The 108723-nt window shown below is 46.9% G+C and overlaps 5 protein-coding genes and 2 pseudogenes across 7 annotated transcripts; 4 read left to right on the top strand and 3 right to left on the bottom strand.

Annotated features, from left to right (window-relative positions):
• Positions 1-11365: 11365 nt before the first annotated feature.
• Positions 11366-12355, top strand: LOC136653797 (olfactory receptor 5F1-like). Its single transcript, XM_066630677.1, has one exon. It carries the CDS (start codon positions 11366-11368, stop codon positions 12353-12355), a length of 990 nt encoding a protein of 329 aa, XP_066486774.1.
• Positions 12356-15940: 3585 nt separating this feature from the next.
• LOC136653796 (olfactory receptor 2D3-like) lies at positions 15941-16885 on the top strand. The gene has a single exon (XM_066630676.1). The coding sequence runs from the start codon at positions 15941-15943 to the stop codon at positions 16883-16885; it is 945 nt and encodes a 314-aa protein (XP_066486773.1).
• A 1419-nt stretch (positions 16886-18304) lies between these two features.
• LOC136651434 (ubiquitin carboxyl-terminal hydrolase CYLD-like) lies at positions 18305-35056 on the bottom strand. Its single transcript, XM_066627809.1, has 15 exons — positions 35027-35056; positions 31645-32109; positions 30538-30867; positions 29543-29648; positions 28369-28772; positions 26791-26959; positions 25830-25974; positions 25172-25294; positions 24473-24564; positions 23419-23482; positions 21166-21298; positions 20917-21025; positions 20592-20710; positions 19271-19487; positions 18305-19107 (listed from the first exon to the last, which is right to left on the bottom strand). The coding sequence occupies exons 2-15, from the start codon at positions 32074-32076 to the stop codon at positions 18923-18925; spliced, it is 2628 nt and encodes an 875-aa protein (XP_066483906.1). The 5' UTR covers positions 32077-32109; positions 35027-35056; the 3' UTR covers positions 18305-18922.
• A 10154-nt stretch (positions 35057-45210) lies between these two features.
• NFATC4 (nuclear factor of activated T cells 4) lies at positions 45211-65781 on the top strand. The gene is made up of 10 exons (XM_066627327.1): positions 45211-45307; positions 51165-52146; positions 54601-54763; positions 58533-58732; positions 59902-60074; positions 61244-61384; positions 62246-62301; positions 63718-63844; positions 63952-64473; positions 65650-65781. Exons 1-10 carry the CDS (start codon positions 45211-45213, stop codon positions 65715-65717), a joined length of 2529 nt encoding a protein of 842 aa, XP_066483424.1. The 3' UTR covers positions 65718-65781.
• On the bottom strand, positions 54870-54989 carry LOC136654784 (5S ribosomal RNA; annotated as a pseudogene).
• A 2567-nt stretch (positions 65782-68348) lies between the features above and the next one.
• LOC136651655 (receptor-interacting serine/threonine-protein kinase 3-like) lies at positions 68349-97654 on the top strand. 3 transcript variants are annotated; one of them, XM_066628254.1, is made up of 13 exons: positions 68349-70065; positions 77495-77710; positions 79976-80330; positions 81105-81262; positions 82386-82435; positions 83606-83779; positions 84846-84928; positions 86319-86511; positions 87332-87423; positions 87896-87968; positions 90020-90102; positions 93336-93426; positions 96241-97654. In XM_066628254.1, exons 2-13 carry the CDS (start codon positions 77565-77567, stop codon positions 96348-96350), a joined length of 1608 nt encoding a protein of 535 aa, XP_066484351.1. In that variant the 5' UTR covers positions 68349-70065; positions 77495-77564; the 3' UTR covers positions 96351-97654. The 3 variants fall into 3 exon arrangements, with proteins under 3 accessions (XP_066484351.1, XP_066484350.1, XP_066484352.1); XM_066628253.1 differs by lacking the exon at positions 68349-70065 and adding an exon at positions 74648-74745; XM_066628255.1 differs by lacking the exons at positions 68349-70065; positions 87896-87968; positions 90020-90102 and adding an exon at positions 74648-74745.
• LOC136655100 (5S ribosomal RNA) lies at positions 81638-81757 on the bottom strand (annotated as a pseudogene).
• Positions 97655-108723: the final 11069 nt, after the last annotated feature.

Raw genomic sequence — 108723 nt, 5'->3', positions numbered from 1 at the left:
TGTCAAAAACCTGATGGTGTGCCTTGACATTTTTAGTGCTTTGTCAGTGTGATATGAGATGAAAAATTTTGAAAATGACTTATTTAACTTTTGTGTTCTATCCATTGACCCCAATGATCTCTGCTACTTCATTCCTCATGGAAAAAAGAGACCACATATCAACTGCCTCTTCCTTCATTTTTCATTGTTGTCAAGATCTTGTACAATACCGAAGACCTGTATCTTGGGAGCAAGTGAATGATGCAATACTCAGAAATGCTTGCACATATTCTCACATTTGCTTAAGTTGCCATGACAGAGAATTATTTGTGCTATAGTGGAGAAATCTGTTGTCCAAAGTTGTCCCCATTAGAACAAAAATGTGTGTTTCCCACAGTTCAAGGTCATTTTTCTTCTTCTCCTTCAGTACTGAATATAGGAGACCCCCAAGAGGCTGAAGTAATAAACAACAACTCATTCACGAACTCTAGGGACAGAACCAAAGGGAATGGAGAGTTTCCTGTGAGTAGATCCATACCCTTTACTGAGTTACTGAATTCTCAAGTCTTTGACAAGGCACATGGGAGGAGGAACGCTTGCACTCTGCTCTGATCATCCATCCCCAAACACTGAGATTAGCAAAGCAGTTGAACAACCTTAATTGTTGCAACATTCACCTTATGAAAATTTGCTTGGAAGAACACCTATCGAGGGAGTTAAGGAACCAGTCCTTAGGGATAAAGCACATGCATTGCAAATATAAGATCTCTGACATCTCCAGTGAATGGCCTCAGGTTACAGGATGTAGAAGGGCATCTACTTGGGGCCCTGGAGTGCTACTGTCAATCAAGCTAGACCATTTTAGGCTACACGAACCCTTTCTCTACATGTATCTCATACATGGAGTTGTGGCTAGCTCAAATACCATCCATTTCCACGGTACTAGGGATGCTTGTTCTTTGGATACAACCTTATGTTCTTATTGATTTGCTTTCTTGAGTTTCTCCAGCACTGACCAGTTGGCAGGTTTTCAAACATGACTAACAGCACAATCCTATGCACGTCTAATCAGAAGTAAGCTGCATTAGATTGAATGGCACCTACTCCTAGGAAGTGTGCATAGTATGTATTTTATTTATTTTCCACATTTTAATATTGCCCTTCCTCCAAGGAGCTCAGGGTGGTGCACATGCTTCCTTCCCTCCTTTAGTCCTCACAACAGCCCTGTGAGGTAGGTTAGTGACTGGCCAAGGTTGCAATCCTAACCCATTTTCCAGCTCTGACATAAGGACAATACAGCTGTGAGGTAAGGGAACAAACATTGCCTTACCTTGAGGAGACCTCCATGACTGCCCCCCAGCTGCAAGATGCAGCATATGCCCCACAGGCACAGCTATGCCAGTGCTGGAAAGTGGGTTAGGATTGCGCCCCAAAGGTCATCCAGAACAATTGTAGCCCTGTTCTGTTGGCATTAAGCAAGTTGAGGTGCTAAATCCCACTAGAATTGAGTCTTATAAAGGTTTGTCTTTGTCAGGTGACATTAGTATCATTCCAAATCCACTCTTCGTGCTGTATCCTCAAACCAAGACCCTTTCCCCATTTATTTATTTATTTATTTATTTATTTATTTATTTATTATTCCCCCAAAATACAAGGTTCCACTTGCAGGTTTAATAACAGGGTATGTATATTACTTATCAAGCTCCAAGGGCGTCTTATGTTAAGCAACAGCCCTAAGGGTGACTCTACCCCAATGTCCTTAGCAATGTATAAGTAGTATGTTAAATCTGAAAGTGATTTCATGTTTTTGTAAACATAAACATGGAGAGCCTACAACCGACGGAGTGACGCTTTTGCACCTGCAGCCGAAGGAATGATGCTTTTGCACAGTCCCCTCACTCTGCTGATTCTTTCCTCTTGTCTGCTGGCATAAGAATAAGGTCAGTCTGATCCCACACCTGTAATGCTACCCTTAAGTCTCAGGTGTCTCCCTATTGCTGTGAAGGTCAGAGTTTGCTCCCATTCCTCACCGATTAGTGGCGCTGGCAAATGCTGTATCCTATCTACCTTCCCAGGCCTGATCCATCTGCACGGATCATTGCAGGCTTGTGGCAGCTATATCACCGGCTCAGGTCTGTGTTGACCCATTGCAGCTGCTGGTGCTTACCCATTGGCAAGGGGACAAATGTCACTTTACTCTGAGGAAATCTCCAGCAGCCAAAAATCCCCTGCAGGATACAGTGCACTCTACACCAGCACCATTGCACCGCCACGCAGGGATTAGAATTGGGCTGTTGGACCACAACCCTGTACATGTGCACCTGAAATCAAGTTCCACTGAATTCAGTGAGACTTACTTCTGAGTGAATATACATAAGATTGTACCTAAAATGTATATTGTATTTGAAATGTACCAATTTTAAGACAGATGGACATAAGGGAAGGGCACTCTTTCCGCACCCCCTCCCCACCTATTGTAGCAAAGTAAGATCTACCCTGTCGAAAAACTGCAAAATACAGTAGTCACAAGGAACCTGTAGATAAATTTTCTGGCAGGTTTAAAAGGGAAAAACACAGGGGGTCCAATAAGTGGCAACCCTTATTCATGGTTTGTTTTTGTTACCACTGTTAAACATTATACCAGCGTGCCTAAACAGGATAATGGATTGAATGCAAGGCAGTCTAGAAAACCATGGTTTGAAGCGAATTAGCAAACCACAGGTTCTATAAACCAGGATTAAGCATTGTGTGTTACCTGAAAAAAACATAATTAAATCCATACTCTTATATCCTCTTTCGACACAGTCTACAAAAGGAGAGCTTAAATCACCTTGATTCAGCTTAAATCAATTTGACCATGGTGCAGATCTGGAAATTTAACCAGGGTCAGAGCTAACCATGGTTCAGTGTTATTTATTTTAATTATCTATATACTGCTGATAAAAAACATCAATTACAAAATGGTGTATGAAACACATGAAATTCCTGACTACATTATAATAATAGAAAAGGCATATGATTAAAAATTGGTTCCACCCCCATAGTGAAAAAGAGGATCTTTACTTTTTCAGTGAGATGCCATTGATACTTAAACGTGTGTGTGGTGACACCCATGTCACAGAGGCCATATTTTTTTGGACCTGTTTCCTAGTCATCCTCATTCCCCTTTGTATTGTCTTGACCTCCTATGGGCTCATCCTGTTCTCTGTGTTAAAAATGCGGTCCACTGCTGGATGGCAGAAGGCCTTCTCCACTTGCGCCTCCCACCTGGTGGTGGTCACTTTGTTTTACGGCACCCTCATCTTTATGTACATGACACCCAAGTCAGGTGAAGCTGCTGATCTTGGCAAGCAAGTCGCTGTCTTCTATGTTGTGGTCACCCCCTTGCTCAACCCTCTGATTTATACTCTGCAGAACAAGGAAATCCATGGGGCAGTATACAAGCTGCTGCGAAAGTGGGGTTTTGAATCAAGAAAATAGATGTTAATGTCTTGCTTTGCAAGTGATCAAAATGTTGCCCAAGCACTTCCAGTTGCCTCATGTGAATAGTACCTTAATGCTGCTCAAGAGCTGGTTTTGAAGGACAGAAGATATCATATTGTTAAATAAGTTTGAAAGCAAATCCCCGCTTGTGTACCTGTGCCCCCCTTTATCTGTGGGTGATGCATTCCAGGGGCCTTTACAGATGCAGAATCCATGGATATGGAAGAACCCAATCTCTGCACCTCCCCATGTCCATTAACTTGGTTTTGGTGTCACCGCTAGCACCAAGATTGATCTGTATTGGCAACCTTCAGTCTTGAAAGACTATGGTATCGCACTCTGAAAGGTGGTTCTGGCACAGCGTCTAGTGTGGCTGAAAAGGCCAATTCGGGAGTGACAATCCCTTCCACACTGGGAGCAAGTGCAGTCTGTTCCTGGTCTGTCTCCCTGGCTATGGGCCTTCCTTCTTTGCCTCTTTGCCTCAGACTGTTGGCAAAGTGTCTCTTCAAACTGGGAAAGGCCATACTGCACAGCCTCATATCTTGTTTTTATTAGCTGCTATAAGCATGAAACCTACAGATGGAGAAGCGGGCAGAAAGCCTGCACACTAGAGGGGATGACAAGTCCTACGTCCTACTTTAAGGGAGGGCACCAGGATGAGGTCTCTTGTTATCAGGTGTGCTCCCTGGGCCATTTGGTGGGCCGCTGTGAGATACAGGAAGCTGATGGGCCTATGACCTGATCCAGTGGGGCTGTTCTTATGTTCCTGTTAACATTCTGTGGTAGTCCCCTCTATGGGTAAAAATCAGAACAAAATTAATGGCTGTAGGGGTGCAGGCCCCCCATCACATCCACAGATAAGTGAAATAGTTGACACCAGATTCATGGATATGGGGGGCTGTATAATTTTTCACTTAACCAGTCTATCTGTTCGGAATTTAAGTTATATGGCAGGTAAAGAGACTGCGAATGATACCATACTCAGAAATGCTTGCGCATATTCTCACATTTGCTTAAGTTGTCACGACTGAGAATTATTTATGCTATAGTACAGGCAGGTGTGATTGTTGGCCAGGATTGTGTTGGTCAGAACCCTTTTCAACAAGTATGTGTGTTTGTCACAGTTCATGCTGTTTTTTCTTCCCCATCAATACTAAATATTGGAGGCCCCCAAGAGGCTGAAGTAACAAACAGCAACATGTTAATGAACTTTAGAACAGAAGCAAAAGGAATGGAGAGGTCCCTGTGGAGTGGATCCATACTCTTTACTGAGTTACTGAATCCTTACATCTTTGACAAGTCACCTGGGGAAAAAAGCCAGCACTCTACTCCCTCCACCCCCAAACACTGCGAATAGCAAGGTAATTGAACAAGCTAAATTATGGTAACATTCACCTTGTCCTGTAAGACTTTGCTTGGAAGAACACATATCAAGGTAGTTGAGGAACCAGAGCTTAGGGGCAGAACACATGCATTGCAAATATAAGGTCTCTAACATCTCCAGTGAAAGGATCTCAGGTCACAGGGTATGTAAGGGCACCTAACTATCAATCAAGCTGGACCTATCAATCAAGCTGGACCATGAACTCTTTGTCTGATTCAGGATAAATCAGCATGTATCTCATACATAGAGGCCAGGAACAACAAAGCAGGACATCATTTTCTCCTTCCAACTTCCTTCCTGGGTGTGAGTCAAGACTAGTTTAAATTCCATCCATGTCAATGGTGCTTAGAATTCTTGTTCTTTGGATCCAATCCTGTGTAATTTGCATTTCCTGTGTAATAATGCAGTTTGCATTACTGAGCTTCTCCAGTACTGACCAGCTGGCAGGTTTTCAAACATAACTAACAGTGCGATCCTATGCATGTCTAAGCAGAATCAAGCAGCATTCAATTGAATGGAACCTACTCCTAGGTAAGTGTACACATGATTTACTTTAATATTTATGTTTCACATTTTTATACCACCCTTCTTCCAAGGACTTATTGCCATAAGAATACAAGGTCAGTCTAGATCAGCAGCCTGTGTCCTATAGCGCCAACCAGATGTCCCAGCTGTCTTCCCATGACTAATAGCTATAGATGCTCTCCTTTTAAAACCCTCTCTAAGGTGCAGGCCATCGTCCCATCTTTTGGCAATGAATTCCATGTTCTTCCTCTATCTTCATGAGGGGTGGGTCATCATTACCTTTGATTCCATTTACAGTCTATTCAACAGTGTCCTTTTTATGTTCCAGCAGCATTAAACGGATACCCCTAGAAAACATTGAGCCCTTGATTTGAGGTCGATCTGAGAACTGTGTTGCCATTAACCAAAATTACTTATTGTTTATAAGTTGGGAAAACAATGGCTAAGGGTGCAATCCTAACCAACTTTCCAGCACTGGCATAGCTGTGCCAGTGGGGCATGTGCTGCATCCTGCAGTTGGGGGGCAGTCATGGAGGCCTCCTCAAGGTAGGGTAATGTTTGCTCCCTTACCTCGGAGTTGCATTGCCCTTTTGTCAGTGCTGGAAAATTGGTTAGGATTGTGGCCTAAGGCATTTTCCCTGTCCTTCCAGCCATTCTGCTGGTAATTGCCATACAGGTCTTCCTGGTATCTTTCTATGTACCCCTTCTGGGAACAAAAGTGAGCATGGAACATTAGCATGATTTGACTGTATGTTTGGGAACTTAATCAAGATTAAGACTACACAGTTAGTGCTCACTGTGATTGAATGATACAGCCTTGGGCCATCATGAAAATAGCTGTATGTTGGTCATTTGTTTTAATTAACTTCTTTTAATTGTAAATACAAATAATAAGCAGTCATTTCATATCCAATTGATTTATGCCAGGCAACATGGTGTAAATGAACCCCTGAAGCACCCAGCAAATCCAGTTGTTATACTTTATGTAGCAATCCCAGGAAACAGCAAAATGGAAGAAAAAGAGAATGAAAAGATTATGAAATGCAAAGATTCAGAAACTGAAGTTCGGCATAACTGGGGATTTTCAGTAGCAACCAGGAGCTACAGAGGGGTTATGAGGTAGCAAGGACATGGAGAGATGAGGAGCAGATGGAGGGGAATAATAATAATAATAATAATAATAATAATAATAATAATAAACTTTATTTATATCCTGCCCTTCTCCCCAAAGGGACCCAGGGCGGCTCACAACATATTAAAAACAGATTAAAAACATAATTTAACCACAAATAAAAACATATTAAAAACACATTAACATATACCCATAAAAACTGTAGTCAGATAAAAAGAGCAAAACGCAGCAAATCAGAGGAATCAGGCCTGTAAAAATACTAAAAGATACAGAAAAGGTGTTTAAAAAGGCCATGAACTCAGAAGGCTTCTTTAAACAAAAAGGTCTTCAGGCCTCGCCAAAAAGTCTCAAGAGAGGGAGCCATTCTTAAGTCAAGGGGAAGGGAGTTCCATAATGTTGGAGCCACTACTGAGAAGGCCCTATTTCTTGCCGCCGCCCCACGTACCTCCTTAGGCGGCGACACTTGTAAAAAGGCCTTCTCTGATGACCTAAGAGGACGAGCTGGATTGTACTGGAGTAGGCGATCTCTAAGATACCCTGGTCCAGAGCAGTATAGGGCTTTAAAAGTCAAAACCAGCACCTTGAATTGGGCCCGGAAACGAATGGGCAGCCAATGCAGCCCCCGGAGAAGCGGGCTGACAGAGTCAAACCGCCTGCCTCCAGTGAAGGGAGAAGGGAGAAGGGGAAGATGGGGATAAAAATGTGCATAGCATGTATTGCATGCCATGGGGACCCCAGGCATGCTTGGGATGTACCCCTAGTAGTAAATGAAACCTACATCAAACCTTTCTCCAGTTCTGATCCTCAGTCTACATATTTTACCAAAATAAAAAAAATAAAATGGTGCACCCTATTACACAGAAACAATTCCCACTGTATTGTCCTTTGTACCTAGCCTTTGCCTCCATCTCATTCAGGGTTCGTAGGGGTCCAAAGGACAATGAGGAATTTAGTCAAGGAAAGATATGGGTCCTTTTGGAGACACAGGGACCCACAGAGAATCAAAGGGCATGTAGTAGAAATGACATAGGCTGTGACCTGAATTGTCACATGAGTACATAAGAACATAAGAACAGCCCCACTGGATCAGGCCATAGGCCCATCTAGTCCAGCTTCCTGTATCTCACAGCGGCCCACCAAATGCCCCAGGGAGCACACCAGATAACAAGAGACCTCATCCTGGTGCCCTCCCCTACATCTGGCATTCTGACTTAACCCATTCCTAAAATCAGGAGGTTGCGCATACTCATCATGGCTTGTACCCCATAATGGATTTTTCCTCCAGAAACTCGTCCAATCCCCTTTTAAAGGCGTCTAGGCTAGACGCCAGCACCACATCCTGTGGCAAGGAGTTCCACAAACCGACCACGCGCTGAGTAAAGAAATATTTTCTTTTGTCTGTCCTAACCCGCCCAACACTCAATTTTAGTGGATGTCCCCTGGTTCTGGTATTATGTGAGAGTGTAAAGAGCATCTCCCTATCCACTCTGTCCATCCCCTGCATAATTTTGTATGTCTCAATCATGTCCCCCCTCAAGCGTCTCTTTTCTAGGCTGAAGAGGCTCAAACGCCGTAGCCTTTCCTCATAAGGAAGGTGCCCCAGCCCCGTAATCATCTTAGTCGCTCTCTTTTGCACCTTTTCCATTTCCACTATGTCTTTTTTGAGATGCGGCGACCAGAACTGGACACAATACTCCAGGTGTGGCCTTACCATCGATTTGTACAACGGCATTATAATACTAGCCATTTTGTTCTCAATACCCTTCCTAATGATCCCAAGCATAGAATTGGCCTTCTTCACTGCCGCCACACATTGGGTTGACACTTTCATTGACCTGTCCACCACCACCCCAAGATCTCTCTCCTGATCTGTCACAGACAGCTCAGAACCCATCAGCCTATATCTAAAGTTTTGATTTTTTGCCCCAATGTGCATGACTTTACACTTACTGACATTGAAGCGCATCTGCCATTTTGCTGCCCATTCTGCCAGTCTGGAGAGATCCTTCTAGAGCTCCTCACAATCACTTCTGGTCTTTACCACTCGGAAAAGTTTGGTGTCGTCTGCAAACTTAGCCATTTCACTGCTCAACCCTGTCTCCAGGTCATTTATGAAGAGGTTGAAAAGCACCGGTCCCAGGACAGATCCTTGGGGCACACCGCTTTTCACCTCTCTCCATTGTGAAAATTGCCCATTGACACCCACTCTCTGCTTCCTGGCCTCCAACCAGTTCTCAATCCACGAGAGGACCTGTCCTCTAATTCCCTGACTGTGGAGTTTTTTCAGTAGCCTTTGGTGAGGGACTGTGTCAAACGCCTTCTGAAAGTCCAGATATATAATGTCCACGGGTTCTCCCGCATTCACATGCCTGTTGACCTTTTCAAAGAATTCTATAAGGTTCGTGAGGCAAGACTTACCCTTACAGAAGCCATGCTGACTCTCCCTCAGCAAGGCCTGTTCGTCTATGTGTTTTGAGATCCTATCTTTGATGAGGCATTCCACCATCTTACCCGGTATGGATGTTAGGCTGACCGGCCTATAGTTTCCCGGGTCCCCCCTCTTTCCCTTTTTAAAAATAGGCGTGACATTTGCTATCCTCCAATCTTCTGGCACCATGGCCGTTTTGAGGGACAAGTTGCATACCTTAGTCAAGAGATCTGCAACTTCATTCTTCAATTCCTTAATAACCCTTGGGTGGATGCCATCAGGGCCCGGTGACTTATTGATCTTTAATTTATCAATGAGGTCTGAAACATCTTCTCTTTTAACCTCTATCTGACTTAACTCCTCGGTCAGGAGGGGCCGTTCGGGCAGCGGTATCTGCCCGAGGTCTTCTGCCGTGAAGACAGATGCAAAGAACTCATTTAATTTCTCTGCCATCTCTAAGTCTCCTCTTATCTCCCCTTTCCTTCCCTCACCATCCAGAGGGCCAACCGCTTCTCTGGCAGGTTTCCTGCTTCTAACATATTTGAAGAAGCTTTTATTGTTCCCCTTAATGTTGCTGGCCATGCGTTCCTCATAGTCTCGCTTGGCCTCCCATATCACCTTCTTACATTTCTTTTGCCACAGTTTATGTTCCTTTTTATTCTCCTCATTAGGGCAAGACTTCCATTTACGGAAGGAAGCTTCCTTGCCCTTCACAGCCTCTCTAACTTGGCTGGTTAGCCATGCGGGCACCCTCCTGGATTTAGTGGAACCCTTCTTTCTTTGCGGTATACACCTCTGCTGGGCCTCTATTACTGTTGTTTTAAGCAGCTTCCATGCACTCTGGAGAGATTGGACTCTTTTTACCCTCCCTTTCAACCTCCTTCTAACCAGCCTCCTCATTTGAGGGAAGTCCGCCCGTCGGAAGTCAAGGGTTTTTGTTAGAGATTTGCCTGGTATTCTTCCCCCAACGTGCATGTCAAAACGGATCGCAGCATGATCACTGTTCCCCAATGGCTCAGTAACGTTTAAATCTCTAACCAGGTCCTGCGTACCGCACAAAATTAAATCCAGAGTCACCTGTCCTCTGGTGGGCTCCGTGACTAGCTGATCTAAGCCACAGTCATTTAGCACGTCAAGAAATCCGGTTTCCTTATTGTGACCAGAACACAAATTGACCCAGTCAATATGAGGATAATTGAAGTCCCCCATGATTACAACCCTGTCCCTCCTTGTCACCTCCCTGATCTGTTTCCTCATTTCAAGGTCCCCATCAGATTTCTGGTCTGGAGGACGATAGCACACCCCCAGTATTACATTGCTGCACAAGCCTGGTAATTTAACCCACAGAGATTCTACGGTGGAGTCGGACCCACCTTCAATCTCTACTTTGCTGGATTCTATCCCTTCCTTAACATAAAGGGCCACCCCACCTCCAACACGCCCCTGCCTGTCCCTCCTGTAGAGTTTATAGCCCGGGATTGCGGTATCCCACTGATTCTCCGCATTCCACCAGGTTTCCGTTATGCCCACTATGTCAATATTTTCCCTTGTCACCAGACATTCCAGTTCTCCCACCTTTGCTCGTAGACTTCGGGCATTCGCATAAAAGCATTTATACATGGAATGCCCCAGGATGGGCTGCTTATTTGCTCCTTTGTCCCCGCATCCTCTCATGCGTAACTTGAGTAACTTGTTGACACAGTCAACAAGTTAACATGAGTAACTTGTTGACACAGTCTATAAGACTCTGAATTTTGGAAGTGGCTTTCAGAATACATGCCTATGGCAGGCAGGGTTAAACTTGGTATCCAAAACTTGGCTTGTAATTGGATTACAATTGTAGCATAAACTTTAAGAAACTCTTTAAAGAGTCTTGACAGTTTGAGCAGTGCGACAGTTAACAAACCCTAATTTCTGACCAACAATACTATGCTGAAGCTAGCCATGGTTTCAGTGAAGATCTGGAACTTTAACCAGAGCCAGAGCTAACCATGGTTCAGTGTTACTTATTTAAATTATCTATATACTGTTCATAGAAAACACCAATCACAAAATGGCATACGAAAACCATAAAATTCCTGAATACATGATAATAATAGAAAAACCACATGATTAAAAATTGGCTCCATTTCATCATAGTAAAAAAGAGGGTCGTCACAGGGGTATTGAGAAATGTGTTAACACATGATGGTCAAAAGAACTCCTTACAATGAGACATTTGAGAGAGATATTGGGAGAAACCAAGACTAGAGAGTCACATAAGAATTCTCCTGACTCCTTGGGCCAAGATCCTGATGCTGAGTTCATGGCTCGACTTGGGGTTTGCTCCAGTGTGTCGGGGTGCAAAACTTGACGTGTTTTAGGGATGGGCCATTCCCCAATAATATCCCTGCCTCTTTCTCTGTTGCCTTCGCTCTGCGTTCAGGAGGTCAGGATGAGGGCTGAGAACAAAACCTCTCTCACAGAGTTCATCCTGACGGGACTCTCTGAAGATCGGAAGATGCAGGTGCTCCTCTTTGTGGTATTTCTCCTCATGTACTCCCTGACCATTGTGGGGAACCTGCTGGTCATCATTCTGGTGCAGGTGAGCTCCTCCCTTCACACACCCATGTATTTCTTCCTCACTCACCTCTCAAGTGTGGACATCTGTTTCATCACCAGCACCATGCCCCAGACGCTGGCGCACCTGCTCTCTGGAAACGGAGTCATCTCCTTCACCCGTTGTGCAGTCCAGATGTACATAACTACGTGCCTCGGCTGTACCGAATGCATCCTGCTGGGCGCCATGGCCTACGACCGCTACTTGGCCATCTGCAGTCCACTAGCATATGCTTCTGTCATGGACAGGTGGCGCCAGCTGCTGCTGGTCTCATTTTCGTGGGCAGGGGGAATTCTCTTGGGTGTGATAAATGTGACCTGCACCATTTGCCTCCCATTCTGTGGGACCAACCGCATCAACCACTTCTTCTGTGAGCAGCCAGTGGTGTTCAAGTACACGTGCGCTGATGCTCGTTTTACGCAGCCCATCATTTTTGTAGTGTCTGCGCTGATCCTTATGGGTCCTCTTTCTGTTATCATCATTTCCTATGTTCTCACCCTTTACTCTGTGTTTCAAATGAAGTCAGCTGCTGGACGACACCGGGCCTTCTCCACATGCGCCTCCCACCTGATGGTGGTCGTCTTGTTCTACGGTGCCCTCATCTTCATGTACATGAGGCCCTGGGCAGACACCGCTACTGAAGGTGACAAGCAAATTGCTGTGTTTTATATCATAGTCACTCCCCTGCTCAACCCTGTCATTTACACCCTGCGGAACAAGAATGTCCATGGGGCAGTCAGAAATGTACTACAAAAGTGGGGCATGGAACAAAAGAGGTGTGTGTCAGGAAGCTTGGAACCCCCAAAAGGTGTGCTGTTTCTCTGAGTAAGAAGAAGAAGCAAAAGTTGTGCTTTAGATGAGAAAGCCTTGGAGAGTGTTCATGTCTTTGCAATATGTACTTAATTTATAAGCAACAAAGCAGAGCCTAGTGAGGCAAATGCACTCCTATAAGCCAGCCACATAGCCATATCAGAGCTCCACATCAGATTTCCCACTCCACAGCTGGTTTAAGTTTTTAATCCCTCCTGATTTTAGAAATGGGTTATGTCAGAATGCCAGATGCAAGGGAGGGCACCAGGATGAGGTCTCTTGTTACCTGGTGTGCTCCCTGGGGCATTTGGTGGGCCGCTGTGAGATACAGGAAGCTGGACTAGATGGGCCTATGGCCTGATCCAGTGGGGCTGTTCTTATGTTCTTATGTAAGTTTCAACCTCCCCAACACCATCTTGAAGCTCTTGTGTCTGATTCAGCTCAGTTCAAGACTCCAGCCTTCAGCCTTGTTGATGAATTGCACATTTAGGGGACCATCTGTCAACCGCAATCCTATACATGCCCTGCAATCCTATCCCACAGAATGAGATGGGACTGAATAACTTCTGAATAAACGTGATTGCACGGTAAATAACATTATTTTGCAAGGTTCGGGATTGCCGGTGATTAGGCAAGGCAAAGTAAGAATAATATATAACCTCATCCTGGTCTCTTTGGGTTTGATGGAGGAAAGATAGTGCCAATGTATCTGCTTGCCAAGTTCAGTTGTCTGTCTCTCTGCCCAACTGGGATGCTGCATTTTAAGGACTCAAGAAGGCCTTGCCTAGGGCTGCAGGAGAACTCTACTGGCACAGAAAGATGTGCAGATGGTCCTGATGTGCTAGAATGTGCTGCAAGACTTCAAGCTGTGGGGGGGGGGGGGTTTGCATTGTTGAATGCTACTATTGGGAAAGAAAACCAGAACAAAGAAAACACAGCCCTGAATGCAATGAACTTTGTTACTAGGGGGTGCAGGCCGCACCAGGTGACTCACACAGGGGGGGTGACACAACTACTGGCTAAAAAATTTTAAATCTTGGTATTTCGAATAATACCATCGTGTAATAAGTCATTTGTTGTGTGATTTCATGCAGAATGCAATGAAACAAACTGCGATGAAATATCTCGATTCTATCAAAAGTTTAGTTTTTTAAAAAAACCAGTGGGGGCAGGGCAATGGTACATCATCCTGCCCACCACCCAAGGCATTGCCCTGCCCACTGTACGGGAAGAGGTCCAACATAGGGATGACCTGCTGGCCTCCCACCCCGGGTGACACAAACCCTGGCGACGCCATTGGCAGGATCACAATCCCTCTCCATGACTAATGGTGTATCCAATGGTGTTATTAGGGTTTGTGTCACCCGGGGTGGGAGGCCAGTACGTCAACCCCATGATGGACCTCTTCCCATGCAGGGCAATGGCTTGGGTGGTGGGCATGGTGATTCCTACTAGTGAGGAAGGTTTGCAGGGGGAACCAGTCAAAACCCACCCACTCCATGTATGGTGTGATGTGGTATAGTCCACTCTACCACTTCCTCCTTCTGCATCTGTGGGTTCAGTCTGAGATTGGAGTGTTGGGGTGCAGGGCAGACTGGATATAGAGGGTGCTTTTCCAAATCCTTCATCAGCCATCAGATTTGCTCTTCAGGTTTGGACAAGCAGCTTTCCTACTCTGCTTCACCTACCTGATAGGGGGGATTGTTAGACCACATGAGTGTAACAGTGCAAGTCTGTGTATACCTACTCAGAAGTAAGTCCTACTGAGTTCAATAAACCTTACTCCCAGCTCATGTTTTCAAGACACTCCCCTAAGCATCCCTGCCTTTTTTGCTATAAGCATAAGTTTTCTGCTACAAGCATGCAGTCCTGTTGCAGACGAGTGCCTGTAATATCTGCTCACATGGTGCAGAAAATATTTATTTTAAAGAAATTACAGTTTAGACAAAATAGCAGGTATTTCCTTTTTGTTAAAGGAAAAAAAAAGACATGGCAAATGAGTTCTACTTGGTCACCTGCCATTCTATGTTATATGCTGTTTCTATGGAAAGATCACTACAATAAATCTGGGCTACACCCTTCTCTACCCTTTCTGAAAATCACATTAATTATATTCTGATCAAATAAGGAGCTGAAAGCGGCAGCTAGAAAAACTTGTTCGCCTCTTTTTTTCACCTTTCCTGGGCACAAGAATCAAGCTGCAATTCTTTATACTGTTTGACAAATCCCCAGGAACACAGAGCCTTCACCATTTAATATTTTTCCATCTAATCTTCTGTGGGGTAGATTTTCAGGGACGGAGAGAAGTGGAAGATTGTGTCCTTGAGATAATTGCACTGTTGAGATTCTTGCGCATATGATGTTAACTTCCTGCCTATATAATCTGCGACAACAATTTTTGGATCAGACAGTTACCCCACCAGGGTGGGAGGGGCAAGACATGGTGTGTTTCCTGTTAGAAGGAAGAGAACAAGAACACATTTGAATGACTGCTAAATATCTTTGATTCTGTAGGTGCAGACATTTGCATGATCTTGTAATATATAAGAGCTACGATAGATGAGAAACTGTATACTGAGAATTTATGTGTGTTTTGGGTAGCTCCGTATGAATCGAAAGATGTGTGATTGCTGGTTATTTTATAGGTTATTTTATTGGCTGTTTTTTTTTAGTGTTTGTATGTTTTATTTGTTGTTTGTGATGCCAATAAAGGTTTCTGATATCATTATCATGATATTCTGATCAATTGTGTAGAAATTCACATGTGCTGACACCCACATCACATTTTGGGAACATATGCATTGCTCCTTGTGGGTCCCCCTGCGCCAGGCAACAGCCAGCCCCGTGGGCAGCTCAATTCTTGCAGATTTTCTGAAAGCTTGCACCAGGGAAGGAAAACAAAATGGCAGCACTAGGGATACATTTTGCCCTCTAAAATGCTATGTCAGCCTCATGAGACACGCCGAAGATTGAAGTAACAAACAGCAAGCTGTTAATGAAGCAGAGGACCGCACCCCGGGGGGACCCATAGTCTTTATTATCTCCCAAAATAATAGAATCTCCTCAGAGCCGTGGGAAGTCAAGAAGGATACAGCCAGCAGCAGTTCGTACCCTCAAACTGAGAATAGGGAGCCCGGTGAGCAAGCCAGACAGTTTTGAACCTCCCCTTTAAAGGCTTTAAAAATTCGGTACAGGAACCCTGGTCAAGGTGATTTACAAACTTGAGCTTAGTGGTAGAATGTGGTCTTTGAATATATTACCTCTAGCTAAAGTATCTCAAAGTATGGAGAGACCTGAGCCCCTTGAGAACTGCTGCTGGTCAAGACAGACTGTGCTAGCCTATGAGGACTATTTCTCTGATGAAGCAGCTTCTACTTCAGTCCAAGAAACCAGGAAGGAACCTCCTTGGAGAAGTTGGGCACCAGGATTTCGTCCTGGCCCACTCCTCACAGAAACTGACTGACAGCTTATTCCAAACCAGTATCATATAGGATCAATCTCTTATTTCACGTGTCTGTGTGCAGACACATTGAACATTCCACATCCGGAGAATGTCTCTGTCTTTCTTTGTTATCTTTTGTCTGCAGGGAGAAGGCCAGCATGGGGGCTGAGAACCAAACCTTCGTCACAGAGTTCATCTTGATGGGACTTTCTGATGATCAGAAGATACAAATGCTCCTCCTAGTGGTATTTCTCATCATGTATGTACTTACCCTTGGAGGCAACCTGCTGATCATCATTCTGGTGTGGGTCGACTCCTCCCTCCACACCCCCATGTACTTCCTCCTTGCACAGCTTTCAAGTGTGGAACTCTGTTCAGTCAGTGGTACTGTGCCCCAGATGCTGGCTCACCTTCTCTCTGGAAATGGAGCCATCCCCTTCACCTGTTGTGCAGCCCAAATGTACATCGTCACATGCCTTGGCTGTACTGAATGCATTCTGCTGGGCGCCATGGCCTATGACCGCTACTTGGCCATCTGCAGGCCCCTGCTGTATGCTGTGGTCATGAACAGGTGGTGTCAGTTGAAACTGGCCTCCATTTGCTGGACAGGTGGAATCTTTCTTGGTGCAATAAATGTGACCTGCACCATTTGCCTCCCATTCTGTGGGACCAACCTCATCAACCACTTCTTTTGTGAGCAGCCAGTGGTGTTCAAGTACACATGCGCTGATACCCGTTTCACAGAGCCCATAATTTTTGTAGTGGCCATGTTGATTCTTCTGGGTCCTCTTTCTGTTATCGTTGCTTCCTACGGGCTCATCCTTCACTCTGTGTTGCAAATGAAGTCAGCTGCTAGATGGCAGAAGGCCTTATCCACATGCAGTTCCCACCTGATGGTGGTCATTTTGTCTTATGGTGCCGTCATCTTCATGTACATGAGGCCCTCATCGAACAGAGTTCATGATAGTGACAAGAAACTTGCTGTCTTTTACATTGTGGTCACTCCCCTGCTCAATCCTATCATTTACACCCTGCGGAACAAGGATGTCCACGCAGCAGTGGCCAAGATGCTACAAAGATGGGGCTTGGACCCAAAGAACTAAGAGCCAGGAAGTTTGGACAAGAAAACCAAGTGTAAGTTGGTTCAGATGTTACCCATGGTCTTCCTATTGCTGACTACAAATGCTATGGCATAGGACCTAGAGCAGGGATTCTTAACTAGGGTGGGGGGAGGGGAAGTAGGACTCTGAACTATTTTTAAAAATCATTAGGTTTGATTATCCATCACCATTAACAATATGGACTGAGGTATCCTGTTCCTAGCTATTTATATATAGGGTGAAATCAAGCTATTGATATCTTCTGAAGTCATACTTCTGTAGCCATGACATTGGTTTTGAGTAGGTTACTCTTGCTGAGTTTAACCTACCTTACAGGGTTGTTGTGAGACAAAGTTGAATAAGGAAGGGCAAACATGTACTGAGTATGCAGCTCGGGGGGGGGGGGTGGCTGCCTGTACAATCTGTTCACAAAATTATATAACATTTCATGGCTAGCCTTACTAGTGGCAAAGGGGGCCACCATTTTCCCCAGAATCCTTCTCCTCCTCGTGATGACACAGCCTCATTACAATGGCTATTCTGGGATATTAGAAATGATGGTTGTTGGTCACCAGAAGGGGGCGCCATTGCAGACCTTTGACCCAGGGTGTCATAGGGCAGATCCGCCACTGCGGAATTGGGATAGATACTTCCCTCAAACAGCTGGTAACCTCTTCTAATGACACAAAATTGCACTTTTTAACCAGCTGCTTCAGGCCCAAATCCTAATCCACTTTCCATCACTAGCACAGCTGTGCCAATAGGACGTGTGCTTCATCCTGCAGTTGGGCAGCACTCACGGAAGCTTCTTCAAAGTAAGAGAATGGTTGTTGCCTTATCTTGGACCTACACTGTACTTATGTCAGTGCTGGAAAGAGGGTTAGGACTGCACCTTCAGATATGCAGTTTTCAGCAGAAAAATGACACAGAGGTAAAGGCTTAAATGCTCTTTACCTCTGCACTTAAAATCTAATCCAAGCCGATGTTCTGTATGGCTGTTACGCATGAGTCAATTTAAGAATTTAACAACACATAATGCAATAATTGTAGAGTACAGCTTGAATCTACCACTTCAGAGCACAGCTGGAAGAATCATATAGGGAGTGATCAAAAATAATGCCACCCCACTGACAAGGCCACCTCATTCTAGTTGATCCACTACCCCTGTAGAGTTGGGGTAGATACTGGAAATCTCATCCTAACCAGGTATAGGCCTGTCCTTAACAAAGGAATACTGTTAATTCCCCAGCACCCTACTACAAATGAAAAGAGGACCCTACAGTATGCACTTATGAACAAGCCAATGCCTGGACACGGGTACAAAATGCCAGGGCACTGCCTCTCGAACCCCCCCCCCCGCCACCCCGGAGAGTAAATACTGCTCATGCATTCATCACAACCACAAACAGATTCACTGTGAAATTAAACATTATATTTTAAAGGAACCGTTGTTGTAGCCAGCTTAATAACACACCCAGCTTCAGAGGCTGATACAGGTACACTCTTGTGGAATCCACACATAAGATGTACAGCAGGTAGAAAAGAGCCTAGCATAAGAACATGGGGCGGATTCAGGAAGTGATCTTTGTTGTGATCAGAGGCATAATTATCAATGCAAGTGCCTTTGCTGTCATCTGTGAAATGGTGCAGAAGTGACATTTTCTGCCAACAGCAATTAGTCACTACCAACTCATACAAATCTGGGGTGAAGAGTGGCTGAGGAGACTTCCAAGCCGTCGTGAGTTCATTTAAAACACCACGAACAGGCCAATCCCAACCAATCAGCCTGTAGAGTGGCCAATCAGGACTGGCATTCCTGCAAGCCAATCATGGCCGACGAGTCGCTGCTTCCATCCGAACTGGGAACTCAGTGTGGCTGCAGCCCATGTTTGCACACGGTCTGTGCAGGTCACTGCCGTATTTCAAGACTGCTGTCATTGCAGACTCTATTACTGGACACGTCCATGGTTAGGTCTTTTGGGACCCTACACTTCTCATTTTTTTCCCCTCCCAGGAAACTCAAATTCCTTAAAAAGGAGCTCATTTGTAGAGGCCAAGAGAAGGGCTGTGATAGAAGCACATGTAGGCATCGCAGAGCAGACGGCGGGCGTAAGTGGGCAGCGATTTGGGGTCCAGGCTCTGGAGCTCCCTGGGAGACATTTCCAAGTAGTCGGCCACCTCTGCGCAAGGGGTGACACGGGGGATGTTGAAGCCATTCATGCCCCCTGAAAAACAAGGGAATAACGATGGAGTTCGGGTGGGAGAGGAAAGAAACTTGGAACTGAAGGTGGAGAAGTTCCACCTCAGCCACTAGATGGGGAGCACTTCCTGTTCATCACAGGAAGAGGCCCTGGCCATCTTTTAAAGAGACAGTGTGCAATGTCTTACCCTCCCGGTCAGCCATGCTGTCGAAGAAGAGCCACTGGTGCACATCGGGGCCATATCGAGTGAAGGCGACGTAGTGGCTAGTCTCGATGCACAAGACGGCAAAGAGCTGCATCGTCTGCCGGGGGATGATGTTGGGCAGGGACCCCAAGCGGGAGAGCTCCTCAGGCAGATGCAGCGGGCAGGGCTGGTGACAGCGGCGGGCACGGTGTCTGTGAACCTGCAGGGACAGCCAAGCCCCACAGCGGAGAGAAAGTGGCAGCTGAACCAATGTGCAGAATGCTGTGGGCAGCCCCCCTGTCTCAGAATAACCCTCCCATCTCCTTTGCTACAAGGGTCCTCAACAGAACAATAAGGGGGACTGAGAAGATACTCCGCTTTCACGTGGAGATCCGAGGCCTGATCTTAAAGTAATGCAGGGCAGGACAGGGCAGAGCAGATTTTGCCTATGTAGTTGTCTCTACTTCTGGGCCTTCCAGTGCTTTGCAAGATGAGCATGCCAATGCAGCACCTGACGAGGTGACAGCCCCCTGGCAAGTCAGTACCACATGCACAGGTTTGGAGGAGACACCAGGCACATTATGGTCTGTGTGGACTGGTTCTCCCTGCATGTTTGCAAGAAGTTGAAACACTTGTTAAGGTAATGCTCCTTTTAGATTGGGGGGGGGGGAGGAGAAGTTGTCCTTTATTCCAAGCATAGTTAACTTTTCAGTGGTGTTTCATGCGCACTTTTTCAGACTGCGAGTCCTTTTGGGATAGGGCATCGTTCATTTATTTCGCTCTGTAAGCCACTTCGTGAACTTTTTTTTTTTGTTGCCGAGTGCTAAGTAAACACTAATTGTAATAAACATCAAATTTCTTTCTGAATTAGAGTTACGCATGCCTCTTCCTTGTCTGTTTATCTAATGCTTTCATGGAACCGGCTGTTGCAGACTCTTGACAAAGAAGAATTCTTATTGATTGTTTTAAGAGTTGATGAGTACTGTCTAAAAATGGAAATCAACAGTTTAAAAAAAATAGATCGGCATTTAGTTCTGCCCAGTGGCACCTTGGATGGGGAAGGCTGGAGGACTTATGATCTCACTGGTCTCCCATAGGAAGCTGCCTGCAAAAGTGTGGTGGTGCCCTGGCCGCATAAATGTTTTTGAAAACAAATGTTTGAATTGGAGCATGTGGGGATTCCACCTCAGAAGTCACGGAAGAAGATATGTTTCACTTCTGCTGTGTTCACATGTGCACTTGGTGGTCAGAAATTCCCACAAAGGAGAAGTCACATGAGGACATCCCAGAATTTCCCCACAGAGAGGAGCTGACCCTCAAATACCTGCTGGCTGCAAATCCTGCAGAACTGCTTGATGTGCTGAGCTCCAAAACTGTGGTCCCCGTAGCAATCTGGACACTCGGTGACAGCCAGCCCTTGACAAATACAACATTCCCGAGGGGCTGTAAAGAATTGGTCAGATATATTTGCGTTGGTCAAAGAAGAAGAAGAGAGATCTTGGGTGGGACACATGCATTTTTGACTAGGTGAAGCCAGTCAATAGATGCCTTCACTGCATATGCACACTTGAACCCCTGACCCCTGACATGAGCACTACCACCAAGCTCTACAAACACCATCCCTCTTTCCTACCCTCCTCCTCCCTTACTGTCTTCCAGGAGGTCAGTGAGGTCGAGTTCCAGGCTGGGCTGGATGGTGCGGAAGGCCTTGAAGTTCTTTCCGTTCCTTGGCATCTGCAGAATGAGGCAGGAAGGGGCCTGCCAGGGAGGACACAAGCACCAGAAGCAGGTGAGAACGGATGGAAGATTATTGGCAGAGCACCTCCATGGTGCTCACTTACAGCCCAGGAGGCTGAGGAAAGACTTTGTCCCACCACCCGTTTGCTTCTGGGTCTCACCTCCGTGAATTTGAGGTCACCAGTGACCAGTGACCCCTCCAGAAGTTCCTGCACTGTAGGCACCACCTGGGTGGGATGACCTTCGGTGAAGATTTGGTAGAAAATGCAGCCATGGGGGTCCTTACCAGCCGAGCTTAGTGGGAAGGGGAGAGAAGAGGGTGAAAAGGGAAGATGCTAACATGAATCTAGGGAGGATGGAGAGGGGTTCTGGGGAGGAAGGGAAAAGACAGTGTGAATAAAGGGGGATACGATTGTGATAGCCAAGGAGCCACATATATGTGAGGTTTCTTCCCCATCCCCTCCTTCCCATGTATATATGGCTCCCCTTCTCTCTCCTCCTTATATTATCTGGAGTGCGGAGAGATACACCCAGTTGGGCTTCCCCAGTGACAATCCGATATACCAGTTTTGTGAATGCTTAGAATCCAGCAGCTCATTCATTCTGAACAAAACAAAATGGAAAGTTTCTAGTCAGGCTAGATTATCCCCTCATTTTCTGTGTATGGGAGAGGTGGAGCAGTGTCTGAGAACTGCCCTCCTACACATGCTGCTAATACAGGCCTCCCCTCGTAACTGAAGGAATGTGTTCTGACCCCCCCCCCCCCCCGCAGATACCAGAAACCATGAATATGTTGGAGTTGGTGCAACTCCATCTGCTGTCCAGAGGGGACAGGATGCTGTCCAGAAGGGGTCAAGCTATGGCCCTGTGACTCTACTCTTTTTTACCTGTTCTTTCTGTGATCCTTGTGGGGGTTTGGCCCTAACCCTTTATCCTTCCCTTCTCCTCTGAGCACTTCCTCTCTTGTTCTCTGACCACTGACCTGTTAAGATGGCTCTGATGCCCAGGCCACCTTGAGCACAAGGCATGCAGGGCGAGGCAGTTCCAGGGCCTTGCTATCTCTAAGTGTTAGCTGAACCTCTGATCCTAATCAGATACTGTAAATATATACTCAATGGAACTGTAAGTAAATAACCTCTCTTTTTTTGCAACTTTAACAAGCCATTGCCTCTTTGTCTTTTTATTGATTAGTGGTCAGCCGGGTGAGGGAGGTTCCCTGGGGTGATACCCAGCAGAGGGGGGGGGGAGTCTGCTGCTTAAGCTACTCTGCTTCCCCCCAAAGAGGAAACTATCTTTAATTTCCTCCAACAGAATAAAGGGGTATCTCCATGGCCCAATGTATCTATTGCCTTCATTGTTCTTGTTTACATTTGTGCGAAGCAGTCACTATCTTGCTTGTACAGGAGGCTATAGGAAGCTTCCTGTTAATGTTCTGTGAGTCATCCTTCTAGTTCAGGAGCCACCAAACCATGACCTGCGGGCTGGATCCAATGCGCTTGCAAAATGTTCTCAGGTGTAGTGCAGGGGTGGCAAAGCCTTACCATTCCATGCTGCAGCACCTGTTCTTTGCACAAAGTCGCGCTGGGCAGCTGTGCCCCCCACCACCCCCAAAATCTGGGTGCGGAGCCTGCTGGGGTGATGTGCTGCAGAAGCAGTTGCCCGGCATGACTTTGTGCAAAGATTGGGTGTGAAGAATGGAGGCTGCAGGACAGAACGGTAAAGATTTGCCATTGCCACGCTGTGCCCAATATCGTTTTGTAGGCCACGATTTGGAGACTGCTGCTCTAGCGTGCAGACTTCCTGCCAGCTTGTCCGTCTATAAGTATTCTGCTTTTAGCCTCCTGTACCAGTAAGGTATCAATTGCTTCACATGACTGTAAACAAGTAGAACAAAGACAATGGGCCCGGGGAGGGGGGGAACCCATAGATAAGTGAAACCATGAATACTGGATCCATGGATACAGGGGGGCATCTATACTACATTTAAAGCAATATGAGCAATGCATATAGATGACCAGTTTGGTTGGAACCTCCTCCTTGCTAATGTGCTATTAAGCTAGAAAATCTAGGTGTGCCAGGAGGTGAGGAGAACATGTATGCTCACAAACCACTCTCAGTGCAAATGCGCAGAGGGACTTTATGGCAAGCGTCATTCAAGCTGGCCCACAGAGCTTTAGCTGCTGTACTCCATTTTGCAATTTTTCCTCCATATCTTTTGAGATTGCCCTATTGTAAATGCTACTTCAAATATTTTGCAAGCTTCCCGGATGACAACGTTTGCTTGAGTGACACGACAGATTAAAAAAAATAGTAATAATGCAATTTAAATAAACAGTGGAAGAGAAACTGGTGGAGACAGCAGAACTGAGAAATGGCTCTTTTTCTCCTTGCCCGTTGAGAGAGGCAAGACTCACCGAATTTGGAACAGGGGCTCCATTTTCAGTACCCGGAATAGGAGGGTGAGAAATTCTTCTGGATCTGTGAAGAAAAGCTGGTGATTATATGATGTGTGTGGAGCAAGCCCCCTGCCCCTCCCTCTCTGATGCCACTCATTCAAACATACCAGCACCCCCTTTTTCACCCACAAGCACCCAGTACAAAGAGTGATGGAAATTTCATCAGAATCAAAGCACATCCATTCCTTACGCCTCCCCGGACATAAGTAGCAAGTAGAATGAAAAGTGCAGATACGTGGAAGTGACAGCTTTGCCTCCCCCCCCCCCAGGGGATCACATCAAAAACAACAATGCAATTAAGTAAGGGAACATTACAAAACGCACAATTTGCCCATCACAGATTTACCCCACAATGTAACAGGCCCGATTTCCTAAAACATTCTATAATTAGCCTGAACTTGCATTATCAGATTGAGATGGACAGCATCCATTTGCTTGAATAACATCCTAGACTCTGAGAACCTTTACTGCAGATGTGTTTAATGTATAAACAGAAGCATCCTATCAAGATAACTGGTTGGACTGGGAGGACAAAACACTATGCGCAGAGCTCTGTTTGTGTGTGTGTGTGTGTGTGTGTGTCTGTGTGTGTGTGTCTGTGTATGTGATAATGAAATAAAAACATATAACACCACTTCCTGCACTTCTCATTTTTTGTTTAAAAAAAACAAACAAAAGAAACCCAACCCAAATCTGTAAAAAAATAAAGCTGTCTTCTAACACCTCTACATGCATGCAGTTGCATGTGCTGACACTATACCACCTATATCACCCATCTAGTACATTTTTTAAATTTTTAAGCAATTATAATTTATAAAAATGCACCCTTGGAATAAAAACACTGCTTTCTACACTTCTAACTTGGGAAAACACAGAAATACACACACACAAACCATTTTCACCCACCTCTAAGTATATGGTTTTACTGAAACTTCCTCTTTTTATCTCTTCTTCCTCTTTAAAGCACCCACACTGCTCAGTCACCCCACCCCACACAGACAGTGTCACCCACCTTTTTCTTCACTGGTAAAGCCCGAGGAATGCCCGGCTGTTTCCAGAACTTTCCGCAAGGCCATGATCTTGGTGGCACAGACATAGCCGTTCCTGTTCCCCACACGTGAGAAAGACAAAAAGACCAGTCACCAGGCTGCCTTCAAAAGACACAGTGGTAGTTTCAAAGGAAATAGCAGCAGAAAGCACAAACTAAGTTCACAAAGAGTTGTTAATAATGTTACATTTTCTAGAAAGTCAGTGCAGATTCTACACAAGTAATAATGTTTTGATGGAATATAGTCCACGAAAATAATCTGGATATTCTAGAGCAGTGTTGATGAAACTGCGGGTCATGACCCTGCTGCGGCCAGGATGCTGTGAGGTAAAATGGCAGACGACCCGAAAGTCACCTCCCAAAGTACGTTTCATGCCATGCCTTGTTTCTCAAAGCATGTGTCACGCTTCTCATCGCAAAGTGTTGCCATGCCGGCATGACTTGACTCGCACTTTGGGAAGAGTGTGTGCGGATGACCCAGCTGTGACTTCTGGGTCATTTGCCATTTCATCCTGCAGTGTCAGCCTTGGCAGGCCCCAAATCCTCTGCGAACAACCCAGTGGGTCACCAAGGTAAGGAATGACTAATCTCAGAAATGACTAATCTCAGAAAGAGGAAGCCACAGTACTTTTCCCAGGGATGGGATGGGGACAGCTCTCTCACTTGCGCAGTGGGTTGACAATCTCCGTCCTCAGCAAGTCTCTTGTCTCGGTGTAAGATTCCCCGTCGTTCTTATCTGCTGGGCGAAGCAGCATTGAATCCAACACAGAGGTGAAAGTGAACATACTAGAAGCAAAAGAAAGCATGGCTGGGTAGTTAGATGGAAATTGGGGAGGGGGGTGTCAGGCTTTCAGACAATTAGGCCATTCCAATTCTTCCTGTGACATCCCCACAACTGCTGCTTGGGAAGCCTCCTCACTAGATGGACTTAAACACGGCACCATCAATCAGCACCCTCTTCTTACTGCGATATGGAGATAACATTCCAGCTTACAGGATAAACAGAAAAATGAGAATGATGCAAGCAAACCATGTTTAACATTCAAAAAGGACTTTTCCTGCTGCGGGCAGGGGGTGGACTAGATGAACCTGTGGGTTCCTTCCACCTTGTGGGTACCTTCCAACTCTATGACTCTTTATGCATCATCATTTTGCAAAATTTTTCCCCTGTCATTCAAGCATCAACTTGGCTGGCCTTCTGTTACCATCCGCATTGCACCCAGAATCTTGTGACCAAGCAGTGAATTGAACCCTGGCCTTTCCAGGGCTCGTCCAACATTCGTACCCATGACACCACAGCGACTCTCAAATGCAACCTTACCAGAACAGGGTGGCGTCCAGGTAGCAGGAGTTGCAGTGTCCCTGGATTCCCTTCTTCCACCCTGAGAGATGCTCCATGCCCTGATTACCCAACGGTAACGGTGGGGTATCTTCTTCCACTCTGGCACTAGCATATATATGGAAATCTGTGGGTGGGCACAGGGAAGAGGATGAGGAGAAGATGACAACAAACGGTGACAGAACATCTTTAGGAGAAGAGATAGGTTCTTCTCGAGAAGACCCAGGTTCTAATGTCATCATTGCCCCCACCTCATGCTACTTGTCTAAATTCAGAATAACTTACAACTACATTTCACTCTGAGTGCTAGTTTCAAGAAGGAGGTAGAGATTTTCAATGTTTTGTTTTTCTCATGGCACACTGACCTCTATGGTCTTCTCTATTGTCTTCACTTCTTGTGATGTCACTTCCGGCTTCCAGGAGACTCTTCCAGGTTCTGTGCCTCTGTTTCTAGGGCAATTGTCTATAGTAACAAATTGTCTGTCCCTCTATCTCCGCCAGCAGACAATTCATTACTACAGACATTTGCCCTAGAAACAGAGCCACACCTGCTAGAATCTTTCACCTATTTCAACCACAATGCTTCAAGCTCTGGCAGCAGCACACATGTGGAACTTTTGTGACACATCAATGTGCCATTGCACACCAGTTGAAAAATCACTTGGAGAAACTAGACAATGAAACTAAAAAGCTATTAAAAATCAGGAAAGGTTCTCAAAAACAAACCCTGAAGTGAAAAGGCAAAAGCCTCTGTTCCCCAAACATTGAAGAAGCCATGTTCACTTCACGTATGTATGGTATGGAGTGTATTTTCTCTATTTGCTGTTTGAAAAAAAATGTGCAGGCATCTTTCATGCAACCAAGGGGTGTTTATGGACATTGCTGAACTAAGCACCGTGGATGTCTTTGAGCCCCATCCCTTCCCACCACCTTTCTGCCATACCCAGGGAATTGCACCGCAAAACAGGATTCTCCAGATTCTGCAGGGAGCCAAAGCGGGAATCGGGCCGACAGTGCTGCAGCCGGACAAAGAGGGCTTTGTTTGGCTGGCAGTGGAAATAGCGGGTTCCTCTGTATTGTCCGTCTGTGCAGCCGGAAGAGAGCGGTTCCTCCTGGAAGCACACAAAGCAGAGGTCACCCCACCCCGTGTTACTTTTACAAAACATCATAGCCCAGTGGCGTTGCTAGGCTTTGCATCACCCCGCGAGGGAGGCCAGCATGTCACCCCTATGATGGACAGTGGGCGGAGCAATGCCCTGGGCAGTGGGCGTGGTCATGCACCATCGCCCCACCCTCACTGGTTTTATGGCTCTAACTTTTGATAGAATAGAGATATTTCAACGTGGTTTGTGTGGCCCACACCCCCTTATCAGCACCACTGCCATGGCCTCCACTCCTCTACCCTGCAGTTTAAGACGACTTGCACCATCTGTAAGTATTTACCGAACCTTCATATTTAACCTACAGTCATGACACTCACAATCCAATCCTATCCCCACCACTTGTCTCCAGAAAGAGTTTTTCAGTTATTTTTGAAGTACGGCAATCAAACACTTTAATTTTCTCCACTCATCCATCCAAGTTTTCAAGGTACATTTTCCATCATAGCGTGGAAGATCCTAGGGCAGGTGAATTCACACTTGCCTCTGCCTTGTTTTACAACTGCATCTTCAAGGAATAATCTGTGTGCATGAATAGGTTATCGCAGACCTAACACCACAGGCAAGAGTGCCACATTGCTTGCAAAACATAGTGCTCTTCACTGGAGCTGGTTCGCACAAACAGCTGCCACTCATCAAGTACAAGAGAAACTGAGCAACATACAAATAGGATCACAAGCTTGGGCTGAAACTGTTCCTGGAGATTTCTCTCCCCCCCTCCCCCAATGACATAATGTCATTAAACCATTTCTGCCCAACATTGCATATATGCAACAGGGATCAAATACGTACACCTGTGAGCTGGGCAGGACGGGTTAAGTCAGGGCAATTGCGGACCTACCATAAGGTCCGATGGGGCAAAAGTCCTATATGCGAGGGGCTAGGGCCCTGTGGAAGCCTCTCTGAGGTTCCCAACAAGGGTGGAAACTGTGCTTCTGGTTTCCTGGAAGCACAGTTTATAATGTCAGGGAACCTCAGAGAAGTTTCCCCAATGCAGGCGGAGGTTGCGCGAGGCTCTGTGAACCTTAGGTGAGTAGAGGATTTTTGCATGGGGGGGTGTCATCAAAGACTTTTGCCCCAGGCGCGGGGCTGGTGAGGTCCGCTGCTGAGTCAGGGAGGCCTTGTTAAAATCACCAGGATTGCTGTCAGTCATCACCAGATGACTGAGGTTGATTCCTGGAGAGGCTAATCTGGGGAGAGGTGGCAACTCTACACACATATGGCGAAGCCTAAACCAACCCACAGTAAAATCAGTCCCCATTTTTTTCTGTGATCAACTAGGCTGCTGTAGGCATGCGTACACGTGGAAAGACAGAGTATAAGACACAGAGCAATGAGCAATTATTGAGAGATGTCCTCACCAGCTCGAGTCCAGCGATTGTCTCATCCACATCCGGAAGTTCCCCAATCCAGCGGATCACTCCATACATTGGTGGGTCATTCACTTCTACCATGGAGTTAATCTCCAGAAGGTAGTGGCCAGGAAGTTCCTTCTCTTCATCTTCATCCTCCTCCTCTTCATCTTCATCCTCCTCCTCCTCTTCTTCCTTGTCATCAGTTTTATTCCCCTCAGAATGTCTCTCTTTTTTCTTCCTATGTTCCTCCAAATCTATGGAGGGAAGTAAGGTTGGGGGCTCCTTGGGGGAACACTCTTCCAGTCTTGGGGGGTACCTGATGGATGAGGGGGGTGGGCAGTCCTCAAAGAAGGCTGAGCTAGGAGGGGAGGATTTGTCAGCCAAGGCCTTGGGACTTGTATCAGTCTGCTCTTTAGTGAAAAACAATAATAGTATGTTAGAAATTCTAACAATACAGATGGTTCAATGCACAGGGGATCCCCACTTTATGATGGTTCACCATGTGATCAAATCATGATGGACTCTCCAGAGTAGAACAAGGTTCACTATATGATAAGTTATTCATTTTACAATGGGGTTAGAGTTGATGGGTTATTGGGTTCGCATTACAGTATTTTCACAATAAGATGGTGTCTGTGGAACAGATTAGCATCATAAAGCAGGGGTACAACGTATTATCAGCAGAGTTGCATCTATGCTGCGATTAACCTTCCCAGTTGGAGAGTTAAGCAGGTCATCTTAGCTTTTGTTTTTAAAAAAAAAAGCAATTTTCTATTCTTAAGGACTGCAAAGGTCTGTGTAAGATATCAGAGGGCAAGGAGGGTGGAATTTCTAGTGATCAGAAGGAAGGATTGCAGTGTCAATCTGTGACTAGCAAAAGCCAAATTCTGCAAAATACAGAAGTGTATGGAAATTAATTGAATTATCAAATTACATTTCTGCTGGTGCACGGTTGTGATTCCTTGATAGCATGTGCATTATGATTGGCATAAAACCACAAAGCAGCCTGTTATATGCACAGAAGGAATAATAATAATTTCAACAATTCATTGTTTTAACTCTGAAAAAAATCACCAGGATATGAAAATATCCTCTTCATTCTCAGAGTCGTATCGCTGTGCCCCAAAAATGACGAAAATGCAACCAAACTCCTAAGGTCATCAGCTATCAAGGGATTTACCTTTGTGTACTTTAGAGATTGGCAAGAGAATCCCATACTCTGGAGATGGGAGGCGGCAGAGAACATGGTCTTTGAAGGAACCATCCCAAGATCCAACTGGTTTGTCCTAGGATGAGATTTTAAAAATGTGTACAGAGAGAGAGGGAATATCATGTTTAACATTCCAAGATTATAAAATGGTGGTGTAAAGGGAAGTGTCACACCAGATTGCTTATGTGCCAGGAGTCCAGTGTGTCATATATACTGCCAATGATGTTGTGAGAATGAGAAATAACATAAGTTTTTTTTTCAATATTTCTTCATACAGAGGACTAGAAACTTGTGTCAAAATTTAAAACAGAACAGCTTAAAGTTCTCCCAGAAACTTATAATTTTTCTTTTCAGTCCTATCCGCATGGCACCAGGACTGCTGGTCAAAGAAAGGGGCTGCAAGTAGTTTGCATTTTAAATGGACACAATGGACGGACAATCCAATTCTAAAGTTGGTGCCTCCGCCGGGTGCAGAAGCACCAAAATGGCTACTGCTGCATTCAGCGGCACCACTGAGGCTAGCGGAGGTCTCCTTGGGGGAAGCCCCAAGCTCCACAATGGGGTTTCTTAAGTCTGTGCCAGCTATTTTGCCAGCTCTGTGTCAGGCCAGAAGGATCCGGTAGAGCTCCCACCCCCATCCCACCCTGAATCAAAAGGTCTTGAGCAATTGAGCTGGTGCAGCTCCAAGTAGACTCATAGAGTCTGCTGGGGCTAAACACAGGGTAAAGGAACAAATGTTCCCTTATTTCAAGGAGACCACCAGTTGCCTCTCTGCCTGTGTGGGATACAGTCTGATTAGGATTAGGCTGTAAGGCACTTTGTAAGTGTTCAGAGACAAGATCTAGGATTACCTTGCCTAAAAAATGCTTTCTTTAACTCAATAATATGAGGTGAATTAAAGCATAATCCGCCCCCTCCACTATCTCTGAGAATAGGATCGAAGAGGAAGATTGTGGCCTTCTTACCAGGCGTATCCCCACAAACACTCCAGCCTCCAGCTTTTTGGGTAGGTAGTCACAGAACACCACAGTGCCTGTCGGGGTGCTATCTTCCATCTTGAAGAAAACCCGGTCCCCAATCTCCAGCCCGGGTGATGACAAGGGATCACCTGACGCCAGCTGGATCCTCGTGCACTCACGGACACTGGGGCTGGAGGGCGCTGGGGGGCTGCGCTCAGCTGAGTCATTCGGCTCAATCCGGTTGACGGGCACAAAGACACCGCAGTTCTCCCGGCAAGAGAAAAACTTTTGGCCTTTGAAGGAGCCGTCCGTGAAACCCCTTCCAGCTGCTGAGCCCTACAATCGAAGGGAACAGAAAAACTTAGGGCAACACTTTATGCAAGGAAAGGTCCTTGATGATGAGACCTGACTGAAAACCCAGCTTCCCAGGTCTGTGGCAACAGGCTTTGCTTCCTCCTTGAGAAAAGGGCTCTTTTCCTAGGGCAACTGTCCGTAGTCAGGAATTGTCTGTCCCTTTTCCTCCACCAGCAGAGCAGTTCAGAGCTGGCAGAGGAAGAGGGACAGACAATTCTTAACTACAGACAGTTGCCCCAGAAAAAGAGCTGCAGAATCCGGAAGAGTTTCATGGAAACCAGAAGAGTCATCACAAGAGGCAAAGACCAGAGAGGTCAGTACGGCGTAAGAAAAATGTTGAAAATCACTGCATTAATAGTTAACATCTCTTTTGCACACCATCTATTAATTTATTTATTAAATTTCTACCCTGCTTTATCTCCCTGAAGGGCATTCGCTTGCATGCGTTTGCTTAGTTTTGCGAACCGAATTTGGCTTTTACACTTAGATGTGGAAAAAACTATGGGGGAGGCAAAGAACAGTCAAGGGGAGTGTTCCCCTTTGCCCTCTTTGATGCCAATCATTTGCCAAGATGAGGATGGCACTGAGCCTTTGACATTATTTAATATCTGGGAGGACTAGAGACGTGAGTTTAAACAATTAAAGAATTAAAGCTTCTCTTGGAGAACTAGAAACTCAAAACACACGCTTTTTGCCAGTTCATAGGCTGCTATTGATATGGAGAAAACCTCCTCCCCACCCACCAGCCCCAACACTCACCACCAACTCTACCCCAAAGATGATGCTTGTGTCATTCTTGTTCTTATCTATGGGTCCTCGGTATCGGATGATGCCCCGAACCCTCTTCCCGGAAGCTGACGTGATCTGGACGCGGACCGGGTCCCCCTTGCGGAGGGCACTGAGTTTGCGCAACAGCTTCTCTTGCTTAAAAAGGGCCAGACGCTCATCTCCATTGGTCACAGCCTCCAGGAGCCCAGACTGGGTCCCACTCAGTTCCTGAGTTGCCCAAAAAGGCACCCGGACCACCTTTTCTGTGTCCAGGGCTTTGGCCCAGAAGCTTCCATCTGGGCAGTTGGCGTGAGTCTCCTCTTGACAAAGCAGGCTGCCTCGGGATACTTTCAATTCACTGCCTGCCTTAGTGTCTCCCTTAAAATCTTTCACGGAGATGAACAGTCGTCGGGCAGGCTTCATTGCTGTTGTCTGTGGGAAAGGGAAGGAATTCACCTGCAAGGGTGGGAGCAAAAGGCAAGGATTACTCCATGAAGTAGAAAGACTGGGCTGCTGCTTCTTGTTCAAAGCGATTAGGAAGCAGATCACTGCGGCATGCAGTGGTGGCTGGTTGGAGGGAGGCAGCAACTGACTTGGGGTGAAATGCACCCTGTATCTACCAGTGCCTTAAAATGCATCAGGTGACTACATGGATGGGCCAGTGATGCAAACCGACTAAAAGCCACAGAGAAAAGGCTCCCCAGATTTGATTGCAGCACTCTCAGTTCAAAACGTGGATGGATTTTGCAGGTTAAAAAAGAGAAAAACATGTAGAAAGTTACTCACTTCTACACACCAAATGTCCCCAAAACAAAGCATGCTTGGTCACTGCCCTGAGGCACTTACAAAAGTCCATTTTGCAAGAATGGAGATGCAAGGAGAAAAGAAGAGAGGAAGAGATGCAAGAATAGCAATGTGGGTGTCATTTAGAAATTATAGCCCTATTCTAGCTAAAGTTAGTTGTGACTAAGGCCCCTTGAAAGCATTGGAATATATTAAGACAAGATATATTAATTGGAAGATATTGAGACAAACACAAGTCCCGGGACTTTCAATGGGACCAACAGCCCACGTCTGGGTACCCTACAAGGAAGGAAGCCCTTCGATACTCAGTGGGGGTTGCTCAAAAACAGCTTGCTGAGGAGACGCAGGGAGATGGCAATGGATTGGGGTGCTCGTGCACACATCCACCAGCTGCCTCATGACATCTCTTCCCTGGTCCCCCAGGAACTACTGCTCTCATTCTTCCTCCTCCTCCTCCCCCTCCCCTGATTTTCCAGTGACTAGGTCCCCTTTTTATGGGAAAAATTGCATTTTTAGAAAAGGAAAGTTTTCCATGGAAAAACATAGCAGTGTTTCCTTTTCTCTTTTAAAGGAAACAAAAAAAATCTGAATTTTTTCACCCCACATCACCGATTTCAAAGTGCTGGTCCACAACCATCCTGAGAGCCAGGATGGGTTAGTAGCCTGGGAACTGGACTTGGACCTGCAAGATCCAAGTTCAAATCCCTGCTCAGCCACGAAGCTTCCTGGGTGACTTTGAGTCAGTTACCATGTCTCAGCCTCACCTACCTCACAGGGCTGTTGTGAAGACAAAAGGAGCGGAAGAACCATCTGCATTGCCCGAAGACAAGTTTTAATTGTTTTTTTCTGCTCTTGTTCGTTTCTGATTTATTTAATCAATTTTGAGTGTTTGGGGGTACTTTTGGTAAAACAAGATTCAATGTACTCCTACATATCAATCTGCTACTCTTTTCACCTCCTGTCCTGATTGATGTGGGGTATAAATATAGTGCAATAATCACATGATGTAGGTTTAACCCATTTTTTGTCCTACCCACAGATGTACACATTTGGTCCCTGTTGCATATATGCAACGTTGGGCAGAAATGGCTTAAAGATATACTAGAATTGGAGCCCAATCCTATGCATGTCTACTCAGAAGTTCCATTAGAGTCACTGGAACTTACTCCCAGGAAAGTGTGGATAGGTTTGGGCTGTTGATGAGGGGAGGGGGGTGGAATAATCTTGAAAGGAAAGGACAGCTCAGACCTCCTGAGGCCATTTTTTGTATTTCTGCTTTACATCTGAGCAGCAAAAGCAAGACCATAATTTTCTTTTACAGAGGGTGGAAAAAAGGTGCTGCTTTCTAAGAAATGAAAAGTGCCTTGGCTTTTTTGCACCACGTGTGTTAAAAGTTTGAAAAACGAAATGACAATGAAACTGGGGGACAAGAAATGTCCCAAGAGGGGAGAAAGTCAAGCCCAACCATTTTCCCTTCTCTCACACTTCCGCCAGTGGGATACCCAACTTTAGAACCAGCCTTGGTAGTTGTGGGTTTTTTTTACTGCCACCAGATCTGCAGACATTAGCAGAGGATGCTAGTGATCGCCATGCCCTCAGACACTTCCTGAGGCCCTTTCTCTGAACCAAGCTGCTACTAAAGGCACAGGACTAAGACAGGCTGCTCTTTCGTCAGTTGGCAACCCTATTTTCCCAGGAAGTTCTGCAACATTTTTGCCCTCTCCAGAATCATATGTACTCACAGAACAATTTCCAAAATGAGAGGTACAGAAGCTGTTCTTGGGGGTGGGGGATTTTTTTCCCTCTCTCACACAACACCAGAATCAGGAGACATCCACTAAAATTTGAGTGTTGGGAGAGTTCAGACAAACAAAATAAATTTCTTTACCCACCGAGTAATTAGTCTGGGGAACTCAGATGCCACAGGATGGAGTGATGGCATCTGGCTTAGATGCCTTTGAAAGGGGATTGGACAAATTTCTGGAGGAAAAGTCCATCACAGGTTACAAATTGTGATGGGTATGTGCAACCTCCTGGTTTTAGAAGTAGGCTACCTCAGAATGCCAGATGCAAGGGAGGGCACCAGGGTGCAGGTCTATTGTTGCCTTGTGTGCTCCCAGAGGCATCTGGTGGGCCACTGTGAGATACAGGAAGCTGAACTAGATGGGCTTTTGGCCCCTGATCCAGCAGGGCTTTTCTTACGTTCTTATGGCTCAGGCCTCCTTTGAAATCACCTTGTCTATCCCAGCCCTAGAGGGGGAAAAAAATTCCTGACTGTGCTCCCTGAGAGGCACTCTGCACATGCTCAGGGGCCTTCTCCAGTATTCCAAGGTGGAGCCCTTGAAAACAGCCTTGGACGGGGGTTCAGATTAAATCACACCATCTCCTTTTGCAAAGAAAGACACTTCCATCCCACCTCAACCCTGCTTTATCCCACTTATAGATCTATCTGTAAAGATCTATAGATCTTATAGGTCTATTTGCTTGCTCCTTGAAGCAAAGAGAGCCGGATCCTGCAATAAAGGGTTCATAAGATGCAAGATCCACTCCCTCCCCCCCCCCCCCTTACCTGGCCAACTTTCCAACCACATGCAAGGCGAGAATCCCCAGTTCTGGGAAACTGACTAAGGAAGTGACTGATGGCTTCAAGGGGAGGAAGGCAACAGCCAATAGAAAGGCACATGAAAGGGAGAAAGAACCAATCAGAACAGAGAGGGGTGTGGTGGAAACAAAGTTGCAGCTGAAAAAGAGGAAGAGGGGAAAGGAGAAGGGGGGTTTCCTCCTCTTCATTTTTTTCCATTCATCACCCCCCACCCTAATGTGTGTGGGGTATGCCTGTGAAAATCAAGCAAGGAGTGACATGGGGGGTGGCCTTCTTCATCCAATACACAGGCTACAAAACTGAGAGTCAGAAAAGTTTTTCCCAAACTTTATGGTGGTTTGATATTAATTTGGGGTGCCGATCCCAAAAATGGCATCTGTTTTGCCTGCACATGCCTGATCACATCTGATCTTGGAAGCTAAGCCAAGTCAGGCCTGGTTAGTACTTGGATGGGAGACCACTTGGGAATCCCAGGTGCTGTAGGCTTATACCATAGTCTTTTGAGACTGAAGGTTGCCAAGCATGCCCTATCATGTCTAGTTTTGGAGATATAGCATAGCCTCATTGGTGAATGGTTCAAGCAGCTTCCTCATGAGGAAGCTGTGGTGTAGGCTTCCTCGTGAGGAAGCTGCTGCCATTTTTGGAATCAGCACCCCAAATATACCCAGGAATTGGTGTAATGTTTAAGGAAGCAAAATGTGTGTTGGCCTGTGTTATTATTTTCCCCCCAGTGTCTTCAATCAAAATGATCTACAAATATACAAAGCCCCAGATCTCTAGAGAACTCATCGAAAGATACAATTTAAACTGTCTATCCATGAAAGTAGCTTAGGCCACAAGCCTAGGTGTGTCTACTCAGAAATAAGTCTCATTGTGTTCAATGGGGTTTGCTCCCAGTGCAGCCTTAGGCTGACTGTCCCACTCAGATTAGCCTGCTTTAGGCTGTAATCCTATACATACTTACCTGGGAGTAAACCCCATTGAACACAATGGGACTTCTGACACATCAAGGATTGTGCTGTTATTTGAATTTAATTGAAGACAAGGCTGACCCCCCCTGGTGGCTTAGCTGTCTACCCCACCCTTTTAGTTGCCCCTTAACAGAGGGTGGGCCCAGAAATATACAGTATGGAAGGAGGCGTCACAAAAGGGGAAACAGGCATAGAAGGGAGAAGGTTGTTGTTTTATAGCTTGGATTTCTAAAAAGCACAGTCGTGTGTAATTGCACATTAAGTCTCCCCCCAAACATGTTTCTGTCTCTGAAGTTAGCCCTGTCCATATGAGTGGAGATTAAAAGTTCTGTCCTTCCGCAGCCACATCCCCTCCTTCTGTCAAGGGAGCCCCTGGGGAACTGCTCTTTCTGTGTGTTGCTTGGTTATCCTAAATCAGTGGTTCCCAAACTGTTCCCAAACCCTAGAGCAGTGGTTCCCCACCTTTATAAGCCCACAGACCACTGAAGCAAAAATTGGGATCATCGTGGACCACAGGTGGCTGTGGCAAGTCTGGTCTCCGCCATCTCTCGTGGTCTGTCTCCCAAGCACTCCCCCACAGACTATCAGAGGACAGAGAATCGCCTGCCCACAATCACACTGCAATGCCTGTGACTGTGGGCCGTCCATTCTCTGCCCTTTTTGGTGGTCCATGAGAGATTACTTGCCAGCAAGACACTGGAAGTGAACAAAGGTGATTTTTTTCCCCCCTAAAACCTCACGGACCACTTCTCAGGGTCTCGTGGACCATCTGTGGTCCACAGGCCACAAGTTAGGAACCAGTGCCCTAGAGACAGCTGCCTGATTTATAAATGTCAAGGGGTGTGGCTGGAATGGTGATGGGGCAGCAGTGCTCCCCCCTCCCCAAATAGCAGCTTGTTTAACCTTGATGCACAAAGCCTCACCTGCCCTGTCAGTTTCATTTCCCATCAAAAATTGGGCCACAATCCACTGATGGGAGCCAGACCCACAGTTTGAGAACCGCTGTCCTAAAGCAAAGCACTCTTCAAAGTGTGTTTCCTTTAAGTCAGTGGTTCTTAAACTTTTTAGCACCAAGACCCACTTTTTAAAATGACACCATCAGGACCCACCTAGGTTTACCAGACTTTAAAAAAAGGAGATCTAGAAAGAAATGATGTATTTATTTATTTATAATTAATAATAACCAGAAAGGCCTACAAACATTTATCTCCCTATATTTACATATATAACATTTACATCCTTGCAGAGCAGTTAGTAGCCACAGTATCTGATTTTTCAATAGCTTCAGGGCTTGAGGCAATTAGGTATCTGATCTTTCCATCACCCTTTGGTGACCCACCAAAAATCAAGTTGAGACCCAACAGTGGGTCCCGATCCACAGTTTGGGAACCTGCTTAAGTAGCCACAACTGTCCTGCAATGCAAGAAGGAGACCATAGGATGCTGTTGCTCCCCCATCTAACCTCTCCCTGCACAACTTGATGTTTACCCCCCCCCCCTTTTAGACTGTGAGCCCATTGGGGACAGGCAACCATTTATTTATTTAGTTTTGTACACTGCTTTGTGAACTACTTTTTTGTTTGTTTGTTGAAAAGTGGTATATACATATTATTATTAATCATAATGATGGCAAGAATCCCATGATTATATCTCTGTGATTCCCAGGATCTTGACTAAATCCCAGAGTATAACCAGCCCAGCACAGGCCGTGATAACAAAAAGAAGCACAACAAAAACGTCTTCTTTTGACAGCTTATCCAGAGCAAATCTTTGTGAAAGGCACAGAGGGCTCCGTGTTTCTCCTTCTGGTAAGTTGGCAATCTTAGCTTGGTCCCAGAATTTCCATTTTTGATGGAGAGGCTCAGCCCTGGGGCATCTGTAGGAGAGTGGAAGGTTCTATCTCAGGGCCAAGGCTAAGCTTGTTGTGTGGATTCAAAACCACACTGGGGAATTCTCCCTTGCCTATTCTTCCTGAATGGCAGCAGTTAAAAGACTGCAATTCTAAATAGGCTATAAGTTACAGCCTATAACCACCACTAGAGGGCAGCAAAAGGTAGGCAGTGACTCACTGCTACAGCATTCTACTGTAGTGTTTAAACTTTACAGGCTGCTGGTAATTAATTGACATGACAATATTAATGTGATATTAATCCAGCACCTTATTTTTTGATTAGTTTCATTCATGCCCCAACTCTCATCTTTGGTTTAAACTTTGGCTTTTGTATTTGGTGTTGCCTTAAAATAAAAAGGGGGAATTAGCCCCCTCCTGCAGGAAAACAAAAATCATTCCTTCCATCAGGGGTTGGAAAGGACATATTTGAATACATAACAAACTGCCTTTCTGTCTCCAGTTCTCCCTTCTTTCTTGTCCTTGGTTAATTACTAAAACTTTTCATAAGAACATAAGAAGAGCCCCAGTGGATCAGGCCAAAGGCCCATCTAGTCCAGCTTCCTGTATCTCACAGTGGCCCACCAAATGCCTCAGGGAGCACACAAGACAACAGACACAACCTGCGTCCCAGGGCCCTCCCCTGCATCTGGTAATCGGAGGCAGCCTGCCTCTAAAACCAAGAGCTTGCACATACCTACTATAACTTGTAATCCGTAATGAACTTTTCCTCCAGAAATTTGTCCAATCCCCTCTTAAAGGCATCCAGGCAAAATAGCAGCACTACTTCCTGTGGCAAGGAGTTCCACAAACTAATTATACACTGGGTAAAGAAATACCCCAAGCTCACTTCTGCTTGGACATCAACAGCTCACTTGGAAAGGTTGTCCCATACTCCTGCCTGCTCTGTGTGTGTGTGTGTGTGTGTGTGTGTGTGTGTGTGTGTGAAATGCATTCTGGGCATGCTTACAGTTTTCCCATCTAATGTGTTCATATTTTCCAGCTCAGGGCAATGTAGAAACCTCTCCCATTCCCCCTTTTTATCCTCACAACAACCCTGTGAGGTAGGGTCAGCTGGAGACATGACTGACCCAAATTCTCCCAGAGAGCTTAGTGGCCAAGTGAGGACCCACGTGGCTGCCTCCGCCCTTGCCCTATGTACAGGGAGACAGGCAGAGCAGTTTCAGGACAGGGCCCAGAGTTGGATATGAGAGCGGGGGACAGCTTGTACTTTCCTTCCTGGCTCAGTTGCAGGACAGTGATGGGAGACGAGACAAGAACGAGGGCGAGGTTCAGCCACAGTTTGCCTCTGAATACCAGTTGCAGGAGAGCAATGGTGGAACAGAAATACTGAATGTGGCCCCTTCTTATCCGTGGTTTTGCAATCCACGAATTTGACTCAACATGGATTCCAAGGCTGCACTGGAGGTTGTGTGTGACCTCCCTGCACCACAGAAGACCTCCCACATGCTTCTGAAAGGCACTTCCCATTTGCCAATGTGGCCTCTCTCACGGAATTCATTATCTGCTGAATTCAGTATCTGTGGAGGGTCCTGGAATGGATTCCCTGTGGATACTGAAGGTGCAGTGTATGCTCCTTTCTTCAGCTTGAGCTGGCTTGGAGGCTACTGTCAGGAACAAGATGCTGGACATCAGGACTTTTCTTATGTTCTTAGGGAGCCACAGCAGTAGGTCATGCTTCCATGGGTGGGGGAGCGGCCTCTTGGAGTTGTTGATACCCTTTGGAGTGAGATCCTCATTAAGAGTTTCTCTGTTTCTTTCTTTCCAGGCAACAGCAAACCATGTGGTGGAAGCCCTGGGATTGCCTGGCTTGTAAATAGAGAGGTGGGGGGGGGGGAGGACTTCACTGTAAAGAGTTTTGCAGGGAAGCCAGACAGATGTTGGGCTTGGAAACTGACACTGAATACGGGGGAGGATTGAGGGAGCAGCCAGAGTTTAGTTGGTCGACCAAAGATGACAGAGAAGGAATTCGGCATCTCGGACCCGGTTGCACGGCAGTCCAAAGACCACCCGCCCTAAGTTCCACTTAGACCAGTCTCTAGTAGAAGGCTCATAAGGAAGGCCGCCATGGCACATGGTCTCACTTTCCGCTCTCCCCCACCCCATACTCAAAGCGGATGGTTTTGATTAAGTTAATGAAAGAGCCAAAGAGGGAGAGCAGAGCGTCTCCTTGCATTCTGGCCTGGGATGTTGCTCTGTTTTGCAAAATGCCACATGCGTCACTCTCCCTCGTGGGTCATGGAAATGGGAAACAAAAGAATGCTAACTCTTTGGCAGCATTTAGGCTGCTGAGACATTGGTAAAGACAGTAAATGGGGGGGGGAGACTGGGGCAGCAAGCCAGCGGGCTGTGGATGGGAGCGACAGCCCCTCCCCTCGAGAAGGACATGAGGCTTGGAAAGTGATGTGGACACATCTCTGATTTGTTGTTCACATGTTTGAAATCATGTAATGTTGTCTGTGGGGGGGGGGGTATGCATTTTCAGATGCATGCATTTCTCTTAAGCATCAATATTGGGTCTGGATCCTGCAAGAGAATGGCAAAAGGATATGGGTGTCTTGGGTGCTCCGTGAAGTATCTGGTGGGTCACTGTGAGATACAGGAAGCCGGACTCGATGGGCCCACGACCTGATCCTGCGTGACTCTTCTGAGGATCTTTAAAACGATGCAACCACAATGATGAAAAATCCATAAACATTTTTACAAATCCAGATCTGAGTGAGAAAAGCAGCAACAAAAGAAACTCTTTCTAAAAGTGACACCATAAACAGCATGTTGGGAGGGGGGAAGGTACACTTTTGCTCAGCAATGGGGTTAGGTGGGTTCCTTCAGTGGGAACATCTGCAGGATCAGGCCAAGTCCCATCTTAATTTGCATGGGTAACCACCAGCTGCCTCTGGAAAGCCCACAAGCAGGAGAGAAAGGCAGGCTTCTCCCCCACCAACAGTGTCATACAGTTACCATTACTGGTATCTCTAGCACAGAAAAGGCCCTGTCCCTCATGCCCTCTCTCCCATCCATACTTTGGGACAGCAGGACATGGGTTGCTGATCTCATGAGTCAGGCAGTCTCATATGGGTGGAGGTGATTCTTACATTTGATGCAACAACCAAGGGCCCAGAACCTGTTTCGAATGCCAATGCTTTTCTTCCCCTCCCATCAGCACTGATTGGTGCCACATTCCAAAGGCAGAGGAGAGAGAGAGAGAGAGAGAGAGAGAGAGAAACCTTTCCATGTCATGGAGGAAAAGTTCATTTGCCTAGTTAAGTTAGTTGTCTGAATATGTGCAATTTCTTTCTTCAAAAGAAATTGAAGCTGCCCCTGGGCACATGCAGAGTGTTTCTTTCTGATCACCAAACACCACTGTTGGACCTCACACCTCTCTGGGAGTAGAAGGCACCACTTCTTGGCCAGCTTTTCACCCCAAACACTTAATTCTAAGGTTTCTACTAAAAATGAATAGAGTCAAGTTTTCAGTGTAGTAGGTTGAAACTGAATGAATCCATAACAAGGGCAGATTTCTCAGTCTACTACGCCAAGGGCGGGCAAACTTTCAACTTTAGGGATCCTGGACTTTTAACAATTGTGTAGGAGAGATAATTTCAATTCTGTGATACAAGCTGCACCTGCTGAAATTCTCATTTTAGAGGGAATGACAACAGAAATGGATGCACGGGGACCAGGGGTTTCGATGGTGTATGTAGTTTTGCTGTTGGGGAATTTGATGCAGGAGAAGCAGTTCTGCAATCTGCTGTATGACTCTTGCTCATGGTATGCGCTGCTTGCCTGGTTATTTGTAAATAAACAAGAGACGCTATCGGCGCTCTCCTATTTAAAGGAAACAGGCAGGGCAATCCTTTGCTCCAGTTCAGCCACCATACCAGCTTAATAGTAGCCTGTGTCCCACACTAGTCCAAGGGAAAGGGGGAGGAGCAAACAAGAGCTCTAGTAGTTCTAGAGAGGTGTCATCCTGCAAGCCACACCCCCCAGCCTCCACTTCCAGCATGCACTAGTCATGCCAACAATGTGCCCGCATGGAAGGAGTCCATCAGTTCACAGCAGCCAAGAGGTGCTCCCATGACATCAGCGCACCCCACACATGGATGCTTCCATGCCTCCTACTGAAGGAACTGGCAGCAAAAGGTCACGAAGAGACTAGCCAGCAGGGCCATCCCTAGAAGGGTGCTGGGCCTGGGGAGACTCAACCAATGCAGGGGCCCCCTATTATGACTGTGTGTGTGCGTGTGCGCGCGCACTTGCGTGAGTGGCTGTCTGTGAAATAAGGCATAAAAATAAGTACCTAAATTAATGGATATACCCCAAAATTCAAATTAAAGTGAGAACATAACACCAAACAGGAAGCAAAGTAGAAAAAAAAAATGGGGGGAGGCTTGTAACATGGGACGTTTCCTGAGGCACCCATATCTGACGATGTATACAAAATGCTATTTTAAAGCAGCAGTTTTCATAAATCTCTGCAACAGCCAGGAAATTAAAATACTTTGCTTCTCCTTCCCTTCCCATGCACAAGTTTGTGCCCAGTCTCCAAGGAGAAATTTCTCCCTCTCATTTGGCAAACATAAGATCGGAGGAGGCTGCGTGCAACAGGACTTCGGTCTGTGGGAGTCCTGGATAAGTTCTGATATGTAAAGGGCATAAGAGATGGCAGATTATGAGAGTGTTATTTTTAACATAGGGCAAGACTCTGCTGCCTTCCTTGCCTAAAGGCTCAGTCCTAGACACAGTTTCCTGAGAGTACATCCCATTGAAATAAATGGGACTTACTTCTGTGTAGAGCAGTGGAACTGGCAGAACCAGTTAAGGTGCAAGGAGACTATAGAGAGACCACAGAAATAGCAATAAATGGTACCACCAAGGGGCTGTAAGCGGGGAACCAGACAGGTTGACCAGATACAGTTACGGACACAATGCCTCTACCTTTTAACTACGGTATAGAAGAGGGAATTTTGACAGGTGCTGCTCAACATGGAAGGGTTTCAAAAGCTGCACCTACCAAAATTCCCTCTTGTGTATCATGGTTAAAGATAGAGGCACTCTGTCTTCCATTGTATCTGGTCATTCTGGGAACCAGAAGATACTGGAGAAAGGCCAATGGCCAATGGATGCATATGCCTGGCTCTGAAGGGGAGGGAAGAGGCCGTTGCACATCACAGTGAGACTCCCTGTAAAACTTAGTGCTTTGCACCCCCTCTAGCAATGCCACTGTTTCAACCTAAACAAAAATGCTCAGTTTACATGCAGTGACCAAAAGGTGTTTTTCCGGCTTGGGGACTCTCCAACCGCCGAGTGTGCTTGCCTCAGGCTGGTCAAGAGTTGGGGCAAAACACAATCATGTGATGGGTCAGGTAATCCGAGGCTCCCCTCTCCTTGGACTGGGACTGGATTAAAAAATTCGACTTGTCCATTGTGTGTGTGTGTGTGTGTGTGTGTGTGTGTGTGTGTGTGTGTGTGTGTGTGTGTGTGTTGCAGGATGAGGATGACAAGACATTTGTCCTGGATGCAAAAGTTCCTCCCAGAGTTACTTGTTTTTGGCTGTGGCCAAGTGGAGCAGCTCCCTGCACAGGAACCCGTTGGGGGCATGAGATTATATGTCCTGGCCCCCTTCTGTGCAGGGTCCATTCTGAGGCCACCTGGGAAGGGCTTCTTAGTCATGAGCTTCTAACAAATTTGAGACCCTGCACCTCTGTGTGGGCAAATTAACCACCGAAAGTGTACGACAGTCCACCATCTGGGTTGTGCATAGATAGAATCCCCACATATCTACAGCGATGGCCTCTCATTCTATTAAAATATCTTCTGCATTTGTGCATGTAGTGGGGGGACAGCTGCATCACCCCTTCTACCATTTCCCTCCCCTTACAGGACCACTGGAAGATCACATGCACTTCATTCATTCATTCAAGTTCAAGCTTTGTGATCTACAGGCAGGGCTGGGGAAAACCAGTATCTGGATATTGATGTAAAATACACTGCTTTCCCCCCCCTTCAGATTTCCTTTAGAAATTTTCATTACCCCTTCTGTGTCCTCCTGCCACCATTAATGTATCCATCATAGGACTCTTGTTTTCTGCTGTTTAAGGCTACAGTCCTATGCACATTGTCCTGGGAATAGCCCCATTGAACACAGTGGGACTTACTTCTGAGTAGACATGCATAGGATTGTGCTGTAACTCTGCTCAGCAGCATTTCTTTATCACTGTGAAAAGCATATACATTGTAGTCTGTTAAAAGTACATATCTCTCCAAATGCAGTCACGTGCCGTGTTGGCATCAAGCCTAAAATACTAAAAATAAACTATTGAAATGAATGGGGACCCACCTGAAATTGGCTCGTGACCCACCTAGTGGGTCCTGACCCACAGTTTGAGAAAAAGTGCTATAACCCTTTCCTGGGAGTAAATCCCATTGAAGATAATGAGAATGACTTCTGAGTACTAGAAACATACATAGGCTCCTGCCCTTAATTTACTACTAGTAGCTGCTGTTCTTATGAATAACTGCTGCTGCTGCAAGGCTAAGGGCTCTTAATCATGTCCTACTATGGGGCATCCAACACGTCTCTGATTGGCCTCTGCGGGGAAACAGGATGCTGGGTTACATTGACCTCTGCACCAGTTGCTCAGGGCTCAGTCTACGTTCTGCTGCCTCCAATGCGTCGCTGTGCCTTTAAGAGCCTGCTGAGGGTGTGCCCAACCCTCCCTAAGAAGCCTCCAAGCGGGGGCGGGTCTCCCTGGGCCACCTTCCAATGGGCTGCAGGTGGACGGGTCCATCAAGGAGAAGGCGGGGGTGGTCATTCTTCCAGGAGGGAAGAGCCATAGAACAGCCCAGCTTCCCCCTCTGCCTCCTTTTTTTTTTTTTTTTAATGAACTGGTAGTGTTGTGGTGGGCGTGGCTTGGGTTCCTTTAGGAGCCAATAAGGAGGGAGAAGGCGAGTGGGAGGGGTAGTTGGAGGAGAGGGAAAAGTTTGTTTGGGGAAAGTTTGTTCTCCCCCTTCCTCCAGTAGTAAAAAGTGGAAGGCAGGCAGAGACAGGGAGAGAGGCTGAGTTGGTGGGGAGATCAAGGGAGCATCTCCTGCCTGCCTGCCTGCCTGCCTGCCAGCCACTTAATCCTGGAATCAAGTGGCTAATTTGATTTATTTTCTTGGGGTTGGGATTAATTTTCTTTTTCTTGGAGGGGGGATCAACTTATTAGACTGCACCCCTCCATCCAGCTCTCCCCCCTACCCACCCACCCACCCACCCCCCCAAAAAAAATGGGGGCAGCAAACTGTGAAGATGAAGACTTGGAATTCAAGCTGATCTTTGGGGAGGAAGAGAAAGAGCCCCCCACTATGGGGGTACCCCTGGAAGGTGAGCTGGGGGTAGTGATGGTGCTTGTTTTTGTCAGGAGGGAGGGTATTTCTGTATTGCTTGAGGCTGTTTTAATAGATGCTTTGGAGAACAGGGTGAAAAAAGTGAGGCTTTTTATTTTTTTTCTGAAGCGTGTGTGCCTGATGGAGCGAGAAAGTTTCTTCCTTTTTAGGATGAGGGGGAGGGAGGTGCCATGGATGCTTCCAACCTCCTGTGGTGCTTTCTCAGTGTCTGCCAGAGAATCAAGGCATTGGAAGAAGACCCAAATCGTATAACCCTCATGACAACACTTGATCATGCTTGCCATCTTTTTTTTTTTTTTTTTAAAGATGGGTGTTGTGTTTCTTCCGAGGCACGTAGGAGTGAAAAAGAGTGACCTGGAAGGAGAGACTCTGCTCACCTTGATGAGAGATGTGCTCAAAGCTTGAAGCGTGTGAGTTTTCAGATCGCACAGAATTCTGCGACAAAAGGCATTGTACTTGCTCTGAGATCCCTGGGACCAAGAGCAGGCCATCTATCAGCTAATTAACAACAACAAAGCTGATGTGTCACAGTGATTAAGAGCTGGAAAGATGAGCCACCAAGTTTCAAATTATAATTTGGTTATGCATCCACTTGAGGATTTACGTTGAGGAAGGGTCTTCCTAAATTAGACCCCAACACTTTTTTAAAAATGAGTAGATCCTACTCTGCAGCGTGGTTGTAAGGCTGCCTGAGATCACTTTTGTATGTGATGTGTTTTGAGTATTTCGGAAGAACACACAACTCCAGCTCATGGGGGGAGGAAGAATGTTACAGTTGCCCCCCCCCCCCCACAACTGGATAGTCTGGAAAGTATGCAGCTTCCTGATGATTATGGTGGGCTACAGGTAGGCAGCATCTGATGGTCTCAGATGATGCAAAACGTTTTCAAATGTGTTTATAAATCCAACGTTTACAAAAGCGTTTGTTGGTTTATAATCTACATTTCAGCCAATTTCAAACTACTGTGCATCTTGGTCTATGCACAAGGGAGTCTATCCAACTTTCCAGCCTTGATGTAGCTGTGCCAATGGGGCATGCACTGCATCCTGCAGGGGGGAGGCAGTCACAGAGGCCTCCTCAAGGTAAGGGAACATTTGTTCCTTTACTTTGGGGTTGCATTGCAGCTGAGCAGATGCTGAAAGGTTGGATAGGATTAGGCCTTAAAAGTCATTTCAGTTTATGGTTAGATACTTGGATAAGGCCTAAGGGATCTGAACACTTAACTGACACAGTGGCTAGATGTTACAACCCTTGGTATGTTCATAGGGACTAGCACCAAAATTTCAAATCCTAACCAGGAATGAAGGGGGGGGGGAGGATTTCCAAATGTTTTCTTCTCCTTCTGAATTTTGTTCCAATTGTCTTTTTTTCTTTCTGACGTTTTCTGTCTCCAAAATATGAACTTCTTCTTTCTCCTTCTCCCACTTCCAAAGAGTGGACTGAAAAGTACTCGGAAGAACTTACAAAGTTAATCTGTGGCAGCAGAAGCGACGGAGAGTCGTGCGGAAGTTTTAATGGCTAGCAAATGTATCTGGATGGGGATGTGAGCAATTTGTGGGCCAGGGTCCAATTTGTCCGATGCAGGCCGTGGTCATGTCAAAAGATCTGGTGAACACTCCAAATATCACGTTTGGAAACCCAGCCTTTGAATTCCCCAAAATGGAAAAATGTGGATTGCGTGACATGGATTCCCACATGCATATTTGAAAAATTAGAATGGGAGCTGGGGGGGGGGATAACATTTCCCCCCAGTTTGTTGATGTGTCATCCCGTCCCAATCTCGGATCAACTGTAGGGACATTCATGGCTCTGTAGTCCCTTCAGGTTTGGGGGTTCAGCTGAAAGCAAGTTTGTGGCCCCGATATATCCGCACCCTGGCTGAGGGCACTGCTGTCAGGAAGTTGGCAGCCCTGCACAAGCAGCCCCAGAGGCGGAGGTAGGAAACTGGGTTTTTTTCCCAACAAGAAAGGTCAAAGCGTCTCTGGGCAGGCGGCGTCTGGTTCAAATGAAATCCAGATGGGGGCTGTGAGGGCCTCGGGATCCCACAGAACGCAGCCCCTCCAGACTGGCTGCTGTCCAGGGCCCTTCCATCCATCCCAGGCAGAGGGAACTGGGGAGGGGGAGAAGAATGACGGCAGGCGGGGAGGGGGCGCGCCTCACGCCTGCCTGGCGCATACGGTTTCAACTAGCTCCCTGCAACAGTGCAATTTTCCCTTTCGTCTTTTGGCCGGTGCCCTGTTTCCTCAGCAACGGGGGTCCCTGCCAGTGGAGCCTGGGGCTTTGGGGAATGGCCCTTTAATTGGGTTCAGATGGCAGCCCCTCCCTGACAGTCTTCCCCCCCCTTTTCCCCCACCAAAGCCTGGGTTTGTCTCTGGCCCGCAAAACAGGGTGGAGGCCCAGAGTGGATTTGGCCAAGTTCAGGGGTGAAGCCCACTTTCCCACCTGCCCAACCTTGCAGAAAGAATTTGTCTCAAAGGTGCGCGGAAGACGCGGCCTTCCACCCTCGCCCAGCAGAGGGCGAAGAAGGAGTCTGATGCTGAGAGTGTAAATTGTGGAGGAAAGGAAGTGGTCCTGCTGCTCCCTGGCTGGGGAGCCAAAGAAAGCCCTGCTGGCTCACCCCAAAGGACTAGTATCCTGTTCCCAGCAGTGGTCAGCCTAATGCCTTTGGGAAGCCCATAGGCGGGGTCTGAAAGAAACAACCTTCCCTTGTTGCTTGTGCTCAGCATTTGGTATTCTGAGATATACTGCCCCTGACTATGGAGGTTCCGTGTGGCTAGGATGAAGTTGCTGGTGGGGATTACTGTGGTTCGTGCTGGGAGGTGTGACTGCCAACATTTCCTCCTCCCAGGCAAGATCAGGCTAGGACCCAATATTCGGTCAAGCTGGGGCTGTAAATCACAGATTTCAGGGCAGCAAGAAAAAGAAAAAAGCTGCCACCTGCAGCTACAACAAGTTTATAAAGATGGTGGGGTTAGAATCTTGACAGAGTTTAAGATGTTTGTTTCTAGCAGTTTAATCCTCCAAGAACCTTGGGAACTTTTCTCTCTTTGTTGAGCCTCACAACAGCCCTGCAAGGTAGATTAGTTTCTTGACTGAGCAGAGATTTGAACCTGGGTCGTCTTGGGTATGCTAACCACTACATGATAATCGCTTTCAGTTTTTCAAGACTGAGCTGGGAAATCAACGTCTGTATGAGTGTGCACGCTGGTTTTGACTTTCCCAGTTTAAGAGACAGGTCCTCTCATCCAATCACTAGCCCCTGTTTTGTCTTTTGTGTGTGTGTGTGTGAAGTGATTAGGGGGCTGAGATGTGAACCTAGAAGGCAATAGTTCAGTTCTCACCTCTGTTGCAAATTTGGTCATTGGCCTTAGGCAAGCTACAATCTCAGGCTTCTTGCCTGTGAAATGGGGATAAGATTACTGGCCTACCTTGCACTATCTCCGTAATGCTGAGAACAAAATCGGTACATGAATGTTCAAGCAAGTCAATATTAAGCGGTGCTGTTTGGGGACTCCATCCGATCCTTTCCTGGCCCTCTACGGTGCATCCACCCACCCTGCTTTTCAGGTTTGCCAATTTTCCCTACCGCAGACATATACATTTTCCTGCCATGATACTGGAGTGAGTGCAAGGAATGTTGCTGTTTACTTCTGTGGGGTGGCAACAGCTGCGGTGGGGTGGGGTGGACGGCAATGGAGCGACAAATGGCCCAGGCTGGGTGGAGATGCAATATGTGAGGGAGGTGGGCGCCATTTGGGCACCAGGGGATCACCCCCTGCTGAGAAAACCATGCTGCTAAGGGGGCATAGAGACTTTAAATTAGAAGCAGGTGTGTCTGTGTATGAGTGGGAGAGCAGAACCAATCTACTTTTATCTCTCGCTCTTTCTAGAAATGTTGTTCCCAAAACTTTTGTTTTTCTAGGGAAAGCAATCCGTTGTTTGTTCCTGTCTTTTTTCCTTTGCCGACTGTGTACGTCATCAGATGGAGCTTAGATTCCTTGCCTTGTCTCTTTGGATGCAGAGAAACGTCACGGGGTGCAAAATGGATCCTTGTGGGATTTTTCACGTGTAATGGGAAGCCTGTTCCTTCTCCTTCCAGCCCTTCTGTTTGCCTTGAGCTTGAATTGGCGTCTTTCTCCGACCAGTCGTTCTCACAACTTTCCCGCCCCACAATCTGCCTTTCAGTGAAGAACTTGGTCACCCGGAAGTTTTGACAGTGATGCGATGACATCACCAAAACAGCTGGGTTGACAGGCTTTTGCATTTTTTAATGCACAAAGCCCCCCGCCGGAGCCTCCGCGTGGTGGTCATTGGCCCATTCTGGGTCTCGTCTCATTCTTGCTGACAAGTGTGTTTCAATCGGCAAGAACACAACGTGATGACTGGGTCAAGGGCCTCCATGTGTGTAGAAAAAGCTCGCCAACCTGAAAGTTTTGGTGGGGTGGTGGACAGTGTTATGTGACCCACCAGAAATCAGGTTGTGACCCACAAGTGGCTGTGACCCACATTTTTAGAAATGTTGACTCAGAGTATTGATTTGGCCACTGTTAGCTGTGGGCAGGAGGAGGAAAGATTGGCACCAAACATGGAAGGCCCATCCATGACCACTAAGAGGTTCTCGACCCGCTCTCTGGCTTGTGGCATCACTTGTCGCGGACCATCCTGTGCTGAAATTCCTGGGTATTTTCCCCCTTTTTCACCTGCACTGGATGTTCCCATCTCCTGTAGGGTCTGCTGATAGCAGATAGCTGGTCCAAGATAGCAGTCATCCCTGTGCTGCTGGGGCCCCCTCCTCTTACTTTCCCAACTGTCTGCTAGGCCAGGGACTTGCTTTGAAGTTCTCTGGGCTGCAAAGCCTAACTGGTTCTCCAAAGCGGAAGATTCCAGCGGAAGATTCCAGCGAAGTCTTGGGATCTCATCCCAAAGTCAACCCTTGGGTAACGCCCAAAGGCTGTAAGAAGTGATGCGCACTCTTTTGCACTTTCGCCCTGGTCTTTCACTCAGCATGTTGGATGCACCAACAGGGGTCACCCACCTGCCTGGTAGGTGAGGACGTGAGCACCAAGATCCTGGACTAGAATGAGCATTTTGGGTAAGGAGCATGCCCAGAAAGTCAGATTAGTGTTTGTGATTCCTCAAGTGCCTCATTTTTTTCTGTCCCTTTTGTTTCGGTGCTCTTATTCCTCGGATAGCCTTCCTATCTTGATTGTAACTATTTTAAGCTGCCTGGTCTTGGGTCGCTAAGGAGAGTGGTTGCCCCATGTCCACTGACTGTCCCCTTTTCCAAACTAAGCTGGTCAACCAAGATTTGCATTGCAATCCTATATGCACTTTCCTGGGAGTAAGTCCCATTGAGCACAATGTGATGTACTTCTGAGTAAACCTGCATAGACTTATTGATCAATTGATGAGTTAAATATCGTGTTTGTGTGTGTGTGTGTGTGTGTGTGTGTGTATCTCAAATATAAATATCTAAATAAGAGTCTTATTATGTTTAAATACTGTAATTAGCTTGATAAAGTCTCTATTTTTGTTGTTGATAGTACGTGCAATCATCATGTATAATCAGCAGAAGAAAGGGCATGTATACTTCTAAGGTATATACTTCGAAGGTATATTTCAGCTGTATTATGACATCTGTGGACCATTACAGAAAAGAATGGAGCCTCCATGTTCAAGAAGAGTATACCTTTGCTTACCAGATGCTAGGGATGGCTTTGTCTTTGATGCTTTTCTAGTGACCAGGCCGGAAGCATCTGTTAGCAAGTGCTGGGCTAAGTGATCTTTGACCCGGCACAGCTGCTCTTGATTCATGTTTCTGTCTCCTTTGTAGATCTGGATACAGAGAGCCTTCCTGTCTATTGTTCACTTACTCTGGGGGACCCACCTCCGTACGCCTCTCCTTTGAGCATCCCATGCCCACTGCATCTCGGCGGGAGTCGGGCTGGCATGCACTCTCCCCCTCCCCGCCCAGCCGACCTGGACGGAGACACGTTTGAGAGTCAGCCAGCGCGGCGTGTGCGTCTCGGAGGCTCCCGGGTCCTCGAGTGCCCGAGCATCCAGATCACCACCATCTCGCCGGGCCGCCGGACAGAGGAAGAAGACTGGGACTCCTCACCTCGTGACTATCTCCTCCTGGAGGCCTTTGGGGGCTACCGTGAGGCAGCCCCTGCTTCCGGCTTCTTCACGCCAAGTCCCGCCAGCAGCGGCAGTGTCTCTCCGTGGAGCTTTTTTTCAGATGATGACGCATCTGCCGGGGATGATGTGGAACATGAACTGAATGAGGCGGCAGCTCGCTTTGCCCTCAGCTCCCCACTGGGCTCTCCCCGGGGCTCCCCTAAGCCCTGGTCACCTGCTGATGAATCGTGGCCAGTTTACGGTGCCAGTTATTCCCCAAGTCGGGCAGAGGATGGGTGGATGCTTCTCGGCCCACGACCGGCCTCTCCCTGTGGCAAGCGCCGCTATTCTAGCTCTGAAACGCACTCCTCCGCCTCCCCATGCTTGTCCCGCAGGGGCAGTCTTGGCGAGGAGGCACCAGGGGAATCCACGGAGACAAGCGGTGACGTCCCCCCCTTCAACTGTTCCGGGTCCCGGCCCACAGAGAGCATTCCTCAGAAGGCCCGGAAGACCTCAACGGAGCAGACTGTGGCTCTGACCCGGAAGGAGGAAGGGAGCTGCAATGGAGACGAGGGGGGCGGTCCAGCGGGGGGCTTTGGGCTGGGCGTGGCCCGAAAAGAGGGAATGGATTACCTGGCTGTTCCTTCCCCACTGGCCTGGTCGAAGGCCCGCATTGGGGGCCACAGCCCCGTGTTCAGGTAAAAGCAGATCACAACCTCCCCTTGAGAGGGGAGAAATTTATCCCCACAAATGCCATAATTAGGGTTAGAACCCAGGTTTGCTTTCATCTTCAGAGAGAGTCGGCCTCTGCATGGGACCCAAGTGAGGCATGATGGGAATTTCCATGTTGTTCTGTTCATCTCCTGGCAATTAGAGCTTGATGGCCTCTTGATCTAGCCATGCAGCAGAATGAGGTGGCAGAGTCCTGTTGCAATATAATTGACTCTCTCATTTCAAAGTGCATTGGGGGAATTGAGCTTTGCATCATCCCTCCTACTAAATTTTTTAAATCTCCTTGCAAGTAGAAAGCTAGCATAGCAAGGATTGGTTTGTTTCAAAACTTTCCTCCCTGATGTGCTAGTTAGTTTGCTTGCAGGGAGCATTTCAAAAATAAACGAGAAACAGTACCACCCATCTGCAGCCTGTAGGAATCCGGGCTGTTCAACATTTCATTCTACAGCATGCAGTGGTTGCTAGATCCAACAGTTATGAATGGAGTATTGTCCATTCTTACATACAACAGAATGGATGCCTGCACTTTGGTGCTTCAGGCTATTAAACAATATAATAGACATAATAAGGTCATATTAGCAAAGATATACCTGAAATGGGGGGAAGGGTAAGTGGGTGGAAAAATGCATTCAGAAATGAACTAGTGGGAATCCCCCCATAATATATTATGTGGTGGTTTTCAAGATGTAAGAGAGAGAATCCCTGGCCCATGAGTCTTGCAACTGTGGAAGGATGGAGGCACCCTTTGACTTGTGCACCCTTTGGTGACAGGAGGAGCTGAGGCAGAGGTTCTCAAAGTGTGTGGTGCCCCAGCACACTGTGGTGTGCCCACAGGGGTGCTGTGGGGCACCTTCCAAGCTTGCTGGGCTGACGTTACGTGAGATCTTGTGAGAACAGCACGAGATCTTGCATGATTCTTGTGAGACTTCTCATGAAGTTGACCCAGCAAGCTGAAAAGAACTAACCATGCATACAAAGGGTGCCGTGGCCCTGCTTGAGTTTGAGAACCACTGAGCAAAGGGACTGGCATGGAGAGTAAGTCTTAGAGACAGAGTCTCTTGATAAGTACCCAGTGACCTCTGCCCTGAGCCTCCTGACTTTGGTTTCCCTGTTCCCAGCCCTTGTGTTGCCCAATCTGACCCTCCTTTCCTGCATTCCAGTTACCACCCTCTTAGCATCAACAAGCCCTTGAGCCCGTACACACCAGCTTCACCCCTCTTCAGCAGGGCCCCAGATTAAGTTCTCCCACTCTTCACCCATGAATACCGTGCCTGATATTGCCAGCTGAGCTGTCAGCTCTTTGGTTTTGGCTGCCAGAGGTTCTGTTGTATAAAGTAAACTTGTCAGGCCATCCTAGGCAGAAGGGCTGGTGTCTCTAGTTACACATCCCAGACCCCGGCTCTGCGTGCATGCCGGGGGCGGAGAGTGGGGGGAAGAGCTGGCATAAACATGCCGTGTCTCGTTCCCTGTTAAGGTAAGCAACTGAATCAGAAATATTTTTCCCTGCACTGTAGATCAGCCTCATGACCTGTGAATTACGGGCAGCATTTTGTCCCCCCATCCATTCAAAAATCCATAGGTCAGTCAAACATACCAACTTTTTTTCTTTCACTTGACTTGGTATATTTGTCCATAATACAATAAATTTCTCTGCCCTGAAATAACAGTCCTAAATAGTGCTTGTTTGCAAATTCGTTGATGGAAATGTCTGTAGGGATGAGGATGGCAGTTAAGATCAACTTTGCAAGAACTGAGCTGCTGAATCAGGCTGCCATATCTTTGGAGAACTTGGCACTTCCAAGAGATGTGGAAGAATGCAGGGCAGAAAAGGCTTTGCTTGAGCTGAGCTCCTTGGTGGAAAAAAACTCCCTTTGAGAACCAAGGCCTTTTGCAAATGAATTGATGGAGATGAACAAAAATGTCTTCGGCTGAATCTATAGCGCAAACTGCCTTTGAAAAAGATGTGTGCAGTTCTACTTGCCCCTATTCCTTATGGGCATTGCAGAGTTGGGAAAAAAAAATATTGAAAATGATTAAGGCCAAATGATTAAGGAGTTGGAGCAAAGCAGGTGAAATTCCTTGAGGGCTAGCAACTTAGATTTATTTGAGGAGCAGCAGTTCATGGTCTAATATTACCATCTAGCAACTTGGGAAAGGTAGATGGTGTCTGAATGTAAGCTAATTTAAGCAGAGCTCTTGTACCCTTTTAACAGGGGGTCCCCAGCTGATGAACCTTTTGTCACTGTGTTTCAGAGTAGGGGAAAAGTTGCACCTGCAGAAATTCCCTTTTTGATTCGGCTATTAAAAGTGCAAGTTCCTACCTGTTGTGGATTGTCATTAAGATCTTTGCTAACCTACTTCCTTCTACTAAGCAAGCATACCTTTTTATTTCTCTCCTCTCCCCCTCCCCAATCTGCCAGGTCTTCAGCCCCCCCCTCATTGGATTGGCCTCTTCCCAGCCAGTACGAACAGTACGAGCTGAAGATTGAAGTGCAGCCTCGAACTCACCACCGAGCCCATTACGAGACAGAGGGCAGCAGGGGTGCTGTGAAGGCCACTCCAGGAGGACATCCTGTGGTGAAGGTATCAGAGGGGTGGAAATGAGGAAGGTGATGTGGGAGGGGCCATTGCTCAGTGGCTGCGTACATGATTTGGTTGGCAACCTTCAGTCTCGAAAGACTATGGTATAAGCCTACAGCACCCAGTATTCCCAGGCGGTCTCCCATCCAAGTACTAACCAGGCCTGACCCTGCTTAGCTTCCAAGATCAGACGAGATTGGGCATGTGCAGGGTAACAGTTGCTGTCGTACATGATTTGCATGCTGGAGGTTCCAGGTTTGGCCCCTGGCATCTCCACCTCGAGGGTCTTGGGTAGCAGGCCTGGAAAAGCAGTGATACCCTGGAGCAGGCAGTTCAGAGCTCCCAGTAAGCCAGTTTCATACGACCATCAGAGACCGGGTGTAGTTTCTTGTGCAAATCTCGCCCCAGTAGAACTCATATTCCAAAAGTGACTTTCAGCTTAAACCATCATCACTCCCATTGGCCATTGTGAACACAGGGCTACTTTACAGGGTCTGTTTAAGGTTTACCAAGGCAATGTATCTGAAGTGCAAAGAATATAAAAGTATTGCAAAATGTGATTGTTCTTGGATGGTTCATACTTAATCTTTTACTTGCATCCGTAAATTAAAAAAAAATAGTATTAACCAGACAACAGTGTGAATGATGCAAAGTTTTCTTTGGATATTTGGGAGAAGGAGTTCTGCAGCAGCTAGGCATAGGGAGATCCAAGTTCAAAACCCTATTTAGGCTTGAAACTCATTGGTTGGCCCTGGACTAGTCTGTCTCCCTGCCCCCAGCCTAGCCTACACTGCAGAGTTGCTGTGAGGACAAAATAGGGAGAGTGGACCTTGCCTGTTGCTCTGAGCTCTGTGGAAGAGAAGCAGGATAACGGTGTAATGTGAAGATTTTGCCCAGGAATGCTGTTCAGAAAGCCAGGACTGACAGCAGTGTTGCTGACCATGCGTTTGGTTGCAGACCTGGCTTGGCTGCTGCCATGTGACAATGGAAAGGCCCCAAGTTGGTGGCAGGAAGAGATTGGTATGAATGCCCAGTTGCCTGATGTTTGACTTGTCTGCCCTCCTCTGACCAGATAGGGGAATACGTTGTTTTATGTGCCATGACTTGGCTTTGGACCGTATGTCGAGAGTATCTCGGAGCATGTGCGGAGTGCGTTTCCGTTGTCACTGTGTGATCGCCACTTCCTGCATTCCTGGAGCGAGGGAGATAAGGCCTTCAAGAGTGTGAGTCTTCTAGCTTTGCACCCCCCTCTTGAAATTTGCCATCAGAAAAAGTTGGCAGTGGTGCTTTCTAATAAGATTTATTCGTTTAGAGTTCCTGTATGTTTGTATTTCCAGCATTATAATTAAAAGAAAAAGAATTCTTCTCTCCCAACCTCCGGAGGGCTTTTTGTCAACTTGGTTATTTTTATTTGGCATTTTCAGCCAGACTAATCCAGAAGGGGAAGCTTTTTTCGAGTTTGGTTTGAAAGTATTTCATCCAGCAATTTGAAAGATGAAAACTATTTCCCCACTTCAAAGACTGGATTCTTCATGTGTGCAGAAAGAAAATACTAGTCCAAAATGTCACCGGGTTTTTTTTTCCCCCTGAATTGTTTACAGAGTGTTAAATAGTGCAGTCCGCCCACCGAAATTAGATTTATGCTTTTAATTTGGGGAGGGGGGGGAACGTGTTTTGTGTGTAATGGGAATTGTATAGTTTTGAAATATTGAAATGGCAGTGAGTGGGTGATAGTTGGCTGGCTCCCTTCTATTAAAGGAGGGGAAAGAGGAAGATGGTTCTTGGTGAGGGCAGGATTTTTAGGAAGGCAAGGAGCGGGAGCCTTGCGTGCAACAGGGCACTAATGGAATCACTCCCATGTTTTGTTCCAGCTCCCTGTCTCCTAATTGAATCCAATTAGACTTTGGGGATCTCTCCACCAGGATCTCTGCATCTGAGCTGTAGGAAATCCATTTATGTTCATGGTTTTTTTGGGGGGTTGTTTGTATGTTGGCTCCTCCCATTTGGAAATGTAATTCTGTGTATGGTTCTGCCTTCCCTTCCCCACCGCATTCCCCTGTGTCCAGGATCCCAGGCCTGCCCTTTCCCACGCTCCAATTCCAGAATCGCAGGGCTGCTTTCTTCTTCCATCCATCCCTCTGCGTCACTCTTTGTGAATGGTAGGGATAGCAATGGGGGGGAGGGGTAATTGCACCCAGCGAAATTACCTCCCCAAGCACTGTCTAGCAAATCCATTCCCCCCCCCCTCTGGTGTGAGCTCTTGAGACTTGCCTTGTCCTCCTTAGCAGGATCTGTGCCTGTTACACCTTTCTCCTGCAAATCTCTCCCTAACCCTCCTTAAAGCTTGGCAGATCCCAATGGGTCCCAAGACAGTTTCCCTTTATTCCCCCCCTCCTGCCACAAAAAAGCCCTTCCTGGAATGTTCCATCTTCCATGGAGGGGAGTAAAAGGGAGTATTTCCTTTAAGACTTAAATTGGCTGCAGCTGTAAGTCTTGGTTTCTGATTAACAACATCTGGGGAAGCCTTGAGGCAAGACCACCGAACTGCCGATTGTCTCCAGCTGTAGTTGCCAGTGCCAGTAAGGGTTCCTGGTAAGGGGTGGGGGGAGATGGGGAGTAATCGATATGTAGGAAGTGCTGTTATAATATACCGTAATCCTTTCTTAGCATGAAGATTCAGCTTCCCCAGTTTGTGACTGCAGAACTTAATTTAAACTAGAGATTAGCCCAAGAACCTATTGTAAGTTGCAGAGTTCTGGAAAATCCACAGTGAAGGCATTGGTAGGTTTCCTAACAAGAGCTGCAGGGAATTTTTTTTCCCTTGAAGAGATGTACCAAAGCAGAACCTGCCCCCTCAACTGTTGGAGTGTTCCTGAATATTCTCTGACACCACAGCCATCAGCTCTCAAGCAGACTTCGTTCCTAGGACCAAATCCTGTCCAACCTTCCAGCATTGCTGCAGCCACAATGAAACCCCAATGCAGCAATTTTCAATCTTTTTCATCTCAGGGCACACTGACAAGGTGCTAAAATCGTCAAGGCACGCCATCAGAATTTTGACAATTAACAAAGCGCACCATGTTGCTGGTGGAGGCCTAACATCCCCCAATGTCCCTAATAATAAATGACCCTCCCCCAAATTCTCATGGCACATCTGCAAACCATTCTCTGCACACCAGTGTGCCATGGCACATTGGTTGAAAATCGCTGCCCCCAGGGAAGGGAATAAATGTTCCCTTACCTCAGAGGCCTCAGTAACTTCTCCCTAACCACAGGATCAGCACACGCCCCATTGGTATGGCTGCATCAGCGCTGGAATTTTGGATAGGATTGGGCCCTTAGTCTGGCTGGGTTAGAATCTTTTAAAGGAACTGAAATCTGGGCCTTCTGCATGAAAGCCTTTGACCTTCCCCAGCATATTTTGTATACAACAAAGTTAATTGGACCACTTCCTTGACTTCACAGTAGAAAATTTACCGTGATACTTATCATAGAATGCTGGCAAGTATCCTAACAGTTGAGGGTGAAGGTCTGGCTATGGAATGTTGACTTACAACTGCTTTGGTTATGGATGGCCATCGGCTCTCGTTGATAATGACTATTTGCCATGTGAAAATGTCAGAGCTGGTTTTCTTAAAAACTACATCCTGCCACTGTGACTTTGCCACTTCCACAAATGAATGTTGAAAAACTGTAGGTAGGGCAGAGTGACTTAAAAACTGGGGTGGGGGGGGCAGAAGTTTTCAGCTCTCCTTCCTCTCTCCTCCCCAAGCTCTTAGGCTATGATGAGAAACCACTGACCTTGCAAATGTTCATCGGCACGGCGGACGAGCGGAACCTGCGGCCCCACGCCTTCTACCAGGTGCATCGCATCACCGGCAAGATGGTGGCCACCACCAGCTATGAGTCGATCATCAGTGGCACCAAAGTCTTAGAGATGTCCCTGCTGCCTGAGAACAACATGGCTGCCAAGTGAGAGTTGATCTGGGAGCACAAAGTTGGGGACTCTCTCCTGCCTGTTGGAAATCTGGAGAATAGGACCTCAAAATGCTAGCATTTCAAATGTTATGGAGCCACTAACCTGTGTTTGCCAATGAGCGTATGCTTAACACGGAGCTATAGCCAGGCCTGTAGGATGCATGTGTTTCTAAACATGTACTGTCCTCATTTCACACATTACGTTTCTTTAGGTCTGCAAAACTGACTATTTTAATTGGGTGAGACCAGTTTTCAAATTTGTGTGCAATTTCCATTTCCCTTCAGCTTACAATTGATGACCTAAGAACCCTTTCCTTACCTCTTAGTCTAGCAGTTCCCAAACATACAGGGGTCACAGCATCCTTCTTTCATTGCAAACTCTTCCCAGCTCTCTTGGGTGCTGCCCTCTTGGATTGTGTGAGATCTTGTGCGATTCTTGTGAGATTTTGTGAAACTAGTGTGAGATCCGAGGTACTGGCACCTGGGAGAGCCAGAGTAAGAGGCCACCGGGGACATCACTTGGGCACCACAGCGCACAGCGTGGGAACCACTGTCTTAGTCTTCGAGCTGAAACAAAAGTTCATACCTTAAATAGTGAGCTGATTGATTTGTTGCCATCCCTTTGTGGACAGAAGTACAAGCTCTCAAAGTGAACTGAGTTGTCCTGTTGCCAGGAGAATCCGGCCGTCCAAAGAGCTGAACGCCTGGTACTTGTGAAGCCCATCTCTGCATTCAGTGGGGCACAGTGCTGACTGCCACAAAAGTTGGCCATTTGTAAAGCTGCTTCCTTTGTTGAAGATAGTGTTTCAAGTTTTTGTTCATTTGTTTTTTAACTTATTGGCTTTGAAGTCTGCCCAAACCAAGGAAGAAAAGGTTTGGATACAAGTGTCTATTGGGGAGCAATGGTGGGGAGAAACGGATCTCACTCAAACTTCTCCTAGAAGATGGGCATGTCTATCTTGGTCCTAAATATCCAGACTTGGGGTCAAGTTTGGCTCTGAACCTGCCCATCCTCGGGCCATGTTTGATACAGGATTTGGGGACTTCAGGGTTCAACCAGGTGGGCCTTCGGCTCCTGGCTCACATGACTGACTCAGGACAAAAGTCTTCCTCCTGTTGTTTTTCTGGCTGATCCCAGCCCTTTTGTCTTTTTTCCCCACCAGCATTGACTGTGCAGGGATCCTGAAGCTGCGGAACTCAGACATTGAGCTGCGCAAGGGCGAGACTGACATTGGACGCAAGAACACGCGAGTGCGCCTGGTCTTTCGGGTTCATGTGCCACAAGGCAATGGAAAGGTGGTCTCCCTCCAGACGGCATCTGTGCCCATTGAGTGTTGTGAGTGCCCATTGGGGTGGAATGGGGTGTGCGAAGGCCTGACTTCGACTGTACCACTGCTAGAATCCCAAGATGGCATCTGTTCTCTGTCCTGCAGCCTGTGTAGCACTGGAGTGTGTGGACTGCATGGTGACCCTCTTTTTGGTGACCAAGGGCTTGCATTGGGTCATAGACATTTTTAATATTGATGTACTGCCATTCATGTCCTTGGATCGTTACAGACCAGAGATATTCAACTGGTATACTTTGGCACATTGGTATGCTGCGAGAGGTCCACAGGTGTGCTGTGGGAGTCTGAAGGCCAACAGTTGAAGATCACTGAAAAACTCTCCAGGTTTTGCAACTCTGTTTCTAGGGCAACTGTCTGTAATAGCAACAGTTGGGCTAGAAACAGCCACATAACTTGGAAGAGTCTCTTGGAAGTGATATCACAAAAGGTGACGACCATAGAGATCAGTGTGCCAAGAGAAGAAAAACACTGAAAGAAGAAAATAACGTATTTCTTTATCCAGCATATAATTGATCTGTGGAACTCCTTGCCACAGGATGTGGTGATGGCATCTGTCCTAGATGCCTGGATTTCTGGAGGAAAAGTCTACCACAGGTTACAGGGCTTCATGTTCAGACTTCTGATTTTCAAAGTAGGCTACCTCAGAATGCCAGATGCAAGGGAGGGCACCAGGATGCAGGTATCTTGTCGTCTTGTGTGCTCCCTAAGGCATCTGGTGGGCCACTGTGAGATACAGGGAGCTGGACTAGATAGGCCTTTGGTCTGATCTAGCAGGGCTCTTTTTATGTTCCTATCACTGTTATAGACCAATAAGCAGAGCTTCAGTCTCTGCCCCAAGGAGCTTGCAATCTTCAAATTTGACCCAGAGAAGACCTCAGAGTAGATAAATGGGAGGGGAGGTGGAGAGGAGAGGGGAGGAGTTGTGGGTTCTTAGGCTTAATTTTGTGAAGGGAGAAGGACAAGGGGGTCGAGGCAAAGTGAATTTTGAAGGAACTGAGAAGTGATGTCATTGGGGAGTTGTTCGAGAAGGCAGTTCCCACGTACTTTGTACCTAAGTGCCTATCCTGAAGTATTTTTGCTGCAGCTCCATGCCGAAAACTGGTTGTGCCCATGCAGGGGATCTCTATTCTGACTCTCCTTTCTTGGTTCTTGCTTCTAGCCCAGCGTTCTGCTCAAGAGCTCCCCCAAGTGGAGAACTACAGCCTCAGCGCCTGCTCTGTTCATGGAGGGGAGGAAATGATGATCACTGGTGCCAACTTTCTGCCTGAGTCCAAGGTTGTCTTCATTGAACGAGGCCCTGGTAAGAGACTTAAGGCTCACAAAGACAAGCGGGTGGTCTTTATGAGATGAGCAAATGGAGCCTTGGGGCAGTGGCATTACTAGGATTTGCATCAACCCGGTGCAAGAGGTCATTCTGTTACTCCCATGATGAATATCGGACTGTACAGAATAAATTACCATATCACATGCACAATCTAAATGTAGTGGCATCAGGTAACTTCCCATTAACTTTATTTACTTATTTAAATATAACAGTACAAATCACCCAACAAATCGGCCTACAAAAACCCAGTGGCCAACTTGATGACACTTGCAAAACTGAATAAGAGTTCTAGTATTAACTCTGATTCATGGAAATGAGAGCTGACTCATACTAACATCTCATTGGTTCCCTGCTAAGTCATAATAACACCTCATTGACTCTTGGAACAATCAGTCTCATTGGTCAGTTGTAAGTTGAAGAAATTTACTTTTTTGTTACATAAAGCAGTTGCATTTTCCTCTTCTGGTTATTTCTGGCTATAACTTTTGATAGAATACAGGTAGTTCACCATGGCTTGTTTCATTGCATTCTGCATTAACATCCACATTAAATGATATATTACATGATGGTACTATTCAAAAATACCAAGTTTTTCACAATTTTGGCCAGAAATGGTGTCCCTTCTCTCCCAAGTGTGTCACCTTGTTCGTTCTGCACTCCCATAATGACACCACTGCATTGAGAGAAGGCTCAATATCCATTGAGAGAAGTTGCCAATATCCATGATGGCAAATGGTGAAGAATGCAGACTTCTCCTCTAGCTGCTTGCTAGTGTTACCTCTTAAGCCCCTACCTTCCCTTTGTAGTCATAGTCAGCCAAATACTTTTCAATTTCAGATGGAAAACTCCAGTGGGAAGAGGAGGCAAGCATTAATCGACTGAAGAGCACAGAGGTAAGAATTCTGGACTAGGATCTTCCCTGCTGGAAATGGGCAGGGAAAGTGTGACCTGGATTTCACCTGTTAGGCAGGTGCACTGATCGGGGAACAGGGAAAGCCTTTTTATTGGCTGGGGAATGGCATCAAGGAATCTCTCACCTGGATCATTTCAAAGAATGTGAGGAAGGCACATGCATACCTGAGTGAGACTGTCCCATTGATGAGAGACACCAGGATGCAGGTCTCTTGTTATCTGGTATGCTCCCTGGGGCATTTGGTGGGCCGCTGTGAGATACAGGAAGCTGGACTAGATGGGCCTATGGCCTGATCCAGTGGGGCTGTTCTTATGTTCTTATGATGTATGTAGAACACCCAGCTTGAATCTCTTTTCAGCTAAGCATGGTTAAAGGTTGGAAGTGTTGTCACAAAGGATCTGGGTGATTGAATGGAAGGAAGAAAGCTGGTTTGGAGTTCTTGCACAGATTTGGACTGGGAGGGAGTGTATTCCTTATGAGGTGATGAAAAAACCAGGCCCGAATAATGCCATCAGGAATAGGAGGGTGGCACTGGGAAACAGCTATAGATTTGGGGGATCTGGGTGCCTGAATGCACCTGTGGCTGCAGTGGCTCCTGGGAAATGCCCATGTTGCTATACTTTATTTATTTATTTATTTATTTATTTATTTAAAAGATACATATGCTGCCTTTCCTATGCTCAAGGCCTGAAATTTAAGAATAAAAATACAACAGATAGTGCCCTCCTTGACTGAAACAAGGGGGCAGCATTGAGAGGAAGAGCCTTCTCAGTGGTGGCTCCCTGAATGTGGAACTCCCTTCCAGATGAATTTTGATCAGCCCATTCCCTGGACGTTCTCTGACAGGGCTTGAACTTTTTAAAAAAAATTTCACCCAACTTTTGGTTGTAGGTAGGATGGGGGGAAAGTTTCTGACAGTTGAGAATATTGGGAGGCCTGCAGGACTTCTTATCTCTTTTACCTGCTATCTGCCTGATGGTCTTAGATTTTAATCTACTGTTTTTTACCAGTGATTTTAAGTATTTTTACATATGATTTAGTATGTATTTTCAACCACCTTGAACACCAGGCTTTTTTAGCCTGGGGAAAGGTGGTATAGAAATGTTCTAAATAAGAATAAAAACAGCTAAAAATGAAAGAGGAGTCAATTAAAATATAAAAATAGCAACATCAAAAGCAATAATATTAATGTAGCAGGAGAAGATAAACAGGGTCCTTCCTCCCTCCTGGAATGCTAAGCGAAATAGTTTTTAATCCTCGCTGGAAACGAGGGGACTGTTTTCAGATGTTCCAGTAACCAATATAATGGATAGTTCAGTCTGTGCTGAGAGCTCAGTGGAGCAGGAGTTCTGTTGCCCTGTTCTCTTACTTCCATCTCTCTCTCTCTCTCCTGTAGGCTTCATTGACTCTGACAGTCCCGGAATACAGCAACAAGCGAGTGTCACGGCCTGTTCAGACCTATTTCTACGTTTCCAACGGGCGGCGAAAACGAAGTCCCGCCCAGGGCTTTAAATATTTACCTGGTGGGTAGAGGTGCAGACCAGAAGTAGGGGCAGAGGGGATGAGGTACAAAAGTGAGATACTGCTGATTCTCCCCCCTGCTCTTTTCTTTCTTCCTCCTCCCTTCCAGTGATTTTCAAGGAAGAACCGCTTCTCGATCCCCCACGCCATAGTTTCCCACATGGCCCTCCAAACGCTTCTTTCCCACCACAGTCGACCCAGGACACCATGGATTTCCCCCCTTCCAGGCCACCGTTTCCTTATGGCCCAGAGCGGTCTCCACCCAGTTCCACGTATGGTCCGGACTGGAGCCCTTGCACATTCCCTGTCCCACCCCGCTATGGCCCTGGCTTCCGCTTCCCCTCCAGCGAGGCCTACAGGGGCACCAACCTCTCTGTTCCCCTCCTCTCTCCAGGGGGCTTGCCACACTTCCCCACTTTAGATTGCCGCCCACCCCACTTCCAGCCCCCCAGCCCACAACTTGGCCCTCAACCTCCAGGGTGTGGAGACCCTCACAGTGGGGTGAAGACTCCTGAATGGACAGATCCGGAGCTAGGGTCCCAGGAGCACAGCACCAAGGCGCTGGAGAAGTCTGGTTTTGGCAGTGGCTTCCGGGATACCTTGCCCATCCATGGGATTACGCTGGAGGAAGGTAAAGATGATAATAAAGCTGTTGGTGTTTCTTTCCTGAGAAACTATTTTGTGAAATTTAGTTGTGAAATTGCGTTTTGGGGGGGGGGGAAATGGGATGAGACATTTCATGAAAACAAAATTACAGGCGGACCCCATTATCCGCGGGGATGCATTATTATTATTATTATTAACAGTATTTATATACCGCTTTTCAACTAAAAGTTCACAAAGCGGTTTACAGAGAAAAATCAAATAACTAAATGGCTCCCTGTCCCAAGAGGGCTCACAATCTAAAAAGATGCAAATGAATACCAGCAGACAGCCACTAGAACAGAGAGTGCTGGGGTGAGGTGGGCCAGTTACTCTCCCCCTGCTAAAAAAAGGAGCACCCACTTGAAAAAGTGCCTCTTACCCAATTAGCAGGGGTTCCTGGCCCCCAGTGCGGATAGTGGAAACCGCTATTTACAGACAGGCAAGCAAGTTGGCAAGAAGGGACAGTGAACATTAACTTCCTGTTCCTACTTCTTCTTAATATTCACAGTCCCTTCTAGCCTGCCTGCTTGCTTGTTAAAACAAGAGGCATGCAGTAACTTATTTATTATTTATTTAAAAGATTTTTATCCCACCTTTGCTGTGCTGGAACAGATGCCCAAGGCAGTAATTGCAAGCTATGGCCTGCTTGCTTGGTTAAAGCAATAGCCGTTTTGAGTAGCTATTATGAACTTAAAGAAAGGTAATTATTTATTAACAGTATTTATATACCGCTTTTCAACTGAAAGTTCACAAAGCGGTTTACAGAGAAAAATCGAATAACTAAATGGCTCCCTGTCCCAAAAGGGCTCACAATCTAAAAAGATGCAAATGAATACCAGCAGACAGCCACTAGAACAGACAGTGCTGGGGTGAGGTGGGCCAGTTACTCTCCCCCTGCTAAAAAAAGGAGCACCCACTTGAAAAAGTGCCTCTTACCCAATTAGCAGGGGTCCAATTAGTAATGGGTGCTTGGGGGGGGGGGGAGGCATGGGGAACAGTGGATAAGCAAATTTGTAGATACCAAATCTGCAGATACGGGGCCCGTCTGTATTTACAGAATGTATAAGGGTGGGATTCTGTAATCGGGAGCCCGCCCCCCCCCAATTGCAGGGCACCTGGAGAGGGGATGTCTTTTTGATCTTGCTTTCTCTTCTCCCCCTAGTAACTGAAATCATCGGCAGGGATCTCAGTGACTTTCCCGAACCGTCCTGTGAAGGAGGGCGGAGCTGAGGAACAGCCGGACTTCCTTGGCACCCAAGCCAAAAAATCAGAGCTTTGGCTCGGACAGACAACCCAGAGAAAGTCAGTGGTGGAGAAGACTGCCCTGAGCAAAGTTATGCTGGTTTGGGGGGAACTTCTATTTAGTAACCTGCATCTCCTCCTATGCAATCTGTCTGCGCTGCCTTTCATTCTGCTGGTGCTTCCGTAAGGACATAATCTATCTATGACTTGCCCTGGTAGACGAAGACGACGGTTCCTCGTGTTGAATTTTCCACCCTCTGACCACCACCACCACCACCCAGAAGACTCCTCCAAGAGGACTATGAGCAAAGCAGAGGTGGTAACAGCTAGCCATCTTCCCCCTCCCCCATGTCAGACTCCAGTAACTGGTATACGGGATTCTGAACCAAGAGTGGAATTATGCAAATGGCTGCTGTGGCCTCTGAGAGGCCTAGTCTGTCCCCTATTTATCTCATTCCCTATCAAATACCTGTATGTTAGTGGCCAATACACCATCCTGTGGAGGTGAGTTCCATGTGTTAAACCACCTCCATGGGAGTGAGACTATTCATCCACCGGTTGGACATGTTTGCCTTTCCATTTATTTTTTTTTAATCAATTCTGGCCATCCTTCCTGTCCTCATCCCCCCCCTCCACTCTGCCATGTCACCCCCCCCTCCCAATTTGTCGATCCAAGCAACCCCCTTTTTCTTAGCCTTTTCTCTCTTGGTGTGAGAGTACTTCAGAGGAGTTCTCAGCCTGCTCTGCCTCCCCTTCCCCTATCCATGGTTGATGATTCACCCCACTAGCATGTGAAACCAACCCTTTAGAGAGGTTCCCTAACTGTATTCCGAGAGCTGTCAGAAGACTGAGACTTCCTCATTTTGACAGCAGCAGTGGCTACAAACGTCCCTGTAAATCAGATTGCCTGCTACCTCTGTCACTGGCTGGAACGTTCACAGGTGTTGCAGGTCAACGGTGAAAAGCCATCCGTCTTCACCAGTACCCTACACTGGAGTGAACACAATGTGGATTGAGATCTGCTGGTAGACTAATTTTTTTACTCCCAGTTCAGCAAAGCAACAATAAAAAGAATTCCATCCCTGCTCCTCCCCTTAAACTAAACTCTTTAGAATCTCAGACCTGTGGTGACTCATAGAGATGTACTTTGTGATTCATGGACTATAATGGTTCATTTGCTCTTCCCCAAACAGTTTTGCACCCCAGAGCCATGAATTTCCACCTCAAGAGTCTAATTAAAAAAAAAAAAAAATCTCTATGTGAACAGAGTGAGTGTGCCAAACTATGACTTTCTTTACCCAGCATGTAATTAGTCTGCGGAACTCTTTGCCACAGGAAGTAGTGATGACAACTTGCCTAGATGCCTTTAAGAAAGGATTGGACAAATTTCTAGAGGAAAAGTTCATTATGGGTTACAAGTAATAGTGGGTAAAAGATTTTAATGTATGAGTTGTTTTTTCTAAACTATAGGTCTGAACTATGACCTTGCTGCACTCTCGAGTTACTTAGTGAGTTATACTACATGAATTGTACTGTAGGGGGTTCTGGGGGGGGGGGGGGAACTGCTTTATGGTCTCTCCTTTAGCTTGTTAACTCCACCCTTTTCCTACATATCTGGCATTTTCTGTGGAGCACCGATCCTCCTAAAGCTCAACTTCGGTTAATTGAACTTCCCTGGTTAGTTGTCAGCCTCTCTGTTCCACCTTTGGGGTTCTGACAGGTAAAATGAATGAAGTGATGTTAGGATTTAAAATAAAATGCACTTTGGTAATGCACCTACGGATTACCAGGCAAATTGTATTGCCCTGGGAGTACAAAGCTGTAAGGTTAATGTTAGTGACAAGTGGAGGTGCTTTGTTGTGAACCAATTTCTGCTATAAACATACATTATGAGGTGAATGCAGTGAGTGTTTCCAAAGCAAACCATGGTTTTCGGAGGGTCTGCGTGTATACCTAGGGGGTAGAGAAACATAATGTTTTCAGCTTCATGGGGCTATTTGGAGGCACTTACTTCATTCAGTCCAAATGTGCCTATTCCTAGTCAACTGTTGAGGTGGAAGTAGTTAAGAACATAAGTTCTGAATTTTTTTAGCAGAAACAGGCTGTGATCATCACTGATTGGCTAGTGTCCATGTGTCACTAAGAAACCTATTCCTAGTCCCAAATTGCAGAAGGGTTTTGCAGTTTTTATTAAGTCCCTTTGTTAAAACTTGATGGAAGACACAGGTGTATATATGAAATTAAAAAAAGAAAGATAGAGATGGACAGCCTTCCTAAAGCGTAAAAACATAAGAGGAGCCCTACTGCATAAGGCCAAAGGCCCATCCAGTCCAGCTTCCCATATGGCCACCAGATGCCCCAGTGGCCACCAGATGCCCCAGAGAGCACACAAGACCACAAGAGATCTGCATCCTAGTGCTCTCCCTTGCATCTGGCATTCTGGTAGCCCACTTCTAAAATCAGGAGCGTGCACATACCCATCATGGCTTGTAACCTATGATGGACTTTTCCTCCAGAAATCTGCTCAGTCCTCTTTTAAAGGCATCCGGGCCAGATGCCATCACCACATCCTGTGACAAGGAGTTCCACAGACTAATTACACACTGGGTAAAGAAATATTTTCTTTTGTCCTGACTAGCCCAACACACAATTTTAGTGGATGTCACCTAGTTCTGATGTTAGTGTGTGTGAGAGAGAGAAAAGAACATCCCTCTATCCATTCTGTCAATTCCCTGCATAATTCTGTACATCTCAATCATGTTCCCCCCCCTTAGGTACCTTTTTCCTAGAGTGAAGAGCCTTTCCTCATGAGGGTGGTCCCCCAGCCTAGCAATCATTTTGGTCACTCTTTTCTGCACCTTTTCCATTTCCATTATATCTTATTATGAGATATGTCATCCAAAACTGGACACAACTCTCCAGATTTGGCCTTACCATCAGTTTGTATAGTGGCATCATAACATTGACCCTTTTATTCTCAATCCCCTTTTTAATGATCCCAAGCATGGAATTGGCCTTCACTGCTGCCGCACATTGGGTTGACACTTTCATCGAGTTGTCCACCAGCACCCCAAGACCTGGTTAACATTAGTGACAAGTGGAGGTGCTAATTGTTGTGAACCAATTTCTGCTATAAACATACATTATGAAGTGAAGGCGGTGAGTGTTTCCAAAGCAGACCATGGTTTTCAGAGGGTCCGCATGTATGCCACCTTTTTAATGTTACACCGCGAACTTATCCAACTTTCCAGCACTGATGCAGCTGCAAAGCAGCCTCAAGGCAAGATAACAAATGCACATGCCCAATCTCGTCTGATCTCAGAAGCTAAGCAGGGTCAGGCCTGGTTAGTACTTGGATGGGAGACCGCCTGGGAATACCAGGCGCTGTAGGCTTATACCATAGTCTTTCGAGACTGAAGGTTTCCAACCCTTACCTTGAGGAGGCCTCTATGACAGCTTCCCCACTGTGCAGGATGCAGCATGCACCCTGTTGACATGGCTGCATCAGCACTGGGAAGTTGGAGAGGATTGGGCCCTTAGCATTTGAGCTGCTAATTAGAGTTGCGTCTCCAAAAAGCCATACCAGCTGCCTTACCACCGATTCCCCAAAAACTGGTCTTTTGTGTGTCACTGCCAAAGCAACACTGGCAAAGCAGAAAGGAGGGAATGAAATTTACCGCAGGTATGATGGTACTTTGAGATTTGGGGGGGGGGGAGAATACCGAAGGCTGATTGCCCCCCCCCCCCAATTCACTCTTTAGGGTGTGGGTTTGAGGCTCAGGGATGGGTAATGGTGGCTAACAATAATTTTCTTGATGGAAGGAGTGGTTTAAAAAATGTTTTTGATAAAATGTGTTTGGAGTGGTGGAAATGTTCTTTTGTAATTAAAATGCCTAAAAACTTAAAGGAAATGGCACTTCTTGTGCAACCGTGAGTGTCTGTTTTTGGCTTAGAAGGCATCTTTAAAGAAAGGGAAGTTGCAAGAGCTGGAGAAATGTGGAAGTGAATGGTGGACGGTCTTAACTGGTTATTATTATTATTCAGTGCTTCTTACCCTTTTCGTTGTCATGTGATGTTCACAAACATTCTAACGGAATGGACCATGTTAGCACTCTGACGCCATTAGTTACAGGTTTTTTTGGACCAATCGACTGCATTCTGGAGTATATAAGGAAAAGCGGACTGATGTGGCTGGCAGATTTTGTGCTCTGCAGACAGTCTGCGGACATCTCGTTGCATGTAAATGCAGTGTGAACCAACATCATGGAATGAGCTTTGGCGCATTGCAGACCTATGTTCTATGCTCGAATATGGTGGCCCCTGTAGCTGTGGGCTGGTGAGTGTGGAATCTTGTGTGACAAAGTGCAGGCATTTTGTAGTGCCCAGGGACAAGAAGCTGAGATGGGGGGAAGGAAGGAGATGGGGGCAAAGGAGGAAGAAAATGGGGTGGGGGAGGCTCTTTTATTATTTTATATTATTTTTATAATGTATTATAAACATTTTACCTTGCCTGTAAATTGCCTTGTGAACTTTTTTTGTTCAAAAGCAGTTTATAAATACTGTTCTTTGAATAGTATCTGTTTGCTAGTATCTGTATTTTTTTTATAGTATCTGTTTGCCATTGTTGAGAACTGTCATGGTTTGAATATTGGAGTTAGAACAGACAGCTCTCGGATCTGGATTCAGATCCTTCCTCACCGCATGACTCTAAGCTTTTCAGACTAGCCTACCTCCCTGATCTCTGTCTTGAAAGGAGCCTGTAAATTTCAGGTCACTACTGGAGGCCGGGCCGAGTTATGTTATAGCCAGAGATGTGCTTTTTTGGTTTTATTTTTTTGCAGATTTCATTTTATGACAAAAATGAGAAGTGTGGAGAGAGTAGTGTTATGTATTTTTATTCCGAGGGTGCATTTTAATATAAATAATAAATTATAATTGCTTTAAAAGTGCACTAGGTAGGTGATAGAGGTGGTATAGTGTCAGCAGATGCACCCCAAGCATGGAGAGAGAATGGTTTTATTTTTTCACAGATTTTCAGTTTTTTTAAACGCAAAAAGAAGTGCAGAAAGCAGTGTTATGTGTTTTTATTTCACTATCCCAAAAAAAATCCTCTAGTTATAGTTTTTATATTGCTAGAAGAAGGGGAGTGGGGGCTGATTCAACCATGTTTTGTGTCCTTTATATAGTTCATTGTGCCTACAGAGACGGTTTCACCACTGCAAGTTTAGTCCTGCCTCCATCTAAACCTCCTCAGTGTCAGCTTTGGATTTTACAGAGCCTACAACCTGTTCACATGCTTTCTCCCTCCTCTCTTGCTTACCTTTGAGTGGCATGGAGATTGCGGTAGGAGTTGAAAGCTGCCTGTTTGACTCCACAGGACTTTGGGGCTGTTCCTAATACTGTAAAGCAGGGGTGCCCAAACCCCGGCCTTGGGGCCACATGTGGCCCTCAAGGCCTCTCAATGTGGCCCTCAGGGAGACCCCAGTCTCCAATGAGCCTCTGGCCCTCCAGAGATTTGTTGGAGCCCGCACTGGCCCGATGCAACTGCTCTCAGCATGAGGGCGACTGTTTGACCTCTTGTGTGAGCTGTGGGATGAGAGCTTCCTCCACTGTTTGCTGTTTCACATCTATGATACAGGAGCAGCAGCAAAGGAAAGGCCTGCCTTGCTTTGTGCAGGGCCTTTTATAGGCCTTGAGCTATTGCAAGGCCTTCATTCATTCATATAAGTTCATCTTTAATATATTCATTTATGTATACTTATGTAAATGTATTCAAATTTTAAATGTAAATTAATTCTTTTTTCCCCGGCCCCTGACACAGTGTCAGAGAGATGATGTGGCCCTTCTGCCAAAAACTTTGGACACCCCTGCTGTAAAGTCATTGTCCCACTTTTGGGTTTTTTGACCTTGCCAGGTTGCTGCTAGGATAAAAGGGGCAGGAAACTATGCACCCTACTCAAATCATTTTTTAAATTTCTTTTTTGCAGATTTCATTCTTCCCAAGGAGGAAAAAGGCAGAAAGTAGAGTTATTGTGTTTTTATTCCAAGGGTGCATTTTTATAAATTATGATTATAAATTATAATTATATTTGCTTTAAAACGGCTTAAAAGTTATAAATTATAATTACTTTAAAAGTGTACTAGGTAGGTGATGTAAGTGTATAGTGTCAGCAGATGCACCCCATGCGCTCCAACCAGTTCAGCCCAATTTATTTTTTGCAGATTTTTTTCCTTTTTTTGGGGGGGGGGGGGTTTGTGTGTTTGTTTACAAAGATGAAAAGTGCAGAAAGTGGAGTATATGTGTTTTTATTTCGTTATCATTGAAAAATCACACCTCTAGCAAAAAGATAAAGTACATCTAGCGGTGGAATAAAATACAAGAAGAGCTAAACAGCAGAACACACCTGAAAACGATTAGGGGATGGTGGTGGGGTGTCTTTATGCATTTATTTAGGGCAGTATTCTCCAATCTTGGAGTCGTGACCCCAGTGGGGTTGCAAAGCCTCAGTTGTGGGGTCATGGCAACTTAACAAGAACAAAATGGGTTGAAGACCACTGGACTAAAGCACCACCAGGTAAAGAAGGAGGCATCTGGTATATCCATTCAGGTACCAGGAGTCCTGTTCAAGTTCTTAGCAATTGTGCTAAAATAGCTTTCACTAGTGGTAGGCTTCAAGGTAACTTTTTCTGCAGTTTCTAACAAGAATATTTTGCTACAGTGAACAATGTTGGGAGGGCATAAGGGAGAGGGGAATGAGTGGTGAGAGAGTCTTGGGAGGGGGTGGGATCCATGGTGGGTCCCCAGTCTCACACTTTATTGGGGGTGTGGCATGAAAAAAGGTTGCGGCCGTACTTGGATCGTGCAGACCTGGCCACGGTGATCCATGCCACGGTGACATTGAGGTTAGATTATTGTAACGCGCTTTATGTGGGGCTGCTCCTGAAGACGGTTCGGAAACTGCAATTAGTGCAGAATGCGGCGGCCCATGTGGTCACTGGAGATAGGCGGTTTGACTCTGTCGGCCCGCTTCTCCAGGGGCTACATTGGCTACCCATTCGTTTCTGGGCCCAATTCAAGGTGCTGGTTTTGACTTTTAAAGCCCTGTACTGCTCTGGGCCAGGGTATCTTAGAGATTGCCTGCTTCCGTACAATCTGGCTCGTCCTCTTAGGTCATCAGAGAAGGCCTTTTTACAAGTGCCGCCGCCTAAGGAGGGACGTGGGGCGGCGGCAAGAAATAGGGCCTTCTCTGTAGTGGCACCAACATTATGGAATTCCCTTCCCCTTCTTGAGAATGGCTCCCTCTCTTGAGACTTTTCGGCGAGGCCTGAAGGCCCTTCTATTTAAACAAGCCTTCTGAGTTCATGGCCTTTTTAACATCTTTTCTACATCTTTTAGTATGTTTTTATAGGCCTGATTCCTTTATGACCTGCTGCTTTATGCTCTTTTTACCTGACTTTTCATCTGATTACTGTTTTTTTATGATGTCTGTCAGTGTGTTAATATGTTTTTATGTGTTTTAACCTTTTGTAAGCCGCCTTGGGTCCCTTTGGCGAGAAGGGCGGGGTATAAATAAAGTTGTTGTTGTTGTTGTTGTTATTGTTATTATTATTATTGTTATTGTTATTTATTATTGCTACTAATTTAGAGGATTTACACCTCTCCTTTTCACTGAATGGTGCTCAGGGCAGCTTGTAATAAATGGGGGGGGGAAATGCACACACAACGGTGACTGAGCATGAATTGTGTCTCTGGCAATGGGCAATTTGCAGGGAGGCAGAGGCCAGGCTGAACTTCCCTTTTCCATGATGTTCTTCCTGGGCAATGGGTATGCCATCTCCCTGTGGTTCTTAACTCTCTGGGTGACAGTATACTCTAGAGGGGTTTCCCCTTTCTGGGGAAAAAGGGGGGTGTCCACTGACATATATGAGCCCTAGGATGAGACACTGAGGGCCCAATCCTATCCAACTTTCTAGGGCTGGTGTAGCCGAGCCAATGGGTCATGCACTGCATCCTGTCATGGGGAGGCAGTCACAGAGGTCTCCCCAAGGTATGGGAACATTTGTTCCCTTACCTCGGGGCTGCATTACGGCTACACCAGTGCTGGAAAGTTGGATAGGATTGGACCCTGAGTCTCTTACAGAAGTGTATAAAATCAGCCTCCACCCTCTAGCCTTGAAGTGCAGGGACATGAAGCAGAAACTGATGGCTGGATGGCATGCAAGGAAAGCTTCATTTGCTTCAGAGTGCTCCTGGCCATGGAGGGTCAGCCCTCTTCTGCAAGGCCCATGAGAGGGGGGTAAAGGGGGATAATTTGTACCTGGTCCTAGGGTCAAAAAGAGGGCCCATGACCCAAAGCAGGGAGACCAGAAATTTCCTGGGATTTTACAGTGGCCCCTTTCCAAAGGGGGGCGGGGCAAAACAGGGTGGGAGGAGGATGACTACAGCTGGAGCAGTGGCATAGCTAGAGGGGGGTGCAAAGCACTATGTTTTGCAGGCACCTGAACGTGCCCTGCAAGTACCCCCTTCCCCTCCCTTTTGGGGCCGTGCCGGGCAGTGGGAGCAAATGGTTCGGAAGGGGAGAAAAGGGCCCCCACCACCCGGATGGCCCCGAGGGGAGAGGAAGGTGCTGCTTAGACAGCGCGTTGAGGTACCTGCAAAACTTATTGCTTCGACCCCCCTCTAGCTACGCCACTGCTCCAGCTGTAGTCATCCTCCTCCCACCCTGTTTTGCCCCCCCCCACCACTTTGGGAAGGGGCCCCAAAGAAACTGTCCAGGTTCTGCCCCTGTGCCCAGTCAGCAGCAGCAAGCGCTGCGCAGGAGGGGGAGCCCAAATTCGCCTGGGAGGAGGAAAGAAGCCGCTCCCCCGCCCAGGGGAGGGGAGGGGACGGAGGAAGCGGCAAGAACAGCCCCAGGGTTATGAAAGAGAAAGCGAGCGAGCGGAGTTGATGGCTGCTGCCGCCCGGACTCCGGCCTGATGGCTGTCCTGCCTCCACGGAGACAGTGAACTGGGAAAGGTATTGAGTGGCGGGAGGGAGAGCGAGCAGGGCGAGAGGGTGGGCAGCAGCTGGACCGTCCCGTCTTGCGCCCGAGCCCTGCCACTCAACCCACACCTGCATCCCCCCCCCCTTGCGAAGTGAAGTCATCCCACCCGAGCGCAGGGCCCTGTTTCCAACCATGGACAGCTGCTGGGAACTCACAAGCGATAGGGCGTGATGGAGATGGAGAGAGTCGAGTTTCCTTGACTCCCCCCCCCCCCCCACGTCCAGTGGCAGCTGCAGACCCTCCCCAAGAGCACAGCAATCTCTGGTTGTGCTACTCCAGCCCCCCCCCCCATTGCTTTGACAGGGCTTGAAGTTTCCTTGACGCCCCCCCCCCATCCACTAACTGTAGGGTCCAGTGGCAGCTGCAGCCCCTCCCCAAGAGGGTGTATCTCTGGTTATATCCACTGACTCCAGCCCCCCCCCCCATTGCTTTGACAGAGCTTGATGGATCAGGAGAGAGAGTCAAATTTCCTTGACTTCCCCCCCCCCAACCACTGACTGTAGGGTCCAGTGGCAGCTGCAGCCCCTCCCCAAGAGGGTGTATCTCTGGTTATATCCACTGACTCCAGCCCCCCCCCCATTGCTTTGACAGAGCTTGATGGATCAGGAGAGAGAGTCAAATTTCCTTGACTTCCCCCCCCCCCAACCACTGACTGTAGGTTCCAGTGCCCCTCCCCAAGACAGTGCGCCTCTGGTTGTGCCCACGGACTCCAGCCCCTCCTCATTGCTTTGCCTCTGCCCTCCCCTCTCTGACTCAGCCCCGGGTCCAAATTGGCTTGGCTTGTCACTTCCCATTGAGAGACTCCATTTCCCAGTGTGCAACATATAGTACTTCTGATGATGAAATCAATCCCAGGACCCTATGTGGCAGTGGTGCCCAAACCTTTTAACACCAGGACCAACTTCTTAAAACGACACTCTGTTGAGACCCACCTAGCTTTACTAAACTTAAAAAAAGGAGATCTAGAAAGAAATATTTTATTTATTTATGAGTAATGATACCAGAAAGACCCACAAACATTAATCTCCCTGTAAGCTCCCTACAAGCTTGCAATCTGCAGGAGCTCAGCTCCTCACAGGGTAGTTAGCAGCTACAATATTCCACAGACTAACTACATGCTGAGTACAGAAATATTTTCTTCTGGTTTTGGGTTCCTGCTTAAACCCTACCAGCAATATACAAAGTGTATACGCAGTGGTTTTTTAAATATATAGGTGATTTTCAAACTTTCAGGGAACTCTTTTGTGTGCCCACAGGAGTCTTGCACTCTGCAAAGGATTCTGGGTTGCGTTCTAGTAGGGTCCACATTCGGGGACATTGATAAGGTCTGTTGAGTCTTACAGTTATGGCTTGTCGACCGTCAATTTATCTCTGCCATTCCCAACAGCACCGCTGTTCAGACTGGGCTGTGTGAATGTCAGAGTGCTGCTGGAGAGTAGGAAAGCCTCAGAAAGGCACTTGGCTCTGACTAGCTAACGCAGGAGAAATCAGCAAAAGAGCAAGAACAGCCCAGAACCAGTCCACAGAGCCATCTAGCCAGGCACCCAGCTTCCCACTATTTTATTTTTTTCACATTTTTAAACCATTCCTCCAAGGAGCTCGGGGTGGTGTTCATGGTTACTTCCCTTCTTTTGTCCTCCCAACAACCCTGTTAGGTAGGCAAGGCTGAGAGGGTGTGTGACTGGCCCAAAGTTGCCTTTGAAGCTTTGTGGCTGAGCAGGAATTTGAACCTGGTTCAATGTCCAACTCCAGAACCACTGCCCAATCCTGGGAATGTAGGAAGCCAGGATCTGAGTCCGACCATTTGTTTCTTTGTCTCTGCTGTTGCTGTTCGGATTTGGGTATGGTTATCTTGAATGGCTTTAATTCTTTAAATTAAAGCATTTAATGTCTTGGGCAAAGTAGTACTTTTCCCTGCCTGTTCTGAATCTCCTGCCAGCCAATTGCATTGGATGACCCCAAATTCTAGTAGTGAGGGAGAAAGAGAAATGGTCTCCCTTCCTCCACCTCAGGCATCCTTTTATAAGTCTCTGTCACCTTCCCATCACCTTTTTGCTAAACTAACCCCCACCCACTGTGTTAGCCTTTTCTCATAGAGAAACTGCTGCAGCCCCTTGATCACGTTGGTGTTTCTTTTCTGGCTCTAGTCTACAGTGTAATAATTTCCTTAAGACTGTTGAGTGAGCTTCATGGTCAAGCAGGGATTTCAACTCTGTGGTCCATGCCACTACTCCAGCCGCCCCAACTCGCACTTGTTCCCAAGGCTTCTTGTCTAAGATCAGCGAATTTCAACCAGTGTGCCATGAAAGGTTCGCAGGTGTGCCACGAGAGTTTGGAGCGCTGTGGTTAAAAATCGGCAAAAGACTTTTCTGGGTTCTGCAACTCTGTTTCTAGGGCAACTGTCTGTAGTAACAACTTTCCCTCTTTCTCCACCAGCTCTCTGACAGACAATTCGTTACTATAGATGGTTGCCCTAAAAATAGAGCCCCAGAACGCAGAAGAGTCTCCCGGAAGCTAGAAGTGATGTCACAAGAGGCAAAGACCATAGAGAAAACCATAGAGGTCAGGATGCTGTGAGAAGGAAAATGTTGAAAATTGTGATTATAGACTAACATGTAGAGATTCAGCCTCTGCCCCAAGGAGATTACAATCTTATTCCAGAAGATAAAATAGTTGTCTTAGATATATCTGAGTTCCTCTCTTCCTGCCCTCCCCATTTAGGCTTGTCCTTGGGATGTGTCCGAACTAAGGAGGGGTGGCCCCATTGCTGTCAGATGATCTTTTGGAAAGGATGGCCTCCCCTAACCAGTTCTGTGACGAGATCACCCGTGACTGCTTGACAAACTTTCAGTTCATCGGCCAAGGGGCCTTTGGGACTATCCACCAGGCTCGGCATCAAGACTGGGGGATTGATGTTGCTGTGAAGATCCTCAACAGGTATGTTGGGTGGTTGGAGATCGGGGTGTGTGTGTGTGTGTGTGTGTGTGTGTGTGTGTGTGTGTGTGTGTGCATGAGTCAGAAGGAGGCGAGAGAACTGGAGATATTAAAGGAGCGGAATTATGGAGTTTGCTATTTATGCCTTGCCTTTCTTTCATCCTGGGATTTGAGGCAGCAGATGGGGTCCCCCAGTGCTCTCCCAACCAGCCCTAGACCTGACCAGCCCCAGCTAGTTATTGCATGTGCTCTGAGATAGGAATTGCTGGCCCAACCAGACTGAGCTCCTAGCATGTTGGGAGAGATGGCATAGGATGTTTTCAGGCCAAAGCAGGGCAAATGCCATCTTTTGCATGGCAGCTAGCAATGGAGTCCTCTTTCTTGCCTGACTTAGAAATTTGTGTTGAGGTCAGGATACACATCATGAACTGACATTCTTGGACCATTTCATGCAAAGAGGTTTCCTAACTTGTCTTCTGAGTCTCCCTGTAGCCTCCTCCCCCCTCTCATTATGGGATGCTGTTCAGGACCCAGATCCAGGAGCTATTCCAAGACTGTGTCCTGATCACAGAGAGAGCCAAAGGCAAGAGCAACACACAGTTTGAACTTTTCGGATTGAATCCAAAAGCTGCACCTGCCCATTTCACTCTTGGTCCTGCAGCTCTGTGGTGGAAACCTCCCTCTTCCTGGCCTTATCAGTTAAGGTCAGGAAGAGACCTGGTAGCTGAGTTCATTACAGAAGTGCAATAAGGACCTCTTTGGCCCCGACAATGTGCTGTGGAAAGTGTTTTATCCTGCGCATCCACCAAGGAGCTCAGGGTGGCTTGCATGAGCTCAAGGTGCTTGGAGTGCTGTGGAATGATCAGATCATGTCCCTCTCCTGCAAAAGGAAGTGGATGGCATTGGGTGATAAACTGCCAGACTCTTTATCCTAAATACTTGGGCCTCCAGTCTCACATTCAGAGCACATCAGCTCCTCTCTTCGTCTTCCTTGTGGAGGCAAGGCAATTTGGTGGCTGGATAAGGCAGGCCTACCAGACTGCAGCTGTGTATAAGCAAATGTAAGCATACCTGTCAGACAATGGGGCAAGGACCAATCAGGGCAAATCATTGCACAGAACAAGGAGAGATGGGAAAAGCTAATGCAGTCCCCACCCAGGATGATGCAATGACATTCCTCAGGGATGGGGTCATGGCCTTTCCCATTGGCTGACAGGAGTATAAATGGCCAACAAGCACACTCTACTGGGTGAGTTGTAGGAGTGAGTTGCTGCATGAATCTCTGCTGGATGGATACCTGATTTACTGACTACTTGGACTGTTTGCTGGACTGCCTCTGCTTGCTGATTTTTGGAACTGCCTTCTACCTGTAAATACTGCCTGTAAATAGACTCTGGTGTTGGTACTTCCCTGGGTCTTGCCTCCTTTTTTTGGCGTTCTTCCCTGTGCTCTGAGCACCACACACTGCAGCTGCCGGTTTGCGCTTCTGCTATCTCTGTGTTTTGCCCAATTATCTCTAACAAAGCCAATGGGGAGATCTCTCTTGGCACTCTAGTTTGGGCAGGTTCTATGACCCCAAAGCCCCTTGACAAATCGGCCTGTCTATGAAGTGGCAGGAAACCGTCTGGAAGAGCAAAGTTGGAGTGGCAGAAAACTGTTGAAACCCCAGCCTGCCTGCCTAGCTGCTGCCCTTTACAGCCTGCTGCACCCTTGGGTGCTCTGATCCTCTTTTGGCTGACCAGGAGTGGGTCAGCAATCGATAGTCATCATGGCATCAGTGCTGCTGGAGGAAGAAGGGGAAAGGGTGGAGGGAAGCTGCCACAACTCCAGATCACCCCTGCCTACCCATCGGGTGCTTATGAAGCCTTCAGTGGGCAAGGAGGGGAGATCTGGAACCTGCCTTCTCTTCCTTTCCTCTAATTTACCAGGAGCTTGGCATACACTTTCCATCCTCCACAGCACTCCTGTTTAGAATTCCGGGAACCCAGCTTGCTCCACTCCCAGAACACTCAGCTCCTGTTAATTCAAAAAGGGAGTGGCACGGAGGACAGAGGTTGCACACCAAGCTCTAGCTAAGTGAGAGGGAAGGGGGAGGGGTCCCTTTCTCTCACCCGTACAAATTGGTGGGGGATTTGGGCAGTGAGAGAAACAGGCAGCCCCTGCCTCCCAGGCTGAGGCAGGCATTGTTACAGACATAGCAATGTCAATCAGTCTTTCCCTTTTCTTCTGCTTCCCTCTTCTTTGATTCTGTCTTCCATCATCCTGCAGTGATACGGCTTGCACTCGTGAGGAACTCCTGAATGAAGCCCGCGCCATGGACAAGGCGCGTTTCACCTACGTTGTGCGTCTCTTTGGACTCTTTGTGGACAAAGTGCCAACAGCCACCAAGGCGGGGAACTTGGGCGGTGCTATGCCCAGACTGGGCTTGGTGATGGAGTTCATGGAGAACGGCAGCCTGGCCAGTCTACAGTCCAGGGTCCCTTTAGTGCCCTGGGCCCTGCGTCTCCGTGTCCTCCACGAAGTGGCACTGGGGATGAATTTCCTGCATAGCCTCAAACCTCCGGTGTTGCACCTTGACCTCAAGCCTAGCAACGTTCTCTTGGATGCGGAGCTGCATATCCGGGTGAGCTATATGGACCCCTGGTCTTTACTTGGGGGTCGATTTGGAGTCCTAAAAGTGTCTGTGGGGATCATCTATATCTGGGCCACAAAGTTCTGGGTAGTGTTTTTTAATCTATGGATGATTTTCAGACTTTCAGGGAACTCCTTTGACTTGTGTGCGAGCTGAACTCTTGCACACTGCAAAGGATTCTGGGACACTGACAAGGTCTGTTGAGTCTTACAGTTATGGCTTGTTGGTTGCCAATTAATTCCTGATATTGTTTCCCTGCCCTTCTTCCAAAAAGCTCCTGGCCATGTATGTGCTCCTTCCTCCCCCCCCCCCTTTTTAGGCTTGCCACAGTCTTTAAGATGCAAGAAAGTCACAGATCCAGAACAACCTAGTGAGCTTCATAGCTAAGAGGGAATTTAACCCATGTCTTCCCATTCAAAGTCCAGCACTGTAACTACTGTATCGTTTTCAGCTTTCTCATGCAACTGCCCATTGCAGCCAGGGCTGGTAACTTCCCAAGAGACCCTTGGGAAGCCGTTGAGAGCTTAGCGCCTGGGGCACCCAGAGCGGATGCTTGCTTTGATCAAGCAACTAGTGGGTGCCAGCTGGATGGCCTCCTCTCCATACCAAGGCAGAAGACATAGAAGGTGCTCCAGCTCTCTGATGTAACCTTGGCACAAACATTGCCATGTTCCAAGCAGGTACAGTGTTCATCAGTACAGTGTTGATTTGCTTGCTGATGTGCCTGAGCCCGTATCAGTCTCTCACTGTTCCAACTCTGTTCAGGTGGCTGATTTTGGGCTGTCCAAATGCAAGCGGGGGACTTCTCGTCGCAGTCTCAGCCACGGGGAAGGAGACGGATATGGCGGGACGCTGGAATATATGCCCCCGGAGGCCTTCACGGATATGAACTACAAGCCGTCCACAGGCGCAGATGTCTATAGGTCAGTGGTTCTCAAGCTTTTTAGCACCAGGGCCCACTTTTTAGAATGACAATCTGTCAGGACCCACCAGAAGTGATGTCATTAACCAGGGAGTGGTGTCATGACTGGAAGTGACATAATCAATTTAGGCTTCAAACCTAAACTGTGATCAGCCAAATGTCCGATTACACAGCCCTCCCCCCTTTCCAGCATCCCACCTTCCCACCCATTCAGGGCAAAGCACCAGGCCTCTCTCCCACTGGGAGTCCACCCTGCCCAGCAGCTCTTTACCCTGTATTTTCAGCTCTGTATTTTTAATGGCTGCTGAGCTAGGTGCTACGCAACCCACCTGAAATTGGTAGTTGGCAACCTTCAGTCTCAAAAGGCTATGGTATAAGCCTACAGCACCCGGTATTCCCAGGTGGTCTCCCATCCAAGTACTAACCAGGCCTGACCCTGCTTAGCTTCCAAGATCAGACGAGATCAGGCATGTGCAGGGTAAGAATTGCTGTTGCTGTAGGTGAAGAGAGCAGCATGGCTTCAACCGTGCACTGGACACACTGCAGTTATATAAGCACAGTCAAGCTGTGAAAAGCCTACAATGCCCCACAGTCCCAGTGCCCTGTTGGAAACCACTATGGAGGAGCAGAAACACATTGTGGATCCAATAGCCCTGCTGGGCTGGGATCCATTGCCTTAGTGGTGACAATAGTCCGTTGGTACCCAACCTCTAAATGCTACAACCCCTTTGAGGCATGTTATCCTTATCCCGAGAAACTCGGGAGGAGGAGCCAGGAATGGAACAGGAGCCAGCCTGGAAAAGCCAGGATGATGTAGTGGTTTGGGAGTTGGACTCAGACTTGGAAGATCCAGGTTCAAATCCCTGCTCAGCTGCCTGGATGAACTTGGGCTAGTCACTATCTCTTGGCCTTACCTACCTCACAGGGTTGTTGTGAGGACAAAAGGAGGGGCAGAACTATGTACCCCATCCTGAGCTCTTTGGAGCAAGTATAAAAATGTGAGAGATTAACAAGCAAGGAAGCGAATAAACAAATAAATAAAATGCTGATCTATGGGAAGAAGGACAATCTCTGTAGGGGATTACTTTGCTGTGACCCTAATTCACGCCCTTCTCCCTTTTCAGTTATGGGATCCTGATGTGGTCATTGCTAACTGGCGAAGAACCATATCCACGTGAGTGCTGCAATTTTTCCAGTGGTTTTATTTCTGCCTTGCAGACTACTGGGAATATATTGAATGGGGACAGGGGCCAGAGAATCATCAGGAGGAAAGGTAACCCTTGCTTTTCCAAATGCATCCAGCAGAGGGCTGCAAAGGTATTTCTCAAGTTCCACCCAGTGACCAAACAGCATTCCTGAGATCATATATCTGCTTTGTGTAATTGTATAAGTGGCTTACTTAAAAGAATTCTGGGATTTGTAGTTTGCTAAGTGTTCTGAGAATTTTGTTCAAGATCCAGGTAGTTCACAGAACTATAATTCCTTGGGGAGAGGGAATAACTTTTACATTGGTTTAAATATGTAGAGTAGATATGCCCCAAAGGCTGATGTAGACAGATCAGTGGATGCCTTTCAACACTTGCTATTTTGGCTCTGCCATTTTCATGAAGCCAATATCAATAGCAACTGATGAACTCAATGTGATGTAGACAGAACATCTCATCTTCTCCCAAGCCCTCTTCTCCCTCTCCATTGACAGTGACTCCATTCATGCTGTTGAGGATGTGTCTCACTGTCTTGGCTTCGTCTTTTACTCCTTTTTCTTTTTCATTCCCCACATTCAATGCATCACTACATTATGTTCCTCAGTAACAGCAATTTTCAACATTTTACTGCTCACAGCACACTGGTCTTCACCTCTCTTGATGTCACTTTTGACTTCCAGGACTCTCTTTTGGGTTCTGCAGCTCTGTTTCTAGTGCAACTATCTTCCTCCGCTGGTAGTGTGGTCTACTTGAGGGACGGACAATTCATTATTACAGACGTTTGCCCTAAAAATTTACCCCTAGACATTTACCCCTGCTAATTGGGTAAGAGGCACTTTTTCAAGTGGGTGCTCCTCTTTTTAGCAGGGGGAGAGTAACTGGCCCACCTCACCCCAGCAGTGTCTGTTCTAGTGGCTGTCTGCTGGTGTTCTTTTTGCATCTTTTTAGATTGTGAGCCCTTTTGGGACAGGGAGCCATTTAGTTGTTTGATTTTTCTCTGTAAACTGCTTTGTGAACTTTTAGTTGAAAAGCGGAAGATAAATACTGTTAATATTAATTAATAATAGAAACAGAGGCACAGAACCTGGAAGAGTTTTTCATCAATTTTCAACCACTGTTCTCCAAACATCCCTCCTCAGACATCCACCCAAGCAACATGAGCTCCCTCATCAAAATTCACATCCCTCAAGGCCAAAGGCCAAGTACCGAGGAACTGGAGAAGAGGATACACGAAGTACGGAAACTGGAAGAGATGATCAGACTCATGAAATGGTGCTGGCATAATGAAAAGGCCCGGAGGCCATCTTTCCGAGGTAAGCACAGCACTTTCCCCCCTGGAGGCAGGATTGGCCTGTACTAGAATGTTTGGTAGGAATGTGCTAGGATTGCAAAATGAAACAGGAAAGGCTTCCTAATGTGTTGCTGGAAGCAAGAGCAGGCAATTTGGAATTTGAAAGCCCAGAAAGAAATTTGGAGGGAGAGGATTTGGGAAGCATCCCTACCCCAGAACTGTGGAGTGGAGTTCTGAGATTTCTGGTGCGGGATGGGGTAGGAAAGCCGTCGTCTCTTGTTCATGAGAACACTGTGTGATGCAGGCTCTGGAGTGAGACCCTGACACTCCCTGACCTGTGTTGACTACCCAATGCAACTCACTCTGTTGCTGTTCTTGGGGTTGGGAATGCTGTCAAGAACCAGAACCATGTGTCATGTCTATTTTTTAAAATCCTATTTATTAGAAATATAAAAACTACATCGAGTAAATTTTCTTATTCTAATAGCTCCCAATACCAAGAATTTTTTTTTCAACTAAGGAAAAAAAGTCAGCACAATATTCAAGGGAAAAAGGCAGAAAAACCTTATTTCCTAAACAGTCCATATACAGCCATCTGGAGTCCTTCTTCATCCAAAATAAGTTGTTAGCAGAAGTAGTAATTGCCTGCTAGTGAAAGTGAACATAATTATTGAGTTACTTAAAAAGTTATCCCAGTTGTCTAAAAACGGACTCATTGCACATCATTTTCCATATGCCCTGACCTTGTATGATTAGACACTTCCATGAAGGGGAGGCTCTGAGGTTTGGTCCTCTTAGCTAGGAACGCCAAGTTGTCAGTGGTCTTGGAGGTGTTGGCGACCCTTGGGAGTGTACCATATGAACTGGGCCTTGGTTAGGATGGAATTGGAGTTGGAGCACATGGAATGTGTTTTCACTGCTGACCTTACAAGGGTTTTTCAGCCTCTCTTGTGTCATTGGCGCACACGTGTGAATGACCACCTGTGGTGTGTTCTCGGATGTACGAAAACCCAGTTTGTACAGGCATTGAAGTCCCTGCAGGAAGACAAATGTACAACAGCTTCATTTTTGTTTCCAATTTTGCTCAGACTGCAGCCAGGAGACAGAAGGTGTATTTTCTTCTTACAAACCGGAGATAATGGCTGCTGTTCGAGAAGTCCAGGATATTTTGGTAAGAAGAAAGTCAGTCAATTTCTGTTGCACTCTTGCAGCCAGCCACAGAGTGGCAGTAGTGCCCTAGCTATGTCCTACACAGACTCCACTGTGCATGCCACCTTCTCCCTTGATGTATCACAGGGATGGCCAAACTTGCTTAACATCATATGGTTTCTGAGAGCCGCATTATTTAAGAAGCGTTTAAATTCTTAAAGATATTTACTTACCATGAACATGAAACTTAAGTTTCAATCCAGTGGACTCTCATTTTATACCTGGTCAATAATTCTAAAGCTTGAAAATGTCATATTTCTTTCTTTGTGTTAATTGCAATGCAAATCGGAGCTCTGAGAGCTGCACATTATACAGCAAAGAGCTGCATGTGGCTTGCAAGCTGTGGTTTGGCCACCCCTGTTATATCGCTTGAGGCTGGTTCACACTATCCTTTATGCTCTGAACTAGCTCTGTGTGATTATGATTTTGCGCTCGAGCTGCACACAAACTCTAACTCAAGTTCTCAAAGTGTGTGTTGCGGCACTGTGGTGTATTCATTAGGGAGCCACAGGATGTCCCCGGTTGCCCCTCCTACCGGCTATCCTGAATGCCAACATCTTGGATTGCACAAAATCTTGCATGATCCAAGATGGTGTCACTCTAATCTCAGGAGATGTGGTTGCTTCCATCTTGGATTATGTGAGATTCGCAAAATGTGGATGCCGTCATCTTGGTTTATGCAACATTTTGTACCATTGAAGATGGTGTTTCCTGACTGAGCTGATAAGAAGAGTCTGTGGGATCACAGTGACCCTAGTAAGTTTGGGAACAACTCCTCCCCTCCCTTTCCAATTGCTTTCTGTAATTGCAGGAGGCCAATTTAGAAAGTAAGGGATTGTCCTAACTTGGTCCTGATGGGCAATTATTTTGCTGCATGTCTGTATCTTGGTAAAACTGGCTGCACAGTTGACTGTCTCTGGCAAACTCCATGCTGCAGGTCATTCTCAAAGAGCCTGGAAATAAAGCTGCCATTGTATCATGATGCTTGCTTATGTTATGGACACATTTGGAGTGCTGTGTACAGTTTCAGTAAACTTCCCCAAAAAAGATGGAGAAGATGCAGAAAACGGCAGCCAAAATGATCAGGGATTAGAGCACCTTCCATATGAGGAAGGGGAAAACATGTGAGTCTTTGTAGTTTAGAAAAAAGGCAAGTAAAGGGAACATCACAGAAGTTTGTGAAATGTGTTCATGGAGTGAAAAGGAAGTGGGTAGATAATTTTTTCTCCCTGTCTTGTAATCCTAGTACTTGGGGCCATCCAGTGAAGATGCCAGGCAGGAGATTTATGCCAGGCAGTGGTGCTTTCCCCTCAATTTTTTTTGACCTTTGTTTCTTTCTTTCTTCCTCAAAGGTGCGGATGGACAGTTCCCCTGCAACAGAGAGGTCCAGCTCCAGCTCCAGCTCCAGCCTGACACCACTGAGGTCCAGTCCAGCCTCCTGCAGATCCAAATGCTTTCAGTCCCAGTGCTCTGCAAACTCTCCCCCTGGACTAGAGGAGCATTTTGAGACTTTGCGACTACAAGAATCTCCACCCAGACAAAATGGTGAGGGGGTGGCATTTGACACAGCAGGAGCACGAACGGGCTTTGGGGGGCTATAGATCACTTGGCATGACTCAACACAGACCCTTTTTAAATGAATTGGAGCATTGCAATTTACTTGCTTCCATTTAATGACTTAATACCCCATCCCCCATTATTCATTAAAACTCAAAGTGTCTTCCAAGTAATATGTCAAACACATTTTCCAGGGAAATATAAAAGCAGATAAAAATCAGAGTGGGATGGGAAATGCTGCCCTGACTCTGAATTATCTTCATGGTGACTGCCATATCATAGAACCATAGAATACTAGTGATGGAAGGGACCTTGGAGGTCATCTTGTACCGCTGTACACCTGCCCAGTAGGTAATCCGGTTTGGTGCAAGGCAACATTATGACAAGATGTCATAAATATGGCAAACTTGATCAAGCAATCAGAATGAGGACAGTTCTTCCTCTCCTCATAGGAGACTCGTTGGGGGATAGGATGGGACAGAACTGTGAGCACAACTGGCACTGTTTTTAAGTTTGCCCACCACTCCGCCCCTGTTCGCTCCCATGTCCTCCATAATTGGCCAAATATCTCCTAACTTTGCATCCTTTCAATGAGGAAATGGATGTCTGAATTTATTTAGGTCCCACCCTAAAAGAACTGCTTAGGTAGGAGTCGGCAAGTGGGTGAGTTGAGTGGAAGTAGGTTGGCAGTGTAGGCCTGGACAAGACTGCCTCTGAACAGGAAATGACAGGGAAATGTCACCTTGTGGAGATACTTGCTTTTAAATATGGGATCATATAGTCTTATCTCTTTTTCTCTGTCTTTCAGAGGCTGTGCCCATAAAACCTTTTTCCCATATAAAGCAAAAGTGGAAACCTTCCCCCCACTTCCAACGGAGTAGCAGCATGTGTTTTGGGAAGGTAAGGACGCAGTTCTTGAATCAGCCTTTGAGCTTGGGGTGATCAGAGCAGGTCAGCGAGAAGCTGCTGGTATGAACCAGTGGATAGAAAATGCTTGAGATGAGGCTCGCCCAATCATAGGAATAGGTGGTGGTGATGAGATGTCACCTGTACAGAGTTGGGACCTGGAAAAATTTCAACCCAAATGCCAAAGTTGGCTTCTTGAATCTTTGTGCACATGTGTGGGGGCTACATTGCTGTTGTTGGACATAATTCAAGATGGCTCCGCTCATGTCAGCCCATTTCAGAAGGACCGATTATGACCCTGCCTGGATAGACTGGAAGTTTGGGAAGGAAGATTGTAGTGATGGTTGTCTTGAGGGTGTTGGCATAATCTGAGAGGTGGTCCTTATATGCCCCTTGTGTGAATAAAATGCTTGAGGATCTTAGGTATGGTGCCATCTCCATTAACACTAGTGCTCTGCTCTTTAAGGACATCAGTGAGCTACACAACGGAATTCCTCCTCGCCCAGAAGCAAATGTCCAGTCTCGCAGCGGGCCAGGAGGTACTTCTTCCCTGTCTGGGGAGTGGACTCTTTTTCTGTTGCTGGGACTAGAGGGGCAGACAGATGTATGAACATTGAGTGGGGAGCCTCCTACAGATCTACACTTACTACCTTTGGACATGGTGTGGTGTTGGGTTGACCAGGTGGGGCACTTGCCAAGTGCCCATCACCAGGGGGTCCAGCTGACCAGGCTGATCCTGGTCAGAACCCTCAGTAGTAGTGGGAATGGAAGCATCTAGTGTGCCAATGGGATATGCAGAGGGTTGGTTGACTGGCAAAATTGCCCCCCCCCCGTCCCCCAGACCAATGTTCTAAGTCAGGGCTGTCAAACCCATTTCATACAGCAAGCTGAATAGAATTCATGGCAGCTGCTGAGGACTGGAAATGATGTCATTAAGCATGAAGTGACACTATTAAGCAGCTGATGACCAGAAATAAGCACTTTTTCACACCTAGGAACTCATTAGCTGCAAATGAAAGAGAAAATATGCAAACCTTTGATCATATTTTCATGATATGGGAGAGCCCAATTATCGCACGGGCCAGATAAAAAATGTCCATGGGCCGTATCCAGCCCATGGGCCTTATGTTTTACCCCACAATTCTAAATCTTAATAAAATAGAGTAGTTTTTTTTTAAGTAGTCAAATGAATATTTAAATAGACAAGCATGCCAGATTAAAAGGTTTAACAGTGTTATTCTCCTCCCCCCCCCCCCTCAAAAAAAACAAATATTGTGCAGAGGACAAAGTTTAGCTTGGAGCCAGTATCAGTAGGGGGTTAAAGGTGGGGCGCAGCACTGCTTGCTGCACATCAAGAAAACCCACACATGTTCCCAAAGGAAGGTATAAGAACATAAGAGCCCTGCTGGATTGAGCCAAAGGCCCATCTAGTCCAGCTTCTTGTATCTCACAGTGGCCCACCAGATGCCTCAGGCAGCACACAAGAAAACAAGAGACCTGCATCCTGGTGCCCTCCCTTGCATCTGGCATTCAGAGGTAGCCCACTTCTAAAATCAGGAAGTCACACACACCCATCATGGCTTGTAACCTGTGATGGACTTTTCCTCCATAAATCTGTCTTTTAAAGGCACCTAACCAGACAACGTCACCACATCCTGTGGCAAGGAGTTCCATGGATTAATTACATGCTGGGTAAAGAAATATTTTATCCAGGAATTATTTGTCTTCATCCAAGTCTTTCTGATAGTGAGCCGAGTTGCTCATTCACTGAGCTCAGTATTGTGAACTGTGATTGGCAGTGACTTTCTAGGGATCCAGGGAGTTGCCAGGGATTGAGCCTGAATCAGTCCGCAGCCTCTCCCGTCGCCTTCCCCTGCCACCTTTTGGCTATTCTAATCTGAACTATTGCTGCAGTCCCCAGAGTTGTCACTGCACTTCAAGGCACTTAATTTTCCGAGAGGATAAGTGGCTTGGGAGCGTGGAGAATGGTCTAGATCAGGGGTGCCCAAACCCCGGCCCTGGGGCCACTTGTGGCCCTCGAGGCCTCTCAATGTGGCCCTCAGGGAGTCCCCAGTCTCCAATGAACCTCTGGCCCTCCGGAGATTTGTTGGTGCCCGCACTGGCCCGAAGCAACTTCTCTCAGTGTGAGGGCAACTGTTTGACCTCTCGCGTGAGCTGTGGAATGAGGGCTTCCTCCACTGCTTGCTGTTTCATGTCTGTGATGCAGTAGCGGCAGCAAAGGAAAGGCCAGCCTTGCTTTGTGCAAGGCCTTTTATAGGCCTTGATCTATTGCAAGACCTTCATTCATTCATATAAGTTCATCTTTATTTTCCGAGAGGATAAATGGCTTGGGAGCGTGGAGAATGGTCTGGATGAATGGTCTGCCTTCTCTGGAGCAGAAATGCTGGATTTCCACTCCATTGTTACTGGGTGCTTTTCCATTGAGTGAATTTGAACTTAAAAGCATCCAATCCTCCAATCAGAGTTGAAACCAGCAACTCTTAAAGGGGAAGTCACTGCAGGGATAGCGTGAAAAAGTTCTCTGTGAGAGCAGAAGTGGCTCATCTCTTTTCTTTGCTCTTTCTTGAAGAAAGAAAACAACGTCCCCTTTCTGACATTTATCCCTTCACAACGTTCCCACCTTACCATCCTGAATTCTTGTATACACCGCAGGTAAGAGAATTTGGGATGCGGTCCAGCAGTCCTAAATGGTTTGTACAGTTTTTACCAGGGTATAGCCAAAGTTTAGTGATTGGTAGTGGGGACTTGAGGCAGACAATCACGTAAATGACCTCCTCCAGTTGTGTCTCAGTGCTTTTAATGTCTTGCAGCAGCTTGCTCAGCTTGTGCAAACTCAGCTTGCACATTTATATCAAGCTACAAGATGCCTCCCTTGTTACATCCCCACCTGTTATCCCCAGGCTGTTACCCGTTGTTGAAACCTTGACTCTGCTTCTAAATGCCACAACCACTTACTTGATTTATAGCCTGCTTTTCTCCCAAGGAACATATTAAAAATACATACAATGTACAAGATGCATACAACTATAAAATATGTAAAAACAGCATATTACAAGCAAAACAACCAATAAAAACCATTGGGGGAAATGGCTTTTATTGGTTTATATTTTTATCTCACCTTTTTTCCTCTGCTTACCATGCTCTACTGAGGTGAGGCATAGCATGCCTGCTGTGAAATGGACATGCACAATCGAAAAGCAAAAGAAATCTACTTCTTGATTCAGAACTATTGTTTTAATCCTTATGCAAATGTAATCAATGGGCTCGTCAACTAAAATTCATAGCATTAATCAACTGCTTTAACTGGATGATGGCTGCATACATAATTTACGGTGTAGCAGCTTATCATGGTACGTATGCACCAAATGCAATTAGTCTTCTTTCCAAATGGAAATGTGATTACCTGTTGTAATTTTATTCTTATGTTGCTGCTCTTTTGAATTCTTGCTTTGATTTTTGTGCTTTGATTTAGATTGGCTATTTTGGGGACTATGGGTTTTAAAACTGAGTGGAAATTGTCTAAATAAATTTAGCCTTTTGAGGACAGGGAGCAGTGGCGTCACTAGGGATTGCATCACGCAGTGAGGGAGACCAGTGCGTGAGACCCCAGGAGACCCCATGATGAACATGCCTCCCTCCATGATCATGCCTCATGCATGATGAACTGCAGACAGGGCAATCCCCAAGTGGTAGGCATGGTGATGTACCATCGCCCTACCCTCACTGGTTTTTTGGCTATAACTTTTGATGGTTGGCAACCTTCAGTCTCGAAAGACTATGGTTTAAGCCTACAGCACGCAGTATTCTGAGGCGGTCTCCCATCCAAGTACTAACCAGGCCTGGCCCTGCTTAGCTTCCGAGATCAGACGAGATCGGGCATGTGCAGGGTAACAGTGTGATGAACTTTTGATAGAATAGAGATATTTCAGTGTGATTTATTTCATTGCATTCTGCATGAACTTTACACATCGACTGATACATAACATGATGGTATTTTTCAAAAATACCAAGATTTTAAAATGTGGACAAGTAGTGATATTACCCCTCCTATGTATATCACTTGGTGTGGCCCAGACCCCCTAGTGATGGCCACTGGCAGGGAGCCATTTAATTATTTAATTTTGCCTGTAAATTTTGTGAATTTTTTTGTTGTTAAAAAGCAGTTTGTTGTTTGTTCTTGTTATTGACCCTATTCTGTTAAAGAGCTCTTCTTCAGGATATTTTGGAATTGCACTGATTGGCGTCCTTGGAGCAATTCCAAAGGGCAATCTTGAAGAGCCCCTTAACAGCATCGGGGCCACAGAAATTACTACCCACCCAACTACAAAAAGCAGCTTTCCTGGGAACAGATGACATCTTGCAACGATATTTATAACTGCAAAATAGAATAAAAGTCAGGCATCCCAGGTCCATGGGATGGACTTGATGTCTGGATACAACAAACCAGTTGATAACACCTAACTGACCTGATGATGATGATGATGATGATGATGATAAAAAATTGTACATAGAAACATGATGAAATCATCCTCAAATGAGAGTAGATTCGACAAATGACTAACTGCTGGAGCATCACTGAAAACTGTAGTATATTGTCAGTTAAACTTGCCAGTGCAGAAAACAGCTTATATGACAACTTTTTATTAAACCGAGTTTACCGTGCAATTCCTTTTTTCTTCCAGCAGCAGAAATGCCAAAAGAATCTTTGGCCTTTTTAGTGGAAGGGAGACCAGAAACAAAAATGATGGCTGTGTTGGGGAGTATTCAGCCCAGGATCACCTGTCCCTCCCCCCCCCCCCCGCCTTTGAGGCTTAGCTTTTAGAGATCCTGGGGAAAGAGCAGAACCCTGTAGGAGGTTGAACTGCAGCATCTTGCATAGGTATTGACCAGAGACAGAAGAACCCACAAACTGGGATGACTGTCCTTGGAGAAATATGGACAGCTGGAGCAACTGGACTTGGTGACCCTTTCTGCTGAATACAGCAGCCCCCCAGCCATGCACTGTGTTCTGGCCGTCTTCTGTTTTGAAAGCTGCCTCCCCCAAAGGGGCAAAACCAGAAGACAGGCCACATCTTTGCTTGGTGGAGCACCAGTTGCATTGGCCTAGCCTTGCATCATTTTATAGCAGCTGTAGTGCTTGTTAGACAATGATTATTAATTTAGGTCAGGGATGGCCAACGTTCTTATTCTCTGGGCTGGAAGTGTTCCCTCATCTCCTGAATGGTTCAGGCTCTGTTAGGAGGTTTGTATCACTTAGCAGTAATGACAAGTGATCACTGATTGGGCTGGGAAGGGAGAGCACAGATGTGTGTGCTTCTTGAAAGATCTCCAATTGGCATCAAGCCTTTCATGCCTGGATCGAGCCTACTGAGCTTTCTTTCCAGAAGATGCCCTTGATAGTGACACAACCACTTTTGTGTAGCATACCTGCAGATACTCATGACCAGTCAAAGAAGCTCTTCAAATTGGTTTCAGACCTGAGGTCGGGCGAAATGGGAGTGTGATCTGTCAGGTTCTGCCTCTTTAAGGCAGATATGGCTCTCAGGGTTGAGAAGGCAACATGGAAAGACTGGGGGAACCATCAGAGGTTGGGGATAGAGGTCTGTGTGTTTGGTTGGGGTGGTGTGACCTCCTGGGGGACCTGGGAACTTCTAGGCCCACATGAGCTCGGGACAGTTCACAGATAGGCTGTATGTGTGTGACTTTCTTTGTTCCTTCCAAGTCGATTTTTTCCTGTGAGTTGTAAGGAATGAATTAGTTAAGTTACTAGAAGACAGATGGCATATGTTGCCAGTCTCACATACTTACTACTGTCTTCCTATGCTCCATATTCATTCAACCTTGCATTGCTCTTGTCTTCTGTCCCCTCCCCTTTTACGTTTTAGTCATTCTATGTCCCCTACCAAGGAGATACTGGATTAACACCTGGTCATTCATCCTTCCTGCCATCCTTTAATCCTGGATCTCCACAGGGACGTAAGTATCTAACAAAATTATGCCATACTGCAACCAGCTGTGGTCCAATGCAAAGCCATATTACACAACCTTGAACAGTGCCATGTGCAGTGTAACACAAGGCTAACCTGTGGATTATCTCAAGGAGTGTCTTCTCCCAACACACCCAAAACTTGAGATCTTTGGGTGAGGCTAGATTCCATTTTATGGGATTGTTAGATTAGCCTCAACTCGGAGCAGGGCCTTCTCAGTGATAGCCCCAATGCACTGAAATTCCCTTCGAAGAGGAGTTCATACAGACTCCCCCCTACAGTTCTCTTGGAAACATGTAAAAGTCTTCCTTTTTCAGAAAACCTTTCAGGACCGAAACACATTTTCAACATAATTACAGTATTCAGACATACTGTAATTCCCACTGATTTCAGTAAAACATACTCCCAGATAGGCATGTATAGGATTCCAGCCTTTGAAATCCAGGCTTCTGCATACACATATTAGAACTGGAGCATGAACTCTTCCTCGTTCATGGGAAATTGGGCCCCAGACTTTGGAAATGGTTGTGCCTTTGGGGAACAGTGGTAATCCCGGGACCATGGCTGCAAATTGCCACCAGGCTGCCACCCCCCCCATCGGTCATGCCCGCTGCCTCCCATTCAGAGGCCTTCAGTGGGCCAGAGAGACCATGCACGGCTTGCCAACCCTCAGGAGGCCATGTAAGGCCTTCAGAGGAATGAAAAACAGCACTTTTGGTATTTGGTTGAAAACTGTGACTTTTTATGCCCTTATAAGGCCTTCTGAGGACCAGTGAGATCTCCCCAGCCCTCAGAAGGCCTTATAAGGGCATAAGACATACTTCCGGTTTCTTGGAGAAACTGGAAGTGCAGTTTTTCGACCATCCGAAAGCCTTACAAGGCCTTCTGAGGGTTGGGAAGGCTGTGCATGGGCTCTCTGGCCCTCTGAAGACCTCTGGAGAGGAGGCATCGAGTGTGACCAGTGGGGGTGCTGCATGACTGGCAGCTGCCATCGCCCCCTCTAGATATACCAGCCTGGGTCACTTGACCACCTGGACCCACCTACGCATGCCACTGTTGGAGTAAACAAAGAAATTATTTCAGATTTCTAAAATTGGGAGTGGCCAGGAAAAAAATATCTTTCTCCTGATCACCAGAAAAAAAAGACCTGCGAACATTCCACATGAGTATGTTTGTGGGTTAGGACCAGAAAATGTTGTTCCAAAAGTATATTTTGCTTTGCTGAAACTCCACTCTCCTGTTCACCTCTCCCCCATTTGTAGTGTTGGGACACAGTATTTGAAATGCTGGACGGAAAATGCTGGATTTCACAGTTTTAAGATGGAGGTTTGACAGGCAGATGACACCCCTGATAAATTTGGTGAACCATTTAGAGATCACCATTCATGTGCATCATAATTTAAAAGGTAGAAGGGGACAGACCCCTTCTCCAAATAGCTTCTAATAAAATTCAGCATGGGGAGACTACAAAGTAGGAGGAAGAAAGATGGAAGCAAGGGTAGATGGCAAACAGGATATCCATTTTTATTTTAGTTGCACACCTTTGGACTTAGTAGTTCAGGTGCAGTGTAAGAACATAAGAACAGCCCCACCGGATCAGGCCATAGGCCCATCTAGTCCAGCTTCCTGTATCTCACAGCGGCCCAACAAATGCCCCAGGGAGCACACCAGATAACAAGAGACCTGCAAGGCCTCCTGGGAATTGTAGTTAAGAACATAAGAACAGCCCCACCGGATCAGGCCAGAGGCCCATCTAGTCCAGCTTCCTGTATCTCACAGCGGCCCACCAAATGCCCCAGGGAGCACACCAGATAACAAGAGACCTGCAAGGCCTCCTGGGAATTGTAGTTAAGAACATAAGAACAGCCCCACCGGATCAGGCCATAGGCCCATCTAGTCCAGCTTCCTGTATCTCACAGCGGCCCACCAAATGCCCCAGGGAGCACACCAGATAACAAGATACCTGCATCCTGGTGCCCCTCCTTGCATCTGGCATTCTGACATAACCCATTTCTAAAATCAGGAGGTTGGGCATACACATCATGGCTTGTACCCCGTAATGGATTTTTCCTCCAGAAACTTGTCCAATCCCCTTTTAAAGGCATCCAGGCTACACGCCATCACCACATCCTGTGGCAAGGAGTTCCACAGACCGACCGCACACTGAGTAAAGGAATATTTTCTTTTGTCTGTCCTAACTCTCCCAACACTCAATTTTAGTGGATGTCCCCTGGTTCTGGTGTTATGTGAAAGTGTAAAGAGCATCTCCCTTTCCACTCTATCCATCCCCTGCATAATTTTGTATGTCTCAATCATGTCCCCCCTTGTGTAATCAACAAGGGTGCACCCTGATTATACTTTCCTCTCCACTTTCCCCCTAGGGCTAACACCTGGCTGGTTTAGCATTGACCTATTCAATGTTCCAAAAATTGCTCAGGTTTATCTCGTCTTTAACAATATATTAACAAGGTCCATCACTTATACCTGCAATTTGCAACATTTTTCATCTCATGGCACGTCAGCCTCTCCATGGTCTTTGCCTCTTGTGACATCACTTCCATCTTCCGGGAGACTCTTCCGGGTTCCGTGGAGGAGGAAAAGCAACAGACACTTTGTCACTACAGACCGCTGCCCTAGAAACAGATCCACAGAACCTGAGGACCATTTGCAGCACACCAATGTGCCATGGCGCAGTGCTTGAAAATCGCTGGCTTAGGCCTTAAAAAAACAACAACAAAAACCAATAAAAGGTCTCATTTCCCCCACCGACCCTGCCTGATCACAGTCTTTTCTTCTTTCCCAGGTGGTGGCATCCATATCCATGGTCATGGCATCCAGGGGATCCAGGTTGGAGGTGGTAATTTCATGCACATTGAACTCGCTTCCGGAAGCAAACCTCAGAAGAAGAAATAATCAGTTCTGTTCTGCCTATGGATCGTGAACGATTTGTGAACAATTCCATTGTTTCCTGCCTGGAGAGCATCCATTCTAAATTGACATTTCCCCCACCCAGGGCTTTGTTTGTCTTCTTCATGCAACTGCCATAAGAATGTTAAAATTGGTTTGTGGGATCTGGCCAAGAGGACTTCCTTGCTTTCTGAATCCAGCTGGCTCTTTCGAGACAGAATCGTACATCATCCCATAAGAACAGCTTGACTGGATCAGACCATTGGTCCAGTCTTTCCAGGGTCTGACAGCGGTCAGTGATGGCTTTGGAATGAAACACACAAGTCCCCAGGCTAATGGCTGTGACGTTCTTGCATAGAACATTGAAGATGGCTTGCAGGCTGGCATCTGTTTTTCATGGGAGGAGATATTATGAGAATTACAGTGGAGGCACAAGACATGTCTGCACCAACTCTCCCCCCTACACACACACACACACACATTATATGTCTAAGACAACTGGTCAGTCCATACATCATCTCAGGTGGTGCACCTGCTTAAAATGTTGCACATCCAGATTTTTTTTTTTGGGGGGGGGGGTGGAGTTAGTGCCATACTCAAGAGGCAGTAACTGATTTGCAGCATTCTTGGTTACAACTGGAGAATTGTTGCAACCAGCATGACCTTCTGCCAGCTTGCCACTTGCAATAGCAGGGATGGGTGGGTATGTTTGAAATGGCAAACTGGAGCATCTACCTAAGGTAGTGATTCCTAAACTGTGCACCACAGCAACTTAGGGTGCCACAGCAAATGCACAGGGACACCATGGAATGTCCCCAGTGGGCCCTCCTACCACTTTCCTGGGCACTACCATCTTGGATTGTCCAAAATCCTGTGTGAACTAAGATGGCGGCGCCCAAATTTCACAAGATTTGGACACCATAATCTTGAATCGTGTGAGATCTTGCGAGATTTGAGCACTGTCGTCTTGCAGCTCATCAAATTCGGGCGCAGCCACCTTAAATCAAGTGAGAGCTTGTGAGATTTGGGAGCCACCATCTTGGATTGCCCAAGATTTTACGTGATCCAAGATGGTGGTGCCCGGCTAAGCTGGGAAGAAGAGGCTACTGTGACCCCAGTAAATTTGGGAACCACTGACCTAAGGTGGCAAGGTGGAGTGTCGACCTTCTCACTGCATGTAAATGTGCTTAGAGCAGCATGTGGGTCCAAATGCCGAACAAGAAATAATTATTTTTACAGTTAGACATTTCAGGACACATTTTTGTAAGAAAATATTTTTAAAGTGTAAATTTTGAAAGTGTGGGGAAAATCTGGACTAAATTTGCCTTTCTGATTAAAATCTCCCCCCTACAAAATACAGTTGATGTGCAGAATTTGTTCGTTAAAATATCTATATACCGCCACCCAGAAGCTAGATAGGAGCTCAAAGCGGTGTCTAAAGGTACAGTCCTCAAACACCCCCTCAGTCTCTTGTGCCAGCCCAGAGGTGTTGCAAAAGTGCCGTAACGAGTGCTGGAGGCCAAATCCAGCACCATTGCGCTGGAGGAGAGGTGAGTTCACCCCAGCTATGGTGGGCTGGCATGGAGGTCTGGAGAGCACAGGGGAGGATGGAGACATTCCAGGGCTGGGGGAGGGCAGTCAGAGGGCAGGCCCATGGACAGCCCAGGGCCAGGTGGGGAGTGGGGCCAGGATACAGCACCTAGGCCAGTTTCTAACCTCACTCCCTGGCGACCCAGCACAGTACCGGACTACTACCTCTTTAGATGGCATAGATCTGAGTAGCTCCATTGGGGCTGCTGCCATGTTACCCAGGGTAAGGGGAATCAATTCCCCTGGCCTGGGGCAGGCCAGCTGGTCTACCTGTTCCAGCGCAGGTTAGGATTGAGTTGCAAGTCACTCATTCTAAATGCAGATGAAACAAATCCACAATGTGATGAAAAGGCACAGGCCAAATTAGGAAAAAAAATCCATCCAAGGATTCAAGAAGGTGTACTTAAAATATTTGGATTTTTTGAAATTCACATGTGCGCATGTGTGTGTGTCAGCATGGAGAAAGTCTGATTATTCAGGAGTTTAAGGAAGCCTATGCATTCCTTCTCATCGCGCACCCAGTGGTGAGCAAGACAATTGGGAGGAAATAATAATAATAATAATTAATAATAACTTTATTTTTACCCCGAAGGGACTCAAGGCGGCTTACAACATATTAAAAACATAATTTAAAAACAAATAAAAACATATTAACACATCATAAAAAACAGCAGTCAGAGTAAAAAATAGGTAAAAAGAGCATAGAGCAGCAGCAAGTCATAAAAGAATCAGGCCTGTAAAAAATATTAAAAGATGTTAAAAAGATGTTAAAAGGCCGAGAACTTAGAAGGCTTGTTTAAACAGAAGGGTCTTCAGGCTTCGCCGAAAGGTCTCAAGAGAGGGAGCCATTCTTAAGTCAAGGGGAAGGGAGTTCCATAACGTTGGTGCCACTACTGAGAAGGCCCTATTTCTTGCAGCCGCCCCACGTACCTCCCTAGGTGGTGGCACTTGTAAAAAGGCCTTCTCTGATGACCTAAGAGGACGAGCCGGATTGTACGGGAATAGGCGATCTCTAAGATACCCTGGTCCAGAGCAGTATAGGGCTTTAAAGGTCAATACCAGCACCTTGAATTGGGCCCGGAAACGAATGGGCAGCCAATGCAGCCGCTGGAGAAGCGGACTGACAGAGTCGAACCGCCTACCTCCAGTAACCACACGGGCCGCCGCATTCTGCACTAGTTGCAGTTTCCGAACCGTCTTCAAGGGCAGCCCCACATAGAGCGTGTTACAGTAATCTAATCTCGATGTCACAGAGGCATGGATCACCGTGGCCAGGTCTGCAAGATCCAAGTACGGCCGCAGCTGGTGCACCAGCCGAAGCTGAGCGAAGGCCCCCCTAGCCACAGCCGCCACCTGGGAATCCAGGAGCAGCTGCGAGTCTAGGTGGACCCCCAAGCTGCAGACCTGTTCCTTCAGAGGGAGTGCAACCCCATTCAGCGCAAGCCGATAGTCCAGCACTTGCATCGAGGATTTCCGAACCAGGAGAGCCTCTGTCTTATCCGGATTTAATTTCAGCTTGTTAGCCCCCATCCAGATCCTCACTGCCTCCAGACAGCGCTCCAGGCCCTCAACTGCCACCCTGGAGTCTGGAGAAAAGGAGAGATAGAGCTGGATGTCATCGGCATATTGATGGCACCCCACTCCAAAGCCCCGGATGACCTCTCCCAGTGGTTTCATGTAGATGTTAAATAGCATGGGGGACAGAATTGAGCCCTGTGGCACCCCGCACCTCAAGGGCCAGGGTGTCGAACAGGTATCCCCCAGCACCACCATCTGGGACCGACCCTCCAAGTAGGAGCGGAACCACCGCAAAACAGTGCCTCCAGCTCCCAACTCGGCCAATCGGCCCAGAAGGATACCATGGTCAATGGTATTGAAAGCCGCTGAGAGGTCCAGCAGGACCAACAGGGACGCACTCCCCCTGTCCAGTCCCTGGCGTAGGTCATCCACCAAGGCGACCAAGGCGGTTTCCGTCCCAAAGCCCGGCCTGAAGCCAGATTGAAAAGGATCCAGATAATCCGCTTCATCCAAGACCCTCTGAAGTTGGGACGCCACCACCCGCTCAATTACCTTGCCCAGAAACGGGATGTTGGAGACTGGCCGGTAGTTATCCAACACAGTGGAATCCAGGGAGGGCTTCTTCAGAGGGGGCGAACCACTGCCCGTTTCAAAGCGAGTGGTAACGTCCCCTCCATCAAGGAAGAGTTGACCACCCTCCCTGTCCACTCAGCCAGCCCACCCTGGGCAGCTCTTATCAACCAAGGAAACAGATTCTTTCTGCCTGCTTGGCCTTTGATAAGTGAGAACTGCCGTGTATTTGTTCTCTCTCCACCCCTGCCCTTGCAGCCAGGGTAGATGTGGCTGGCATGCATGGGTATGGGCTGTGCATGCATTGTATGTGTGTGTTTAGGGGATTTGTCGGTGTACTGGTTTCTCTCCAGGGGCCTCACACAATTATTTCAAAGGCCTGAAGAAGAGGTGGGAGGAAATGGGAGGCGCAAGTGGAAAGGAAAGGCACTTGTCGTGCGGAACGCCTGTTCTCGGACCCGCCTTTCTTCTCTGCTGCTTTGGCTCTGTGGACAGGAAAGGAGTCATTGTCTCGGCCTCTGGGTCCAGACTCTGGGTCAGCCTGCAGCTTGCCTTGGGCTGGGCGGCAGGAAGGAACTGTGGAGTCTTTAGTCTGCCCAACCCTAGCCTTCCTGGCCAGTGCCACATGGAAAGGGGGAGGCTTATCGCCTGTCAGGGCCTTTCGTATGAGGCAAGCAGAGGCCGTGAGAGAGACTTATATTAACTAAACTAAACTTAACGCCTTAACTAAAACTTTTCACACATCAAAAGGAAAAAAGTTGGACAGGTAGAAATTCAACTGGTAAGGTTCCCTTGCCACCATATTTTCAAGCAGGAGGCGCTGTCCCTGTGAAGTGCTTTGCCTGTCTGGCAACCATTGGTTTGACCATGTTATCTTTTAAGGAGCTCCGGGTGGCATGTGTGTATATTTGCACAACAGTCTTGCAAGGCGGGTTAAGCTAAGAGAGAATGACTGACCCACAGTCATTTACGTTCTGGTAAACTTGGTGCTTCATGGGATTGAACCCACATCTTCCTGGTCTATCCACAACATCTCCCCTTGAAACAATTGCAACTCTTTCATCCCAGGTCAGAACACTTCTCCTTCTAGCCTGGTGTTAATAGTCTTTCTTAGCTCTGCTAGCTGATATCCTTTTAAATGGAGGTGTCAGGAATTGAACACAGGATTGTCTATGTCAGGGGTGCCCAAACCCCGGCCCGGGGGCCACTTGCGGCCCTCAGGGACTCCCAATCTGGCCCGCGGGGAGCCCCCAGTCTCCAGTGAGCCTCTGGCCCTCCAGAGATTTGCTGGAGCCCATGCTGGCCCGATGCAACTGCTATCAGCATGAGGTTGGCTGTTTGACCTCTCATGTGAGCTGTGCCACAAGAGCTGCTTGCTGTTTGACATCTGTGATGCAGTAGCAGCAGTGAAGGAAGCACCTGCCTTGTTTTTTGCAAGGCCTTTTATAGGCCTTGAGCTATTGCAAGACCTTCATTCATTCATATAAGTTCCATCTCTAATATATTCATTTAGGTAAATTTATTCAAATTTTATTCCTGGCCCCCACTACAGTGTCAGAGAGATGATGTGGCCCTCCTGCCAAAAAGTTTGGACAGCCCTGGTCTACGTGAAGGGTATTCATACCTTCTTGCCAGGGAAAATGAGCAAGACCATTCTTCCAATGCATACAGGATATAGCGAGGCAGCCCTTGGCTCTCACCTCAGTAGTGCGTTCATCAGCTCTGAGAACTGGGCCTGGCAAGCTAAGGGTTACCTCCAGCTATTGCCAAAGCTACTCTGGTTGGTGATGTATGCCAGTCTGTGAGGGGCAGTTCATTAGCGGGCTCATTAGCCCGTGGAAGGGCAGGGAAGGGGAACTCTCTAGAGTCTGTGTGTGGGCAGCGAGGATGCTAATTAGCCTTACAGGATGACAGATGATTGATGGGAAAAGCGAGCAAGCGTGGGTGGATGTGGAAAAAAGCAGGAGGATGGAGGAAAACAAACGTATAGGGGCTGCTCCCCTGCTCCAAAAAACCCCCAAGCCTTATTTACATCCTACGTAAATGTTGCTCTACAATGTTTCCTCCTTCAATTATCCATCCAAGGGGTCCTGCTGCTCTCTCTAGGTATGTGTTTGTGGGAACTAACAAAACCCCTGACCCAGGAGATCACCAGAGGGCCAGCACCAATTAACTGAGATTTCAGAAACCAGTGAAAGAACAGGCGGTACTGGCTATGCCCTCAGTCGCCCACTACTTAGGTCACAATTATCTGCGCCCAGGAGCCTGTGGAAGATCAGAGCTGAATTGGTGTGCTTGCTAATTGGAAAACTGCTCTAGCAGACCAGCACCTGCAGAACTCTTACAGGCAATCATTTCACATTGCAACAGTTGTGAAGCTGTCATCGTTCAAGGACATGTTTCTTGCAGGTGGCTCAGAAGGCAATGAGAAAGATTTTTTTTCTTCCTCTAGTTAGGGGCTCTGCTGTAGCCTGAAGTGTTGCCTAATGTGCACAGGTAGATACCTACTGGATAATGCCTGTGACATCACTGAGGAGTGAAGCATTGTTTCAGCAACTTATAAAGCTGCCTCCATTGTTGTTCGGTCGTGTCTGGGTCTTCGTGACCTCATGTTCCACAGCAGGGCAGGCCCCCCTGTCTACCACTAAATTCCAGAGTTTGTTCAAACAAAGTATTATTTTGTCTAGTTTGATTGATAGTGGCTGTCCAAATAGGTCTTTCCTATCGTCTTATACCTGATCCTTGTAGCTGGAGAGACCAGGGACTGAGTGTGGAACCTTCCACATGTAAAATCATGTGCTCTGTTCTGGAGAGATAGCCCTACCCCTATGCTGTGACTGTGTCTGGTCAGATTCCAGGGGTGAAACCAACAGGAGACTTCTTCACACTTTGACTTGAGGCTGGTCAGTTTCGGCAGCACTGAGAGTTCCTTCTTTATAAACCCAGACTTGCAGGTTCTCAAGAGCAGGGGTGCCCAAAGTTTTTGGCAGGAGGGCCACATCATCTCTCTGACACTGTGTCAGGGGCCCGGGGGGTGGGGGGTTAATTTACATTTAAAATTTGAATACATTTACATAAGTTTACATAAATGAATATATTAAAGATGAACTTATATGAATGAATGAAGGTCTTGCAATAGCTCAAGGCCTATAAAAGGTCTTGCACAAAGCAAGGCTGGCCTTTCCTTTGCTGCCACTACTGCATCACAGATGTGAAACAGCAAGCAGTGGAGGGAGCTCTCATCCCACAGCTCACATGAGAGGTCAAACAGTCGCCCTCACACTGAGAGCAGTTGCGTCTGGCCAGTGCGGGCTCCAACAAATCTCCGGAGGGCCAGAAGCTCGTTGGAGATTGGGGGCTCCCTGAGGGCCGCATTGAGAGGCCTCGAGGGCCGCATGTTGCCCCAGGGCCGGGGTTTGGGCACCCCTACTCAAGAGGGACACACCATCAAGGCTTGGGATCGAGCAGCTAAACCCTACTAGTGAATATTGTGAGATTGGTGCCCGTAAGCTTTCCCCTTGCTGCATCAGACCAGAGGTACGTCCAGTTAGCCAATCATCTCCAACTGTTAACCAGGTGCTCACATTAATTTGCTATCAGCTTCCTATATATACTGCCTTTGTACATGAAGGTTCTAGTTTAGCTATGTCTAGTTAGATGGAGACATACAACTCGTCCCTGGTTTGTTTAACATTGTGGTGGGTGAACCACATAATTCTCTCTCTCTCTCTCTCTCTCTCTCTCTCTCTCTCTCTCTCTCTCTCTCAAGCACACACATGGAGGAAGGGCAGATAGGAGTGAATTGGGAAAGAGGGACAGAGAGAACTTTTTCCTGTGCTGTTTTTCTGATTTAAATTCCCCATGCTGCTATTTGCCCAATAGATGTGGGATGGGAAACATACACACATTTATTTACTGATATATTTCAAATATCTATATGCTGCCTTTCAGTCCCAAGAAGGAACCACTGAGGTGTCCCAACCAATACAAATAAAACAAAACAAAAAAAAATACTCAATCTGTCAAAACAAGACAAAAACAAGTCTTCAACTTGTTTTTTTTATCCCACACTTCAGGGTAGGGTATGTGGCTTCTCTTCAGTTCATCTTCTCAACAGCCCTGTGAGGTAGGCTAGGCTGAGAGATGGCGACTGGCCCTTGTGAGTATCGTCATCAAGTGTCATCGCATCTCCCATGCCGTACATGGGAAGCTGGCTTTTCAGCAGCTAGCCCGCTGTTTTCCTGGCTCAGAATTGCATGCAAGGATTGCCAGTGGATTTTGGATAGGGATCTCCCTGGAGACCCTGCTGGGGATCAAACCTGGAACTATAATTATCCCAAAGCATCTGCTCTGTCACCAAACTGGGTCTGACATACTAAACCCTGCATTGTGCTGGTGCATGAATGTTAGCAGGTAAAAGAGCATATGGGTCAGTATAGGACCTCGTGCCCCCCCCCCAGCCCTGGTATTCAGTTTTATTCCCTGGAGCACAACAGGGGTCAAAGGGCTTGTAGGATGTCTCCCAGACAGGCACTGACCAGCTCCAAACCTGCTCACCTTCCGCAAAGCTTCTGAAGATACCCAGGCAGGACCAAACTGCATCGCTTTGGGGGCTTCTTGGCAGGTGTGCTCTGACCCTTGCACTGCACAGATGGAACCTATCAAGCAAGTTTTTCATCCACCCACCTGAGGCCTTCTTCAGAGTAGAGAGGGATTACAACTGAGAGGGAGGGGAGGGGAAAGATGTGTTAAACAAAACAGGGCCCCCCTTCCTATTCCTCTTTCACACACATACACATGTATTTGTGTTGTCTGCTGAGAATGAGTCAAGGACAAGTAACCATGGGACTGGAGAAGAAAAACGTGTGTTGCAATGACAGCAGCAGAAGAGGCTAAGGCAGAAGGATCAAGCAAGCAGGATGGCAGTACTGAAGTGGTCTTCAGTTCTGGTGGAGGTATTAAGGCCAGTATAAAGGTAAGTGGGAGGGGTGCCTTTGGTGGTCTCTACAGCACTGGTGTGGGAAACAGTCTGGGAATAAGAATTTGTGCAAAATGGAAAAGGTGCACATTTTTAACTTGTAATTGTCTCCTCATTATTGCTGGAGAGGCACTCTGCACATGTTCAGATGCACCTCAGGGACCGAAACTGGAAAACGGCTTCCTGGGGAGTCCTTATGCAAACTTGAGCCCTGGGAAAACCAGGAGCCTGGTCACTTGGGTTCTGTTTGCCGCAGAGTGGGAGAAAAGCAGTTGGAGTGGAGAAGCAGCCTTCCTAGGGTGCGGTTGTACGAGCTTAAGGTAAATGCCTGTGTTGGCAAGAGAGAGTAAGAGCCTGGCGGGAGGCTGTGGGCTTGGCAGGAATTCCGTTATCTGACTCTGCCAATGGTGTTGCTCTTGGCAAAGGGTCCTGGGAAGCTGCCAAGTTAAGGAAATCAAACGCAAAAAGGGGGCGGCAGCTTCTTACCTTAGCTGTGATTTTGCTATTTCTCTCCAATTATATCTAGGACAGGTCACAAACCAAGAATAGCCTTGGCTAATTTATTAAGCAATCTCTTTCTGCTTAATGTTTTTTTAATGCTATTTTTATGCTATGTTTAATGCTAATTTTTAAAATATTGCACGCATATCACATGATGGAACTGAAGGCTGCATATGTAGAAGTCCTGAGTGGTTCCAGCCAACCTCTGACCAGAGCCAGGCTGCAACTCAGTGATTGGGGCCATATCTTGTATGCCAAGGGTCACAGGTTCAATCCCTGTCACTGCTCAACTTCAAGGAAGACTGCACTTCTGTTTCAGCTGCCTTTTTTAAAGTTTCATAAGCAGAAACCGACAAGTCCTGGCCCCAAGGAGCTTACATTTTAAATTTCAACAATGGAAACTGGTAACCAGGGACTAGTCTGTTATTGCTAATGAAACTTTGTGAAATAACAGGGGGGCGAGAGACAGGAATGACCAAGAATGAACACAAGCCCGCTCAATTCCAGCTACTAGAATTGACCAGTTTACACATCTATGTGTATTACTAAATGGCTGCACCATCAAGAGAAGACTTACACCTGCTGCCACTGGTAAACCAGCTGGTGGTCCCTAGGACAATTTGATCCCCTGAGCAATGGCACCTCCAACCTGCAGTCTCCACTGGGGAATAAAAGGTGTGGATGAGCATGGAATCTTGACAGCAGATCAGGAGGGAATATGAAGAAGAGGGCTTTAGTCTACCTGCTCTGCTGTCCCTTGTGCAATTCTGCCCCAACAGTCTCTGTCTGCCTGCCTCAGGACTTTAACTCACTGTCCTCCACCACTGGCTGGTTCTAAACTTCTCCACTATCCCACCCCCACAGTGCCTGGTCTGTTTAGAACTGGAAGCAGCAGAGAAAGGGGTAGGAACGGAAGCCCTTTTAGCACCACCTCTACCATCTCCAGCAGCAGCACTGGAGAAGGTAAACCCCCTTTCTCAACCTCTTCCCATGTGCTCTTGAAGGAGAACATACAACAGGAGGCCGCAGCAGTGCCCAGGCAGGCAGCAGGCGGAGGGAGAAAGTGGATGGGTGCAGGGCACTGTGGGCAAGTTTGCCATCTCCTCCACCCCACCGCTCAAAAAGGCCTTTTCATCCAGCTGCATTACTGGGCTTCATTTTACACTCAACCCAGTAACAACTCTTAAGCAGGGTTTGCTGTAGCCTGCTATTTGTAGCTTACCACCATATCCTTCAGCTGGAGACGGAGGCTGGAATCCTCCTAAATTCAAAACACTGAGCAATGCTCCTTTCCTGCATGTATCAGGCACACATCAGTCTTTGTGGGATCTGGCCCACAGACACTAAGAACAGGTATTTGGACTTTCTTCACTTCTTGGAGTCCTCCACCTGCATGGAACCTCCTGTGGTCAAATTTAGTTCTCGTAATTATCTCTTTGGCCAGGAACAATTGACCTCGGGGTGGGATTATGCCGTTCACCAGTTGATCTGGTTGACTGGTGTGTACTGGATCCTGGCCTTATCAGTGGACATGTCAAACAGGTCAAATAACTTTGATGTATGTTTGGGGAACATACATGAGGTCAGTTGGCCCTTCCAGGTTAAAAAGAGAGGAAAGCAGCTTCTTTTTCCATTGCAGGACTCTCTGGGTAGAGAATTTCCCATCAGCCTTTCTATTATATATATCCTGCGGTTTTCCTTCTCCACTGCCTCCAACCAGGGCAGCGTCTCTGCAGGTCTGCAGTCAAAAGCTAGGAACTTTGGCAGCCCAGACCACTCTGTTACGGCCTGACGCTGATGGTGTAATGAGTTTTTTGGGTCCTGGCCAGGTTGCTAATGGCTTTGGTGCAACAACATGTTTATTGACTGCAATGATGAGTATTGTCTTTATATGTATAGGGAGGGCAGGGGAGTTGGGATGAATGAGGAGCAAAGGTTGAGCATTAGGTGAGCACTTGGAAGAGGAAAGATGAGAATGGAAGGGAGGAAGAGAGGGGGCTGGGAACTGAAAGTCTACACTCCTCCATTGCTTAGTTTGGGTCAAGAGGACATTTGAGCTCAGAGTCCTTCCAATGGAACATTTTTTCTCATCCATGATGACCACACCGGGCACCATTTCAGAATTTAATAGGAGGATCGCTACTTTATTATTTTAAAAATAGCTGATTGAGGGTGGTTGGGGGTAGCAGTAGGGGTGCGTTAGTGGTGCATGAAGGTGGTTTGAAGCAGTGGCATAACTAAAAGCACCTGGTACCTGTGGCACAATTTTTAAAACCCCCATTTTAACACCCCCTGGGGGGGGGGGTCAGATGCCTTTTAGAAAGTGCCTTTCTAAGGCTTCCTGGAGGCCTTAGACTGATTTATTTTGTTTCGGGTTCACCATTGGCAGTGTGGGTTGGCATCCTTTCAAGGCATGGGACCCAGGGCAACGTACCCTCCTGCCCCATCGCTGGTTTGAAGTTCAATTTCTAGTTGCAATGATCTTAGGTAGCAGGGTTGGGATGGAAGGATCTTTCTCCACTTGAGGGTTTGAATACTTGTGACCACCTGTGGAGCCACCCCAAGCCCTAGATAGCATCGTGCATTCATATAGGTTGACCCACAGAGAAAGCAGTGGGATGGGGGGAGGTGGGGTGGACCCTGGTGGGTGGACTGGCAAAGAATGGGGTATCGTAGAATAGGAGATGTAGTAAGTAGAAAATAATGCCCCTTCCTCATCATACCTGATACTGTGGCAAACACCAGAAGGGCAGTTAAAGACCTAGGCAGTTGGTAGTAACCCTCACGTGTGCGTAGCCCCATCCAGCAAGGTTCTGCTTAAGCCAAATGACATGTAACGTTGGCACAAATTGAGCAGTCTAGACTGGCATTTGCTCTTCTCTGGGATCTGAATTGTCCTGGGTTCAACGCTCAGCCAACACTTTTCCCCTGGGGAAGAAATGGCTGCACTTTACATTGGGGGGGGGGGTCAGGCCATAGCTCCGTGGAAAAGTTGCTGTTCTGTATGCAGGCACTCTTAGATCCCTGACATCTCCAAGTCAGAATGGGAAAGTCCCCTGTCTGAAACCACAGGGAACTGCTGCCAGTCAGTGCAGACAACATTGAACTAGACGGGCCAACGGTATGACTCAGGTTGGCAGCTTCATCTATATTCCCACTTCTTCAGTCTTCTAGCAGTGCAACTAAGGCCAGCAGTTAATCGGAGTCTAGGCTAGTGCTTCT

This window comes from Tiliqua scincoides, chromosome 5 (genome assembly GCF_035046505.1).
Source record: "Tiliqua scincoides isolate rTilSci1 chromosome 5, rTilSci1.hap2, whole genome shotgun sequence".
Taxonomy (NCBI): domain Eukaryota; kingdom Metazoa; phylum Chordata; class Lepidosauria; order Squamata; family Scincidae; genus Tiliqua; species Tiliqua scincoides.
The sequence above is the reverse complement of the archived record's forward strand: the minus strand, read 5'-3'. Positions and strand labels throughout refer to the sequence as shown.

Excerpts from the sequence above, each read along its gene's own strand:
- LOC136653797 (XM_066630677.1), top strand. The coding sequence starts at position 11,366 with ATGAGGGCTGAGAACAAAACCTCTCTCACAGAGTTCATCCTGACGGGA.
- LOC136653796 (XM_066630676.1), top strand. The coding sequence starts at position 15,941 with ATGGGGGCTGAGAACCAAACCTTCGTCACAGAGTTCATCTTGATGGGA.
- LOC136651434 (XM_066627809.1), bottom strand. The coding sequence starts at position 32,076 with ATGAAGCCTGCCCGACGACTGTTCATCTCCGTGAAAGATTTTAAGGGA. Across the intron at positions 21,026-21,165 it reads GTGACCTCAAATTCACGGAG|GCCCCTTCCTGCCTCATTCT; the intron begins GTGAGACCCAGA and ends CCTCCCTGGCAG. Across the intron at positions 20,711-20,916 it reads CACTGACCTCCTGGAAGACA|CCCCTCGGGAATGTTGTATT; the intron begins GTAAGGGAGGAG and ends AATTCTTTACAG.
- NFATC4 (XM_066627327.1), top strand. The coding sequence starts at position 45,211 with ATGGGGGCAGCAAACTGTGAAGATGAAGACTTGGAATTCAAGCTGATC. Across the intron at positions 58,733-59,901 it reads GAGAACAACATGGCTGCCAA|CATTGACTGTGCAGGGATCC; the intron begins GTGAGAGTTGAT and ends TTTCCCCACCAG. Across the intron at positions 63,845-63,951 it reads GGGCTTTAAATATTTACCTG|TGATTTTCAAGGAAGAACCG; the intron begins GTGGGTAGAGGT and ends CCTCCCTTCCAG.
- LOC136651655 (XM_066628254.1), top strand. The coding sequence starts at position 77,565 with ATGGCCTCCCCTAACCAGTTCTGTGACGAGATCACCCGTGACTGCTTG. Across the intron at positions 87,424-87,895 it reads GCAGCATGTGTTTTGGGAAG|GACATCAGTGAGCTACACAA; the intron begins GTAAGGACGCAG and ends CTGCTCTTTAAG. Across the intron at positions 87,969-90,019 it reads GTCTCGCAGCGGGCCAGGAG|AAAGAAAACAACGTCCCCTT; the intron begins GTACTTCTTCCC and ends TCTTTCTTGAAG.